This window comes from Adiantum capillus-veneris, chromosome 4 (assembly GCF_014529385.1).
Source record: "Adiantum capillus-veneris isolate H3 chromosome 4, ASM1452938v2, whole genome shotgun sequence".
Classification (NCBI taxonomy): Eukaryota; Viridiplantae; Streptophyta; class Polypodiopsida; order Polypodiales; family Pteridaceae; genus Adiantum; species Adiantum capillus-veneris.
In genome coordinates this window covers 4,528,829-4,673,007 of record NC_140934.1, presented here as the reverse complement: position 1 = coordinate 4,673,007, position 144,179 = coordinate 4,528,829, and the positions used below count along the sequence as shown (strand labels likewise).

Sequence of the window (144,179 nt, the reverse complement as noted above, 5' to 3'; positions counted from 1 at the left end):
CCTGCGGGTCAAGCTCCGTCCTCGTCTGACAAAATCTGTTGTTGGTTGAGTTCTCGCTATTTAGCTTCCGCTAGCGGCGTAACCGCCTTAACATTTGGCGCCATTGCCGGGGACGAGAGCCCTAAGTAGGTGACCTTAGACTAATCCTACGAGGTGAGTCGTATAAACTACTTTGTATACTTTAGTTAGAAAAGATCTAGGAGTGGTGGACTCCGAAGATCTCGAGAGATACTAGGAAGTGGGGTATTCCTGGGTCTTCCGTGTTGACAGTATTTTTAGTTTAGCTTAGATTTGTTTGTTGTTTTGTTGGTGTTGAGTAGTTGTTGATAGAAGAAGAATTTGCTAGTCCGTGAGTGGCAGTGGATCTCTTTAAAATCACAATTACCAAACCCATTTTATGATTAGGAATAGCTTAGGTAGGACTTCATTTGATCCTGATCTAGAGCTAGTAATCATTGGAGTATTTACTTGATATGGTTGATTGCATGTTAGATCACTAAACCGTCGAGTTAGTAGTGAAACTTGCAATAAACAAAAGTCAGTGAAATTTTCTGTGTTTCTGGGAGTTGCTGAGCACTTGAGAAAGCTTTAGGAAGGATTCTGTGCCAAAAAACTGGAAATCTGCAACTTTAGACATCATACACGTATGATGTCTAAATGACCAAACAGAGACCAAAACAGAAATTTTGACTTTACCAAAGTGTTCAAAAGGGGGGTTATACCCTAATTTCAACTTAAAACAAGAGCATTAACACTCAAAGAAACCCAAAAAGACAAGTCGGAGTCCAAGAAACGCAAAGAATAGGAACTTTTGGATTCAGATCTTGTTTTTACATTCAAACATGACAAAAACACTTGAAACTCAATTATAAACATTGGAGAAGGCTTAAAACCAAGAATAGTCAAAATCTGGGACAAAAGACATCATACGCGTATAATGTCTTTTAGCACATCCACTGCTTATTTTTATATCTATGCTGACAAGATTGTTGCAAACACTGTAGAAAGCATAAATATCAAGTCTTGACCCAAATTGATGAAAAAGACATCATACGCGTATGATGTCTTTGACCTAATTTTGGACATATTTTGATACTTTGCCAACACAGATCCATTGTAATAGTTGTCTAGAGGTTATATTTCAAGTTTCATCCCATTTGGATCACAATTGACCCAAAACAAGTCAAAAGCGAAAAATTGCCAAGAAAAGCCTAAATTAGCCATAACTTGCTCAAACAGAGTTCAAACTGAATTTTGTGAGTGGACAGAGCATAAGGGGGCTACTGAGAGTGAGCATAACCAAAATAGTCCAAATCTGTGAAAAAAGACATCATACGCATATAATGTCTTTTTCAGCATAACTGCAACAAAATTCTCAGTTGACGAAACAGAAGTTGTCCAACTGACAAGATTAAACAATTGACCAAGTACAAACAGTTTGGATCAATTCTGACCACAAAAACTTGGGAAAACAAATTGCCGAGACAGAAAAGTTAAAGTCCTTTAGGGGAATTGATGAATTTGAGATTGGGCAGGAATCTCCAGAATAACCAACCAAAACAAGGGGAACAAGCAAGTGTCATATCAACCGAGGGAAGTGTAAACCAAAGTTGGGTGCAACCATTAGAGCCGATCTTTGAAGGAAGTGTTTCTGATACTTCTTCGGAGAGATCTTACGAGATTTTTACCAAACACTTGGAACACTTGAACCTGAACAACAAAGAAAATATGGCAGCAGGACCATCAAACCCTTCCGCCACAATGAAGCTATTGTTCATAAAATACCAGTACGACAATGAGCAAGGTGCCAAGATCTACAAAGATGGGATGGACCGCTATTGTGTAAAGATAGAAGATAGACCTAGTGAGTTCAAGGACTTAGTGCCTGTGAGCTATAGCGGAGATAGATATCTAGATGACGAGGGTACCATGTATTTGGTAGTCCTAAACCCTAACATTGTGGACAAGTGGGGATTGATGGGCACCAAAGCCAAAGTAGATGAAGAACTTGAGGAGAAAGCACCAATAATGAACTTCCCTGATGCGAGGTTAAGAAGAGAGAATGAAACTACAAGGATCAACACTGATAACATCTATGTGGGGCTATACAAATATAATAATGGGGAGCAAGATCTCTATTATAGATGTGAAGAACCCTACACTGGAGAGTTGACAGACCAAAAAAGACTTTATGTCTTTACCTACACAGAGGGATCGGAAGTGAAAATTGCCGCTTACGACAAGTATGGGAGGCAATACTCAACAATGGGCAAGAAAGAATTAGAAGGATATACATACTTTGGGGGACCACTACATCAGTATTATGTTACTTCTAGCTCACAAAGACCAGCACCAACAAATGGAGTGCAAAACCCAATGACAACAGGAGGACAAAGAATTCAGGCTGCTGACTCTTTCAGTCAACCTCAGTACTCGAAGCCCGGACCAATGGGATCATTACATTCCAGAGACTCAATGGATACGAATCGAGGTAGTGCAGTTCCAATCCCCACATATACCACTCCAGGTCCAAGGTTCGAACCGGAACCATCACATTTACCTCCTAGTAGTAGACTCAGGGCAGGGGAACCGACAAGGGTAACCCATGAAGTCCATGATGCTAGAGAAAGCTTTAGCCGGGACACAGGAGCAATGAGATTGGTAGCAGACCATAGACGTATGAGACCATCTCAAGTAGCCAAGTGTATGCCAAAGAAGTATGATGGTTCAGGAGATCCGTATGCACATATGTCACTCTTTAAGCAAGTCTTAAGAGTTGAGCAGAAAACAGATTTCCATACACAATACGAGGGATTTGGTCTTGCTCTAGAAGGTACGGCATTGACATGGTTTCAACCACTGAACAGAGGGGGATTCCATGACATTGACCATTTGCTAAGAGAGTTTGCTGAGGAATTCTCAAAACGAGGGATTAAGCACAATACGGTCTCACAAATATATGCTTTTAAACAGAGAGAACACGAAAAAGTGAAGGAAGCTTCACTTCGCTTCGAACAATACATTGAGAGATGTCCAGTACGTGAACGACCACAAGATGACAGACTATCTGTTCTCTTTATTGAAGGATTGAGAAACGACACTCTCAAGAAGGACTTGCACTTGAAATCTTGTACAAGTTTCGAGCAAGTAACGAGAGAAGCATTGTACTTAGTGGATAACTGTACGGTTTATGGAGAGGTGTCAGCGGATACAGATTTTGCATCCAGTAGCTCTTCCTCTGTAGCGAGCGAGACTACCACTAAAAAGAATGTTCAAACAACAACCATGCCAAATGTAGAGCAAATGATAGAAGATGCTCTAAAAAGGATGGCACCATACCAAAAACCATCGCCAAAACCACTGAAATGGTGTGCTATTGAACAAAAATGGACAAACCACCCAACAGAGGAGTGCTATTACAACAAAGGGTATGTAAGGGAGCGTCAGTATGCACCTCCTGCTCAATTAGCACCACCTCAGGTACATCCAATACCTCGATACCCAATGGGAAATGTACCAGGACCTATGGGGATAGAAAGACCGCAACCGGTATTGGAACAACAACCACCTTTACCAGGAGCAAGAACAGTGGGCATTAGATATGCACCAACCTTAGAGAATCACGAAGAACAAGCCTTAGTGCATGTTCAAGCCTATTATGAAGAATCTGGTGCACACATGTCTCCAACTGTGTATTACCCACCAGAAGAACCCAAACAACCAGAACCATGGGGCATGATTGGGAATGTTGGAACACCAACAGTTACAAGTGCTTCTGATGAAGAGAGATACAATTTGGACGCAAGAACATTGATGTTCATAGCTCATGGAGGGTTAACAGGACAAAGACCATCCTATCCACAAAGGACGAATCAAGTGGGACCAAGACCAGCACTAGGACCCTGTTACAAGTGTGGAGGTGACCATCTGATGAATGTTTGTCCACATACGGAAATCATTAGAATTAACGCTTATTGCACTGAGTGTGGGGTTACTCACTTCATTGAGGATTGTTCAAAGAATCCAAACAAAGTGCAAAAGACGACATTGAATATGCTAGAAACTATTCCTACCAGCAGTGGGTCCGAAAATGAAACTCTGATACCAACGCAAGTTGTTACTAGAGCTCAAGCTAAGAAAACCACTAGAGAACCTGAGAATGGAAAGTTAGCGACTGAAGTGGTTAGTCAAGGACCGCGGAGTCAGAGAAACACATGGAAAGCTAGAAAAGCACGCATGAAGTTGAGAAAAGAACGTGAAGACGCTATTCTAGCTGAGGAACTAAAGCGAACTAAAGATAGATTAGAAAAACTTGAGAGTCAAAACGGGAAACGAGAGATGAGCCCGGAAAGAACGAAACAAAAGAGTATCAAAGAAACAACGAGCTTAAGCTCAGGGGGATCAGTGCTAGTCGACAAAGTACACGAACCATTGGACGCACTGATGAGAGCTTACGAAGCTAGGTTAAAGAACAACCAAACACAAGAACAGAGGTGGATGACATACCCAAACGCGGAATTGGAAAAGCAGAGACTTGAAATGTGCCAGAGAATGATCGAGACTGCACAAGCCTTATTAGAACCACCAAGAGAAACAATGAATTGTGGAACGGAAAACCCAATTCAGCAAGAGACTATCATTTCACGGGTAGCTAAAAAGACTCCCAGTGCACAAAAGCCTGAAAATACACACAAGGATGACCACATAGCATTGAACACAACCGATCAGGAGATAGAGAGTTTTCATCCAGTCATACAGAGGATTTACGGAAGAGATGAGGATTACAATGAATTTTGGAAACAAGTGAGAGAGGCAAACTTTGCAAACGAGCTAAGTTGCCAAGCTAATCAGACAAATTGGGAAAAGGACATCAGGAATCCTCCCATAGTGGAATTTGAGGCAGGATCTCAAGTGGACTTGGATCTGCAATCTTACTGGGGAGATGGGGGCTCTGTTAGAACAATGGAGAGAAAACCTCATTCACTGAATACCTTACCTTCATACTTAGGAGAGTATGAAGCAAAATCCGAGATTAGAGCACTTCCCTCACGAAGAATCTCATCAGAAAAAGTCATGGACTCGCAAGGATTGATAGAGATCTTGTCAACACCAGTGACATGCACTATCACTCTAGCTGAGCTTTTGAGGCTAAGACCACATATGTGGACCACTGTAGGAAAATGCTTGGAGAAATTTGGGATAAAAGACCCAACATCGAGACTGCAAGAGGGTATACAAGAGCTGAGCAAACCACAAAAGAACGCTAAGCCTGTACCCTTAAACAAGGTCGGAGAGTATTGCGAAGGTGAAGAGGGGAATACAACCTTACCAGTTGAATTCCAAGGAGTGAACACGATGGCAATACTAGACAGCGGAGCTGGGGTAGCCATTGCTACAAAAGAAATCTGGAAAAAATGGGGGAAACCAGCAATAAGGAAGACTAGGTTGAAACTCCAATTAGCAGATGGACACATGGAGAAACCTATGGGGTTATTAGAGAAAGTCGTAGTGACTTCTTGCGGCATTGAATACGAACATACTTTTGCTATTGTCGATTTTGGCAAGGAGAATAACTATGATATCATACTGGGAAGACCATTCATGAGACAGTTGAAAATGGTCCAGGATTGGGGCTACGATCACATATACCTGAGAAATATGGAAACCACTACACGTGTGAACCTGAGAGACCATAGCTACAAAGATGTGAACCGAACACCGGTAGAGGAGTTTGATTCAGCTACTTTGGCGGGATCCGAATTTCCAGCTTGGTTAGGTAAGCCCAAGGAGTTATGGATGTGTGGAGCCTCGAAATGTGGAAGTCTGAGGCGAGAAGAATATGTTTTAGAAAGGGCTATCGAAGACGAAACTTATATAGGAGAACCTTTCCAGAGGACACGCTTGAACCATTAGAATGGACACACATTCTAGCAACCCTAGATGTTTGTGCAATTCCGGATGGTCCCACAACGAAATTTTGCGACAAGGACGGGTACGACGTGGTTCCGTACTTCATGTTGAGAACTACACTCAAAAAGAAACTGAAAAGAACGATACACTGGAAAAGGAAGATGAAGAAGAGGTGTTTCACGACATTCCCGATCATCCAGAGTGGGGAAATGAAGCAGACAACGAGTCAACGGACAATTCAAGCGGAAACGAAGAAACTATAACGGATGTCCGATTTTATGATTTTCCGAACCAAACTAAACAACGCCAGAAACGCTATAGAGCAAAGAGAAAAACAAAGGGGGTTAGAACCAATCCGATGCCTAGAATAAGAGGAAAAAATCAATTCCTAATGCTAGTAAAGGCGGAAGATTGTGTTAAGGACAAGATTTCTGGAAGAATGAGAGGCAATGATCAAAAGAGCTTACGAAAAGACAAAAGAAGCTCAAGAAATCAAGTTCAAAGGAATGAAACGAAAACTGAAACAGAAAAATCAGAAAAGAACAAGCGCAACAGAGAACACACGGAGTCCAAGTTAGAACGTAGAAACAAGTACAGAGAGCTCAAGAAAACTCTGAAAGAAGTTTGGACGACAGAAATTGAGAGTGGAGAGGACGAAAACGCCAAAATCAAGGAAAACATGGATGTTCCCTCTCACTACAGGAAATTCACAATAGAGGATAGGAAGGTGGTATTAACCCAACCTATTCGAGAGAGAGGGAGAACGAATCTTATGACGGACCGGAGGATGCAAAAAAAGTTGATTTAGCAGCTCCAGGTGAGACACCTAGACCGGTGTACATAGCCACAGATTTGTCTCCAGGCGAGGAAGAGAGACTTTTGAGTCTTCTCAGAGAGTACAGGGATGTGTTTGCATGGTCTTATAAGGACTTAAAGGGAGTTGACCCATCGATATGCCAACACACAATCCCACTAAAACAAGACGCAAAGCCTAGCAGACAGAGACCATACACATATAATGATACGTTTGCTAAGCGAATCAAAGAAGAGATAGATAAGCTAATGGAAGCTGAATTCATATACGAGATTGAACACACCGATTGGGTATCTCCGATTGTGGTGGTACCCAAGAAGAACGGAAAACTCCGAGTGTGTGTCAACTTAAAGAAAGTGAATGCTGCAACAATCAGGGACAATTATCCCCTGCCGATAACTGATCATGTTCTAGAGCGTGTATCAGGGAAAACAGCATACTCCTTTCTTGATGGTTTTTCAGGATATAACCAGCTAGCCATAGCACCGGAAGATCAACATAAAACAGCTTTTGCAACGGAGTGGGGAATTTATGCTTATCGGGTTATGCCTTTTGGTCTAACCAATGCTCCCGCAACCTTCCAGAGGCTGATGACGCATGCTTTCAAAGAATACTTAAGGTTGTTTCTAGAAATATACATGGATGACTTATGTGTACATTCTCTTCTGAGAGATGAGCATCTAGAACACCTAAGAAAAGTATTTGAGAAATGTAGGACATATCGCATTTGTCTCAATCCTGAGAAATGTGTGTTTATGGTCCGACAGGGCAGAATTCTGGGACATATTGTCTCACAAAACGGAATATCCACGGATTTAGAGAAGATAAAAGTTATAGTGGATATGCCTAGACCAACCAATGCGAAACAAGTACAGAGCTTTATGGGACATTGCGGATATTATAGACGATTCATTTACATGTACGCTATAATAGGCCAACCACTTTACAGGCTAATAGTGAACTTTGAATGGACAGAGGAGTGTGAGGAATCATTCAAGAAATTGAAAGAGGCACTCATTACTGCTCCAGTCTTGAAATCACCAGATTGGGAGAAGATATTCCATGTGCATATAGATGCTTCGGCATATGCAATAGGATGCATTCTGGCTCAGCCAGAAGAAGGAAACATGGATTTTCCTATCTGTTACGCCAGTCGACAGCTCAACAATGCAGAGAAGAATTACACCACAACAGAGCGAGAGGGATTAGGAATGATATATGCTGTGAAGAAATTTCGGCATTATCTTCTAGCCAACAAGTTTGTGTTTTTTACGGATCACCAAGCCTTGCTCTACCTAGTGAATAAACCATGCAATACCGGGAGAATAGTGAGATGGTTCATTATCTTACTGGAATTCGACTTCACGGTAGTAGTAAAGAAAGGAAAAACACATCTTAGAGCTGATCATCTTTCGCGATTGACGAATGGAGAAGACCCTATAGGAGTAGATGACGACATGCCAGACGCGTACTTGTTCAACATAGAAATGATACCGAAGTGGTCTCAAAATGTCGTTAGCCTATTAACCTATGGAGGAGAGTTTGATAGAAGAGAATACAACCAGAAACATATTGCTATTCAGCAATCCAAGAATCTTCAATTGGTTGCAGGAAGGTTGTATCAATTGGGAAATGATCATGTTTTACGACTATGCATCAATCCTGAGGAATATAATATATATCTGCGCGAAGCACATGTTCAGGAATGTGCATTTCATTGTTCAAGAAGGAACACATATAGGAATTTGTTACAATTGGGAGTCTATTGGCCAGGAATGAAAGAAAGCGTACATGAATATGTCACTGTATGTATTGTATGTTCATCAAAACCGCCAGCAGAGTATTCGACATTATATCAGATAATGATCGCTCCGGAATGGAGTCAGTATATTGTTGAATATCTCACAAATAGAACTTTCCCAGAAGGAACGTCAAAAGCTCGTCAGAAATCTGTAGAGACAGAAGCTAGAGATTACGCTTTAATAGGAGATCAACTCTATAAGAGAGGTAAAGACAACCAGCTTAGGATTTGCGCATCAGAGTCTGAGTATGTGATAATCCTGGAGCAAGCTCATGGAGGAGTAGGTGGAGGCCATTTCTCAGGTGATAAGACAGCAAAACTTGTCTTAGCCGCAGGAATATGGTGGCCAACATTACATATGGACGCTGAGGAATACGTTAAACGGTGTGATGACTGTCAGCGGACCAAAGTACCACTTAAAAGAGATGATATGCCGCTTAGACCAATGATGGGGGCAAGAGCTTTTGCAAAATGGGGGATTGATTATGTCGGACCCATTTCACCTCCTGCATATAAGACTCATGCACAATACATCGTTGTGGCTACAGACTATCTAACAAAGTGGGTCGAAGCAAAGGCAACTCAAAAAGCAGATGCCAGGACCACGGCACAATTTCTATATGAATACGTCTTTGTACGATATGGATTGCCAATAGAAATTGTGAGTGATCGAGGCACACATTTTATAAATGAAGTGATAGAGATCCTTCTAGATGAATTCATGGTAATCCATAGGAAATCAGCCCCGTATCATCCACAAGCAAACGGACAAGCTGAAGCAACAAACAAAACCATATGCACGGTCCTTACGAAGATTGTATCTGAGTCGAGAACTGACTGGGACCAGAAGTTGCATTCAACATTATGGGCATATAGGGTAGCATATAAAACATCAATAGGAACGACCCCATATAACATGGTTTTTGGGCTAAATGCTATCTTACCAATAGAATTCTTGATTTCAACCTTAAGGGTGGCTAAGGATCTAGAGTGGACAGGGCACGAGCTTTCTGATAGAATAGATGACTGGAAAAGCTAGACGAGCTTCGCCTAAAAGCAGTAGCTTCTATCTACGCTCAAAAAAGGCGACAAAAGGAATTTTTTTATAAGCATGTGCGGACTAAAGAGTTTAAGGTTGGGGACTATGTCCTAGTTTACACTCTGAAACAGCATGCTAAGAAGCTTAAAAAGCGAGGGATGGGACCTCTGGTGATTAAAGATCTATCACCAAGTGGAGCCGTCAAGCTTGCTACATTAAACGGAGAAGAAATGCCCAATTGGATTAGTGGATGCAGAGTGAAAAAATATATTTTGCCGCTAACCAAAGACATGCTTCTCAAAATACATCAAGAAAAGCTGCGTGTCCGGAAAAAGAAAAAGATTGTGGAGGAAGCGCAAGCCGAGGCGAAGGAAAGAATGGAGAAAAGAAGACTACTGCATCAGAAACAGCGCAATGAAGGAGCAATACGAATAAACGCAGTCAGTATAACAGAAATGGATAATGACAAAGAAGAACCCATCATTGAATGCAAATTAGGAACCAACCAAATCAAAGCCAGAGCACTATTGGATTCAGGAGCTCAAACTAACCTACTTTCACTCAGTTTGTATAGACAATTGACAAATGCCACTAAATTACAAACTGCCAAGCAAGAGTTAAAGAGTTACTCTGAGAATTCAATCAAAACTGTCGGATGCACAGTTTTACATATACAGATTAACCAGTATGTGTATCCTCATATGTTTTACGTGGTTGAAGACCAAGCTACACAACATCCATTATTGCTAGGACAACCATGGCAGAAGCAATACAATGCAATGATTGACTGGAGTTCTAAATCAGTGCTTATCAAATACGAAGGTGAAAGTCAATCAGTTAAGTTCACCAAAGGAGCAGTGCCAACTCCAAAGGAAGAATCCAAGAACAAAGGTAAACAACAACCAGAGAAAAAGAAGAAGCAATGGCAACCAAAAGTTTTTATACAACTGAATTGCTCTTCGACGAGGAACTCTCAACATTGGATAAGGAAGACAAGCAATAATATAACAGCTCAACCTTGGGAAAAAACGGCGTCAAAGTTGGTATGGAGACCAAAAAAGGTTGTGCCAGAGAACACAAAGGTGGAAAACAGAGTCTTCAATACCAGACAATAGAGTGATTCCAGACAATCAAGGACAGTGAAACAGATCTAGATTCCAAAGAAGTTCATGACGGCACAAAGCTATAGCAAGCAAATTTGGATCCCAAGGATTCGTAAACAGGAACTCCCTTCAGTACAATCCACGGAAACTCCTAGGTATTCCAAGGCGAGGAAATCAACACAAAGAACAAAGCAAGTTTGGGTCGCAAAGAGTTTGTGGCAAGCACAAGCGAAGCGGAAGCAGATTTGGATTGTGAAAAAGAACAACAAGGTAAAGAAGAATCCATCTACTGATTCTACTACCGAAGTGTCAAAACCAACCCAAAACCCGACCACCAATCCTTCAATCAAACAAAGAGCAGCTTTATTGGAAAGACTATTGTATCATCGCTCTACAATTGCATTGGGAACTTATGACCCAAACAACTACAATGCTTCGCCCACAAACACTTCATAGTCGTCCGGGAGGACTCAGACTAGGAGGGGGGGAGGTATACAGGTATACAGGAGCTACAATGCAGCTACAAGCGACAAAAAAACAAAGAAAAACAAAAATTATATTACAAGGGCAGTGTCTTACATGATTTTGCAATTTTTATGTTTGATTGCGGATATTGATAATTTCTATGCCCTTATATACCTTGTTTTGTAACAAGAAGAGATCAAATGATGAATTTGGGTCTCTAGACGTGTAAATATCACTAAATAAGAGTGTTTTTGGAGCTAAAAAGTGGAAAAAAGTGGTAATCCAAGTCCAGAAATCACAAATAAGTGTATATTCATATACACAGGATTACCAGCTATTTATTGTGTATGTTTGGAATTTTTTGGCTTCAATTTGCTATTTTCCTTTATTTTTTATGATTTTCTTAATAAAAGTAAAAGAAAAATAAGAAAAAAGCAGGTGAAATGAGATCGGAAAAAAGAAAAGAATAGACGGTGATGGTCCTAATGACAAGGGCAACCCATGGTAAAAATTGGGTACAATTCTGAAAAAGTTGCGGAAAGTCCGAAACGGCAGAATTTTGGCAAGTGGACGGAATTCTAAGAAAACAGGTCAAACGGAGTCCGATTTGGGAAATTTCACATCCTAAAGCGCATCTCACAACGAGATAGGAGAACATGACAAATTTGGTGGCAAGTGAACCGGGAAGTCCGAAGTCAAGTATTTTTCACATCACTTTCAAGCTCATTCACACTATTACCTTCTTGGAGAAGAGCAGAGAGCCACAGGAGCACAGATCTTCTACGACCTTCAACGACTTCCACGAGAGCTCAGAGGACACCAGACATGAGAGGTAGACTCGTTGCCATAAGCTTTTGATGCTTATCATTAACTTTTGTCGCGAAAACTGACCAAAACCAAGAAACAAGAGCAGACAGGGAATGGGGTAGAATGCTAGGTAGTGGCACAACCGCCTAACCAAACCTTGCAAGAACTTATAGGTGGGTTACCCTAGTATAGAAGATGGGTTTCTAACACTCAAAGCTCGAGAAAGAACGACTGGAAAAACCCTAGGTCAACAAAGCCTGCAAGAGGCAAACAGGAAAAAGTTGTCGAAACAACACGAAACTTCACAGGAAGTTCAACCACATCAAGGACAATGCAACCATAGAATATCTCCAAGTTTGAATCACAAAAAGTAGGTCGGAACAACCGATTTGGCTACGGACACACAAAGCGTCATTTTGGCATAACGGCTGAAATTGACGACCGAATGAAATGAAACTTCACAAGCAGCTTCAAGTAACTATCGATGACTTATGTTTGCAAGCAAAACCCAAAAGAAAGCTGATTCACTTACCGATGGTGAAAAAGACGCTTTCGGGCAACCAAAGGGAGAAAGATGGAGAACGGGGAGCCAAAGTCAAGTTCAACCAAATAGATGGCTTCACAATATATCCAATGAGATGGAAATGCAACTCTCGAGAAGAAAAGTTGAAGAAATTCAACTCCAAGGCAAAAAGACGACTTCGGAGACTGAAATGCCTATAAGGGGACTTTTTAGCTAAACTGATGACTTTTTAAGTTGAAAACTAGTTAGCAGGGCTTAGGGCACTAGCACAAAGCATTCTTTGCACAAAAAGACCAACATTTCAAGAAAAGACATCATACGCGTATGATGTCTCACAGCATGAATTTCACATCCATTTCAACATTTGAGTGCATAGCCTCATTCCACATGTTAATCACATCCTATGAACCAAGTATCATGAGAATTGGAGTTAGAAAACCCAAGGAAAATCAAAAAGACGCAAAGTAGGCCATAAAATTGATTTTTGGTCCTAATTTTGTCAAAATAACTCCAAACTCATTGAAACTTTGTAGGATTGTTGTTAAACACATCTACAAGCTATCTAGAACCAAAAAGCACCATTTTGACACAAAAGACATCATACACGTATGATGTCTATTTGCACTTACAGAGCCAAAACTGCTCATTTGTCATCATACATCCATTATATATCTCTAATACATGCTACATATGAAATTTGGAACCATTTGGTCAAGAGGATCACCCCATTAGCCCAATTGAGGGAAAATCCTTCACCTAAAGCCTATTTTAGGCCCAAATCCAACATACTCAAGTCCAAACCAAAATTTGAGTAGGAACAGTCCTTCACTAGTACATGGGGAGTCCACAGAACCAATCCCATGCAAAATTGATGAAAAAGACATCATACGCATATGATGTCTCCAGAGCCATTTTTAGCCCAAAATCTATCCAAACTTCATAAATCCACTGAATAAGCCTATCTAAAGCCAAATCCAAGCTTATAGAGAAATTTGGTCCAAAAATACACTAAAAAACATCATACACGTATGACGTCTCACTATGTGATTTTGGCACCTCAGGGCTTCAACCACCAAACAGAAGTGATCTACATGCCATTTGAAAGTGAACCACCAAGTTTTATCCAATTTGGATCATAAAATCCAATTCCCTTTCAAAATTTTGCCAAGAGCCAGAACTGGACTAAATTGGCCAAAACTTGACCATATGGGATCCAAACTCAAATCCAAGCATGTGATAATCATGTATACACTATCAGCTACAAGCACAACCAATATGAAGTCATTTTGACACAAAAGACATCATACGCGTATGATGTCTCCAGCATGATTTTGAGCCCATTTTGCATATTTTTTCACCTACCTTGCATCCTTAGGCCCTGAATAGCTCATGTTTCAATTTTCAAGTCATTTGGATAGTTAAAAGCTTCATTTCGGTTTTCAGTACTAAAAAGACACTAACTTCTGAAATTGGAGTTACAGGATCCATGGATTCCACCAAGTCATCGGCAACGAAGAGAAAAAGACCGACAATCAAAGATGTTATTGCAGAAGCAGAACCATTTGACATTCCAGTAGAAACCCTCAAGCCAACCAAAACTTGGGTGGAGGAAGCAGTATTGGAGAAAGAGGGAATAAAGATCTACCAGGGGACTTTCAGAGATCCTCAAGGGCAAGCGGTGGATGTACCGATGATCCCATAGGAATTGGTAGATTATAGCAGGTCAGAAGACATCAGCAGGTACCTGGAAAGGGCAGACTTGCATAGTTTCTTCACCTCGAGACCATCAGGTGTGGATACAAGAAGAGTGTACGAGTTGGCAACATCCATTCAGAAGGATGGAAAAGCCACATTGACAGCCATGGATGGAGAGAAGGTAGAAGTACAAATCACTCCACAGCTAATTGCAGACGCATTGAAGCTGCACAACAAAGGGAGCTCAGTCAGGGAAAGAAGGGAGGCCATAGAGGTCTATGGGCCCAAGAAACAGAATGCGACCTATGGAGATATGAAGGACCCAAGAGCGGCAGCCCTTTGCCGACTGTACAACCAATTTCTTCATGTTTGCAGTAAAAGACCGCAAAAGTATACGACACCACCCCATGCCATTGCGACCACCATCACATGGGCATTAAAGAGCAATATGCCAAAAGAGGTGAATTACGCTCAACACATCCACGAGCAAGTAATTGCCATGCACAACGAGAAGCCAAAATACATAGGAGGAGTGAAAATTCTGACAAGAATAGCTTATGAAGCTATTGGAGCTAGAGATTAGTGGCCAAAGGCTCCCTCCCAGAATGAGTGGCTTAGAGAAGCCGACGAGGAGGAAGAACAGCCCGAAGCATCCAAGAGGGCATCCACAAGAGCACGCCGGAAACTAGAAGTAGTTTCAGAACCTGAAGAGGATGTGGACGAGCCACTTAAGAAGAAAGTAAAGAAGAAGGTTACTCCCAAGCAAACCAAAAGTCAGAAAGCGGCAAGAATGGAGAGATTAGTGGATCAGTTTAGAGCGGAAAGAGCTCTAAAGGGTGACTTTGAAGAAAAGTGGGTGCCAGACCCCACTAAAGTCTGAACTAGCTCGGCCAGTCCACACATTGATCAATACGATCAATATATTAAAGCTTATGAGGAGTCAGAGGCTATTTTGGAGCAGCAACCTGTCGAGCCATACACTGAAGAGGAGGTACATCAATTAAAAGCTGAGCTGAAAAAGGACGACAAGGGGAAAAGGAAAGTAGATGGGTCTACTAAGCCTCAAGAGAAAGATGGGCAAGCCGACAAAGGGAAAGCCAAGGAAGCTGAGGACAAACATCCCTCTATGACTGATGTACCAAGCCCGAAGAAGACGAAAAAAATTGTGGAAGAGACCACAGTAGAGGTGGACACAGATGTTTTGGAAAAGCCAAAAGCCAAGACCAAAGAAAAGAAGATAGATCCAGTTCAGCAAAAGAGAAATGATTATGAGGATCTGGTAGAGATAGGATACACTGAAGAAGATGCCCTTGAGGCAGTTTATGGGATCACCCTACAAAAATAAGATGAACGGAGAGGGACGGAGAAAAAGACAAAGAGTAAACAAGAAAGTGAAGAGAAACTGGACGAACCAAAAATACTAGAAGAGCCAAAGCCAGTGGAGGTGGTGGCGGAAAGAGCTTTAGAGTTGACAGGTGATGATGAAAAAGACATGCACATGGTGCATGAATTGCTCAGCAAGATAAAAGAAAGGTACAAGGCAAAGGAAGTAGAGATTGAGACAGCCAAACAAAGGGAAGCGGAGTTGCAGGGAAATTTAGAGAATGCTATGACTGAATCTAAAAGTCATAAAGCATCACTCTATGACGCGGAAAACGAGAGAGACGGCTTGATACTCCAACTAGCCGAGGCTTCAAGAGAAGTAACAAGTGCACAAGAAGCAAGGGAGCATATAGAGGATGAGTTGGAGGTGGCTAAGGATGAGCTCATTGAGCTAAGGGAAAGAGTCGAGCTCCAAGAAAGAACAATCACTAGACTCAGGTCTACCCCTAGAGCTAGCAGAGCAAGAACTGAACAAGAGGGAGCTATCGTACCAGTTTTGGAAGACCAGGTCCGAAGCTTACAAAGAGATCTAAGATTAGAGCAAGTGCAAAGGTTGCACATTGCGGCGGGATCATTGGCCGCAGAGGAGAGGCTCACATTAGAAAATCAAACACTACGGACAGAGAATGAGGCCCTCCGCAAACAGCTCCAAGATCTACAAGAGCAACAAAGAAGAGAGACAGAGACACCACACGAAGAATCAGGTGGAGCAGCCATAGAGCTACCAGAAACTAGAGAGGCAACCACAATTGAAGATCCAGCCCCAGCTCAAGAGGTGGCCTCGACTTCAAGAATCTCTGAAGAAGAAGAACAAAGGCTCCATGACCAAATAGAAAACTCAGCAGAGGAGAGTGCCAAGGCGGAAATGGAATGGGAGAGGAGACTCCTAATCTCCATTCGGCTTCAGGGACTAGACACAAAAGTGCTCCATGAACAATGGATGCAACCCAGCCTGCCTTTCCCTTTGATGAAATTTGAAGTGCTAAAGACGAAAAAGAGACTAGAAGGAGAGCATTATGTCGCTCTTTACGAAGGCGACATCACAAAGGAGGAACAATCAAAGAAGATAGTAGATTCACAACCTAGATGGAGGAAAGGTTGGCTGAACAAATACCCAGCCTACCTCATCTACTTGGTGGAGGCACCAAAGGAGATCCGGGAGGATGCAACCTTCTGCCCGGTGCCAAGAGTCAGAAACTGGAAAGAGCATGGCAGTATTGCAGAAAAGAAGCCAAATTGGCTTAATTATCCCAGGATGTCAAGACCAAAGGCAGGAGAGAGAATAGGTAAAGCCTACATGGTGAAAACCCTAACGGGCACCATCAAGCTCTTTACTGGCTCTCCTGACCTTTCATGTCAGATGCTCAAGAAAATCTGCAGGACTCTCTTAGCTTGCATTGAAGTTCTCGCGCCAGATAAAGCCACGACCTCAAGTCTACTATCGACGGCCGACACGGTGTCTGATATGATGTACGATCTTTCATTGCAGCCTTCTCCAAAAGTGTTACACCTCCTATACCAAAGGATTATGTTTTTGCCTAGCTTCCACATGCAAACATTCGAAGAAACTTTCTACACCGGCTTTTTCACCCACGAAAGCAAAATATTCGGCCCAACCTTGACCATCGGCAACCTACGATACGAATCACATTTGCAGATGCTCAAGACGACAGGACTTTATTGACCAAGCATAAAAGTCATGTCAGGGACGACATGAACGCGGGGGGGGGGAGTGTTGAGCCAGCAGACGATCACACCCACATTTTTGCTCACACTCATCATTTTGTAACCATTGATTGTAATAAATGTCTTTCCGACATTAATTTTGATTTGAGCCATTCATTAAGTAACGGGACTCAATTGAGTTTCCAGCTTGTAATCCCGAAGTAATTTCACTTGTTGATGTAATTAGTTAGAGATGTTCTCACCTCCAAGGCTGAGGTATATAAGCCAAAGTTTTTGTAACCTAAGGGGGAGATTATTAATCAAAGTGAGTTTTTGAGCACCGTGACTGTGTCTGAGAGAGAGAGAGAGAGAGAGAGAGAGAGAGTCTTATCTACTTGCTACACGAGCTACGGAGCCGCCATTGGAGAAGCGACACCGCCATTGTGTTAGCAACGGCGAGAGCTACGCACAGATACCAAGAGTGCGCGCTATCGGCTTCTATGTGTGGTAAGTTCCTACGAGCTTCGGTGTGAGTTTTCTTCCAACTCGTGTGTCGGAATTTAGCGTGCAGCATATCTATAGAACCACAACGAGTAGAGCTACACATTAGTACCATCGGGGTCAAGTTTCGGTCACTTGTATATTTCGGCCTGTCTCCATACGCGTTTACCGCACGAAGTGGTTATAGGTTGAGTTTGCAGTTCAAGTCTTTAGGGTGTTGTTCTTACCTAGTGTATAGACTTCCCCTTAAGTTTGAGATCGATTCAATGATTCTAGATCTTGTTTCGTATAGCATTCGTTCGTAGTACGGATTTCAGTCACTTGCGTATTTTAGAACTTAGATTTGATTTCCTTAGTAGTGATTGTCATTAGAAGGTCAAGTAGGTGATTTGATACCCACCTAGTTGTTTCCATACGTCTGCGGGTCAAGCTCCTTCCTCGTCTGACAAATTCTGTTGTTGGTTGAGTTCTCGCTATTTAGCTTCCGCTAGCGGCGTAACCGCCTTAACAGTCCTTTCTCACAGCTCTAGGTCATCACACCATTTCGGCACTCGAATGGACTCGAAATGCAAGGAAACTTTAGGAGGAGGTCTAGGACACCTAGGGGCACTATCCTAGCAAGTCTGGTCACAATCCAACAAGGTACCAAAATCACGATCCATCATGAAAAAGGTCCTAAAAACTACAACAGAACTATCCAGAACTGTCGTCCTATGGTCTAAGAACACTCTCCTATGGTCAAAATGACTAAAAACAGCGATTTAAGCACTCAAATCTGCAATTATAGCTCAGAGACGCGTTGTCACGAACCACAACAAAACTGACAATGCTTACACTTAAATTAAAGAGCAAAGAGAGAGGAACACAATGCAACTTTTGGATTTGAAAACTAAGTTACCCATTCATTAGTTGCATCGATTACAAATTGGAGCAGCTCGTAGCTTGAGCGTACGTTTTTTGAGCTCCCACTTCTTCTAAAGATAAGCCTCCTTTCACATTAAGATTATTGACCTTTATACCTAGGGCATTCTAAATGGCCAGTGGCCGGCTCATACGGACCTTTACAAATGTCATGACATAATTACAACTCACGGGATTGATCCACTACTCTGTAATCAGGATTTACACGGAGTATTACTGTACACTAGCTCAGAAAACTAATAGAGTACAAATGTGGTGTCTAGCTACGTGTCCGACCAATTGGGCGCCCGTTTGATCTGTTCTCAAACAGATATGTAACAGAAGACAGAATTACATGAGAATGATATATTGATTTCTTGAGAGATATCCACAAAGACTGGTATGCTCCCCCAAATACACCCGTTGCTCCAGTGCAGATCGTGAACGGTGCAAAATCCCGTCCTGTCCCATGATATCCCATGAAGAATTGTCCAAAGCCACATGAAGTCCTAGTCCACAATGTTCGGACATCCGCTGGACCTCAACGTGCAGGTTATGCTGTAACACCTAGCACGCATGGTGGATTGCACAAACCCACAGCTTTAACCTCTCCATGTCAGAGGCTCCAATTGCTGCTCCTCTTTGCGCTCCGGTGAGGACGAAATGTCGATGTAGCCGAATCCCAAAAAATCTTGCCGATGGGCCCTATAAACCTCCGCCAGCAACTGTGGATCTATCTCAGACTTCTCTGGCCAAGGTTCACGTGGAATGAATTGCGTTGGCAAGAAAACAAACTGAGGGGCCTGTGGTAAAGGGGCAAGAGGGGTATGAATAGGGTAATACCAAGCCAAATATCCATTTAGAGCATGCCAAAAAGGTGGACATGGTGGGAGACTGAGTGGAAAAGAATGAGCCAGTGTCTCCACTCAAAAATAGACTCTGCACCGCTCCCTACAAAGACAGTGAATGACTCGCTGCAAACGAGAGAGCATGGGCTTGGGATTTAACACATTCTTCTGTAGATTTCACCCAATCAAAAATATCAAAACCTTCTTGGACAATGCTCTTACCTCTGTCATTACTAGGCGGCTCAGGCTAGCTCACCACGAGTTGTTGAGTTGGTTGCTCATTGCGAGCCTGCAAGGTAGTCACCTGCGATCTGAGCTTGATGACTCATGCCTCAATTTTTGGTGCTCACCAAACGGACCGCAAGGAATCCACCATGCATTGCAAAAAGGTTCCGCACAATTGGAGCTGATCCGAGGGATTTGCGGTATGAGTTTCCCAAGGTAGAGGGATTGGATTGGTTCCCACTGCATTTGTAGCTACCCGATTAGCATCGAGGTTTTCTGGTTTCCAGGAAGTGTCTACACCCACAGAGCCAGTTCCCTCTAGATTTAAAGTTGTAGCCCGCTCCTTCATTCTTCAACACCAACACGTAACTGCGGAATCCTCTGATATTCGGCCTCTGACTAGAGACAACATCGGAGCAGGAGGTGGTGTGGAAACCAAGACTTCCTCCCATCCTTGATTTTGGCTTGATGTCCCTACATTGGCCATCTCCTGTGAAATAGAGGCTACCACTGTAGTAGAAGCACCAGCTACATCCGATACTCGATAAGGGGCATGAGACAAATTCTCAACAGGCACGGAACTGAGAGCCTGTGCCAACTGCGTGGTGTTGCAGGCGAGAAATCTATCATCCTCAAAGTGGCACAAAGGGTGAAGGGCAAGAGGAAAAACTTCCTGTAAGGGAAACACCAATGTGAGAAGTTTCCCTACCTTGGTATTTGTTCGGGTACTGCACCCCATCTACCCTACCACTCGTTGACATTCTGGCAAAATCTTTCCCTGACTATCGCTACCCAAGCCACTGGCCCAAAGTTGGTTGAATGCAATACATTACGTGCTTTAGCAAAAATGATGTACGTTTTGGCTTGCAACCAAATTGCTTCCAAGAACCAACAATACCCATCTCTTATTGCTGCATCAGTGTGTATTTTCCCTTCACCTTCAAACCAAACTCCAGCTTTGCCTCTGTAGCAAGAATAATGTGTGAAGCACGCACAACGCCATTGCTAGGCACGCAATAGCACCTTGAAATTGTTTCAGCTGTTGCTAAGTGAATCTGCTAATTTTTTACTTGCACCATATCACCAAGAGCTAACTGCTTGATCAAAGTTGTAGCCTGCGGGTGAACAGGGATACCCTGCCAATTGAGGTTGGCAAAGACACGCAGCCGCAAATCCTGCAACCATGTGTCCACCGATCTTAGAGCTAGCTGCTGCACAAGAGTGAAAGCAATGCACTAAAGCAAAGAAGCCTTCATGGTGGCGAAGGCACACAGGAGAAAAGAAAAACACAAAAATGCAGCAGTGTAAAAACCCTGCACATAGCGCAAACAAAGAATAAGGTATCTGGTGCATGCACAAAACCACTCACAAAGAGTTCTCAAAATAGGGCGTGCCACGATGTCACAACCATCATAGCCCTTTTCTCGCTTTTTGAGATTGCATGTTAACACTAGGTTGGTAATGGGACACTTTTATGTCCTGGGACACTTTTATGTCCTGTTAAGTGACCATTTTTCTTGAATTATGTCAAGAGTTTCAAAATGGGTTTTGAGGTGCTATCTATCTAGAAGGTTGTCTAATGAGCTGAAAAAAACTCGACATTTTTTTGGAATATCAGTTCCATCTTTAACCTTGTGCTTGCACAACATTTCACAACCTAAACTGTGTGAAAAAACGGGTCCTATTTTTGGCTTTTTTCAACTTTTTGCAACTATACCACTCTAGAATTCATGTTTGTGAGGTCTATAATGCTAGAGAACTATCTTTAGTAGTCCTCAACATGTCCTGATGCTTCTAGGGAGAAATAAATGTTAAAGTTGTAAGTTATGACCAAATTACAAAAATTGTCAAATCCTGTTTTTTAGCCAATTTTAGCTCTTCTATGATTTTTTTGGTGGCTTTCATGATATCCAAATGCAGTTTTTATTTTCTATATCGCATATTGTAACATAAAGCTAATATTCCTTGAGTTTTGGGGCACCTAATACCCTATTTTTCATAGTAGACAACGATGGTTGATTTTTTCAATTATAGAAGAAAACGAAACATTCTAGTATATGAAGTATAACTTTTTCAATATTGTTAGTTTCTTGTGACAACTACATGCATTTTGTAGGTAGTAACCATATCTAGTCATAAGGATCAAATTTGGCTAGATATTGAATAGTTTTTATCATGGGATTCTACAACTCATAATGTTGAACCCAGTTTTTTCATGTTTGCTGTATTTAGCACTTCATCTTTGTCCCCAAGATTCCCCTTGGTACGAGATGTATTATTCTTTGGACATGCTCCATGGCTCCTTATGAACCTAAAGGACAATAGGTAACTAAGAAAACATGCATATATTATTTGTATTGAGCGTGGCTATAGAAACTTTGATGATAGGTTTGCAGAATCGTAAAAATTCAACTTTTTTGTACCTATTTCTTTTGGCAAAACAAAAAATAGTGAGTGAGAAGCAATCATATCTTCTGATCACCAACCCATTGAAGTTAACTAGGGAATTTATCCCAAGTCCTACAAAAATCCCTAATCTTATTTTTATGCAACAAAACGTAAGAAATGACTGTTTTGATGAAAATGTATTGGTCCATCAACTTTGGAGGCTTGGCGTGACCAAAAGATGAGAAATTTTACATGTTTCTTATTTTTTCCATGTATAGTAGGCCTTGAACTATAACCTCATGAAAGGATTTTACAAAATGAGTAGATCTACTATGGTTTTGGAGGTTTTTTTCAAAACCCTGAAAGGACACTTTTATGTCCTGTTAGGTTACCAACCTAGTGTTAAAGAATCCCCAATCATGATTAAGACGGCTTTCGGCTCTTGTACCACAGCAAAGGGGCACTTAATAGAGGTAGGTGAAAAATAGTGGCGAAGTCGGAACCCATTCACTGGAACAAAAATCACCTCCCTCGGTAAATCAGCCAAATAAAAGGAAGTAGGCCCACATGACTTAATGTGGGACGCATGTCTAACCTCACCATCCTATCTTATTGCAGTATTAGTGAGAACCACGATTAATTATCAATCCATGGGATAAAGTTGAGTCAACTAGTGCATAGAGGCTACAAGAGGGTGTCAATATCTCAAAAAACAACTAACAACTTGCATCTAGCTCAAGCTACACTCAAGTGACAGAAATCACCAAAAGCCAATCGCTCATCGGCAAACAAATCACATCCATTACAGCATCATATGACATTCGAACATAACGAAACTCCTATGACATGTTTATAAGACCTAAGCACACATGCTTATGGTCTCATACCCCACTTTAGGTCAAGTTCTAATATCACGATTATTAACAGCAGTGGATTTTTGGCCTAGCCGTTTTCGACCCAGAATGCACCTAAATACTTAGCAATGATGCCCCAATACCCCGCCTATACTTAGTTTTTTATTTGAAAGTGTAAACTTCTAGTTATGATGAAATTAGTCCGCGGGTCAGTGACACCAAAAGCTATGAAATATCGTGATGTGCTTACGTCAATGCGTAGAGCTCTTACCTGTTAGCTCATGATGTGTTTGTATTATCCAAAAACTTTATAATAACTTACAAAAATTGGCTTTTATACCTTAGCCAAGGTTCTTGGTGGTCAAAACTAATAATCTCGGAGTTCTACCAAAGATAACTAATGACAGGTTGATACAATCTGGAAGCTTGTAGCCCCGGTTCATCAGTTACAAAGTTTGTCCGAGAAAATATTTTTGATTTATCAAAAATAATAAGTGTTTTACAATGAGAACTCCAAAAAATGGTATCCGTGGTATCCGTGCTAGCTTGCTGCTAACATTCCTCCCCTCCTCGCCTGTGTTGTCCCTTGACACATCTTTATGGGCTGAAGTAGTCTTCGGGCTGATGGGGCTGGCGAGGCAGTCTTTAAGCACATTCAGTGTCTTTGGGTATCTGATCTTCCTTTCTTTATCTGGAACTTGCAAAAACTGCATAGTTAATGTGTTCTTCAGCTCCACTACTGAGTAGCCTACAAACCTTGATGTGAGGTTGCTGATCACTGGCGCAAATATCTTTGTTTGCCAAGTGAAGAATCCCATGTAGAACGCTTCCTTGAATGCCAGCATATTGTGAGAAGGTAGAAACATGCATCTAGCATAGAAGCCATAGAGGACTTCTTCGGAAGTTTAGCCACCACTAAGATCATAGCACAAACCTTTATTACCCTCAAGGAATGACATCCAAGGGGCACCTGCTTGCTCTAGCTCATTGAACATTTCGATACATGTGAGCAGCATTAGGAAAATTTTGTATAGCATAGCACATGACAAATCTAGTAGACTTTTAAAGAATGACATGGCGGCCTTTAGGGTTTTCACCATGTATTCTTCAGTCGGGCTGGTCCCTTTTTTAGAGCAGGCAATCTGAGGTAATTTAGCCAAGCTGGCTGCTTCTTTAGTAGTGCCTCATGTGCCATCCAAGTCCTTGCTCTTCGTACAGGACAAAAAGTCCTTTTGCAAGGCTGCAAGTGCTTTCGTGAACAGAATCAAGTACTTGGGATTCTTGTTCAGCCAGCTCAACCTCCACTTTGGGTGGTCTTTATCTATTCCCTCAACTTGCATGTTTGTAGAAAGCCTTTCTTTTACCTGTAGCAACTCAACTTTTATCTTAGGATAGGGCAGGGATTGTTGGTGCCATTGCGCATTTATTTGATTGGGAGTGAGTTGTGTAACATTGAGAGAATGAAGTACTCTCAGCTCCCAATCCATTGCTGCCTTCCACTGCTCATCTACCTCTTGTGTAACTTTTTCCTTTAGTGCATCTTCTTCAGCCTTTGAGAGCTAGACCATGGGCACTGTGTCTTCTTCTGTAATGGGTACCTAAAAATATTCCTCGCCACTCAGCTCTACTGCAGACTGCGTCTCCATTTTAGCAAATGATACTGAGGGGATTTCTAATTGAGGCTGCTCCGAAGTGCCTGCCTCTTCTTGCGTTTCTGTCCTTCCCTCTCTCAATAGCTGGTTGACTCGTTTGAGTTCAGCTATCTCCTTCAGCAGTTCATCTTCTCTTTGGACCCGCATCAAGGCCAGGTCTCTGCGCTGAGACTGCTCTAACTTCAGCTCCAGCTCGAGGTCTTTATTTTTCTTTTCTAGTGCCTTGTAGACCTTGTCTGTACCTTTGATCGAGGAGACAATTGGATTTTCTCGTATTTGCTGCAAGAATATTGCCTGATCATTGATTCTTTGTCCTGAGTACTATAGGGAAGCGTTGTCTACATCTAACTGTACCTGGATTTTTTGAGCTGAGAGGGTGGTATTTAGAAGCTCATTTGTAACTTCCGTCAGCTAATCATCCTTGGCTTTGCATGCATCTGACAGTTTTGTGAGCAACTCACCCAGCTCCTCCATTTCTTTCTGTTGCTTATCTCTTGCGAGCTGATGTTGTTCAGCTTCTGCTCTCAACTCCTACACTTGCCTCTATAGATTAGTGATGACATTAAGTCTGTCGTCTAACTCCCCTTCAACTGCGTTGATCACCATCTCTAACTCTTTGGCCCTGGTGCTACAGCCAAGTGCTGCTGAGCAAAGTCTTTTGGTCATCTCTTGCATTTTCTTAGCATATTCGTTAACCTGCAGGATGACTTCATCATTAGATTTCCAGTCTTCATGCCGTGCCAACTGGCTTGATGTTTCTACAGCCTCTTGTGTGTCTTTTGGTTGTGTCAAGACGGTTGGTTGTTGTTGTTCTTATAGCTGTGGCTGTTCTTTTTTCGTGGAGGTAGAGGGTGGTGCCTTGGCCTTCTCTTGCTGTGCTGAAAGGGTGGTTCCTCTACCTCTTGTTCTCTTGACTGCTCAAGCCTTGTGATGTCCTCTTCTATTGCAGGACTTGCTGCCTTTTTTGTCTCTAGCTATTTCTCTATTGGCTGCTCTTGAGTAGATCCACCAGCTTGTTGTGTAGATTCATGTGCCTTTTACTGTTCAGGTTCTTGTGTAGGTTCAAATACCTTCTGTTGTTCAGGATCTGTCTCTTTTGTTTTTTCAATGATTGTAGCTCTAACTGCTAGTGATGGTGGTGGGCTCGGCATTGGTTGATCAAATTGTTCAGAGACAAGAGAAGGGATGCGGGGAGACACATCACCTTGGGCATGTTGCACTTCTCCTTGTGCAGTGGCTTCCTCTGCTCTCTTTTGCAGTTTTTGTTGAGATGTCGAGCTCTACACCTTGAGCTGGCATCCACTACGGGTCTTGGCCGCTTACGGCATTTACTCACTGGCGCGTTAGGTGACCGACACGGAGGATCCCTGCCAGTGATTCTACAGCTGGACTACACTTATAGTGCCAGCCTAGTACGCTTCTAGCGAGTTCACACTTAGTGACCACATGTACATATGTGCTACTTTTTAGCTTTAGCACTTAGTCATTTTGTACTCTCTTTTCTGTGAAGAAGAAGAAGAAGCTTTCCATCTCTGTGTGCTTTGTGCTTGTCTTGTGTAGCTCTCTTGCATCCTCATTCTTTACAGTTTTGCCACCTCGTGTGCTTCTTTTAGTTTTAGAGCTTCGGCTTCTTGATACATTTGTTCTAGAACATTTGCAGGATCTTCAGCCTCCTTTCTAGTGTGCTGCTTGGTTCTTGGGCCTTTAAGTTCTTGGCCCTGGTGCTACGGCCAAGTGCTGCTCAGCGAAGTCTTTCGGTCATATCTTGCATTTTCTTAGCATATTCGTTAACCTGCAGGATGACTTCATCATTAGATTTCCAGTCTTCATGTCGTGCCAACTTACTTGATGTTTCTACAGCCTCTTGTGTGTCTTTTGGTTGTCTCAAGACGATTGGTTGTTGTTGTTCTTATAGCTGTGGCTGTTCTTTTTTCATGGAGGTAGAGGGTGGTGCCTTGGCCTTCTCTTGTTGTGCTGAGAGGGTGGTTCCTATGCCTCTTGTTCTCTTGACTGCTCAAGCCTTGTGATGTCCTCTTTTATTGCAGGACTTGCTGCCTTTTTTGTCTCTAGCTATTTCTCTATTGGCTGCTCTTGAGTAGATCCAACAGCTTGTTGTGTAGATTCATCTGCCTTTTACTGTTCATGTTCTTATGCAGGTTCAAATGCCTTCTGTTGTTCAAGATTTGTCTCTTTCTTTTTCTCAGTGATTGTAGCTCTAACTACTGGTGATGGTGGTGGGCTCGGCATTGGTTGATCAAATTGTTCAGAGACAAGAGAAGGGATGCAGGGAGACACATCACCTTGGGCATGTTGCACTTCTCCTTGTGCAGTGGCTTCCTCTGCTCTCTTTTGCAGTTTTGCCACCTCTTGTGCTTCTTTTAGTTTTAGAGCTTCGGCTTCTTGATACATTTGTTCTAGCACATTTGCAGGTTCTTCAGCCTGCTTTCTGGTGTGCTGCTTGGTTCTTCGGCCTTTAAGTTCAGTAGGCACCCACTTTTCCGGGTCATTTCCTTGTGCTTGTCGGCTGCGCTGGTAGGAGTGTTTCTCTCTTTCAAACTGGGCTTGGTTTTGGACAGGCTCTTCCTGGTGTGCTGCCACGGCTTTTCTCTTCATTTCTTCAAAACGCGCTCTCCTTTCTTCATTATCCGAGCTCTCACTCTACTGTGCCGTTCCGGCGATCTCTCAGTGGACTCTTCACCTTATTTGTATGATCTTTTAGCAGATTTCGTAGCTCGAGGAGATGGTTGAGCTGACACTATCCATGTGTTTTGGTCTGGGGCAGGTTGTGGGTTGTCGGCCATGCCGATGTCATGGTATGCAATTCTTGTCAATACCTCTGGTGCACCTAGGTATATAATCTTTCCTTCTTTCTTTATTCCTTTCAAAGTGGTCAAGATATATTGTGCATGGTCCACCGGTTTCCTGGTTGTTGACTTGAGGACTTGCGTGAAGATGGTGGCAACCACATAATTTGGCGTGGTATACCTTGGTGGACTCTTAGCCAGGAAGTGGAAATGCTGGTGGTATAACCATGCTGGCTCTTCAACCTGGTTGTGAATAACGTTAGCAAAGGTGGCTGCGGTGGTTTCTTTTGTGAAAGTACCTATCGTCTTCTTGTCTCTTGTCCTCATTGTCATTCCTTCGGTGGGCTGTTAACCCTCACGGCTCACGGACACCCTATGATCTATAAACGTTGTATTATTTAGAGTCAGGTACCAGGCTTGTCGAACCAATAGGAAAAGGGTAAGAGTGATCGTCGATGAGAGGCGCACTCTAACACGAACATGCTAGGGTTAGTTGGTTAAGCATGGGCGCCCAAGTGTGAATGGGGTGAGCTCCTATAAAAGCAAACTAAACCTAATTTTTACTCATTCTCTCATTTGTGCAATAGAAGACTGCTCTTGCTCCATCTCCATCTTCTTCTTCTTCACCTCCTTGTGTGTGTGTGTGTGTGTGTGTGTGAGAGAGAGAGAGAGGGAGAGTGTGTGTGCGATCGAGCATTACGAAGGCACGACGGCGGCGAAGCGGTTGAGCGTGGCACGACTGCAGCTTCTTCTTCATCACGGCGAGGAATCCACCACGAAGGCGAGCGTAGAGCGGTGAGTGACACACCCTTTGTTTTCTTGAGCTTGCTAGTTTAGGCTTGTTGTGTGCTTGGAGCCGTTTGTGGCTCGCACACGGTGTATTGGCAAGTCCCTTGCTTCGACAGTACGGCAAGTAGCGCACATTTTTGGCGCCGCTGCCGGGGATATGCCCTACACTAAGGTCGATTAGCACTTTACGCTTCCTTGTGGTGCAATTTCTATCATAGGAAAGGCAGGGAAGGAGTGTGTGGAGATTTCTGGTTTTTGCGTTTTCTGCATTTGCTGTCAAGTTTCAATTTCTGCTATTGTCTGCGTTTTTTCAATTTCTGCAATTTCTCCATTTTCAAGTTCGGCGTTTTCAATTTCTGCAATTTTCTCCATTTCTGCGTTTTTTCAATTTTCTGCAATTTCTGCATTTTCAAGTTCGGCGTTTTCAATTTCTGCAATTGTCTGCATTTCTGCATTTCTGCATTTTTAATTTCTGCGTTTTCAATTTCTGTATTTTCTGCATCAAAAAAAAAGGTTTTTTTGGGAAAAAAAAAATTCTAAAAAAAATAAATTAATTAATTAATTAATTAATTTTTAAAAAAAAGTCGGGAAATAAAAACGCGAGTGAGCGGGCGGCGAAATTTTTCGAAAATAAAAACCGTGACTCTTAAAACGGACGGGTTGGTTTGTATAAAAGATAGATCGGGATCGGGATCATTTTCCCAAGCCCAAGCCCAAGCCCAAGCTCAGGCCCAGGCCTCAGTCCTCAATCTTACGATATATACTAGACTCACTCTTATATATATACCCTACTCCCTCAAGAGAGAATGAGAGCATGTGGGACAAGTCCTCCACTCTCCTCCTTTCTCTTCCCACTTGCACCCTTAGACTTTCTAGTTTGGGCCTGGTTCCCTACTGGAAATTAACAGTTTTAGGGATTCCGAGGGCATAGAGTGACCAAACGGAGGGCTGTAAAGCACGGCACGACCCTCTGACCGATACGCTCGTTTCGAGCTATCACACGGCCCATTCCACGACACGCTCTAAAAAATCTAGCAAAAAAACAAACAAAAAACACGCTAAAAACTAGTCACAAGGCCTCCTAGAGCAGCTTTTTGACACCTTAGGGTATCAAAAGCACATGCACTTACGCTCTGGGCGGGTGCTAGAACACGAGCATATTGAGGGTGCCTCTGTTCATACGGACACCCATTACCCATCCACGATAAGCTCTAGACCCTCAGCGGGGACACAAGGTAGCACCACCCAAGACCCTAAAATAGCCGCTAGTGATTCCTCCTCCGACTCAGAAATCATGGAAGCATACCCTACCCAAAACACTGAAAGCGAAGGCCATGCACCTCCCGAAGCTCCACAGCCTAGTACTAGTATGTTTAGCCGTTTCATGGAAACATTAGGTAGAGCTACTCGCTCGGAACCTGATGCAAATGAAGCACACGAAGGGGGTGGGGAAGTGGACTCTCCTTTCACATCGCACGTGGACCCCACACCCCCAAAGAGTGTCCATGTGGATATCCTGCCAACTTCTTACCAAGAAGGCCCTGTTGAGCTGCCTCCTTCAGAAGTTCCCTCTAGAGTATCGTTGCTGACAAGTAAAACCACGGGGAGAAACATTGCTTCTACCTCACAAGAAACCATTAACACGTCGACTCTAGAAGGATTGTTCATTAATGATCATTGGACATACGACCTCCACACTGAGGTGTTGACGGATCTACACTCTGGCCACGCCTACCATGTAGGATGGATAGAGATTGTACAATCCACCTCTAGTGCCACGAGCATCGAAGATCAACAGAAAATGATCTGTAATGTTATCCATGGCATTATTCAATCAGAAAGGCAAAACCGAGGGGTAAATATACTCTCAACTGGCCCCATGAGATTTCTGGATACGAGCAAGGCTCAACAGCCTACTCTATCACAAATGGAGACTCCTCTAATGAGTCCCATGGACCCATCTTACGTCATTTCACCTGGGGTCTCTATGCAATCTGAGCCTCCGAGCGACAACTTTAGCTTCCCTAACTTGGCTCAACCCTCTATTAAGGAAAACCCAGTGCTCACTCCAGGGATAAGCCTGACAGAGAATGTATCGATGACATCTACGATTAGCGCAGTGCCACTACCTAGTGTCGTAGTACCTAATATGGGGCCTCGACCATATGTGCCTCTAGCCCCTTATGCACACATGGGCCCCACACCTCCAATTGTACCACTTGCTTATGCTCCTCGAGTGCCGCTCCCTAGCCCTTATCCGAGTGGACCTATGCCCGGTTATGTTCCATATCCTGCATCATCCACACATATGCCAAGACCGGCACCCGTCCCTCTCCCACATATGATTCCAAGAGTACCTCCACCGGCCCTGCCTCCTCACATAGGTGACTTGGCAGCGTTTGCTCAAACCATAGGTCGATCTATCGCGGAAAATATCCGTCATGCATCTGATAGAGAACCTAGAAGTAAGGCAGTACAAATTGCCAAACTCACGCAAAAATTCAATGGGGACGAAGATGCTAGGAAACACATTGAAGTGTTTGAACAAGTATGTGATTCCTTAGGGGAACGCAACGAACTACATAAGTGCAATGCCTTAAGCTTGACATTAAGTGGGAAGGCTGGAGATTGGTATAGAACCCTAAGGGTGGACGAGAAAACAATCTACCCTACCCTTCGAAGGTTGTTTCTAAAGGAGTACATACGAGAAGGTGTGCTTTGGGGTGTAGCATCTCAGCTACAGAAGGCCGAACGTAAGGAAGGAGAGTCAGTAAGGGACTTCATTAGTCGTCTAAAGCACCTAAACTCTCGTTGCCCTGTAAATGAGCGCTTCAACAATAACCAACTGCTTGATCGATTCATCCGCGGGTTGAGGAATGAAGGAATCTATAATGGACTAGTGATTAGAGGTATCACAACCTGGGAAGATGTCACTGCCAATGCAATCCAATTAGAGGACAACTTGATGATAGCATGCATGAGGGTGTCTACTGACACGAGATCCACTAGCTCACAAGCCATTGAGTATGAACCCATGACTGCAAAGCCCATTGCCAATGAGCCAAAGGTATTTGAGACATTCTTGACAGACCTCACCAAGGCAATCCAAGAGTCTCTTAAGGATAATCGACCCCCTCAAAATAGTCACATGTATCCAAGAAGGGAGCAACAATGGTGTTCCATTTGCTTAGGTCCACATAGCACTAGTGAGTGCCCTACGTTTAGAGTAAAATTTAATGGAACTTGCAACGCATGTGGTAGGTATGGTCACCAAGCTAAGGATTGTTTAATGATCAAACATATGATGGCAAATAGACCACCTGTAGCCTGGACGGATGCGCCTCGAGCTCCTGTATTGATGCCTACTCCACCTGTTGAGCAACTACCGCAACACATGGTCCCTAGATCTCAAAATGTTGTACAAGCAACACCGCTACCACCTCCTGTGCTAGGACCGCAGCCCCCGCATCCAAGAGTCGCCCCTATGAACCAAGTGGGTTGCGAGCCATCTAATGCTTATGCAGATGGTTGTGAGGAGGAAATAGACACTAGTATTGCCTACGGACTTGATACATTGGAAGAGTGTCCTATATACTACATGGAAGATTGTTGGGGGCAAGTCAAGCCGGTTTATCAAGCTGCTGCTCTCGCATCCAGAGGTCAAAATATCAACACCCAGGCTAGGAGGCCACCTCTTCAATGCTACGAGTGTGGTGGACCACATCGAGCAGCGGAGTGCCCTATTAGGCTGCAAAAGAATGCTGCACAGATGCAAATGAATCAAGGGAGCACGTCTGCAATGCCAATACTCACATGTAATCGTTGTGGCATAGATCACTTGATTGCCCAATGCCCCTATAACCCAAATGCGCCTAAAATCACACCCCTAAATTTGGTCGAAATTGCTAGTGTGACATCGCCAATACCACCCGTCGCACCCGCTTATGCGATTACACGGTCCATGCTTCAAGGGCCAGGCCATATCCTCGAAGAGAGAGATACCGCGTCAGTTATCCAAGCAAAGAAAAAGAAGACACGAAGGAAGAAGTCGCAGAATACGGAAAATTCAAAGCCAAGTTCCAAAACAAACATAGGAACAGGAGATGACCCTGTGTATATGAATGACCTCGAGGATGATTCAGATTCAGCCGAGACAATGGAGACTAAAACCAATACCACAAAGGGAAAGACCGACAAAGAAAACCGTAACATGGAACCAAATGAAAACCGAATAAGAGGAAACCATAAAGAGCCTCTGAAAACACCACAAGTGTTTCCAAATCCAATCCAAGACCCCCAAGATAAACCGCAGGGGCAAAAAGGGAAAAATCGTAAAAAGAAGATTGGGACGTACCCAAACCCAGTAGACGAGATTGAGCAGGTGAAACATCTAAGAGGTTTAGTGGAGGAGACTCAAAGGAAACTAGAACCAGAACCCATGCAGGTCAAAATTCATGACACAGTGTTTCCCACGCAAGTTCATCCACCCCACATGAACCATAGACCGTTAGCCATATCTAGTATCATCCAAGAAGGGAGTGAGGACAGGACATCAGAAAGTGAGCATACACCCTTCTTGTTGGAAAGGATGTTTAACGAAGGAATACCTGATCCCATTGAGGAATATGAGATTCCATCCTCACCAGTTCCTAGTCAAGGACCTACACCCTGCAAAACGCCAATGAATGTTGCCAAACTAATGGACTTCATGTCTTCTGAGGTCCGAACCACGATCATAGCAAAGCTGTATGGAGATCCTGAGTTATTTCTTGCACTTCGAGCATTCCTTAACGGAGAGCTACGAACGGGATTACCGCAGTTTGCGCAACCAAATAGGCCTGACTCGATTATGATTGATGAGGAAAATCATGTGCAATCACTTGACTTAGATGGACACGAGTCTGTGATTGAGGTACCCATTAACGAATTAGGGCAGTATTTTGAAGGCGACGAGTCTAATGCGACCCTACCCATCACTGCCAAGGGATTAACTATAAAGGGAATTCTTGATGGTGGTGCGGGAGTTAGCATCGTTACAAAAGATTGTTGGGAATCCATGGGAAAACCCCGCCTCAGTGTTACTAACATTGTGGTAAAGATGGCAAATGGTACCATAGCCAAACCTATGGGGATGCTCAAGGATCTTAAGATCAAAGTTCTAGGACACAAGGTACGACATACGTTCATTGTAATGGATTTCTCTAAACACCTTATGTCATATGAGATGATTTTAGGACGACCATTCATGAGGGAAGCACAAATGGTTCACGATTGGTCTAAAAATCATGTGTATTTGCAATTCCAAGACTCTGTCCTTAGAGTGGATTTAGTGACTGGTAAGGTACACCCCTTAGGGAGTAAAACCATTATTGATCATCGCTCTGACACCACAGTTCACTCGGCCCCACTACAATATTGTTACACTTGTAAGAAGGATACAGACATTGGCCAAGATTCTCCTTATATGGATATCCTACCTAGGATGACTGAATCAGACAATGTGGATTGGGTCCACCTAGCATCAACCATAGACACTTGGGGAAATAGGGGGACGACCTGGGTAACACTTGAGGGGGATGAAATGCCTATACCCTTAAATATGCTACAAGCAATGCATATCGCTTCCGACAAGACTCATCCTAATGTAGTGAAGAAAACATACAAGTGGGTCCCTAAAGCTTCTTTAGTGACCATAGCTAGTGCTAAAAAACAGAAGCCTTGTAAGAAACGTACCACTCGCTCCAAGAAAAGTAAGAAAATGTTGCGATGGATCCCTAAACGACTATTGGAAGCCCAAGGCTACTATCAAGGAAATGATCAAATCTGGGTGCCAAAACATAGATTGTGCTCTTACCTATCACCTGACCCAAGTGAGCCCAATCCCGTAGCTCCAAAACGAATCAATGATCATGAAAAGAAAAAAATCACAGAATGCTACACACCCGCTCCCGAGCAAGTTTGGGTACCAAAGAAAGAACGATTTGTTCCACCTAGCTCAGGAAGGGGGGAGTCCCATGAAGCTTCTAGCTCCTCATGTAATACATCCATAGAGGTAAAAGCTTCTACACAGCCTCCATCTATAGTAGTGGACCTCCATGAAGCTACAAAAGAATCCACACCTCCCAGTGTTGAAGAATCACCTGATGAACCACTTCAAGTTCGATCCTGGGAGAGTACCTTACCACCCTTGCAGCTTGACAAGGCACCTAGGGTAATAGAAAACTACTGGCAAAAATCCTCACCTATTACCAACTGGAACAATTGGTTTCAAAGGGTGACAAGCTCATTTCAAACGGTATGATCTACCCAAGGAAGGGGGGCGTGTTTGCTGACAGTCCTCATTCATTTGTTTCCCTCTCAACCTTTTTCCCTGACCTCTTAATATCCGATCTTAGGGAATGTACATATAAAGCTTTATACTCAAAAAAAAAAAAAAAAAAAGAGAGCAAGAGCAATTAGCAAACGAGTATGCACATTAAAAGTCAAAACATTGACTCAGACCTACACAGGTCACATCTGGTACAGTGAAACAGAAACCTATGCCATAAAAAAACTTTGATCCTCATCACTTGAGTGATGGAGGGTAGGTAAGATTAGTACGATAGGAGTGTTTCTGTTTTAGAGTTGAGAGATTAGCAAAGTTCTCTTTTCCCACTGATGTGCCTCCTAGAGGTATTGTTTGTGTTTCATAGTGTGTACAGGAACGTGTTGCTGTGGTTAGGATTTGGACCTTCATGGAACCTTCAAATCAAGCACGACCATCAACACAAACAGGTGTTTCTTGTCCATTAGCATTGCCCTTATTTTTTTTTGCATCTATGTTTGTCTGCTTTGATTGTGATTGGTAGCATAATATTCAGCGCATTGGCTTAGTATCAAACATTTAATTCAATGTAATGTTTTGTCATAATCACTTGTCTAGGTTTAAAAATCAAGCAGTCCGACTAAGCTAGTTTGACCAAGCTAGGTATTAGAAATCTTCTCTTAATACCATGGGGAATGCCTTCCTAATAAGCAATGGTTACTTAGGTTCTTAATCCGATTTAGGCAGCATTGTATGAAATGTACTAGGGCTTTCTAGTGGGCTTAACCCTATTGACCTTTAGCTTAAGTATTATAAAGGGAGTTTACTAATGTGATGAGCCTGGGGAGGGTAACAGTGTTATATGACCCCCCAAAGTTACAAAATTAAAATGCTGAAAATGAACAAACAAAAAATCAAAGTGCCACAATGTAAAATTTTAAGCTGGAAGAGAAATCTCAGCTTGAATTGGTACTTCACTCACATGTATCGCCTATGGTACTAGAGCCCTAGAGGTTCCCAGTGTGGGCGCTTTTCCTTGAAAAGCAAAAAACCCAAGGCATACAAAATAAGCACACACATCATAATTGAATCAATGTGAAAAGACTTAGGGGGGTCAAAGAAAAAGTAATCAGTCAGGCGATGATTTCATGAGAAATTCCTTTTATGGTGGCTTAACTACAAGGTTTTCTAGATATAGCCTCTAGTCAGCCCTCGAACATCAATACTTGGCTCTCGCGATTAAACAACTTAATTGACCACAGATAATTAAGAAGCTTACCCATGGTATTAATATTCGATCTCTAGTGCCTTTCGACCGTCAAATTAGCGACCCCAGACTTGTTTAATTTTTTACCTTTACATCTGTTTATGCATTTGATTACATTGCAATTTAATGTTCATTGCTACCAAATTGTTTGAAATTCTTTGACCAATCAATTTGTCTACCTAAAACTGCATATGCTTTTTAAGAGAATGCAATTACTGTGCCAATGTTGTTTGATTTTGCAGTGACTGAAGAAGGCTAAGGACATTCATCTCAAATGCTCTTCCACCTCGACAAACCAGCTTCAACTCAATAGCTTCCGAGGACGGAATCTACATCAGGAAGGGGGGCATGTTAACCCTCACGGCTCACGGACACCCTATGATCTATAAACGTTGTATTATTTAGAGTCAGGTACCAGGCTTGTCGAACCAATAGGAAAAGGGTAAGAGTGATCGTCGATGAGAGGCGCACTCTAACACGAACATGCTAGGGTTAGTTGGTTAAGCATGGGCGCCCAAGTGTGAATGGGGTGAGCTCCTATAAAAGCCAACTAAACCTAATTTTTACTCATTCTCTCATTTGTGCAATAGAAGAGTGCTCTTGCTCCATCTCCATCTTCTTCTTCTTCACCTCCTTGTGTGTGTGTGTGTGTGTGTGAGAGAGAGAGAGAGAGAGAGGGAGAGTGTGTGTGCGATCGAGCATTACGAAGGCACGATGGCGGCGAAGCGGTTGAGCGTGGCACGACTGCAGCTTCTTCTTCATCGCGGGGAGGAATCCACCACGAAGGCGAGCGTAGAGCGGTGAGTGACACACCCTTTGTTTTCTTGAGCTTGCTAGTTTAGGCTTGTTGTGTGCTTGGAGCCGTTTGTGGCTCGCACACGGTGTATTGGCACATCCCTTGCTTCGACAGTGCGGCAAGTAGCGCACATGGGCAGTCTGAGTGCTTATGTCACTATTTCCTAGGTGATAACCACTTCAACTTTATTCCCCTGTGGGTCAGAAACCTGTGTTGTTCCATCTTATTTGATCATGTATAAAAGCTCGTAAGCTTTTTGGAAATCCACACAACACTTCTCATAAGCTTTTTGAAAAATCTTGGAATTCCTAGCCTGAGATCGGCTTCCTTGATCTCAGGTTTTGCGACGACATCGTATACTTCTTTTGGTAGGAGTTGCAACTCTACCTAATGTCCCTCTTCTTTCTTGAATCTGTCGGTGAACACTGTGGTGTGATGCTCTTCGAGCTGTTTGTTAACCCTCACGGCTCACGGACACCCCATCACCTACGATGGACGTGTATTATGTATTTGGTAGAGTCAGGCACCGGGCTTGTCGGACCAATAGGGAAAGGTAGAGTGATCGCCGATGAGAGGCGCACTTTAACTTGGACATTCAAGGGATTAGTTGGTTAAGCATGGGCGCCCAAGTGTGAATGGGGTGAGCTCCTATAAAAGCCAACTAAACCTAATTTTTACTCATTCTCTCATTTGTGCAATTGAAGAGTGCTCTTGCTCCATCTCCATCTTCTTCTTCTTCACCTCCTTGTGTGTGTGTGTGTGTGTGAGAGAGAGAGAGGGAGAGTGTGTGTGCGATCGAGCATTACGAAGGCACGACGGCGGCGAAGCGGTTGAGCGCGGCACGACTGCAGCTTCTTCTTCATCGCGGCGAGGAATCCACCACGAAGGCGAGCGTAGAGCGGTGAGTGACACACCCTTTGTTTTCTTGAGCTTGCTAGTTTAGGCTTGTTGTGTGCTTGGAGCCGTTTGTGGCTCGCACACGGTGTATTGGCAAGTCCCTTGCTTCGACAGTGCGGCAAGGAGCGCACATTTTTGGCGCCGCTACCGGGGATATGCCCTACACTAAGCTAGGTTAGCACTTTACGCTTCCTTGTGGTGCAATTTCTATCATAGGAAAGGCAGGGAATGAGTGTGTGGAGATTTCTGTTTTTTGCGTTTTCTATATTTGCTGTCAAGTTTCAATTTCTGCTATTGTCTGCGTTTTTTCAATGTCCGCAATTTCTGCATTTTCAAGTTCGGCGTTTTAAATTTCTGCAATTTTCTGCATTTCTGCGTTTTTTTAATTTTCTGCAATTTTTTGCGTTTCTGCGTTTTTTAATTTTTTGCAATTTCTGCGTTTTTTCTGCAATTTCAGCAATTTTCTGCAATTTCTGCATTTCTGCGTTTTCAATTTGCTGCATTTCTGCGTTTTCTGCAGTAGCTGCATATCTGCATATCTGCGTTTTCAATTTCTGTATTTTCTGCAACAGAAAAAGAAAAAAAAATTCTGGAAAAAAAAAATTTTATTAAAAAAAAAAAAAAAACGTGAGCGAGCAAGCGGCTAAATTTTTCGACAATAAAAAACGTGACTCTTAAAACGGACGGGTTGGTTTGTATAAAAGATAGATTGGGATCGGGATCATTTTCCCAAGCCCAAGCCCAAGCCCAAGCCCAAGCCCAAGCCCAAGCCCAGGCCTCAGTCCTCAGTCTTATGATATATACTAGACTCACTCTTATATATATACCCTACTCCCTCAAGAGAGAATGAGAGCATGTGGGACAAGTCCTCCACTCTCCTCCTTTGTCTTCCCACTTGCACCCTTAGACTTTCTAGTTTGGGCCTAGTTCCCTACTGGAAATTGACAGTTTTAGGGATTCCGAGGGCATAGAGTGACCAAACGGAGGGCTGTAAAGCACGGCACGACCCTCTGACCGATACGCTCGTTTCGAGCTATCACACGGCCCATTCCACGACACGCTCTAAAAAATCTAGCAAAAAAAACAAAAAACTAGTCACAAGGCCTCCTAGAGCAGCTTTTTGACACCTTAGGGTATCAAAAGCACATGCACTTACGCTCTGGGCGGGTGCTAGAACACGAGCATATTGAGGGTGCCTCTATTCATACGGACACCCATTACCCATCCACGATAAGCTCTAGACCCTCAGCGGGGACACAAGGTAGCACCACCCAAGACCCTAACATAGCCGCTAGTGATTCCTCCTCCGACTCAGAAATCATGGAAGCATACCCTACCCAAAACACTGAGAGAGAAGGCCATGCACCTCCCGAAGCTCCACAGCCTAGTACTAGTATAATTAGCCGTTTCATGGAAACATTAGGTAGAGCTACTCGCTCGGAACCTGATGCAGATGAAGCACGCGAAGGGGGTGGGGAAGTGGAATCTCCTTTCACATCGCACGTGGACCCCACACCCCCAAAGAGTGTCCATGTGGATATCCTACCAAATTCTTACCAAGAAGGCCCTGTTGAGCTGCCTCCTTCAGAAGTTCCCTCTAGAGTACCGTTGGTGGCAAGTAACACCACAGGGAGCAACATTGCTTCTACCTCACAAGAAACCGTTAACACGTCGACTCTAGAAGGATTGTTCATTAATGATCATTGGACATACGACCTCCACACTGAGGTGTTGACGGATCTACACTCTGGCCACGCCTACCATGTAGGATGGATAGAGATTGTACAATCCACCTCTAGTGCCACGAGCATCGAAGATCAACAGAAAATGATCTGTAATATTATCCATGGCATTATTCAATCAGAAAGGCAAAACCGAGGGGTAAATATACTCTCAATTGGCCCCATGAGATTTCTGGATACGAGCAAGGCTCAACAGCCTACTCTATCACAAATGGAGACTCCTCTAATGAGCCCCATGGACCCATCTTACGTCATTTCACCTGGGGTCTCTATGCAATCTGAGCCTCCGAGCGAAAACTTTAGCTTCCCTAACTTGGCTCAACCCTCTATCAAGGAAAACACAGTGCTCACTCCAGGGATAATCTTGACAGAGAATGTACCGATGACATCTACGGTTAGCGCAGTGCCACTACCTCGTGTCGTAGTACCTAATATGGGGCCTCGACCGTATGTGCCTCTAGCCCCTTATGCACACATGGCCCCCACACCTCCAATTGTACCACTTGCTTATGCTCCTCGAGTGCCGCTCCCTAGCTCTTATCCGAGTGGACCTATGCCCGGTTATGTTCCATATCCTGCATCATCTACACATATGCCAAGACCGGTACCCGTTCCTCTCCCACATATGATTCCAAGAGTACCTCCACCGGCCCTACCTCCTCACATAGGTGACTTGGCAGCGTTTGCTCAAACCATAGGTCGATCTATCGCGGAAAATATGCGTCATGCATCTGATAGAGAGCCTAGAAGTAAGGCAGTACAAATTGCCAAACTCACGCAAAAATTCAATAGGGACGAAGATGCTAGGAAACACATTGAAGTGTTTGAACAAGTATGTGATTCCTTAGGGGAACGCAACGAACTACATAAGTGCAATGCCTTAAGCTTGACATTAAGTGGGAAGGCTGGAGATTGGTATAGGACCCTAAGGGTGGACGAGAAAACAATCTACCCTACCCTTCGAAGGTTGTTTCTAAAGGAGTACATACGAGAAGGTGTGCTTTGGGGTGTAGCATCTCAGCTACAGAAGGCCGAACGTAAGGAAGGAGAGTCAGTAAGGGACTTCATTAGTCGTCTAAAGCACTTAAACTCTCGCTGCCCTGTAAATGAGCGCTTCAACAATAACCAACTGCTTGATCGATTCATTCGAGGGTTGAGGAATGAAGGAATCTATAATGGACTAGTGATTAGAGGTATCACAACCTGGGAAGATGTCACTGCCAATGCAATCCAATTAGAGGACAACTTGATGATAGCAGGCATGAGGGTGTCTACTGACACGAGATCCACTAGCTCACAAGCCATTGAGTATGAACCCATGACTGCAAAGCCCATTGCCAATGAGCCAAAGGTATTTGAGACATTCTTGACAGACCTCACCAAGGCAATCCAAGAGTCTCTTAAGGATAATCGACCCCCTCAAAATAGTCACATGTATCCAAGAAGGGAGCAACAATGGTGTTCCATTTGCTTAGGTCCACATAGCACTAGTGAGTGCCCTACGTTTAGAGTAAAATTTAATGGAACTTGCAACGCATGTGGTAGGTATGGTCACCAAGCTAAGGATTGTTTAATGATCAAACGTATGATGGCAAATAGACCACCTGTAGCCTGGACGGATGCGCCTCGAGCTCCTGTATTGATGCCTGCTCCACCTGTTGAGCAACTACCGCAACACATGGTCCCTAGATCTCAAAATGTTGTACAAGCTACACCGTTACCACCTCCTGTGCTGGGACCGCAGCCCCCGCATCCAAGAGTCGCCCCTATGAACCAAGTGGGTTGCGAGCCATCAAATGCTTATGCAGATGGCTGTGAGGAGGAAATAGACACTAGTATTGCCTACGGACTTGATACATTGGAAGAGTGTCCTATATACTACATGGAAGATTGTTGGGGACAAGTCAAGCCGGTTTATCAAGCTGCTGCTCTCGCATCCAGAGGTCAAAATATCAACACCCAGGCTAGGAGGCCACCTCTTCAATGCTACGAGTGTGGTGGACCACATCGAGTAGCGGAGTGCCATATTAGGCTGCAAAAGAATGCTGCACAGATGCAAGTGAATCAAGGGAGCACGTCGGCAATGCCAATACTCACATGTAATCGTTGTGGCATAGATCACTTGATTGCCCAATGCCCCTATAACCCAAATGCGCCTAAAATCACACCCCTAAATTTGGTCGAAATTGCTAGTGTGACATCGCCAATACCACCTGTCACACCCGCTTATGCGATTACACGGTCCATGCTTCAAGAGCCAGGCCATATCCTCGAAGAGAGAGATACCGCGTCAATTATCCAAGCAAAGAAAAAGAAGACACGAAGGAAGAAGTCGCAGAATACGGAAAATTCAAAGCCAAGTTCCAAAACAAACATAGGAACAGGAGATGACCCCGTGTATATGAATGACCTCGAGGATGATACAGATTCAATCGAGACAATGGAGACTAGAACCAATACCACAAAGGGAAAGACCGACAAAGAAAACCGTAACATGGAACCAAATGAAAACCGAATAAGAGAAAACCATAAAGAGCCTCTGAAAACACCACAAGTGTTTCCAAATCCAATCCAAGACCCCCAAGATAAACCGCAGGGGCAAAAAGGGAAGAATCGTAAAAAGAAGATTGGGACGTACCCAAACCCAGTGGACGAGATTAAGCAGGTGAAACATCTAAGAGGTTTAGTGGAGGAGACTCAAAGGAAACTAGAACCAGAACCCATGCATATCAAAATTCATGACACAGTGTTTCCCACACAAGTTCATCCACCCCACATGAACCATAGACCGTTAGCCATATCTAGTATCATCCAAGAAGGGAGTGAGGACAGGACATCAGAAAGTGAGCATACACCTTTCTTCTTGGAAAGGATGTTTAACGAAGGAATACCTGATCCCATTGAGGAATATGAGATTCCATCCTCACCAGTTCCTAGTCAAGGACCTACACCCTGCAAAACGCCAATGAATGTTGCCAAACTAGTGGACTTCATGTCTTCTGAGGTCCGAACCACGATCATAGCAAAGCTGTATGGAGATCCTGAGTTATTCCTTGCACTTCGAGCATTCCTTAACGGAGAGCTACGAACGGGATTACCGCAGTTTGCGCAACCAAATAGGCCTGACTCGATTATGATTGATGAGGAAAATCATGTGCAATCACTTGACTTAGATGGACACGAGTCTGTGATTGAGGTACCCATTAACGAATTAGGGCAGTATTTTGAAGGCGACGAGTCTAATGCGACCCTACCCATCACTGCCAAGGGATTAACTATAAAGGGAATTCTTGATGGTGGTGCGGGAGTTAGCATCGTTACAAAAGATTGTTGGGAATCCATGGGAAAACCCCGCCTCAGTGTTACTAACATTGTGGTAAAGATGGCAAATGGTACCATAGCCAAACCTATGGGGATGCTCAAGGATCTTAAGATCAAAGTTCTAGGACACAAGGTACGACATACGTTCATTGTAATGGATTTCTCTAAACACCTTATGTCATATGAGATGATTTTAGGACGACCATTCATGAGGGAAGCACAAATGGTTCACGATTGGTCTAAAAATCATGTCTATTTGCAATTCCAAGACTCTGTCCTTAGAGTGGATTTGGTGACTGGTAAGGTACACCCCTTAGGGAGTAAAACCATTATTGATCATCGCTCTGACACCACAGTTCACTCGGCCCCACTACAATATTGTTACACTTGTAAGAAGGATACAGACATTGGCCAAGATTCTCCTTATATGGATGTGTTACCGGGTATGACGGAATCAGACAATGTGGATTGGGTCCACCTAGCATCAACCATAGACACTTGGGGAAATAGGGGGACGATCTGGGTAACACCTCAGGGGGATGAAATGCCTGTACCCTTAAATATGCTGCAAGCAATGCATATCGCTTCCGACAAGACTCATCCTAATGTAACGAAGAAAACATACAAGTGGGTCCCTAAAGCTTCTTTAGTGACCATAGCTAGTGCTAAAAAACAGAAGCCTTGTAAGGAACGTACCACTCGCTCCAAGAAAAGTAAGAAAATGTTGCGATGGATCCCTAAACGACTATTGGAAGCCCAAGGCTACTATCAAGGAAATGATCAAATCTGGGTGCCAAAACGTAGATTGTGCTCTTACCTATCACCAGACCCAAGTGAGCCCAATCCCGTAGCTCCAAAACGAATCAATGATCGTGGAAAGAAAAAAATCACAGAATGCTACACAACCGCTCCCGAGCTAGTTTGGGTACCAAAGAAAGAACGATTTGTTCCACCTAGCTCAGGAGGGGGGGAGTCCCATGAAGCTTCTAGCTCCTCATGTAATACATCCATAGAGGTAAAAGCTTCTACACAGCCTCCATCTATAGTAGTGGACCTCCATGAAGCTACAAAAGAATCCACACCTCCCAATGTTCAAGAATCACCTAATGAACCACTTCAAGTTCGATCCTGGGAGAGTACCTTACCACCCTTGCAGCTTGACAAGGCACCTAGGGTAATAACAAAATACTGGCAAAAATCCTCACCTATTACCAACTGGAACAATTGGTTTCAAAGGGTGACAAGCTCATTTCAAACGGTATGATCTACCCAAGGAAGGGGGGAGTGTTTGCTGACAGTCATCATTCATTTGTTTCACTCTCAACCTTTTTCCCTGACCTCTCAATCTCCGATCTTAGGGAATGTATATATATAGCCTTATACTCGCAAAAAAACAAAAATAGTAAAGAGCAAGAGCGCCTAGCAATGAGAGAGCACCCTATCAGATCTTACATATAAGTCCAAATTCACCGTGTCAAGTCAAGCAACACACAAAAACAACTCTTATGTTTTAAAGGCCTAACCAAATCTATCTGTCTTGTCAGAAATGGCTACTTCACCAGAGGCATGCACTTCTATTTTTGATGAAAGGTACCCCTTGTCTTTTCAACAAGTGTTCTACGTATGCTACCCTATACTTTCTTGCGAATGGGATTTGATAGAGAGCCTTGCATGTGAGAGAAATTTTGAGGAGTTAGAATGGCTAATACGTCTATGGCTAACTAGTCATCCCTACCCAGTAGCGAATGTGTCTCCAATGGCACATGCTTATTCTTTTGCACAAGATGAGTATCCACGCATCACGAGGTTCTTGATTAGCATGCTTGCACAAGAGGATGATGAAGAGGAACTAATAGAGACCGAGGAAGACTATGGCCTCACGGACAACGATTTTATTTATCTAGATGATGAGGATAGAGGCCTAGCCTTAGGGTGGCCACCCGGTTTATATAATATCCTCTTTCCTTGATTCTAAAAGGGGTGACAGATAGGTAGGTTAGGGGTCTAGATTGTGTTTTGAGTTTGTTTTTTAGGAGTTTTAATTTTTCCCACTGATGTGCCTCCTGGAGGTATTCCTTTTGTTTCCTAGTGTGTACAGGAGCGTGTTGCTATTGATAGGATTTGGACCTTCATGGAACCTTTCTCTCGTTCACACTTCAAATCAAGCGCGACCATCAACACAAACAGGTGTTTCTTATCCATTAGCATTGCCCTTATCTTTTTTGCATCCATGTTTGTCTGCTTTGATTGTGATTGGTAGCATAATATTCAGCGCATTGGCTTAGTATCCAACATTTAATTCAATGTAATGTTTTGTCATAATCACTTGTCTAGGTGTAAAAATCAAGCAGTCCGACTAAGCTAGTTTGACCAAGCTAGGTATTAGAAATCTTCTCTTAATACCATGGGGAATGCCTTCCTAATAAACAATGGTTACTTAGGTTCTTAATCCGATTTAGGCAGCATTGTATGAAATGTACTAGGGCTTTCTAGTGGGCTTAACCCTATCGACCTTTAGCTTAAGTATTATAAAGGGAGTTTACTAATGTGATGAGCCTGGGGAGGGTAACAATGTTATATGACCCCCCAAAGTTACAAAATTAAAATGCTGAAAATGAACAAGCAAAAAATCAAAGTGCCACGATGTAAAATTTTAAGCTGGAAGAGAAATCTCAGCTTGATTTGGTACTTCACTCACATGTATCGCCTATGGTACTAGAGCCCTAGAGGTTCCCAGTGTGGGCGCTTTTCCTTGAAAAGCAAAAAACCCAAGGCATACAAAATAAGCACACACACATCATAATTGAATCAATGTGAAAAGACTTTGGGGGGTCAAAGAAAAAGTAATCAGTCAGGCGATGATTTCATGAGAAATTCCTTTTATGGTAGCTTAACTACAAAGTTTTCTAGATATAGCCTCTAGTCAGCCCTTGAACATGAATACTTGGCTCTCGCGATTAAACAACTTAATTGACCACAGAAAATTAAGAAGCTTACCCATGGTATTAATATTCGATCTCTAGTGCCTTTCGACCGTCAAATTAGCGACCCCAGACTTGTTTAATTTTCTACCTTTACATCTGTTTATGCATTTGATTACATTGAAATTTAATGTTCATTGCTACCCAATTGTTTGAAATTCTTTGACCAATCAATTTTTCTACCTAAAACTGCATATGCTTTTTAAGAGAATGCAATTACTGTGCCAATGTTGTTTGATTTTGCAGTGACTGAAGAAGGCTAAGGACATTCATCTCAAATGCTCTTCCACCTCGATGACCCAGCTTCAACTCAATAGCTTCCGAGGACGGAATCTACATCAGGAAGGGGGGCATGTTAACCCTCACGGCTCACGGACACCCCATCACCTACGATGGACGTGTATTATGTATTTGGTAGAGTCAGGCACCGGGCTTGTCGGACCAATAGGGAAAGGTAGAGTGATCGCCGATGAGAGGCGCACTTTAACTTGGACATTCAAGGGATTAGTTGGTTAAGCATGGGCGCCCAAGTGTGAATGGGGTGAGCTCCTATAAAAGCCAACTAAACCTAATTTTTACTCATTCTCTCATTTGTGCAATTGAAGAGTGCTCTTGCTCCATCTCCATCTTCTTCTTCTTCACCTCCTTGTGTGTGTGTGTGTGTGTGAGAGAGAGAGAGGGAGAGTGTGTGTGCGATCGAGCATTACGAAGGCACGACGGCGGCGAAGCGGTTGAGCGCGGCACGACTGCAGCTTCTTCTTCATCACGGCGAGGAATCCACCACGAAGGCGAGCGTAGAGCGGTGAGTGACACACCCTTTGTTTTCTTGAGCTTGCTAGTTTAGGCTTGTTGTGTGCTTGGAGCCGTTTGTGGCTCGCACACGGTGTATTGGCAAGTCCCTTGCTTCGACAGTGCGGAAAGGAGCGCACACTGTTCTTTTGAAAGATAAGTTGCCTTGGTTGTTTTGACTGAATCGAGGTCCAGTCGGTATGCCGGTAGCTCCTGCAACTTTTCTTTCTGGTTGAGCTTCTTCTTGGCCCTCTCTGTTGCTTGCATGGCTCCTGTTCATTGAATAGAGTGTCAAAGTTAGCAGATTTGATGGATTTTTCTCTGAAATGTCCTTTAGTCTGAAATGCTAACAATTTTAATCCAATTTGCTTCAAATCAATCTTTCAACAAGCATAGATGTATAAAAACATGCAAGGAAAAAAATTGTAAAGTCCACACAAAAATTGCAACCAAAGTAAATAATCGTGATTATTTACAGCTGAGTAATTTTTTCAACATTTTGCAAACTTGGCATCATAGGCTTGAAGTATATACCAAATACATACTCTAAGTGAAATATGGGCTCATTTGGATGCATTGGGTGAAAATGGTACCAGACTTTGGCTTTAGGTCTTTGAAATAGTAGATATAAAGGAAATTTGGGATTTTGAGCTCTAAATTGGTTCAAACTTGGCTAGTGGGCTTAGCACATCATGTACTTTGGATGCATAATGGCAAAATAGCAAAATTTCTCCATTTTGGCTAGAAAGTAAATAATCGCGATTATTAACTTTTCTACCAAAATCAGCATTTTTTGTTACAATTTGGTTCTAGGCATTGTATGAGATATGAGGTGATTTGGATCAAAAAATGTGGTCCATAACTCAAAATTTGGCTTGCAAAGACTTCTTTGCGTTTTTTTAGCAATTTTCCAAGTTATAGAGCAGTCACAATTTTCTTGCAAAACTTAAAAATCTTGACCTAAACACGTTCTATACACCTAGAACAAGTCCTAAATTGAATTTGGTCAAGTTTGATCTTGCCGGCATCACTTTGTGCTTTGTCGACTCTGAAATCATCGATTTCTGTGACTACACTACCTGTTGAGTTGGTTTGTCACTTGTAAGGCTTTGGACTTGTCCGCAACATAGTCGTGAAGCAACTCATCCAATTCTGGCTCATTTGGAGTAAGTTTGACCTCGTATGTTGAATTTGATGCTTTGTAACCTTCGAGCCATTTTTAGCTTTTCAAGGGCTTTGCTTGATTCATTTCACAAAACCAATCATATACATTGTATATAGACCTCGTATGCAAGCTGTCTATGGATTCAGAACCAAATTTTGGCATCTGCCAAAAATCTAGCTTTTCTACTAGGGACCCCCTCGACCCCTGCCAAATGGCCAATTGATGATATAGAAAGGTTCTATTATGTTAGGGCATGCTACAGTTCAAATGCCATCTGATTTGGTCGAGCAAGCAGGCCGTTATGGTCAATTTTTGGTCGTAGATCTTCGTGCACTGCTCGGATTCTAGGGTTTTTTCTAGGGGTTTGGACTAGCTACCGGCAGTACAAAATGGATCATTGATGAGTAAAGAACTTACCTCTCATGTCTCGTGTGAGACGGCGCTGAAAACGGGCAGCTTTAGACTCCGGAAAGTATGCGCGAAAGAGGTCGAAAAGCTCTCTCTCCAAAGGTGACAAGTGGAAATGAGGTTGTTTTAGCCTACCTGTTTTTCCTCAAATTCCCCTGTTAGTCCTACTAGGCCGTGAAATCTATGTTAGACTCAAAAATTTCCCCGATCGGATTCCTGTAGCTCATTCTGCAAGAATTTTCCAAAAGTAGGTTTGGCCGCCTAATTTAGGCTTCCCGCTTTCATCTTCCGATTTCATTGATAATTTTTGTGCCTGTCCACCTTGTCTTTTTGTTCACCATCGTGTCTTTCGTTTTTCCATCTGAGCTCCTTTGCTATTTATTATTTATTTTTGACCTGTTTATTGAAAAATCAAAGAAAATAACAAAATGCGCTAAAAAAGCAAAGTGAAAATCCAAGAAATTAAGAAAAATCCATTCACAGCTTTATTGTTTCTTGTTGGATTTCTCCATTTTTAAGTCTCCATATCGAGAAAAATGATGAAAAATAAGTTAAAAAAACTTTTTTGATGATTTTTTGATAGTATATACATTATTTAAACTCATCGGGACGATACTACCAGTGAATTTTCCCTTGATGACGAATTATAAGGGCATTATTAGGTAATTTTGCAAAAAATCACACGTTAACATCAAACTTTCTTCCTCTCTCTTCAAACATTGCCCTTAATTACTTAGTGTCCTTCCACCCCTCCTAGATGACGTCCTCCAGGACGACTGTGTGCATGGGTTGAACAATTGTGTCTATGCATAGCCGTGGTTGGCTCTACCATGCTTTGAAGACCAATGCAATTCAAACCACTATGATGTGCAAGAGCTGGGTCTTGAGTAATTAACTCAAGGTTTTTCTAATGTCGAGGTTTGTTGTTGCTATCTTCCGAAGAGCAAATCTTGTAGCTTGTGTGCTCTCTACTTGATTGTTCCATTAGGATGCTTCATTACGTTGATTTCTTGAGGTTTTGGTATCAAAAATGGTTGTTGTCGAGCTTTTTCTCGCCATTGGTAGCTTGTTTGCTTGGTGTTGTATGGTGTGGTGGAGTCTTTTGAGACTTAACTCTCCATTGCTTAATTGGTTTTACGGTTTGTGGAAAAGATAAGTGCTCTTTTTTCTTCCAAACCCATTTCCTGTTAGGTTCCTTGTTCGGAGATGCTCGTCTCTGTGTTTTGACCTTTGGAATCTCCTTTGATTTTGTCGATGATGTTTTGGACACCCAAATTTGAGTTGGCTTTTCCTTAAGCTAGGCTTTTGGTTTCCAAATTTCCCTGACTCCTTGCATGCTACTTGTAGCATTTGCTTGTCGAGAGGATCGAGAAGATTGATTACTTTGTGGTTTGCTCTGCCGATTACTCCATTTCCATTCCTCCTTGCTTGGTGCAATTGGAACAATGAGTTGCCCACCTTTAGGTGATAGCTTGAGCTGATTTGTATCCCAATCTGGTACTGCCTTGTATGTCCATATCCAGGGAATTCCAAGAATCATCGTCTCATTCATGTGTTCATCTGGTAAGCATACAAACTGATGAGGACATGAACATCCATGTACTATCACGTTCAAGTTGACTACTCCCAATGTTGGTGTTGGGTTCTTGTTGCATACTTTGATAGTCGCTATTCCCACCATCAATGCTTGACTTGTTGCTTTCTTGTACGTGGAATACCTGACTGCATTTACTCTAGCTCCTGTGTTGACCAAAGCATTTGTGCTATGATTGTTGAGTTGTACTTTGATGCGCAGGTCCATTCCGTCTAACCATTTATCATATGTTGATATGGCATCTTTAGGCAATTCCCATTGTCGGTCACCTATTTCCAGAGTATTGAGGGGAATCAGTATCTGTTGATTCTTGAGAGCAGATTTTTGTTTGAGTACCTGAAGCCAAGCTTCCTCTTGGGCTTCATCCATAACCTGCTATCGTTTAATCCTCCTTTGGTTAGTTGCATCCATTATTTCTAGCAATTCATTGGTTAGCGGAAGATTGTATTTCTTAAACGGTATCCACTAATCCAATTAGCCATTGGTTCACCATCTAGGATGGATAAATTTACTGCTCCACTTGGAGATACATCTTCAATGATAAACAATCCGTTTTTCTTTTTGTCAAACTTGGGAATGTGTTGCTTGAGGGAATAGACTAAAACTAAGTCCCCTTTCTTGAAGATTTTTGTGATTAAGTGGAAATCAAAAAACTGTTTTTGTTTCCACTTCTGTGGATAGATGTGAGCTACAACAGTTAGCCTTTGCTCATCTAGCTTTTCCAAATCTTCAAGTCTTTCAGACAATTCATGTCCAATCCACTCAAGATTTTTAGCTACCCTTAGTGTCGACAATAGAAATTCTATTGGCAGTATGGCATCAAGACCATAAACAAGGTTAAAGGGCGTAACATTTAAAGATGTTTTGAATGAAACTCGATAAGCCCATAGAGCAGCATGGAGATTCATTTCCCAGTCTGTCCTTCCTGAACTAACCACTTTAGTCAATACCGAGCTAAGAATTTTGTTTGTATGCTCAGCTTGTCTGTTTGCTTGTGGGTGATAGGGAGCTGATTTGTTATGGATGACCATAAACTCATTAAGAAAATGCTCGAGTACCTCATTGAGGAAATGAGTTCCCCGATCACTCACAATTTCTATTGGCAGTCCATATCTCATGAATACATACTCATATAAGAACGGCAGTAGTTATGGCATCATTCTTTTGAGTTGCTTTAGCCTCTGCCCACTTAGTCAAATAGTCCGTAGCTACAATGATATCAGGCCAACAAAATCTATACCCCACTTTGCGAAAGCTCTCGCCCCCATCATTGGTCTTAAGGGCTTGCTATCTACACGTGTTGGCATTTTTGCTCGTTGACAAGCATCACACCTTCGAACATATTCTTTGGCATCTGCAAAAAGTGTTGGCCACCATATGCCTGCCATCAAGATTGCTCTTGCGGTGGTCTCACTAGAAAAGTGACCTCCAGCATGTGCTTGTTCTATAATCGGAATATACTCGTCTTCATTTACACAAAGACGCATATCCTGATCTTTATTTCTCCGATACAATTGGTGCCCAATAAGAGCATAATCTCTTGCTTCAATTTCAATTTCTCTTGACGGAGTTTACTCATATCCTCAGGAAATGTTTGACTTGATAAGTAAGTAACCAGATAGTTACTCCACTTAGGAACAAGTGACATTTGGAAAAATGCTACATGAGGTGTCGATGTTTGTTTTTAACATTGAGGACAATCCTTTACAAAAGAACGAACATCACTCCTCATAGTCGGCCAAAAGACTCCAAGTCTCAAGATTCTTTGCATAGTTTGGTCTTTCGCAAAGTGAAGTCCTACTATGGTAACATGTGCTTGACTTAGGTACTGGTTTTTTTCTTCAGGATTAATGCATAAGAGAAATATTCCATCTCGATTTCTTTTGTATAGTCTACTGGCTAGTAATTGATAGATAGCCGATTGCTCCATTAATCCAATTGTAATAGGAAGTGGTATTTGTGAATCCACTTGAGCTATTGTCATCAATTATACCATGTTTTCTGACCATCGAGGTATCACTTCCACGGAGAACAAATAGGCATCTGGTAGATCATCGTCTACCCCTTTAGGTGATTCTCCTGAAATAATCCTTGACAAATGATCTGCTCTTTGATGTGTAGTGCCCTTTTTTACAACTACACTGAAATCAAATTCTAGAAGAATGATGAACCATCTCACTATTCTTCATGTGCTGCATGGCTTGTTAACCAAGTATAATAAATCTTGGTGGTCCACAAAGAACACAAACTTGTTGGCTAATAGGTAATGTCTATACTTTTTAACGGCATAGATCATTCATAACCCTTCCCTTTCGGTGGTAGTGTAATTCTTTTCCGCCATGTTCAACTGTCGGCTAGCATAAGAAATAGGAAAGTCAATTTTCTCGTCTCCTGGTTGAGCTAGTATACAACCGATGGAAAAATTTGAAGCATCAACATGTATGTGGAATATCTTATCCCAATCTAGTGCTTTCAATATTGGAGCTAAGGTGAGAGCTTTCTTAAGCTTCATGAAGGAATCTTCACATGCCTCGGTCCACTCAAAGTATGTAATCAAGCCATACTAATGGGTTTTCCAATTATAGCGTACATGTAGATGAACCGTCTATAATATCCACAATGTCCCATGAAGGCTCGTACCCCCTTGACTGTTGTTGGTCTAGGCAAATCAGCAATGACATGAATTTTTTCAATATCATTAGCTATGCCATTCACTACAAGAGGTTGTGTGCTCTTGTGACGCTGTTAACGACAGAAATACACTGGGTTTTAATAACCCCCGACGTCGCTAAAACCGTTGCTAATAGCGTCGCTACGAGAGCGTCGCTATAACCGTCGCTATGACCGTCGCTATATAGAGACGCTCATAGCGACGGTTATAGCAACGTTTACACAGAAGTCTATAGCGACGCTCGTAGCGACGCTCCAGAGCCATAAATAGCGACGGTTATAGCGACGTCCGAGAGAAATTTTTTTTGGTGACAGGGCATTGAATGCCCTACCACCCATCAACCATATTGTACTTGATTCACTTTTTTAAAAAAGTGCAAGGGTAGATAATAGACCCAAAATAGTCACCCACAAGACGCATTGTTTGCAAAATTGACAAGAGTAAAATTGACAATTATACACATCATAGGCAAAATGAATTGATTGGCAAATGTAATAATGACAATTGTACACCATCATAGGCATAAGGAATTGATTGGCAAAATGAACTGCGGTGACAAATGTAATAATATACATGGTTCAAAAAGACGTATAAAATCCGTCTCATGATACATAAGCTATGAGAAACCCTAAACTAATGCTATCTAGCTACGGTTAAACTGATGTCGTCTAGTCAGACATCTCATCGCGTCCAAGCGGCGTATCTGTCGGATTCTGCAAAAAAAGACAATAAGACAGCTTTCAGTAAGTATAAACATATAACGACATTTATAAAACAATACAAAAAATAGAAAAGAGTAAACCCTAATACTAACCATGCCGCTGCGAGAACTGAGAATGTTTATCAGGGCGTTTAAGCCCTTCCTGCCTGCATACTCGCGCTCGTACGGTGTGGGATCACGTCCTGTCATCGACCACTGTCAAAACATACAAAGATTTCATTATGTTAGAATTAAAAAACTCATAAACCCTAAACTATCGAACATAAAGAGCAATGCGAAAACAGTTACAAAATCGGCCTCAAATGATGCCCATCCACCGCTCCCCAAGTGGTGCGAGCTCCCTGCCTCTACTCGCACTCTGGCTGCATCCTTTTGTTGCTTCCACTTGTCGGGATTCTCGCGCGCTGCTTTCTTCGCATTCTTCCAATATTCTTTGGCCAGCCAATCTGGCCTGTTCCACCCATGCTTGATTGCTTTTTGCACTTCGGAACGCTTGTGTTTGCAGTATTCACGCATTCGAATCTTCATCAGGTTTTCATTGAAGCGCTGATCCCGTGTTGGAACGGGAAACTCATCATGAAGTATGCTGATGACTCTGTCTTTTAAATCACTTGGTACTTCACTCCATTTGTTTAGTATGTAGTGTCTAAACAGCTGAGAGCAAAGACCACGCATGCGCGAGATCACCTTCTTGCCATCATCATCCATGATGATGCCGCCGCTGAAGTCGACGAAGTAAGGCAAGCCCTCTGGCCGGTGACGCGTGAACCTGGGTGTCCCGGCAGGGGTCTCTAGCGGCGTGTCGATGGGGGTACGGATGTCAGGTGTCTCCACCGGCGTCTGGGCCCCGAAGCGAGGAGTGTCAAGTGGGGTGGCTCCTGGCGGAGTAGGTAGAGGTGTGTAGCTGCTAAGAACAGTCAGCCGTGCAAAACCTGGCGTAGATGGCGATGTTGTGGCTTGTGTGGGGGCGGGCAAAGAAGGGGAGGGTAAAGAGCCTCGTCGAACATGAGGCGGTGTGGAGGCATCGGCGGCGGAATCCCCACAACAACCGCCACCGCCACCACTAGAGCGCCGGTGTCTAGACGAGTGTGAAGATCGTCTCGTCGACACCGAAGCTTCGGAGCGCGCCGAATGCTCCGAAAGAGAGGGAGATGCGGATGGAGTAGGAATGCGCGATGATGCGCCAGAGCGATGACGCTCCACGTACCACTGTCTCTGCTGCGATGACAAAGAAGAAAGAAACTCCTCATCATCCATACCTGCATTAAACACACGAATATTTAAACTTAATATTGAATGAATAGAGTAGACAATGATGCAAAGACCATTAACTACAATGACGTAATGACGCATATAAATACAATGACGCAATGAATTGAGTGATAGAAGAGGCAAGTCGAAAACTCAGAATTTTCAATCAAAAGATGTGAGCGCGAGTAGAAAAGAGCATTATACACCATGGAAGGTACTTAGAGAGCCAGAGCTTTTACAACACGGAGCAAAATTGTTCAAATACAATATTTGTGGCTTTAAGAGATCTCTCTCTCATCCTCGCATAACTCAGCATAACTTCCTATATCTATATAGAGCTCTCCGTTTAAACACATATCCTCTGTTTCATTTTGTAGATCCTCTGCATGCACCCCATATAGAGTAGTAGCATCTTCATGCTCGTCTGGCACCACCGCAGCGGCTTCTGATTGAGCATCTTCTCTGATCTCCTCCATTGATGCCGTTGTGATTGGCACATGGTAGCCTTCATACGTCCTTGCACTACGAGGGGCTACCTCTATGACGTACCAACAGTTTGATGTAGACTTTGTAGGATGAAATATTACCTGCCAGAGCCACATAACTTACATGAGAGCTTTCAAGCACATAACTTGTAAAAGGGGATGTTAACTATTTACATACTTACTTGTTCACAATGCTCGGGTAGTACGAAAGTGTCTCTTAGGTCAGTCCATTTCTTAGTACAATCCACCTCAAGAAAACCAGACTCTCCTCTACGCACAGTAGCGTTGAGACCCTCCATGATTATCTTGAACCATTGCACGTCGAACAAGTCGACAAAAAATCCTCTGTAATCGATCCTCAAAATCTCTTGTAGCGTGCCGAAGTAAGTGAGTTCCGCCACCACAGGATCTGCATCAGAGGAACGTCGTCGACTAGACTATTCAAATTTTGCCCGAGAGTACTCCCACTCTTCCTCAGTCACTTCGTCACCGCATTGTTGTGCGCTTTTCAATTGGTTGTGCAACCATCTTAAGCTCATGAATGTTGGTAGGCTCTCCAGACCCGTCGGATAGTGCATCGGTGGTCGTCTTCCCCGTCTTCACTGGATTCGTGCCCTTTTTCGCTCTTGCTTTGCATCCTCATATTGTGAAATCCACTTTTGCATCACTGGATTGTGGAGCATGCAAAATCGGTTGATTTTAGCCTCTAGAGCTTCCGTCATCTTCTTCTCAACACCGAGATTGCACATGACAATCTCAGATATGCGCTCATCATCTATGGTTCGCCATAGCGTGTCCCGGGCTTTATCACACATATGTGAGGCATCTTGTGGCCTCACATATGCTGCTTGACCAAAGAGCCTGCGAACACGTCTATTGGGTTGCAAGATTGCTGCTTGTTGGCCAGCGTCAGAGTCCGACGAGTTATAATTGGCAACAACTCGATCTCTCTCTCTCTCTCTCTCTCTCTCTCTCTCTCTCTCTCTCTCTCTCTCTCTCTCTCTCTCTCTCTCTCTCTCTCTCTCTCTCTCTCTCTCTCTACCTCACATTCTCTAGTCATGTCCAATCCCCGCACACCTCGGTCTAGAGGTGCACGGAGATCAAAACCACCGGGTTATAATCTCGTCTGTATTGGTCAATACCTATATTTGTGGGTACAAGAAATCTACAGACCCACGTCTAGATGATACTGCATGTAGTGGACAAAACCCCTTTGCCTCTTCTCTAGCTGTAGCACTTCACAGCATCTTAACATCTTTTCACAGTAGATCTTTTCACTGTTCGTCTAACTCTAAACCCTAAACCGTAAGTAATTCTTGCGTGTACGCGATCTAACGTAAATAAGCGTAAATTTAAATAAACGTAAATCTAACTAAAAATAAACCTAAATCTAATTTAACGTAAGTCTACATCTAACCTAATCTTTAACGTCTTTTGGGATAGTTTCCTACGACGTTAAAACTCTCTTCTTCTTGTGTGTGTGTGTGTGTGTGTGTGTGTGTGTGTGTGTGTGTGTGTGTGTGTGTGTGTGTGTGTGTGTGTGTGTGTGTGTGTGTGTGTGTGTGTGTGTGGGTAAACCTAAATAAACCTAAGTCTAATCTAATATAACATAAATCTAAATCTAACGTAAATTATGTTATATTAAAAACAAAGAACTAAACTAACAGGGATTATAAGAACCTTAAAACTGATTTAACACATAATTTTTCACATAACTCGGCAAGAGTTGGCATTCTCATCACTAAAGATGTGAGAGTTAACTTCCGACAGTGACGCTGCCTCATCTCCATCCACATCTGACGACAGCAATTGGCCCTTTGGACCGTTCTTGCTCTTGTTACTAACTTTGAAGTTGCTGTTGAATGACTAGAGGTTGTCTAGATGGTCATTGTCGGGGATGTAGTGACTCTTGCCACCCAGAAGATCCACCTTCTTCCCTATCTTCTAAAGACATTTCACCAGTAATTTTGGATCGACGGAGCCCACCATGAGTGAAGGCAGCAATACCCTATATTCCATTGAGGGCTTTCTTCACCCGCTTCATGCAGGCATCGCAGTCTATGGAGACCTAAATCTAATCTAATATAACGTAAACCTAAATCTAGCGTAAATAAACGTAAATCTAACTAAAAATAAACCTAAATCTAATCTAATTTAACTTAAATAAACCTAAATCTAATTTAACGTAAGTCTACATCTAGCCTAATCTTTAACGTCTTTTAGGATAGTTTCCTACGACGTTATAACTCTCTTCTTCTTGTGTGTGTGCGCGTGTGTGGATGTGTGTGCCAATAAAAAAAGATAAATGGTATAACCTTTCTATCACCCATGCCAAGTATGATAGATTGGTTATGCCATTTTCCTCTTGAATAATAGGTCTTGAGTTCAACTCCTCGTCGGCTAGATCTTTAGGTCTTTTAATTTTAATTAGTTTCCTACGACGTTAAATTAGTTTCTCTCTCTTTCTCTCTCAATGTGTGTGTGTTTTTTTGTTTATGCATGTTTTCTCTCTCTTTTCCTCTCTCAATGTGTGTGCGTTTTTTTGTTTATGCATGTTTTCTCTCTCTTTTCCTCTCTCAATGTGTGCGTTTTTTGTTTATGCATGTTCTCTCTCTCTTTTCCTCTCTCAATGTGTGCGTTTTTTGTTTATGCATGCTCTCTCTCTCTTTTCCTCTCTCAATGTGTGTGTGCATTCTTTGTTTATGTATGTGTGTGTGCGTTTTTGTTTATGTTTGTACTCTCTCTCTCTCTCTCCCTCTCTCTCTCTCTCTCTCTCTCTCTCTCAAAAACACTATGTGTGTGTGTGTGTGTGTGAAAGAGAGAGAGAGAGAGAGAGGGAGAGAGAAAGAGGGGAAGGGAACATGAGAGTGAGGAGCGGGAAGGAGCATACCTCGCTCTCCTTCCTCTCCTCGCGCGTGTGTGTGTGTGTGTGTGTGTGTGTGTGTGTGTGTGTGTGTGTGTGTGTGTGTGTGTGTGTGTGTGTGTGTGTGTGTGTGGAGAAGAAAGAGAGAGAGAGAGAGAGAGAGAGAGAGGGAGAGCGTTACCTGCTCCTTGCTTGAGGGCGCCGAAAAACTCAGATCTGAGATCTGAGTTTTTGGGCGCTCTCTGTTATTTTTTTTAGCTCAGCCGACGTCGCTATGAGCGTCGCAAATTTGGGGGAAAAAAAAATTGAGCGTCGCTGTGTGAGCGTCGCTAATATGAATAGCCACTTGTAGTGATTTTTAGACACTATATGTTCCAAAAAATTTCCTTGTCTACCCATGAATGTGCACTTTTCAGGATTTAAGGAAATCCTATAAAGTCGACATTTTTTTAATACATTTTTTAGGTTTTCAAAATGATCAGCTCGGATTGATGAATGTATGCATAGATCATCCATATATACTTCCAAGAATTTCTTAAGATATTCTTTAAAATCATGGCTCATCAATCTTGGAAACGTGGCTGGAGCATTAGTTAACCCAAACGGCATAACCCGATAGGAAAAAATACCCCATTCTATTGCAAAAGCAGTTTTATGTTGATCTTTTGGGTCAACCAAGAGTTGATTCTATCCCGAAAAGCCATCTAAGAAGTTGTAAGCTTCTTTTTTTGCAACTCGTTCTAAAACATGCTCAGTGATTGGAAGAGGAAAGTTGTCTCTAATGGTAGCTACATTCACTTTTTGGAGATTGACACACACTCGTAATTTTCCATTCTTCTTAGGTACTACCACAATTGGAGACACCCAATCTTTGTGTTCAATTTCGTAAATGAATTTGTCTTCCTTTAGTTTTTCAATCTCTTCTTTGATCTTCCTAGAAAATGTTTCATTATATGTGTATGGCCTTTTTCTACTTGGTTTCGCATCATCTCTCATGGGTATGGTATGTTGACAGATTTCTGGATCAACACCCTTGAGATCCTTATATGACCAAGGAAAGATATCATGATATTCTTTTAGTAAGCTTAGAAAAAGATCTTCTTCTTCTTCTGTTAGGTCATTTGCAATGTAGTCAGGCCTAGGTTCTTCTCCTGGTTCAACCAGATCTATCTTTTTAGCGTTTTCAGGCCCTTTGTAGGACTCGCCCCGTTTTCGTAACTCCCTAATAGGTTGTTCAACTATGATTTTTTATCTTGGAGAGTATACCTCTTGTAATGGGATCGAACACTCATTACATCTTTACTATCCTCTTCTGTGGTTTCCATTTCAATCATATATATCTCCTCTAGAGCTTTTTTAGACTCTTGATATTTCTTTCTCCGCTCAACTCGTGTCATGGTGGGCTCCTTTTCCGGTTTCTTTGGTTTTTCTTGGGTATTATTCCTTGTTTTTCTCGTTGTTTTTTACATTTTTGGATTTTTGTTTGAAGGATACCTACCAGTGATTTTGTCCTTGACACAATCATGTGCCTCTATCTGCATCAAAAATTGTGTTCTACTGGAGACTGATGGCATAAGTCTAGCTTTCATGTTTTTGGTGTTTCTTTTGCGTCTATACCATTTTCGTCTTCTAGTTTCTGGTTAGGAAAGTCAAAAAACTTTTCCTCCCCTCCTTTCATGAGTAACTTAGCTCTCACATGTTCTTTTTCCAACACCGAATCTTCTGAGGTATCTAACTTATCTGTTGCATCGTAGTCGAGGTCTAAAAATACTTGTTGAGCTTTCATTGAGTCCTTGGGTCCCTCAATTCTATCTTCAATGTGGAGAGTTGAGATCATTTGGATGGGAATTATGTCATAGCCGCCCTCATTGAAAAATTGAGTAGGCATAGACGTATTCACGCATACATCCATTGTCGCTAAAATTTGAGTCCACTCAAATGGTTCAAACAAATGCTATGGGAAGGGTTCAGGTACATATGCTTTGTCTGTTCAATCCCTTTCTAAGATGCACTCTTCTCATTTTAAGCTCCCTTCTTTTGAAGCTTCGTACATCCAAACAGGAGTGTCCTTGTTTAACCAATATGGAAGCTTAGTTTCAGCTGAAGAGACTGAATCAAACTCTTGTAGGGGCGTTTTCATGACATCTCTATAAGTGTGATCTTTTAGATTTACCCTTGTTGTAGATCCCACCTGCTTCAAGTACAAATAGTTGTTTCTCCAATCTTGGATAAGGTGTACCTGTTGCATGAAAGGTCTTTCCAATATGATTTCGTAGTTTAGTTTCTTTCCAAAATCTACTATGGCAAAAGTGTGTTGATATTCAATCCCACAGAAATTAACTATCACTTTTTCAAGCAGTCCTAAGGGTCTTTCAATGTGTCTATCAGCCAATTGCAATTTCATTCGAGTTTGTCTAATGCTGGTTGTCCCCATGATTCCCATACTTCTTTCATGGCTATGGCTATGCCAGCTCCACTATCCAGTATTGCCATGGTTTCTATGTCATTATATTTCACTAGAAGGGTGGTGTTTCCTTCTTCCCCTTCGTAGTATTCTCTGACTTTGTTCATTGGAACCGATCAAATCTCTTTGTTGTCCATTTTGTGTTTCAATTTTCCTAAATTTTTTGAGATTATCCCCGTTATCCCCACCTTCTCTAGGGTTTTTTGTAGATCATTCCATAAATATGGTATGAGTTTTAACATTTGTCCCATGGTAAGAGTGCATTGGATGGGTGTAGACATGATTGAATGAATATTGTCTACTTCTAGGGTCTGTTCTGCTCTTCTTACTTGAGTGGTCTTACAAACTATGGATTCATCCTTGTTATCTCCCAAGTAAGAGGGTAATGTTTTCAAGGTCAATGGTTTCAACATTCCTGAAGCTTCAGATCCGCAATCCCCATACAAGGATTGTACGTCCACGTCCATATCAGGAGGTAGGTTGACTAACCAAACTTCCTCTATAGGAGCTAACTTTAGAGTGAGGCTCCCATCATTGATCTCCCGAACCTTTTCCCACAAGTTTCCTGGCCAGTCTTCCTCTACAAAAGGAATTCCGTCTAAGGCATCTTCGTTTTTCGGAACTATAAGTTCTGGTTCTTTTGTCTCAAGGTGGGGTTCTATCACCACTTCGGATTTTTCTTTAGTTTCTCTTAACACAAGCTCTTTAGGTTTTGCGAAACTTTCAAGCTTGGGTTTTTGTTTTTCCAACAATTCTTGCGTGATTCTTACCAAATTTTGATAAGCTTCAAGCTTAGCTGCTTCCATGTCTGGAGAAGGATAGTTCTTCCATTTGTGTTCCATGTTTTGTCTTGCTTTAAGTCCTGCTTGGTAGGTTGCATTAATAGGCTTAAAAATTTTATCCTCCAAATTTCATTGTCGTTCTTTGATTTTGCTTCCAGTTTCTTTCGCCTTTTCCTGGAATAGCTGTTTTGCTTTCTCCTCAATTTGAGCTTATTGTTTCTGTTTTCTCATCTCATACCTTTTGCTTCTACTTCTTTTGGTCTTTTGAGATGTAGCTTTTGTATTCTACAAATCATTAGAGGAGTTGGGTTTCTTTTTCTTAGCCTGAGCTCTAGTGATTACCTTGATTAGAACAATCGGTTCACTCTCAGATGAGCTACTAGGTATCACTTGGACTACGTTGACTACCATTTTACCCTTGTTTAAAGGATTCTCAGGACAATCTTCCGGGAAGTTTCCTCCCTTTTTGCAACATTGTATGCAATAAGCTTCAATTGGTTTGAGGTTTTTGTCAGGCTCTGGGCATTCATTCTTCCAATGATCATTTGCACCACAGTTCTTGGCTTAATCATGGGTCTTACCATAGGAGGTCTGACACCTTGATTAGATACATAATACATTGGTGCAAGCTCTGGTGGAGCATAAGTCACAGGTTTCTCCATTGGCGGTGGATGTGAATTATACCAATCTCCCTCTACCATTACTGTGGATGGACTAGGCTCCGCATAAGGTGTAACAAGCACTAATACTTGTTTATCTATGACTCCTTCAGAGTGCATGTACTTTACAGGCACTGCATTGTGTCCTGGATACGGAGGTTGCTGACCCAACACAGGTTGAGGTCTTTTCATACCCATCAGTGGTCTTTGAGCTTGGGCCATATTAGGCTGATATTGTACATGGGTTGTCCTTGTGGCCTCATCGGCACGTACTGAACATTCCCATCATACTTTGGTCGGAAGTAGCACTCCTGGGTATCATGGTTGGTCCATTTACCCTCAATTGCACACCATTTTTGTGGCCTAATTGGTTGTCCCTATTGAGGTATTCCTTGTCTTGGTCCCCTCATAGGTGCTTTTTGCATGTTGTTCATCATATCATTCATCCTTTTGAGCATGTCTTCTATGGCTGAAAGAGGTGCTACAGCAGTCATTCCTACTTGTGCTGGCTTGGTGGATGTTGTTTTCTTGCTTTGATTATCCTTAGGGACATCTTCTGCATTGAAAATATCACAATTGTCTCCTAAGTCGATAGCATCTGACACACACTCTTCTAAGGTTGTATGCTTCTTGCTATAAAGTATAGCATGACGTTCCTTGTTTAGCAATCCCTCTAGAAATAAAGATACTAGTCGTTCTTCTGTAGGTATCTCTAGCTCTGGGCATCTAGAAATGTATTGCTTCATTTGAGTTGCACAATCCCTAACAAACTCACCTTGTTTTTGTTTAAAGTTGTAGATTTGAGCTACTATATTGTGTTTGATCCCCATTTTGAAACAAGCAGCTACAAATCCTTGAGCTAATGTGTTCAAGTCCATGATTGACCTTGGTGAAATGTTTTGGAACCATGTCAATGCTTTTCCTTCTAATGTCATTCCAAACCCCTCGAATTGAGTATGGAAATCGAATATACGTTCTGCTCTTAGCACTTGCTAAAGCTTGCTAAGTGGTCGTATGGATCCCTTGATCCACTGTATTTTCTAACCCATTTCTAAAAATCAGCTGGTCTGACGCGTCTGTTAACTCTCGGTCTCCTGGAAATTGGTCCTGCTCTGAGTCCTTCAAACCAGTTTGTTGGAAATAGTGACTCATGTAGCCCTCGACTGGCCTTAGTGTCACCTGGTTTTCTTCGCGATGAGGTGGTTTCTGGTTTCTTAACGTTACTCTCAGATGATGTCTCACGGTGTTCATCTCTTGGAATTGTTTCTGGTCTTTGTCCCAATATCCAATCCCTTATGGAATACCCTTGGTATTTGGTTTGTTCTACCTCCTCAGGAGTCATCATAACAAAGTTGTTGTTATAACAATCCCTAAACAGGTAGCTTGGTCGGTTTGTTGATCCCTTATCTTTGATCTTGAAGATATAGATGATCTTCATGGCTGTTAGTTGTCCTGATTTGGCATGCGAAGTCCACAAAAGATCTTTTAATTTTTTATCCTCCCAACAATAGACTCCAATCCTAGGATTATCAGTACTAAGCCATTTCAAAGGCTTCAAGTCTACTTGATCGTATCCCTCGAATTCTAAGGTTGGTGGTCCTTCTTTTGCTGACATGTCTGGGATTATGGTTTTTACTTATAACCCCCATTTGTCTATCACCTCGGGGCTTTTAACTTGTAAATACTGAGTTCTGTTTTTGTCCATGTACATTTTTCCTTGTTTGTTTGCCCTTATCTCTTCTTCAAACTCAATACCATGGTCATCAATGCGAATAGCATACTCTTCGTTAGGATCCAAGTAAACCTGAGCTCCATGGCAATTAGTCTTACAAAATGAAAGTATATGCCTATAGCGCACTGTCGTTCTGGTCTCTGAGTGAGTCGAGTAAGAAGACAATTCAAATGTTGAGTCTAAAAAAGTGTCTGAGACTTCTTCAAGGATAGTAGTGTGTAAGGAATTACCTTGATTCACGCTTTCTTCGGTGGATACTCTACTGGAGGTTTCTCCGAATATGCCTTGATTTTCTAGTACACGACCAGATATAAGGTTCATAAAGACTGGTGAAGCCTTGGATAGAGTGCTTACCTTTGGATTGACTTGTCGTCAATTTCCACTTGACTTGATTGCAACTTCTGTCGAATTAACGATTCCTTGTCTACAACTTGATTCTTGTATAAACTTGAAAAAGTTAGCTATTCTTTTACAAAGACAGTATAATTTTTTATAACCATTGTGATCGTTCTGTGTGTATCGCTTCAAATGGAGCTATGGGAGTCAGCAAATGACTTTCAAATTCGACTTTGGCAAAAAATCAAAGGATTAATCTGCAACTTGGAAACTGAGTGAACATGTACCAATTTGGATCTGATTGAACCCAAAACTGCCCGGTGGCTTTGTATTATGTTGGTCTAACACTATACAAGTTCAAAAGTCAAAACTGGTATCCGTATGTAGCAGTAGTAAATAATCGCGATTATTTACTTTTGTCAATTTTTTACACTTTCTGGCTTGGTTTGATAAGTATACACTCTGTTGAAGTCCCTGGACAAGTTTCAACAAGTTTAGACAAAATCTATTCAAGTTTACCAACTATTTCGTGTCCGCAAACTCTGATTTCAAGAATTTGGCTTAAGTCTCACTTTTGTGATCCAAATTTCACCAAAACTGATTTGTGGGATCTACTTGATATTCTTGACCTTGTGATATACTCAAATTTGCAAAATTGTCAATTTTTTAAGCAGATATAAATAATCCCGATTATTTACTCCAGCTAGATTTTTGCAAAATTTTGTCCCAACTTTGACACAGATTTGTTAAGCACCTCAAGTTAAGGTTCCTAGCCAAGTTTCATCAAGTTTGGACAAGTTTTGGTCAAATGGTCATCAATTTTCTGTCCACAGACTGACTTTGCAATTCTGGTCACATTTTCAATCCAGTGATCCAAATCTTATCAAATTTGGTTTGTGGGCTTATTATAACATGGTAAAACTAGTGGTATGCCAACTTGGTCAAAAAAGTTGAAAATTGGGACAGATGTAAATAATCACAATTATTTATAACTAGCAAATTTTTGCATCTTTTTGGTCAAGTGATCATGTACACATGTTTATCACATCAACATAAGCTTTTGAATCAAATTTCATCAAGTTTGGACAAATTTTTTCCCTTATTTACACTCAAGTTTCAAAAAGTCAGTACAAACTTTAGTTTTTACCCAGTTTTCTGTCAGTTTGGTGATCCAAATCTTTTGTGCCTTTACAAAAGTTGTTTGTACACATGCAATGAGTCAATGGTATGAACCTTGGTCAAATTTGAGCTGAAAGTTAATAATCGTGATTATTAACTTCAGGCTTGAAATGAACACTTTTTTGCAATTTTTCAATGGACAGTCTTTTCATGAGCTATTTTAAGCCTATGAATCAAGTCAAAACTTACTTTGGCCTAAAATGTCAAGAAAAAGAAAATAATCTGAGTTTTGGCCAACAACTGAAATTTTTACCTCAAATTGTCCTTGAGCTTACCCGCTGGTTCATACAACTTTTAAGCTCACTCCAATCGGATTGAGTGGTTTGGAGTCTTTTTGTGCTATTTCTAGCCGTAGACCTGAAATTCTGCAACTTCAAAGAACACTCACACTTGATTCTTTCAGAGAGAGCAATGATCTGAAATCCACCTCGGTTCCTACTTACCTACTCCTAGATTCTCATGCAATGGGGTTGTGGAAAGTATCCACAAACACTCGCTTTCTCGTATTTTATGGTTTTTTGAGCATTGATCTCAAGACTTGTCTCGTCTATCAACCATCCTCAAACTCATTATCTATTTCTACAATCCTACAATCCTAAAGGCACTCAGCAAGTACGATTACCTCCAAACTACCTCTACACAGCAAAAGACGACAATCTTAGGCTATGCGGTTTCTAAAAGAAAGTTTGAAATCTGGGCAATCCTAGAGAAAGTTAAAGGATAACTTCACAAGACGCTCGTGTTTTTCCCTAGTTTAGGTTTCTTCGATCCCCGACAACAACGCCAAATGTGGGACGCATGTCTAACCTCACCATCCTATCTGCAGTATTAGTGAGAACCACGATTAATTGTCAATCCATGGGATGAAGCTGACTCGACTAGTGCATAGAGGCTACAAGAGGGTGTTAATCTCTCAAAAAACAACTAATAGCTCGTATCTAACTCAAGCTACACTCAAGTGACAGAAATCACCAAAAGCCAATCGCTCATCGGCAAACAAATCACATCTATTACAGCATCAAATGACATCCAAACGTAGCGAAACTACTAGGACATGTTTATAGGACCTAAGCACACATGCTTATGGTCTCATACCCCACTTTAGGTCAAGTTTCAAAATCGTGATTATTAACAGTAGTGGATTTTTGACCTAATCGTTTTCGACCCAGAATGCACCTAAATGCTTAGCAATGATGCCCCAATACCCCACCTATGCTTAGTTTTTGATTTGAAAGTGTAAATACCTAGTTATGATGAAATTAGGCCGTGGATCGGTGACGCCAAAAGCTACAAAATACCATGATGTGCTTACATCAATGCGTAGAGCTCTTACCTGCGACGACTGCAATGCAATAAACGCGACTGCAATGTGACAACCGGGGAGGAAGTAGGAAGCGCGAGAAGGAGAGGAGTGAGCGTTGTTAGCTCATGCTGCGTTTCTATTATCCAAAAACTTGATAATAACTTACAAAAATTGGTTTTTATACCTTAGCCAAGGTTTTTGGTCGTCAAAACTAATAATCTGGGAGTTCTACCAAAGATGGTAATGACAGGTTGATACAATTTGGAAGCTTATAGCCCCGGCTCATCAATTACAAAGTTTATTCAAGAAAATAGGAGTTACAATATTCCCGATTTATAAAAAATAATAGTGTTTTTCTTCCTTTGTTCCTCCTTTCCTACACCATCACTTTCTTCAGAAGAGGAAGAGGATGAAGAATATGGAGAAGAGGGTGACCTATTTCTCACCTTTTTCTTTTCTTGTTTTCTCTCATCCCTCTTTGCATTATGGTGTAGAGAAGTATGCGATGGTCTTCTTTGTTTAAGGAGTATTGGAGAGCATTTTGCCCATCGTCTTCGTGGAGCCATCTCCGCTGAGGTGGCATGAGACTCGCTTCTTTCTCGTTCTTTCGGTGGGGGCTCTACTGTTGAAACTCGAATTCTCCTTTGGGAAGGAGATGCGTCTAGTTAATTTTTGAGCCCTTCGTACAGATCCTCTTCTTCTTCCCTTATCGGAGAGAGTCCTCTTTTGGAAGTCTCACTAGGAGGCTTCCTAGGTACTCTCTCTTCTTGGTGAGGAGTTTGGAGAATACCATGGGTGCACAATTGCTGTAGCACTTCACCTTGGAGGGATGGGTTGCCCAAGGCTTGTTGATGCCTAGAAACAAGATAGTTTACAAGCATAGAGGCATCATTAGTTTCTCTTTCATTAGAAAAATCAAAGCTATCAAGATTCATTTCAATCTCTTTTCCTTTGTCATCCATACTAGCAAATTTTAGGTGTAAACTTTTACTTATACTTTGGCACTTCAAGCCGTAGTTGCTACTCCTCTTTACCTTCAAAGATAAGCACTCAAGCATCTATACCCGTGGCTTGAATATTATTATTTGCAAGGAATAGAAGAGAGGGTTCAAAAGATCCAAGAGAGCATCGATTCCTGTCAAGCTTCTAATAGCTCAATAATGGTTAAGCCATAAGCAAGCCCCGTAGGACTCCATTATTAAGACCATAGCTCTTGATGGTGTCCCCATTAACTGCATAAAGCAGGCGTGCTTCAAGGATGAAAAATCCCTATTCTACTTACTCTTTTGCAATTAATAACACCAACCATTTGTAGCAAGCTTGAGGACCTCTCTTCTTGAGCAAGAAAAGAGAAACCAATAGCTCTGATACCAATGTAGCATTTAATGCCCTAGTAACTTGTATGTAGCGGAAATTGATAACATAGTGAGCATTTCATTAAGAACAAGTTACTAATGAGCATAGAGAGAGTACTTAATTGAGAAAGAAACGTAGCAATTTACAAATAGCTAATTTGGCATTGACAATGCTTGAAAAGAGAGAGAAATAGAACACTTGACAACAGTTGAGGACCCGATTTACATGGATCCGGTCCCCCCTCCATAAAGGCTTTGTATTATAGATTCTCCCATTAAAGGAGATTTGTGTACAATACAATCTTTCTGTTCCTTGATAAAACTAGTTGGTGTAATGAAGGTGGAAGCATCATACACCACATTATGCTTGAAAAACACACCTGCTGTCCCTAGTCTCAGTCCCAAGACCTCACACACCTTCAAAAATGGTGAGAGCTAGCAGGGAATGAGGATAGATTGAGAGGAAGAAGAGGTATCTTGCAAGAAAGCCTCACATAATCACTCTAAAAGAATAGCTTAGCTTAGTAATTAGCATGGTAGAGGAGATGAGCATTCCATTGAAGCTTGGCTCTTGGTTGGATTTGCATTCCATAGCCAAGAGTTGTTGGTGTAGGCCTCTACTTCTCCATGCTTGGAGAAGGAGATGGAGTTCTTCTTGCACACATGATCTGTGTGTGTGTGTGTGTGTGTGTGTGTGTGTGTGTGTGTGTGTGTGTGTGTGTGTGTGTGTGTGTGTGTGTGTAGCAATGAGTTAGAGTAAAAAGCAACCTTCTCTCTCATCTTGGTCGACCCCTCTTGCTAATTGCTCATGTTGACATCCCATTGGCCCTTGTAAAGCTTAGCCAATCATAAATTAGAAGCATAAGTGCTAGCCTTGTGACATGTGTCCCTCTTTCCCCTTTTGTGAGAGCTTTAGGCATTTAAATAATTCAATTAAACTCTCATTGGATCTTTTAGTCTTTTGGCCAATAGGAATCATGCAAGCCATTAGGCTGCTGAATGCTCATTGGACCCCTTTGGCAGACTATCCAATAGTCTTGTAGGGATCTTAATTTCTATTGGTTCTTTTATCAAGCATTTTTTAATTGATTATACTAAATTTACTCTAGCCTAATTCTCATTGGTCCATCTCTATGGCCATCCAATAGGATTTGAGGGGAGGTTGGAAGCAAATGGCCTAGGAACTTGACATGTGTTGAGTATTCCCTTTGTGTTAAGGGGGAGCAGTGGAGTGTGTGTGTTTGTGTGTGTGTTTCTCTCTCATCCCCTATAATATGGGCTCGCCCCCTCCTTCCTAGGAATGTGGGAAGACTTTTTAGTCTTTCCATGACCATCCAATTTTCCCCTACATTGGCCTTTGGACAATTGAATAAAAAATTAGGTACCTTAGCCTATGGAAGTCTTAATGGAGCTGAACCTTAGGTCTTTTAAGCCCCATTGAAGCACATTGCTCTTTTGCAGACCGTCCCCCTTTGGATCCCTATTTTCTCTCCTTTTGATCCCTGACAGAGATCGGTCTGGTAGCTATACCAATATTTTAGCTTTTACTCCCCTGGTACTTCCCCATATTAAATGATTAGTTTAACATGAGAAAAACGTTTGGGAGTATTAGATATTAGTTTTTATGACATATGATGTTTGTTGATGGATTTTTGGCCAAAATTTAACCACATGCTTTCCCAAGTCTCTAGTACTAGTTTTTAAGCACTTCTATCAATTCGAAAATATGCTCAAAATCACAAGTTTCTCTTTTTTCCATTTTTGACACTCCGTCTTTTGTCTTTTGGGTGTACCAAGGGTTGGTCAAAACCTTAGTCCATGGAATAAAAAAACCCTTTTGAACACTATAGTGCAGTCAAATTTGTTAAATTTGGTCTCCAAGTGCCGCTTCAGACATCATACGTGTATGATGTTCAAGTTTGCATAATTTTTTAATTATTCTACATAAAACTCTTGCAAATGCCCTCTTATATGCACGTCAACAATCAGCCATGAAAAAATGTCAACAAAAACCTGTTTATTACATTGTTACACTCAAAATCAACTTATCAAAGATTGTGAATGCAAACAAGCACTTGAACAGATAAATCAATGATGAATAGCTTTAGATCAGAATCAGCATGTCCTACCTAAACTTACTACACATCATATAGGGTTTTTCATTTATGAGTAGAAAAATGCTTCACTACCACGCATGGACTAGCAAATTCTTTTATCACCTCACAAATCACTTGACCACCAACAATTACTCCAATCTACAACTAATACTACAAATCCTAACTAAATCTATCTAGTCACAGACCCTCCGCAAGACACACGCTTCCTAACTGTCCACTTGATCTCGTAATATCCTCTTTCAGATCCACTTAAGAAAAATGCTCTTTAGTCAAAACTAAAGCAAGCAGCCATCATACGAGTGTTAGTAGGGTTACCTACTCAAGTCCTCGTGTCCTTGACAGCGGCGCTAATGTTGCGGGAGCGAATCACACCACTTATACAGTGCATGCAACACTATCTTCAATCGAGGACACATATGGCACGATAGGCACACGGAGGCAATCTCTATTGCTTGTTAGGCTAAGACCATCCCACATATACAACACTCTGGAAGGCCAACTAAGCCACAATTAGGAATCTCACTGTTGTCAACTACAACACTAGACCCACATGTACACACAAACGGAACGAAATTCACCAAACCATATAAGAATCGTATGATACTTAAGGAACACCATCCCCTTACTAGGATATACCTATCCCAAAGCCTCTACACTCAAAATCGTCACTCCAAACCCATATGTGGAAAACGCGTATGAAGACAAAGCAAAAATTCAAAAGTGCCTGAAACTGAAATCTATGAGTGACCATGCGTAGCTTATGTTCGTTAGTACATGTGCTTCATTTTGCATGGAATGCTTGGTGTTGTTGCGTAGCTCTCTCGGAGCCTATGGCAAGGGTGCAGTCGGATCTCCAATGCAATGAGCGAGCAGGAAGTAGTGTCATGATGAAGCTCACTCTCTCTCTCTCTCTCTCTCTCTTTCTCTCTCACACACAATCAACAACAGCTCAAAACTTTGATTAAAATAAATTTCTCTTGACAAAATGACCTAGGTACCTTATACATTAAGGCTACGATAGGTTAAACCAAAAATAGAGTTCAATGGGTCAAATGTCTTTGTATTTTGTTGGGAGAAGAGATGGGGAGACGGATTGCTTAGATTATTTAACACATGCTCACAAACATCACCATCAACCTGTCCACCTCTTTTCCCAATTTCCAAGCACACGCACACACCTACACACACACACACACACACACACACACACAGAGAGAGAGAGAGAGAGAGAGAGAGAGAGAGAGAGAGAGAGAAAGAACATAGAATTGACATAGACAAGCTTGTAAGAGTGTGTAAGAGAATTGTAAGAGATGGAGACTTGATTAGAGAGTACACAGCAAATAGAACATAGCATAAGGGAGTAGAGAAGAGAATCTGTAAGAGAAAGGCCTAAATCTAGCCCCAAACTCCACGGCACCTCTCTTGTGGAGTTGGTATTTAATATATTATTTGTGATTTTAAAGTGCCAAAATTTGAGGCCCCTCTTTTTACAACCACTTCACTTTTGTAAATGAGTGAAGCTCATTAGTTCTTGCATGACCCATAAGGAGAGTTCTCACTACAATTATTTACAAAACCATAGTGGCTTATTGAAATGAAATTCTAAAATACTGTGCGAATATAAAATGGCCAAGAGTAATTGCCGGCGCCTCTTCATCAACTCCCTCGCATTCCAATCTACAAAATCGTCATCATCAACTCAATTAGAAAATAAATAGACAGCATATAATTAGCCATTATGCCAGCTATCCCAATTGCTTAGTTTCTTCAGAAGTCAACTCAATTAGAAAATAAATAGACAGCATATAATTAGCCATTATGCCAGCTATCCCAATTGCTTAGTTTCTTCAGAAGTCACATTATCAAGCATAAACTTCATTTTTCATATCAACAAGAAAGGGAGGATGACAAAGAAGAAGCAATGCACTAAAATAACTAAGTCGATACCAAGGGAGGCAATTATAGAGGATGAGATCAAAGAACCAACAACAACCACCTTGCTGTGAACATCACAATCATTCCAAGCAGGAGACTATTTAGATGCAAAGTTACAATATCATTCCTTGCAAAAGACTATCATTTTAACCATATAAGTAAATTTATTTTAAATCTCCTTGTAAATTTACTTTCAATCTCCTTGCAAAACATTCATTTTCACAATATAATACCTTGTAAAGTTACAATATATGTTCCTCTAACATTGCAACATCAGGATTAACACTTAATCTCCCCTTTGCCACACAATCATTTTACTCATATATAACTCCTTAGACAAGTTTCCTTTTAACTATTCTAACATTTGTGTGAGATCAAACTTGAGCTTGAAATTTTTTCACTCTTCTATGTAGACTTCCATGTGACCATGATCCTATAACATGACATCTAGAAACCATTGCAATGCATGGACCATATTTTTAGAATCTTCATCACCCTCTAGAGTCCCTTTGCCTTTAAGCCATGTTAATAAAAATTTGTTGCTTCAGCTCTTTTGACTTAACTTATAATTACAACTTTCAAATAGAGAAAAATGACAAAATTTTAACATCACAGATGACTCCGAAATGCCCAAAAACGACTAGCTATATATCTCGTTATGACACCCGGAGAGGTCGGTATGGCCAAAAAAGGCCTCCGGAGGCACTATCCCGTACGGTGCGAGGAGAGGGGTAGCGAGAGTCTGCCTACCCCTCTCCTTGGACCATACGGGATAGGACTCTGCCTACCCCTCTCCTCGCACCGTACGGGATAGTGCCTCCAGAGGCTTTTTTTCGCCATACGGACCTCTTCAAGTATCAGAACGAGGCATATAGCCAGTCGTTTTCGAGGGTTTTGGGCATTCCAAACTCATTTGTGATTTCAAAAGTTTCAAATAATATAGCTTTTAAAATTTACAAGTGTTATATATTGTAAAAATTTTGTGACTATGTTTGGGTCCAATATGCTTAATAGATCTATATATAAATAGACATCTATAGTAGGCAGGAAAGGTGAATCTATGAATGCAAATAACCCACATGTCATGATTGGGGTAATGAGATTCTAAAACTAACCCCCTAAATTGTTGTGCAAGTAAGGCATAGTGTGGCACCAAATTGGTGTTCCAAAAATGACCCACACAACATGAGGGGGTAGTGAGATTCTAAAAATACCCCCTATCCCGTTGTGCAAGCAAGGCATAGTGTGGCACCAAATAGGCCTTTTGGTAATATCTTGTACAGATGAGAAAAACCAATGGAATCCAAATAATAAGGTCACTCAATATTTTTTTGCATGGTGTGTGCATGCAGCCAGAACGACGCAATGAGGGGGGGAATGACAAGTTGTATGATGCTCTCTTCGCGCGCTTTGGGTAGGAGCAAAAATGATGCAACATGGCGAGTGTCAAAGTCTTTGAGCGCTTTTGCACATGGTTTAGAAAAATAAGTCCAAATAATAAGGTCACTCAAGATTTTTTTGCATGGTGTTTGCATGGAACCAGAACGACGCGATGACGGGGGTAGTGACAACCTGTATGATGCCCTCTTCGCGCGGTGTGGGTAGGAGCTAAAATGATACAACATGGGGAGTGTCAAAGTCTCTAAGCGCTTTTGCACATGATCAGAAAAATAGTCCAAATAATAAGGTCACTCAAGATTTTTGTGCATGGTGTGTGCATGGAGCCAGAACTACGCAATGAGGGGGAGAGTGACAAGCTGTATGATGCCCTCTTCGCACGGTGTGGGCAGGAGCTAAAATGACGCAACATGGGGAGTGTCAAAGTCTCTAAGTGCTTTTGTAAATGATTTAGAAAAACCTTAGGAATCCAATTAACAAGGTGATTCAAGGTTCTTATGTGGATGCTCACATATTGGCTTTGTACATAATGCAATTAATGGTGTTACATGTGTGTAATGTTGTCATTGAATGTGTAATATTGTCATTGAATCCAAGCTTCAGAATCATCTTTTTCTTCGCCCTATCTCTTGACCTATGAAGGACAATGCTCAAGGATAAAAACTTTGTCTTTTTAAGTCAAAATGGATTTAAAATTATGTATAGATCTTGATATAAGTTTAAATTTACTATTAATGCAGGAGGCTCATGGGAAGAGATATGCATTATGCCCATGGAGTGGGAAAACAAGACAACATCAACATGTATGTTGGGACAAGTCATTTTTTATAAAAAATATCAAATGCTCCCTGATTTTTTTCTTGTGAAATAAAAGAAGTACTCAAATATATATATTTTTGCTCCAAAGCATTAAGTATGTTAATTTATGTTAATCATATTTATGTGATTGGTTTATTAATGGTCAAATGTTTACCATTTTCTTTGTTAACTATTTATGATAAATACCATGCTCTATAAGCTTTTTTGGTGAATTAGAAAGAAGTATTCATATTTGTTTTTATTTGTAAAATAGAAAGAGCAACCCAAATTTATATTTTTTGGATCCTATGTAATAAAAGTTGTACACGCACAGTAATAATAGCGCTAATAGTCATGGTAATACACGGCATAGTAATGTTTAATTTCCAAAACAAAGTCCTTCCCGTCCCCCTCTCCCCTCTTTGGCCACTCTATTTTCCACTCTCTCAATACAAAACACGATAAATGTTTGTGGTAAACTTTGAGAAAGTTTTATACTGTATGGTGTTTTATGCCATACACATGACGAAAAAAAAGAGTATGTCCTTCATCTTATATACTCTTCAATGCCTTGAAAACCTAACAAGGAGTTATATTGGATATAGAAGGGGGTGATTAGCTACTTCCATAGCTATGGAAAAGTGTTTCATGTTGTGGGTCATTGAATGCATGAATGAGCGATTTTTAGACATGTATTCTTTCATTGCCTGCAAGCTTTTTAGCACCCAATACTATCCAAGAGATAAAAAAGAGCAAGTGGCAAATAGTGTCTTATGGTTATCTCGGCTTGTGGGTCAGCTTGGAGACCTTCTAATTGATGTAGATGGATGCAAAGAAGAACTGGAATCATTTTTAAATACTCTTTACTATGGATGTGAAGGAATGAACTTCAGAGATGCATGGCAAGGCTTTTCATGTACTTTAGACTCGCATGAAACATTTCCAGGTATGTTGAAATTGTGGCAAATTCTATTGATAATACCGATATCATCGGTGCCATGTGATGATTAAGAATAATCGAAGATAGATTAAGTTTGAAATTGCAAAGCTTAGAAACGCTACTATGAATTTCATTGCTTGGATCCAATTTTGGAAGAGTGGATTGGGAGAAAGTATATGAGGTTTGGAAAGAGATAAAGAATAGACATCATGGAGATCTTTGAGATCTAATTTAATGTCACCATGGAGACACTTAGGATCACGGGCCACTTTTTTCCTCACTAGGAAGGTTTTTATTTCGTGCCTTTTTTTTATATTTAATTTTAGTAGTAGTCTCTCAGAGTGTGCTACTTTATGGATGACTTCATCATTGAGGTACATTTTCCCTATGTGTCGTCATAGACTATTTAGAGTGGAAGCGTAATGTATTTCTGTGCACATGAGAAAGGTTTTGTAATGATTTATGTTAGAGATAATTGTAATCAAAGTCAAAAAAAAAAAGGGCCAATCTAGGCAACTGAAGCCCGTACCGATGTTACTTGTACTCTGTACTACAGTACTCTATTAATTATAATCATCTTCATTTCATTGAATGCATGGTATTGGTTGCAGGAGCCAGAAAGGTACATTTCACCGGTAATAACTCTTATCTTTCTTCAAGGACTGCCACCCAAGCTGCTACCCCCTGGGAAAGCACTTATTACTTCCTACACTTGAAGTTGCATGAAGCCCTCGATATTAGCCAATGTAATTTTGTAATAGTCTCTATTAGCTCGGATTTACCATCAGAATGTACATCTGTGCAATGTAATTTTGTTCTCTACCTAATATGAAATTCTCTCGCCCTTCATGGCAAAAAAGAAAGGTACGTTTTAAAATTACTTCAAGGACACAGGTGACGAGTGTTTGGAAGAAATCATTTTTCCAAACATACAAAACTCCTTTCCTTGAATTTTCCAAGAGGAAATTTTAGAAAATTTAGTCACTTTTTCAAGTTTTTACACTATTTTTCTCTATTTTGGGGCGGAATTTAATTGCACACTCTCCATCAACCAAGTCTAACCACAAGTATTGGAAGATCAAGAGTCAGGTGCCAACACTCTTTGTTGCTCCATCGTGGACATGTCCTCACATAGGCTTCCAACTCAAGAACAAAGGACAATGTTCTATCATGGTTGTGAGTCTCAAGGAAGGAGGTAATGGTGCGTAGGCTTTCACTCTCACAAGCTTGGAGAAGGAGGTGGTGTTCCTCAACTTTCACCAAGAGAGAATGGTGTCTCAAATGAGTGTGTGTGATGGTGTATATCCCCCTAGCACCCCCCCTCCTTGCTTTGGGCGAGTGGAGACTTTCCACATGCTACAGGCTCATTGGACCCCTCTCCCCCTGGCCAATCACATGTAACATGCAATCAAGTACATGGGTAGTCATTTGACAAGTGTCCTCCTTACCCCTTAGAGAGAGAGAGTTGCCCTAAACCGGCATTTTTGAAATTGAAAACGCACGATATTTACCTGAAACGCAACATTCAACAGGAATACCGTGGGAATATTGTGCGCTGCTGTAAGCCTATTGCTGCATGATCGGAGGCTTGAAAGTTGAGTAGCAGACTGCATGACTCGTGACCAAAAGGTCCGTAACAGTAATTAATACCTCCTTTAGAAATGTTTCCCTGCATTGAGTAGCAGTCCCTCTTTAGAAATGTTTCCCTATTCAGCCTTGAACGCCATTCCCTCGATCTCGCTCTCAGGCCATGCAGACGTAACCCTTCCTGAATCCTGAGTCCTGAGTCCTGACGCATGCGAAGCTTGGAAAGTTGGAGGTCGCCATGCTCTCCGGAACGACGTACCACGGATTCGTTTTAAATAATATCATTCCAGACTCCAGACTGCAATCCAGACTCCGTAGATTCTAGAACATTCAAGTGAGTGCAATGCGCACGGGGTCGGTCTTCAATGGGATCTACGGTGGGAAATTAGGCTCGTGCAATACGAACTCAGATTGGCCGCAGGCCTTAAATTTGGAGGCCATTTTGGGCGTCATTGGCATTTTGGGCATCAAATGAAGGCTAGAATGGTCCACAAAGGCGTCACCGTGAAACTTTCTTACTAGGGGCAAGGTGTCATTAGACTCCCAAGTATGAGGAGTAGGGTGTCACATATATATATATATATATATATATATATATAAAGTGTTACACACAAACACAGAGTGTGTGTATAAGTTACAACACATTATATACAGAGTGTGTGTGTACAAGTTACAACACATTATATATATATATATATATATATATATATATATATATATATATATATATAATGTGTTGTAACTTGTGTATTCTTATTATCTCAAGGTTAGATATTTCAAAATATTATACAATTTTGAATATGAGCTCTCTCATGTTTCAAATGTTTATTATGAATGCATGCATGTGTAGAGGTGTCACTTGTTATATTGTAGTGACATAGTATCGTACAATGTTAAACGTCATTTGAATTGCACAACTCAAAAATCGATTGATGCCCAACTTTTATAGGTCGAGTGTAATTTGAAGCTCGATAAATGTAAACTAGGAGTCGTATATATTTAACCAAAATCTAAGGGAGGGAGTCAACTTTAAGGCCTGATTGGCCGTCTGATTTTACTCGACGTGTCCGAGTTTACCTTTTTGTCTTAGTTTACTTCTGCCCCTCTGTCCAAGTTTATTTTATTTATGATGCATTTGTTTCCCATCATGGGCACCATATGTGCATGGGAGGGTTCGATAAGCCACAAACCTTGCACCGCACTCTCTCAAGTTTAATCTCCTCGAGATTCGCGCCTTGTGCCCTTTAGTGTCGAGGGAGAAGGGGTAGGGGATGGTCATTTCACTATAAAATATTGACGATCACATGGCGACCACAGGGAGCCAGGAGTTATGGTGAGAGTCAATATTATGGGATGGTCATCAAATGACCATTCCAGATCGTCAAGAGTCGGATGGAGGGGACCAAAGAATAAAGATATCATTACAATGGGGAGGAGTACTGCAACAGTACAACTGGGAAGATATAGGGATTTCTAGTTAAAGAGCCACACAATTGCAGCAAAAATTAGAAGGGTTAACACCCTTCTGTTAATAATTACCTCCACACGGAGAATATATGTGAAACTGACTTGGAAAATGAATTCAACTTCTTTGTCTGCTATAGTTGTAAGTGAAGAATTAACTTTGGATTACAAGCACAAGCTCAACCCTTTCCTCTTGTTGGCAGCTACAACCCTCTTAGCAGCAAATTGTTCTAGCATTGAAGCCACTTATTATATATATGGCGCAAGGATTTTTGTAGCAGCTTTGATATTACAAGCTTCACAGCAAGGCTCTCAACCTGAGAGAAAAGATGAAATTAGGCTCTACCACGAGTAGAGGCGACATCTTGGTAATGGCTAGGAGATAGATTTTTCTTAAGTGACCTTTAATATCAATATTTTTTTCAATTTAGATTGTCTCTTATATTTTCTAATATATTATGCTTGCAATATATACTCAAATACATGGCTGAACCATAGTCTTCATCCATTGATCAAAAAACTACATTGCTAAGGTATTTTGCACAAACTTCTAAAGAATAGCTGTGTCTACTATTTTCCATAATGTAGATTATCTATCATTTTTGTGTTTAATCCACCATGTAGGACTAGTTTCATGTGAGACGAGTCACTATCCGCCAATGTTGCACTTCAATGATGTTTCCTTTCTTTAATACATGTCATCTTGCTTGGATACTTAGGTGGTGATCACGCGAGGCTTAGTTATATACCAACTATGCCCAGACACAGCATTAAATGAATAACTAAGCCTATTGTATGGTCACGCAAGGCTTAGTTATTCAATCAACCTCCCAACTATGTCATAATCAACATAGTTACAAAAAGTAGGCATAGTTATTCATTTAATGCAATTTTTGCGTGTGACCAAGAATGAGTCTAAGTTATCAATTCAAATAACTGATAACTAAACCTCACGTGACCATCACCTTACCCATACTAGCTTCTATTTTGTATACAAACATTCATTTATGCTGGCCTGTTGGTTTTGGCATACTGAACTTAACCCTCACTTACCTCAAGAAAAACTTGACTTTCCTTTCTCTTCTATAAAACTCAAGGTATCTTCTAAGATTCCACATAAGCCAATATGCGCTGCTCGGGTTTAGGAGGTTCAATTTGTGGCTAGGTTTAGTTTTTATGTGACGATTGCGGCTACAATTGCATAGATTTTCGTGTGTGGACTTGTGAGCCGTAGATCCCCTCACAACCCGTCATTAAATGTTGTGTTACTTAGTCCCGAGGGAAAGAGAGGGCCCGGGATCAACAGAATGTAGCCTAGAAGAATATGGGTAGCAGGCGGTCGCCTATGGATTGCACTAAAAAAATAAACTTCTTTTACAAACAAGTACCACCTACTTGAGTGTACGTAATACGTTTCTAGAAAAGCATGCGTCAAAATGTGTATCTATATGTAGCACCTACATTAAAATGATAGAATCCATCTTAAAAGAGAGTTGATAAGAGCAAGGGTACCTCGATCGATATATCAAATTGAATCGTGATACTAACACTATTAACGACCCTCTCACAATCTGCTATAAAGACGCATTCAAAATGACCACTATTATGACGTTCACTTGACTTTAGTGGTTGCCTTACCTATGGATTCAAAGAATTTTTCTACATGGTGTTCCGTTGACCTATAAATTTGCATATAGTTGAGACTAGACATTGTCCATGCTCTCAAAGCATGTGATATGGCCATCCATACATCTTTCCTCGTGATTTGCACTAGTGAAACTAAAGAGAGCACTTCTTTGCTCTACCCCAAGGATTTGTCTTCAAGTGGGATCGATTGGCCTTTGAATCATCTGAAAGATAGGTGTGGCCCAACTTCTTAACAACAAACCAAAAGCCTTTGAGCCAATTTGGATTTGGATCCTGTTTCTAGCCATGCAAGGGGGACTTCAATAACCTTTCAAGTCGTTTGAAGGATATATGTGGCCCGAGCTCTAAACATCAAAATGCCGGACTCTAAGCCAATTTCAATCAGCCTTTCACCAAGCATTTTTAGCTTACTTAAGAGTCATATTGGTGCATCACCACCTCTGAGCAATAGATACACATGCTAGCTTTCCATCCATTGTTCTTTTCTCCAAACTCCCTTTCGAGATTAATGTCATCTCTTAGGTTAGCTCCACCTATCAGGTGAGGAAACCATCTCTATGCTAACATCCTAAACTTCACCTAAGCTGCGGTCAATATCCTCTCACATACTTTGATGTCATATTTACATTGCATATTGACAATTAAGCCTTCTATGCCAATTAGTTTTATAGTAGTGTTCTCTCTCTCTCTCTCTCTCTCTCTCTCTCTCTCTCTCTCTCTCTCTCTCTCTCTATATATATATATATATATATATATATTATTTATTTATTTATTTATTTATTTATCTATTAGGGAACGGAGGTGCAGATGCCTTTCCCAAACTTTCGATGAATAATCTCGACCCCTCTTATCACCTTTTTTACCATAGCTTTTTTCCCATGCTCCATTGGTTCTTTACGTGCCCCAAAAACATAGTGCAAATTTTGATAGGTTTAATTATGCACTCACAAAACTATGTCCACAAAGAAGGGAACGCTTACGAAACCAAATTAGAATGAGTCTATTACATGTGGCAAGTAAGGGTACTTTAAATCGTGCAATATTTTTTATCCCTACAACATCGGGTTACGGCATGGCCATTGGGGGATCTTTGTTTGTGCCCCAAACGAATTGAGTAATAATAAGGAGCATCATGAAAGACCCCCTTTTGATCCCTATACATGAGACCATGCCCCAATCGAATTAACTAGTAATAATAAGGGGCATCACCTACATACATGAGAGACACCCTTTTTACCCCTATATAAGAGACCGTTCTATATAAAATATACCTTTCCTCTCTGTGAATCCTCTTAGGTTTGTCTCTTCATTTAATGACATACGAGCTTGCGAGGCTGGTCCATTGGATTTAACCAAAACAACCTCCATGTCGATTGCCCAAAAACGTACAATAGAAGTAGTTTCTATGTTTGACAAGCAACTCCCTATTCCAACGCTTCTCCTCCCATTGCATCTACTAGTGCAATATGAACAAAGTTGAGGTCACACGGATTGTGCATCCCCGAATCGCCTGTGTATATTCCGGAGTGGATCTGAAAGTGGGATTTCAGCATGTATTGTCACTGCTACTCTGCTCTGCTCCACTATTTATCACAGCATGCTGGTGACTTGTTAAGATCTTCTGTCATTCTCGGGCACTGGGCCACAGCCACGCCACCTTCATCAGCTGCCTGAGTGCTCATCTCCGCCCTGATTGTATCCAAGGCCCTAAACAAATTCACCAGAAAACTAACATGCCATGTCAAGTTATACCGATTCATCAGATCAAGGCAGTAGTAACATTATAAAGAGCAGCAGCAACACACGGCAAATTGATCCTTCTCTATTAAAACTAAGATTAAGGCAAACCATATAGTCTATTTACCGCTGTGTAAGAAGAGATGCATCTGTTTGAGGGGCTATGGCGTCAGGACGTCCCGTGCCAGTTAGCTCGGACGACGCAAATTCCACCATCGTCTCCAGCACATTTGAGCTTACATTCACTTCCCTCGGCGTTGCTGTTATCTGTTCTAACAAAGAAACAAATTAGTACCCCTTCTCCATTAGCTTGTTAAAACAAGAAAACAGCAACCAAAGAAACAACGGAGTACATCAAAGACAATGTGGTTAATCGACAACATTTCATAGAATAGTTACAAATGAAAAGCCTAAACTTATTATTTTATGCTCTGCGACAAATTCAAACAAATCTAGAAAGTCCACAGGGGAGCGGAGCTGACATACCTGGATTGCAGCTACCTAGCAAAAAACATATCCTACAAACCCTTGGTCACAATCATAAAATGTATGGCACACAAAGCCTTAAATAAGGACACCACAAATACCAAGTGAATTACTACATACACCACAATGAAAGCACTACATGCACTGGCAATATACCCTAGTCACAGCCAAAGTTATGTCATGAGATGTGAAATACCTCGTCTTTGATCTCCTGAAGCTGCACATAAAATAGCTCCTCCTGCCATAACCAAACACACGAAACTGTCTTCTCAACGTATAACCAGCCAGTACACAGTAGAGGGTGGTACTCATTCAATTACCTGTTAACTTTACACAAAGGATTGAGAAGAAGAGAGAACACAACTACGTCCAACGACTAGAATGTCACTGCGCACACCAAGACCAGAACTCTGTAGGACCCAAAGACTAGCACCCTTTCGGTGTTTCTTTATTCGAATGCAAACAAACGACCAGGACTTGTCAAGGGCTGAAATTGTAGGTTTGCGACCCAATTTCGGCAGCACCAAAATCTTTGTCAGTGAAAAGTACAAGTCTAGGACGGATTCCCTTGCATTTTAGAAGCTTTCCCGTGTGCTGTAAATGAATTTCTGCATGCTGTAATTTCTGTTTTGGTCATTGACAGGTGCCCAAACTCCATATAACCACCCCCAGGCTTCCCTAGTGTTCTCTTGCAGTTTAGGTGCAAAATTCTAAACCTGCAAATTACACAGCAAGTTGTAATTCTCTATTTTGGATTGTTTTGAGCAAAGCAAACACGTCTACGTCCCCTCTGATTTGGACGAGTTTTCATGCGTTCTCTTGTTTCGCAATTTGTCGCCATGGAACTATGTGAACCTGTGGGGGATCAGCAATTAGCTAATTTGACTCTTGCCCAAAAGACTCTTGCCTTGGCAAACGCGCATAAAATCCATAAGATTGTACATAGTCATCTAATTGTAAGGGGGAGAGAGATGAACGAGAGTGGAATCATCGCACTACATAAGAGAAGGCGGCAAGCTCTCCATTAAAGCTTCAAACATGAAAATCCACTCACAAAAGCTGAAAATGCAGTCTCCACTCTCATACTTGGGCGCCCCAGGGGCAACTGGGAGAGGGCTTCTACAGTGCCTGTTGGCCTACAGGTTGCTCTCCTATAGACATGTGCCCACTATGCCCCTTATGGTTCAGTTTCCTAACCCCTCCTAACTTATTAAGTTGTCAGTGACTTACCTAGTGGCCCAAATTCTTTTTAGGCGCACACTTGCTTTCATACTCATCAAAACTCAGTGATAACTGGCCCAACCAATCACTGACTAACTGACCTAGATTCGCGATGTGAAAACCCCGTTTGGTTGCGGCTGTTTCACACTGGCCATGCAATGTCCACTTGCACCTTTTCAACGATTTCGAAGAAACAAGTAAAAATAAAATAAATAAAAATATGTAATAAATATTTAGAGAAGGCATCACGAAAAATACACCTCCTGGTTACATATCCCACCCTTGAAATATTGCAAGCAACCTCACTTGCATGGAAATAGAACATGACGATATCTCTTGATATCACATAAATTCTATAATGGAAAAAAATTATATGATGGGAATCAAAGATATACATGCTTCCAAAAATGTCGCATTGAATAATTAAGCAATCACACCAAACTAACTGCCACACATTTATCAAACATAGAAGTCTTCTAGTGTACTCTCAAGCCATAGTCACAAGGGACGCGAGGAGCAGGAATGGGGGACGGGGCTCAAATGGATTTCTAGTGTAAAAAAGAGGGCACGAAGGCAAGTGGGGACGGGAAGCCCAAAAAGGGAATCCCCTGTGGCTATGTCTCAGGTATAAACTTCTCGTAGGCTTAACCTGTAAGCTGCATTGTTGATCTTATCCAAGATCTGCATATCACATATTGAGCTTTGAAAACAAACATTCCTTGTCTTTCCTTTTCCTTAACCTAGCCTTTTCAAAGCACAAAAGTACCCAATCACCAAGTGAGTCTACAAGTTTACAACGGTAACGATCAGCGGCTTTCTTTTACTTAGCCGGAGTCTTCTCAAGAGCTATCTATATCTTCCCGTATGTTTCATCCATATCTTGCACAAACTTGTCTGTCTCAAATACCTTGTCCTTAGTCTGCAAAATGGGTGGGACTTACTTCCCTCCTTTCATTATTTGAAATGGCGACTTGCCTGTTGATGCATGCACAGTGTTATTGTAAGCATATTCAACCAATGGTGGATGGTGTTCCCACGTTGCCTTGTGCTTTGATACATAATCTTTGAGCGGATCTAGGATAGTAGAATTTGCCTCTTCTGATTGTCTATCAGTTTGTGTATAAAACAAAGATGAGAACTTTAATGTAGTGCCTATACTCTCAAACAATGCTTTCCAAAACAGACTCGTCATACATGGATCTCTATCACTAACAATTGCTGAGGCATCTCGTGATACTTAAAAGATAATTGCTCATAAATATCTTAATCATGTGTTCTGGCTTATCATCTACCTGACAGAAATGAAATGAGTCTCCTTACTACACCTACAAATGATAGTCTAAACCCCATCATTACCTGTTTTTGTTATTGGAAGATTAAAGATGAAGTCCATGGCTATGCTTTCCCATAACCTATTAGGAATCGGCAATGGTTGCAACAATCTTGGTTGCTTTTGCCTGTCAAATTTGACTTTTTGGCATACTACGCATGATCTTATCAACAGCTTGATGTAAAGTTGGCCAATAGAAGAATGCCTCAACCGCTTTCGCTGTCGCATCGATTCCATGCATCATGAGAAAGTCACCAAGCATATGATGTTCATGATGTTGCCCATCAAGAAGTTGATCATAAATTCTTGCAAAATCTGAATTTTCAGCATATTGTGCCTTCATTTCGTATAGTTCACAATAGTACAGAATTGACATTGCTGAAATTTGTGACTTTTGCGACAACACATCAGCCACCACGTTCTTTTTGTCTTCCACATGCACAATCTGAAAATGAAACATCGACCAGATGTTTACCCATATAGCTTGGTTTGTGTGAGAAAGTTCTCATAAACTTGTACGTGCTTTTTGCTTTCAAGAGAATTCTGTTCGACCATTCTGCATAAGAACTGCACCAAGGCTGTGGCTACATACATCACATTGAACCACAAAATGTTTCGAAAGATCTCACAAAACCATACCAAATCCGAAGTCAGCTTTTCTTTCGAGTGTTTAAAGGCTAAAATTTCCTTGACTATCCACTTGAAAGTAGTTCCCTTCCCTTTTAGTGCATGGAATGGAAAAGCAATCTCAGCAAAATTTCGAACAAACCTCCTGTAATAGGAACATAAGCCTAGAAAACTTTGAATCTCATGTACGAACTTCAAATCTTGCCCCATATATGGTTGATGATCAACCAAGCATAGACGTCACAAAACTGTGCACAGTTTGGGGCAAAATTAGGGACCAAACAATACTCGTTTTCTTTTATCTAAGAGGGATTCTGGAGCGTATGTTGACCTGCACGTTGCTCTCCTACTAACATGTGTCCACTATGCCCCTTATGGTTCAGTTTCCTCACCCCTCCGAACTTATAAAGTTGTCAGTGACTTACCATGTGGCCCAAATTCTATTTAGGTGCACACCTACTTCCATACTCATCGGAATTCATTGCTAACTGGCCCGACCAATTACTGACCAACTAACCTAGATTCCCAATGTGAAAAACCCGTTTGGCTGCAACTATTTCACATTGGCCATGCAATGTCCACTTGCATCTTTTCAAGGGCTTCGAGAAAAACAAGTAAAATAAAATAAATAAAAATATGTAATGAATATTTAGAGAAGGCAACACGAAAAATATACCTCCTAATGACACAAAGTGCATGTGGAGAGAGCTAATTACATTGTGTTACAAATATAAAGCTCTTGTGGTGAGAGATATCTTGCCTTCTTGGCACGGATGTGTCCTAAGCTTTCATGGATTTGCTGCTCCAAACGGATAAGATCCCTAGACGACAATCTCTCTAGATTATCACCAATGAGGGTGCTGGTGGTCACAATAATTAGCTTTGTTAATATCAGAGTAGGTACTAATTTGAAGGACTAGACAAAATTTTGAAGATTTATCAGAATTTGACATGAATTACACACACCTACCTCTGCAAGTTCTTGACCTCATCCATGAAAAGAGTCACCCTGTCACTACTGCCAACATGCTATATACAGCATGCAAATGAGGTGTAATTACTACCAAAAGAGTATTTATAAAGAAGTTTATGAATGTATACAATTACAAAGACAAAGAATTACTTGCATGTTGTTGTTGTCGGAATGGTTGCAAGCCTTCTTATAGCGCTCCAAAACATTCTGCATGCTGCACAAGTCAAATCTTCTCTCTCTCTCTCTCTCTCTCTCTCTCTCTCTCTCTCTCTCTCTCTCTCTCTCATACTTTCTTGAATACAAAGTGAATGTGTGACTAGTTAAGATACACAATGTCCCCTTGTTTACATATACGTTCTTAATTTCAATAGCAAAACCTAGATTTGCTTCGTAAACACAAAAGATGTAAAGAGAAGTGAGAACCCTGCGGCAAATGCAATGGAGTGAGGAGGAGTGAAAACCAGCTACTTGCTGGGTACAAAGACCCAACTAGTAACGTTTTCATAGCGCCCCCTCCTATAAGATGTTACCAAGTGGCTGCCATAGTGGGAAAGAGAGTTGCAGGGATGTCATGCCCTGAGTCTAGAAGGTGAGATCCAGAGGCGAGAACCTTGGTTCTCAAGAAGTTCCTTGGAATAGGGTTTTGCCCTAGGAATCGAAAGCTGACGCTTCCGGGAACCATCAAGTCTTATTCTAGAACGAACGTGGTAATACGTTCGGTTCAAGTGCTTGTATAGACTTCTCCTCAGTAATAAAGATACTATTACGCGGGGGGACCAGCCCATCTTCCGGTACCCAGTACTATGTCGATCTTCTCTCTCTCTATCTCTCTCTCTATCTATTTCTCTCTGTATCCTTTGGCTTCAGTAATAAGTGATAAATTCTATTTATCCGAATGTATTTTATATTGTTATGCGCTCCCGTTTGTGACAGTGGTATCAGAGCATGGTCTCCTCTCTTTCTCTGTAAAGGAGGACGACTCTGGGAAGATACGAGAAGAAGCCATGACAAGCCAAGAGAGAAGTAAGCGGGCGGAAACCTAAGTCCTATAGGAAAAGCTCACAGAGTTGGAAATTTTTTTTCTCTCTGCAAGAAGTCGACACAAGACTTGGGATTTTCTACGAAGGTGACAAGAGCATGATGCTCAAGAACCTAGAGAATCTGAGGAGCGGAATGCTCGAGATACTTCAGAACCCAAAAGATACCATGAACATCAATCCAAAACCATAGCCAAGAAATCCCGTCATTTCGGGAAGGATAGGAAGAAGGTGTCTAGACCTAGGAACACTCTAGTCAAGTTTAATACTTTTGACGAGAAGGGAAGATGTTCCGAAAGCTACGGCTTTCATTCTACAGTATGAAGTTGCCTTTGCAAACGGCAATTTCTGAGAAGCGTCGAAGGTGACCAAACACCTCAAGGGGATTGCAAGTACTTGGTGGTATACCAAAGCTCTGCAAGGAACTTACAACAAGACTTGAATTCAATCCAAAGTTAAATTTTCCAGCAAATTTTTTTCCTCTACGCTTTGAGGAAGGCATCCAAGAAGGTTGGGATCGGTTTGCCCAATAGAAGCACGAGCGAGTCATGGATTATGTGAATGAGTATTTGTTCACTCTTTCCAAGATGGCTCCACTCTTGAACCTCTTTGAGGAAGAAACAATAAAGAAGTTTAATGAAGGACTTTTGCCCAAATTTTGTAAACCCATCTGCAAGATACTTTGCAGCAAATGGTGGAGTCAGCAATAAAAGCTGAAAGTGTACACCTTAGTGTGCATAGAATACAATCCCCACAGTGGGACGAGAACCATTGAACACAGAAACAACGAATTTTTGTTACCTCTCCTCGAAGGATACATTGCTATCCGGAGAAAGTTTGGAGTAAGGGAATTCAATCTAACTCCTGAGTTCTTGAATAGAAGACCCTCAAACTTTAAGTGAGAGGGCAGGTCTTTGATCAAAGTTACATCTTTGAGGAAATCATAAAGTGCATGGTGCTTGTTTGCTCTTTTGCACGAGGTATGGTTATGTCTAACCAAGACTACTCACTCTCGAGTGTTTATGAGAGTAGGATCAATTTGAAACATTGTTTTCTAAGATGAATTGGTTTGCTCAACTAGCCGGAAGGTCAACTATTGATCTGGTATTTGGTAATTTTCGAATAGATTACCTCCTATTGCGAGTAGGAAAATTATGAAGGAACCATTCTGAGCTTTCCAACAAAGAAAAGCTTCCATTAAGCTTGAATACTCTTCAAGCCCACACCCCCTACCCGGTCAGGGAAGACATGGTAGTGCTTTTCGCACAAGTGAATGAACACTCTCTTTACGAAGGAAGGAACAAGTGACGGCTACAGCCTGTGCTCGAGGAATCCAAGGATTGAAATCCTAGTTTATTTGATTGAGCCAAGGGATCGTCAGGTTGAGCGTCTTCGCTCTAAGGATCTTACGAAGAAAAGGTAATTTCCCAAGCTCACTGAAACTTATGTACACCTTTGGGTACATGGATAACACACGAAGATGCAGACCTATGCCAAGGAACTGGACGAGAGTTTGTTATACTCTCTTGAGCGCCTTTTTGCACGCAAGGATATCCGGACACGAGAATCTCTATTTGAGATGTGTTCGGTAGAAGGAATTTGAGTTTCTCTACGGAGAAGAGGTTTTCTGATGGTCGTTGATCATTGAGTACGCTATGTGCCTTTACCATTACAGTAGCAACTTTTGGTTGTGGTATATGTTTCTCCATGAGCAGATCAAGTAGCATTTACACGCTGTTGAAATAAATTCAAACTATTATGTTCGTAAGAATATAGTTCGCCAACCGTTTCAAAATGGTAAGAATTACATATGGGAGAACATCCCTGAGAATCAAAGAGGGTCCACTCTATTGTGAACTAGGTTTGAACATACGTTCAGAAAATGCTATGGCTAGAATCCTATCTGCCTGAGATTTTGCAAGGCGTCATTGATGCTTGCAAGGTGAATCATTTTTATGATTCTGTAAGGAAGAGACTCTAATGGGCGTCTGGAAAACACTGCTGGTGGTAATAACTCGCAGGAGGAAAAGATTGCAAGGAAGTGCCGCCATGCACAAGGAATCTTCGGATTGGAAATGTCCACCTACGTTGAGCGACGGCCCAGAACAAGAACCTTCTTTAAGGTGATCGCAAATTGTGAAAGAAAGACATCGAGCATAATTCTCTATGACTTGGGCATTCCCTATGTGGGAGGACACAAGAGGTTTAATATCCTCTGGGCTAACAGCGCAGGATTATGCGCAAGGACAGATACCTAGATTGATTTCTAGGAAGATTATTTTCTCAAATTTGAGAAGACGGAATCAAGTTAACAGAGTCTCGGATAAGGAAACTTACGATCAGAACAATTGGCCTACCCAAAGCAAAGGCCCGCAATAAGAACTTGCCACACTCTTTGTCTGCCACAAGAAGATTCACATGAGCTTAATGCTCTCGACATGCCCTATGCGGGAGGACAGAAAAGGTTTAATATCCTCAAGACTAATAGCGCAAGGTTATGCGCAAGGACATAAACCTAAATTGATTTTTAGGAGGATTATTCTTCTCGGGATTGAGAAGGTGGAATTGAGTTCACAGATTCTCGGAAAGACGCGAATGACGAGTTCTTGCATGGCTCGTAAGTTTGATGAATGGTGAAGGATATCCTCCAGGTACTAGAGGAAGCATATGAACTGGTAAGGGAAGTATTGAAATATGAAATTTTTTGTTTAATTTACTTTTTACGTTCTCTACTGAGAAAGGACCAGCTTAACTCACCATTGAGCAAGATTTGGAATTTGTTCCGGTTTCTCCCCGGCAATTCAGTTGGACCTCTACAGTTGAGGACAACTGTTTACAAATGAGAGTGTTAGGTGCAGCGGAATGAATGTTTGCGCTTTACTCAAGATGAGTGCTCCAAACTGTGCTCAAGGTTTCTTTTGTTCTTATGGAAGGTAGAGCCTTCCGTTCTTAATGAGAGAATGCTATGATCACAAACAAAGTGAATGAACACTGAGCGTGCAAGTGTATGAGACTGAGAGATAGAGAGAGAAGAGAGATACGACACCAGACTCCAGAGACGTAAAACCCTCCTCCGAAGGCCCCACTCTCTGTTGGGTTAAAGGCCTAAATAACCCCTTTTTGTACATTTTTATACTTTGTCCTGGAACCTCGACACATTTTTTAAAGGTCACTTGTAATAAAAGTGGGAAAACCCAAAACTCACTTATTGAGTTTTCCCCAAAAACGTGAGCTCTCTCTCTCTCCCTCTTCGTTCTGCTAGCGCTTCCCTTCTGTAGCACAGTGCCTCCGCTTCAAGCCTCAAGGCTTGCACATCTTCGCGTGCTCTATCACTTGCACACACCGCCACGCGCTCATCAGCTGGTATCAGAGCCAGACTAGGGTTTCACAAGCTTTGTGCAAGTGACTGGACAGCAGGCAAAAGGCTTCTCTCGCGTCAAATTCCCGCTTTCATCGCGAAGCCCTTTGCTTCCGGTGTCACCTAGGGTGATTAGGGTTCCCAAAACAGCCTAAAAAAGGCTGAAATTAGGTCAAAACAGGTAAAAACCAAAAAATTACAGGTCAAAACAACAAAACGCAGGTGTTCTAAATCGATTCCCGTGAATGCCCCTTGCTTTTCCCACTCAAAATAGGACCATTTGATGCAAATTGATGCGCCAAAAGAGTAAATTTGCAGAAAATTCAGAATTGGACTGTTTTGATGTACACAAAATGAGATTTATGTACGCCTTTTGTGGATTTATGCAAGTACGCATTGGGGATACTTGTTAATTGCTGAAATTTTCAGCACATTGTGATCACTGGAAATTTTCAGATTTTGTGTAGACACTTTCTGCTGCATTTTTATCTGTGCAAATGGCCTCTACTTCCTCGTCGTCTAATACCAAGAGCTTGATGGAAATCAAGCGATTTGACGGTACAGGTTTCGACCTATGGCAGGACAGGATGCAAGGGATTTTGTTCCTCAAGGATTGTGAGGACGTCCTTTTGGCTGTAAAGCCTGAGGATATGCCGGATGAGGATTGGGCCAAGCTCAACAAGAGGGCAAAGGCCTACATCAAAATGGCTGTGACCGATGACATTCTGGTGGACATAAAGGGCTTGGACAGTGCACATGCAATTTGGCATAAGTTGAAGGCCACTTATGAGAATGCCACCCCTGTGAATCAGGTGCATTTGATGCGCAAACTGGTGAACGTGATGCTTGACGAAGCTAAGTTGGCTTCTGAGCACTTAAGTGCTTTCACCAGTGTTATGAGTCAGCTACAAGATACTGGGCTTCAACCTTTTGATGACAAGTTGAAAGCCATATTTTTGTTGATGACTTTGCCAGACTCTTGGGAAACGCTTGTGGTTTCTTTGAGTAATAGCCCCAACCTCACATATGATGGAGTGCGAGGCTCCATCTTAAATGAGGAAATTAGACGCAAGTCTAGTGGTGGGGAAGGTGGCAGTTCTGTTTACAATGCGAGAGGCAAAAGTCAGAAGCAAAATACAAGTACCAAGACTCAAAACAGGAGCAAAAGCAAGTCTAGGGATAAGGATGTGACTTGTTATCAGTGTGGCAGAAAAGACCATAAGAAGCCAGATTGCAGGTATTTCAAGAAAGAGCAGGAAAGAAAGAAGGAATCACAGGAGAAGAAGAAGACAGAGGATAAGAAAGGGGAAAAATCAGCAGGTACCTCCTCCAAGGATTCGGAGGCTATCAATGTATCCTCTAGTGTGGTTATCACAGAGCTATCATACAGTGAGGAGATCTTGGTTGCAACTTCATGCCCCTCAGATTTTGTTGTAGCAAATGCAGAAGACATGCTTATCTCACGTAGAGATGTCATTCATGCATTGCTAAGTGCAAATGATGGCCTTACACAATCTTGGATAGTAGATTCGGGTGCCTCAATTCATGTAACTCCATCTGTGGAGAGTTTTGCTTCTTATCATGGAGACAAGTATGGCAAGGTTTACCTTGGGGATAACCATGCTTGTGACATTGAAGGAATGGGCACTGTGCGCTTGGCATTAAACAATGGCCAAGAGTTTATGCTTAAAGATGTAAGGTATGTACCACGCATCAAGAAGAGTCTATTGTCTGTTGGCCAGATGGATGCACAGGGTTATACAACCATTTTTGTTGGGGGTTCATGGAAGTTGCTTAAGGGATCAATGCTCATTGTCAAGGGATGCAAGAGTGGTACATTGTACTATTTACATGGCAAAGCTTTGCCTGGCAAGTTTCTTGCAATGGCCGAAGTTGCTTCTCATTTGGAGTTGTGGCACAAAAGACTTGGCCATATGAGCCAGAAGGGACTTGATGTGCTCTCCTCTTTGAAGAGGGTTGATGTAAAGGGCACTAAGTTTGATTTTTGTAATGATTGTTTGTATGGTAAACAAAAGAAGTCTTCTTATTATTCTGGTGTCTCGCGCAAAGCTAATGCTCTTGATTTAATTCACTCCGATGTATGTTCAATGCCTGTTAAGTCTTTTGGTGGTGCATTATACTTTGTTACATTCATTGATGATTGCACTAGGAAAGGCTGGGCATATTTGTTAAAGCATAAGAGTGAGACATTTAATGCATTTAAGAGGTTTCATGCTTATGTGAGCACGCAAAAGGGTAGTAAGCTTAAATGTCTAAGATCTGACAATGGGGGGAGTACACGTCTGCTGAATTTCAGCGTTATTGCGAAGAATATGGGATTAAAAGGGAGTTGACAGCCCCTTATAATCCATCTTCTAATGGTGTGGCTGAGAGGTATAACCGTACTTTAGTGCGTTGCATGTTGTCCACGGCTAATCTCCCTCATGGGTTTTGGGGAGAGGCTTTGAAAAACTGCAGTTCATGTATGCAATCGCTCTCCTAACAGTACGCTGAAAAATGACATTCCAGAGGAGGTTTGGTCTGGCAAACCTGTGGTATCAGAGCTTTGAGCCCTCTTTGCATCATGTTATGTTGACAGATGAGGGAGATCCTCTTACGTATAAAGAGGCAAAGACATGTGAGTCAAGCAGTAAGTGGGAGCTTGCAATGCGACAATGCCTCTGCTTCAAGCCTCAAGGCCTGCACATCTTCGCGTGCTCTATCACTTGCACACACCGCCGCGCGCTCATCACTCTCGTCGCTGAGAGTGGTCTACTATTGATTGCAGAAAGTGGTACAATGACGATGCATGGAAACTGATGCAACTTGGGACTATACCGGTGACGACGACGGGGATGACGACGACCTAAAGGCTGAATTCTGCAATCTTCTAACCGCTGTCCATGAAAACGCTATGGCTGAAAATCTGGGACTGATTCGGGGTGGCTAAAAACGCTATTTTGGCTGCGTTTTTAAAGGCTGAAAAATGGCGATCTTCTGCAATGTCTGGGGCTGAATCTGCTACTGTCTTGAATGCTGAGAACGCTGCTGCCAATGCTTCACTTAAGGCTGAAATGAAAACGCTCGCAGATTTGGGTAGCGTTAGCAAAAACGCTAGGCAATCTGGGAAGTTGGCCATGACTGCAAGCTGGAAAACGCCAGCTTGGGGGGGTTGATGATGATGACCAAAAACGCTAGGCTTAGGGGATTCTGGGCTCGCCAAGGGAAGCTTGGTTGAGGTCTTGCTGAGAGAGGGGAGTACCTGCTGCCTGGGGGCCTGTTGTGCTCCTTGCTCATCTGCCAAAGAATGCTAGCTTTGGTTTGCTTATATATTTTCTTAGCAAAATTGCCCTATCTACTTTTGTTGGGAAGTCACTTAAAAATAATACGTGAAAATGACAAAAATAGGTAAAATAGACTAAATGCACTGGAAAATTCCCTTGACTGAATCTGATGGATTCAAGAGGGAATACTGATGATCGTGCTCTGTGCAACCAGAGGATATGCATCTACACTAAGTGACCGGGCATGCACGGTCTACGAATAGACTCACAAAAGTGCCAGATCACCTCTAATCTAGACTGACTGGACTGACTGGACCCTGATCATGCTGTAGCTGGTGCACGGACACATACGGTTGGATGTCTCACGTGACATCCCCTCCTTTTCAAAGTGAGGTACTGGTACCGAACTGTATGGCGTCGAGGGAGATCGCCAATAGCATCCGGAATCCTGGAAGGGACTCTTCGCCGGCCCAGTCGGATGTGTGGAACGCGCGGTACTTAAACTTCATAAAGGTCTGCAATGCCTGCTTCTTTGGGCCACGCCGAAAGCGACACAAAGTCTTATGTGGCTCCTTCGATGCTTCAACTTCGTCAAGTGTCATGCTTCTTACTTCTTCAAGAATCTCCATGGCTGAAAATTCCTGAAACCACTTCCAACACAAAACCGTAAACATACCCATTCCATGTAAAGTGAAGGAAAAAAATCTTGTCTTCGCTAAAGATTGTGTATACAATGTAGATGAACATAGAGACGGAGTGATAGCCCGTTCATCAAACACATGCAAACAATGAGATCGAATCTTTCTCTTTTGATCTAGAGCAATCAGATATGGCAAAACACAATGGAAATGCCCACGGTTGGTGCTCATACTTTCATGTGCTTGTTCAGAAACTGTGTCAAGCTAAGGAAGAGACATGAAATGTGACTTCCTGACATACAGAGTTTTCAGCTTTTCATGAAAAATCCGCATACATTCGTGCTCATCCATGAGAGAAACGTGCTCAACATACAATATGTCATGCCTAGGAAAAGGGATCACATAATGACGCTGACTAAAATACAGGAAACAATCACGAATGAAACACTCAAACAATGTGTGCGTATCAATCATGCGAACACATAATACTTCCTGTGAGGGTTCTTTGGACCTAGGCTCGAGAGCCAAGATCGATCCTTCATGATTGATCGAATCTGCAACGAGGTTAGCTTCGCTAGAAAAAGCATCAACTAACACATCATCCGTGTGAACAATCACATCTTCTTCATGCAACTCATCATGCTTGTGAGACATCACATCTTGATCATGCAAATCATCATGCTTGTCTTTATCATTCAATTCATCATGCTTCTCATAATCGTGCAAATCCTATGTGTCAGGCTTTGGAGAAAAACAGACTGAGAGAGTCTCCTTCTCATGAATCCGTTCAATCTTGTCCTGCATATTAGCAATGAGAGATGGAGAATGAACAATGTTCTCTCCATGAATGACAATGGGAGAATCACTTTTGGCATTGAGAATGAAAGTGTTAGCCTCCCAATCAATGAGAGGGTTAGCATCACGAAACCTCGAATGCTTAAAATCATATCACATCCTGAGAATGGAGAAACAACAAATCTTCTAGTGAAGGCAGCTTGTTGAATTGCAAACAACACATCAAGGCACTTCTCCATGATGAGAGCATCCATACCGGAAAGAAAGCCAGAGACCTCGATAGGAGATCTCTGACTAACTTCGAGGCGAGCTCTCTCAACAAGAGAGGGACCTATCACATCATACATACTACCTGAGTCAAACAATATGACAAAACGTTGCCCCGACGTACGACCATAACATTTAATGAGAGAATCATCAATGGGAGGGTCATGAGAAACTTGAGGCACACTCGTGTTATCATTAATTGCATTGACAGAGAAAGTGGATTCTGTGGATTCTTTAGATTCATTTGATTCAAGCTTAAGACATGTTCTTTTTATGTGACCCTTAATGTGACAATGAAAACAACGACCTTCCTTAGAATACGTGCTTTGCTCTTCCGACGTGATGTATCCTCCTACAATTCCTTGTGCTACCTTTTCATCTAGAGCAAGCTTATGTTTAGCAATTGTGTTAGCCTTACCCTTAGATTCATTGGAAGAATTCTTTTCTAAAAGACTGTTGGAAGAGTGGTTAGTTACCTTTCTTACCGTTCTGAGGGTTCTGAGAAGTCTGTGACGTACTTGTGGAAGTCTTGTTCTCCTTAGGCTTTCCCTTGTTGTGCTTCATCCCCTATGCGAGAGCAATCGCTACCGCCTTGTTAAGATCGATTGGATCGGGCACCTCGACATCGTACTTGATATCGTCCAATCCATAAAGGAATGCCTCTTTGCGTTCATCATCCGACTTGCGTAATTGGATACCTAGCTGCAAAACACGATTAGAAGAATACATAACCGGCATACCATTTTGCTTGAGAGCGCGCCAATCGTCCTTTAATCGTGCAAGGTACTGAGGTGGCATAAGCCGCGCCTTGAGCTTGTCTTGGAAATCAGTCCAATTGAAGGGTAGGGACGTGAATTCGTCGGCTTCCTATAGGTGCGCGGCTAACTGTGCCTCTTGCCATGCATGGTACCAATTAATGGCATCACCAGCAAGGTACATAGCTGTCGTCAAAACTTTGCTATTTCCTATCTTCTTAGTTGTCGCAAAATAAGCATTAAATTGATGCAACCAAGAATGAATAACCGTAGCATCCATCTGACCATCATACTTACTGAAAGTCAACTTCTCTGTAACTGGATGGTTGGAATCCGCATCGTGGCTTGCGCCACTTCATGAACTCCCACGATCTTTGGGTGGTTCGGTCTTGGAGACTAGCACTTGTCAAAGCAATTCTTGAGTGCGTAGCTCTCTTTGAGCTTCACGCTCGGCCTGCCTTTCTGCCTTTCGTTCATTTCGTTCATCGTGCTTGCGTTCGAAAGCAAGGCGATTGGTTTCTTGTTGTGCCAACGCTACTCGATTCGCTTCTTGTTGTTGTATTGCATTTCTTTCATTTCGTTCCAAAGTAATGCGAGTCGCTTCTTGTTGTGCCAGCATCATTTCCATCATTGACTTGACCATCATCTCCATAGGAGTTAGTACAACTCGTGGCGTAGATGGCGAAGGGGGAGGGTTGGAAAAATCTCCTAGTGGGAAGAATCCTTCGTCGCCTCTCTCATGCTCATCACCAGTATGCGAAGTATCCATTCCGCTTCGGGTGACGACCATGCACTATGATCTTTGGTTCTTAAGTTCACGAGGAACTTGGGTTCTTGAGAGTCTCGGGTTCTTGGGTTCTTGAGGGTTTCTTTCGCTTGCAAACCGTGTTTGAGAAGGATCTTCTCTTCACCCGAGTTCTACTCCTTTCTGCGGGTGCACCCCTTGGCGGCCTTGCGCTCACACCAAGGTTGCGTTTTCCCACCTTACGTCGATTGGCCGGCCGCTAAGTGCACGGTCCACTCTCAATGAGTGAAAAGAGACAATAGGGGAGGCTGAACAAGCCCTTCTTTCTTGGGATTCCTGTCACTCTTCAAAAAACACGATTAGGTATCGACACACCCAAGCGAACTTGGGTTCGTGCGACCGCAACAAGCAAATAAAAATTCTTGTGATTCTTGTGGTTCTTTCCTTGAGTGATACAAAACACTGCCAAAGCTCTGATACCAATGTTAGGTGCAGCGAAATGAATGTTTGCGCTTTGCTCAACATGAGAACTCCGAACTGTGCTCAAGGTTCCTTTTGTTCTTATGGAAGGTATAGACTTCCGTTCTTAATGAGAGAATGCTATGATCACAAACAAAGTGAATGAACACTATGCGTGCAAGTGTATGAGACTGAGAGATAGAGAGAGGAGAGATACGACACCAGAGACGTTGTAAAACCCTCATCCGAAGGCCCCACTCTCGTCGGCGAGAGTGGTCTACTATTGATTGCACAAAGTGGTACAATGACGATGCATGGAAACTGATGCAACTTGGGACTATACCGGTGACGACGACGGGGATGACGACGACGACCTAAAGGCTGAATTCTGCAATCTTCTAACTGCTGTCCATGAAAACGCTATGACTGAAAATCTGGGACTGATTCGGGGTGGCTAAAAACGCTGTTTTGGCTGCGTTATTAAGGGCTGAAAATGGCGATCTTCTGCAATGTCTGGGGCTGAATTTGCTACTGTCTCGAATGCTGAAAATGCTGCTGCCAATGCTTCACTTAAGGCTGAAAATGAAAACACTGGCAGATTTGGGTAGCGTTAGCAAAAACGCTAGACAATCTGGGAAGTTGGCGATGACTGCAAACTGGAAAATGCCAGCTTGGGGGGGTTGATGATGATGACCAAAAACACTAGGCTTAGGGGATTCTAGGCTTGCCAAGGGAAGCTTGGAGAGGTCTTGCTGAGAGAGGGGAGTACCTGCTGTCTGGGGGCTTGTTGTGCTCTGTTGCTAAATTGGCTTTATCTTACAGAAAAATAATTCTAAATGAATTATTGGATTTATAAGTAAAAGGGTTTTCTCGCTTGGAACACCAAGGAAACATAATTCTAAATGAATTATTGGAATTTTAAGTGAGAGGGCTTTTCTCACTGGAGACATCCGAGTACAGAGTATTCCTAGTGCGTCATTCAAAGTAATGACGGGAGCACTGAGAACGGGAATATTTGTGAGGCCACCAGGAACGGGTACTTCTCATGCGTCACATCGGATGGGTGACAGGGAGCATCGGAAAGAAGTATCCGACCATCAGGGAACGGACATCTCTGATGCGTCATAGGATGGGTGACATAGAGCATCGTGAAGGAGATTGTACCGTAAGTTCGGTAGGACAGGACTAGGTGATGGGTATTCCTGATGCGTCACAAGGTGGGTGACGGGTGCATCGGAAAGGGAATATCCATAGTCGGGAGGAAATTCCGAACTGTGTTAGAATTGTGCACAAGGAAAAAGCAAGCACTTGAATGAAGATGGGTTCAGAGGAAACTTTGAGGAAAAACAGATGCTTTTTGAGAAAGCGGGATTACTTTTCGGGAAAGCAGATGCTTTCCCGCGAGGAAGTCTATGTCTGCATTGCAACTGTGCATGTGATTGCATCCAGGGACGCGTGGGAAGTGCTGTGAAAGCATTGTTTTTAACTTATAAGGTTTTATTGAGTTTTTGGGCAGGTTCATACTATTTTTAAAATACGCATGCAGCCCATTTAATAAGTGGGCAGCCATTTGATAAATAAGGCAACAGATCAGCGAGCGTTTTCTCTATATCCTCTGGCTTCAGTAATAAGTGATAAATCCTATTTATCAGAATGTATTTTATATTGTTATGCGCTCCCATTTGTGACAGTGGTATCAGAGCATGGTCTCCTCTCTTTCTCTGTAAAGGAGGACGACTCTGGGAAGATACGGGAAGAAGCCATGACAAGCCAGGAGAGAAGTAAGCAAGCGGAACCCTAAGTCCTGCAAGGAAAAGCTCGCAGAGTTGGAATTTTTTTTTTCCTCTCTCTGCAAGAAGTCGACACAAGGCTTGGGATTCTCTGAGAAGGCGACAAGAGCATGATGCTCAAGAACCTAGAGAATCCAAGGAGCGGAATGCTCGAGATTCTTCAGAATCCAAAAAATATCCATGAACGTCAATCCAGAACTATAGCCATGAAATCCCGTCATTCCGGGAAGGATATGAAGAAGGTCTCTAGACCTAGGAACACTTCCAGTCAATTTTGATACTTTTGACAGAAGGGAAGATGCCCCGAAAGCTACCGCTTTGATTCGACAAGTTTTAGGTTGCCTTTGCAAACGGCAATTTCTGAAAAAGCGTCGAAGATGAGGCATGTGATTGAACACCTCAAGGGGATTGCAAGTACTTGGTGGTATACCAAAGCTCTGCAAGGAACTTACAACAAGACTTCGATTCAATTCAAGGCTGAATTTTTCGACAAATTTTTTTCCTCTACACTTTGAGGAAGGCATCCAAGAAGATTGGGATGGGTTTGCCCAATAGGAACACGAGTGAGTCAAAGCAAGTAGTGGTTCACTCTTGCCAAGGTAGCTCCACTCTCGATCCTCTCTGAGGAAGGAAAGATGAAGAAATTCAACAAAGGACTTTTGCCCGAATTTTGTAGACGCATCTGCAAAATACTTTGCAACAGATGGTAGAGTCAGCAATAAAAGCGGAAAGTGTACACCTTAGTGTACATAGAATCCAATCCCCGTAGTGGGACGGGAATCATTGAACACAGAAAGTTTGGAGTAAGGCAATTCAATCTAACTCTTGAGTTCTTGAATAGAAGACCCTCGAACTTTATGTTCGTAAGAATATAGTTCGCCAACCGTTTCAAAATGGTAAGAATTACATATGGGAGAACATCCCTGAGATTCAAAGAGGGTTCGCTCTATTGTGAATCGGGTTTGAACGTACGTTCAGAAAATGCTATGGCTAGAATCCTATCTGCCTGAGGTTCTGCAAATCGTCATTGATGCTCGCAAGGTGAATGATTTTTTATGATTTTGTAAGGAAGAGAAGTTAATGGCGTCGGGAAATCACTGCTGGTGGTAATAACTCGCAGGAGGAAACGATTGGAAGGAAGTGCTGTCGTGCACAAGGAATCTACGAACTGGAACCGTCCGCCTACGTTGAGCGACGGTCTGGAACAAGAACCTTCATTAAGGTGATCGCAAATTGTGGAAGAAAGACATCGAACTTAATGCTCTATGACTTGGGCATTCCCCATGTGGGAGGACACAAGAGGTTTAATACCCTCTAAACTAACAGCGTAGGATTATGCGCAAGGACAAATACCTAGATTGATTTCTAGGAAGATTATTCTTCTCGAATTTGAGAAGACAGAATCAAGTTAACAGAGTCTTAGATAAGGAAACTTTGGATCAGAACAATTGGCCTACCCAAAGCAAAGGCCCGGAATAAGAACTTACTTTGGTAAGATGACACACTCGTTCTGCCATAGGAAGATTCACATGAGCTTAATGCTCTCGACATGCCCTATGCGGGAGGACACAAGAGGTTTAATATCCTCAGGACTAATAGCGCAAGGTTATGCGCAAGGACATAGACCTAGATTGATTTCTAGGAGGTTTATTCTTCTCGGAATTGAGAAGGTGGAATTGAGTTAACAGATTCTCGGATGAGGAAACTTCCAATCTGTTGGAAAGACGCGAATGACGAGTTCTTACATGGCGCGTAACTTTAATGAAAGGTGAAGGATATCCTCGAGGTCCTAGAGGAAAGACATGAATTGGTAAGGTAAGTATTGAATTATTGAATTTTTGTTTAAATAAATTTTTAAATTCTCTTTTGAGAAAGGACTAGCTCAACTCACCATTAAGCAAGATTTGGAATCTTTCCGGTTTCTCCCCGGCAATTCAGTTGGACCCTCTACAGTTGAGGACAACTGTTTATAAGTGAGAGGGATGTTGCTAAATTGGCTTTATCTTACAGAAAACTAATTCTAAATGAATTATTGGATTTATAAATCCGAGTACACAGTATTCCTAGTGCATCATTCAAAGTAATGACGGGAACACTGAGAACGGGAATATGTGTAAGGCCACCAAGAACGGATACTTCTCATGCGTCACATCGGATGGGTGACAGGGAGCATCGGAAAGAAGTATCCGACCATCTGGGAACGGACATCTCTGATGCGTCATAGGATGGGTGACATAGAGCATCGTGAAGGAGATTGTACCGTAAGTTTGGTAGGACAAGACTAGGTGATGGGTATTCCTGATGCGTCACAAGGTGGGTGACGGGCATAGTTACCGGGGACGGGGGGGACGGGCCCTAGGGCCGGGGGACGGCCGTAACCGGGCCGGTAACGGCTGGGAACGCCGAGGGACGGACGAAAAACGGGCCGGACGGGCGGGTCGCAAGGGGGACGGACCGGGGACGGCCGGGGCCGGACCGGGGTCGGACGGACCGGACGGAGACTGCAGGGGTCGGCCGGGGTCGGATTCAAAAAAATGGCCGTTTTTGACCGTTTGCAACGGCTCTGTGCAGCCCCAACTGCCATATTTTGTAAGCCTTGGCCCTTGGGAGGCTATAAAAGGCTCCCTTGGGCCTCTTAATACTCATAGTCTAAATGCTTAATGCTCAATGCTCATTCCATTTCCCTCAAGCTCAAGGCTCAAGCTCATTCCATTTCCCTCAAGCTCAAGGCTCAAGTTTGAACTTTGAAGCTCTCCTCTCCCTCTTCTACCCACTTTGAAGCTCTCCTTTACTCTCTCTCCACACAAGCTCTCCTCTAACCCTTCTAACTTCTAAGCTCTACTCTCTCGAGTCTCTCCACCATCATGTCATCTCAAGCCAACTCCACTTCTCAAGCTGCTTCTTCTCGAAGGAGGCCCGCCGTGCAAACGTGGTCGTGGTGGGATGAAGTCGACTTTAGCTCGCGTGGCAAAGGTGGCGGTGCAAGACCATGGACGTGCAAGCTATGTCCATACAAGAGATCGGGTGGTTCAAACAAAGTGCGAGCCCATCTTCTTCATGAACCCGGTCACGAGGTGAAGTTTTGCCCTCATGTAGCTCCCTAGAAGAGGTTGGATCTTCTTGAGAAACTCACGGTGTATGAGGTTGCGGAAGCGGCCAAGAGGGGCCGTTTTGTTGCCGTTGATCCCTCCGCCACGGCGACACCGCGAGAGCAAAGGGAAGCCAACCTTGACGACATCTCTCGAACCTTCAAGAGCCATGGATCTACACCGTCCTCTTCCCTTCCGCATCGCCAAACCACTCTCAACGAAAATTGGAATCCTAAATTGGAGGAAGAGGTGGATAGGTCGGTTGCCCGATTCTTCTTCCACGACCACATTGCCTTCCATGCTTCGCGGTGAGTTTCCCTTGGCATATACACATTGCAATCTTCCATTTTGTATTCATAATGGGTTATAATTTCTCGACTCTCCATACTAACGCAACATGCTCTATTTTGTGTGGATAGGTCTCCATACTTTCGAACCATGGTTACGAAAATAGGGGAATATGGCTCCTCTTATGTGCCACCTTCATCGGAGAGGCTTCGCACCACCCTCCTTGACAAAGAGAAGCTTGTCGTGGAGCAAGCGGCCCAAGCAACAAAGGATTTGTGGGAGACCAATGGCGTCCCTCTTCTTGTAGATGGATGGAGCGACACCCGCAAGCGGTCCATCCACGGGGTGGTGGCCTACTCTCGGAGGGAGATGTACTTTGTGGAGTCACATGATGCATCTGATAGTGGCAAGGCCGTCGAGATGCTTGCTGCGGAGTGGACAAGCACAATAGAGATCACCGGCCCGGAGAATGTCCTTTGTATGGTTGCAGATGGAGAGGCGTCAAATAGGGCAGCCGGAGCTATCATTGAGGGCATGTATCCCAGTATCCATGTCACATTTTGCATGGCGCATTGCCTCAATAACCTCCTCAAGGACATAGGGAACTTGTCATGAATTTCACCCACCATTGGTGACGCCTCTCGAATTGTCTCCTTTGTGCTCAACCATCAAAAAGTGCGCCATGAATTCTCAAAGAGGAGCCACGTGTCTTTGCTCAAATATTCAGAGACAAGATTTGCATTCAATAGGCTTATGCTAGGCCGCTTGTCTACATGTGGCGGAGCCTTAAGAGGCCTCTTTCTCAGTGATGAGTTCCAGGCCATGCCGGAGTCTACATCAACAGTAGGATTGAAATGCCGAGAATGGGCCGACGACGCCGCTTGGTGGGAGGAGGTGAAGACTCTTGACGCCATGGTCAAGCCTATTCTACACCTACTTCGAGTGGTGGATGGCTTGCAACCATGCATTGGCAAAGCCTACGAAGCCATGGATCGGATGATAGAGGCACTTGAGAAGCTTGTGCCTGACCCTGTTCAGTATGCGGAGATTCATGGCTTGTGTGAGTCGAGGTGGAATGGATACTACTCTCCACTTCATGCGGCAGCTTATGTGCTTGACCCTGAGTTTCAAGGAAGGCGTCAAGAGACCGACAAGGAGGTGAGCAAAGGATGGCGGCTTGCATTGGAGCGCCTTGAGCCTAGCAGTGACATTAGGCGCAAGATTAGAGACGAGCTACTCAACTACAGGCAAAAGAAGGGCTCCTATGGATGTGTAGATGCACAGCTTGATCGCAACAAGATTGGCTCGGTTTTGTGGTGGGAGGACTATGGAGGAGATGGCCCACATTTGCAGCACTTGGCTGTTCGTGTCCTTAGCCAAGCATGTACCACTAGTTGCTTGGAGCAACTATGGAGTGTGTACAGCCACATTGCCTCTAAGAAGAGGAATCGCCTTGGGGTTCAGAGGGCCAATGATTTGGTGTTTGTGAGCGCTAACTTGCGCATGCTTACCAAGAGCGCCACACACAAGGCAGATCCTTTCACTGAGTGGGAGATGGCACAAGAGAATCCATCTATGGCCGATACTCTTTTGGAGGAGCTAGAGGAGGATTTCGAGCCTCAATGCGAGCCTCCCGAGCCGAAGCCCTCATACGTTGCTGACGACCTCGACTACGACGACGATGTGGAGATTCAGCAGGCGAGCACTTCTTGAGTTTGATGATCATTGATCACTCGACTCTCGAGTCTAGACTCTACCTACTACAAGCCCTTTGTACTTTTTGTTATCCTTGAGGCCTCAGGCTTGTCCTAAGTCCTTTAGGCTTTTTGACTCTTGAGCCCTTGTGGCATGCACTTCTCATTTTGTATCGATCGATCATCGATGTTTTATTAGCACATTTCAACCTGTATGACTCGTGTTCTTTGGTCTATTTAGTGTAAATTTATGGTCAAAGTGATGCTCTATGTGTGTGGCATGTGTGTAGGTCAAAAAATGCCAAAAAAACTCTCTTTTTTTTTTGCCGTTCCGACCCTGGTCCCCGTTTCCTGACTTTTGCCGTCCCGACCCCGTTCCCGACCCCGACCCGCCGTCCCATGTAACTATGGTGACGGGTGCATCGGAAAGGGAATATCCATAGTCGAGAGGAAATTCCGAACTGTGTAAGAATTGTGCACAAGGAAAAAGCAAGCACTTGAATGAAGATGGGTTCAGAGGAAACTTTGAGAAAAACAGATGCTTTTTGAGAAAGCGGGATTACTTTTCGAGAAAGCACATGCTTTCCCGCGATCTGCTTTCCCGCGAGGAAGTCTATGTCTGCATTGCAACTATGCATGTGATTGCATCCAAGGACGCCTGGGAAGTGCTGTGAAAGCATTGTTTTTAACTTATAAGGTTTTATTGAGTTTTTGGACAGGTTCAAACTATTTTTAAAATACGCCTGCCGCTCATTTAATAAGTGGGCAGCCATCTGAGAAATAAGGCAACAGATCATCCAGCGTTTTCTCTCTCTCTTTTTCTGGCAGAACGGTGAAAAAAAAATTATAAAACAAAAAAAAAAACGACTGCGATCTCTACGCGAGCAGCTATTCGTGCCGGTGGCTAGGAACTATAAAAGTATCACATGCCCTCACTCAAAAGGAGGACCAATCTTTACAAGGAGGAGATGCTGCTGCAGATTTCAGCCGTAAAGAAGACGTTGCCGGTGATGCCCATGGCTGCCCCAAGTGTACCAAATGTCGCCAAGACCCAGTGCGCGAGTTCCCTCGCGAAGAAGTGCCTACGAAGCGTGTTTCCATCGCGACAAGTTGCTGTTTTTCTCCGTTTTCAGCCCATAAACGTCGTAGACAGGGCTGATTTACGAGAAGGAACCCGAGAACACACCTCTTTTGTGTGTAGGATTGGAAGAGAGAATTTTCTATGGAGAGATCTCTTCCGGGGAATTACTTTTCGAGAACGGAGTTGCGTTTCGAGCATCGAGACTTTGAAGGTAACGATTCTCATCTTATGAACTCAATGTATTTGTTTGCAGGTGTACTTCCTCTTAGTGAGGGAGTAGGAGCAGAGGAAAGCATGAGCCTCTGCAGGAGAAAGCGCTCTGAGGAACTAGAGCTAGATCAGCCCAAGGGTTTCGTACCCAAGTTTGGGAAGCAGATCCACGGATTGAAGAGAGGTAGACTCTCGAGATGTGATCCGGAAGTTGAAATTCCCAAGGAAAGGACTTCGTGTCCAAGAAAGCGGAGTTATTCTGTAGGAACAAGACTCTACAAACAGAGTCGGAAAAGAGTTGCAGGGATGCCATGCCCTGAGTCTGGCAGTGTGATCCAGAGGCGAGAACCTTGGTTCTCAAGGATTTGGAATAAGGAACGGAAGTTCCTTGGAATAGGGTTTTGCCCTAGGAATCGGAAGCCGAGGCTTCCGGGAACCATCAAGTCTTATTCTAGAGCGAACGTGGTAATACGTTCCGTTCAAGTGCTTGTATAAACTTCTCCTCAGTAATAAAGATACTATTATGGGGGGGGACCAGCCCATCTTCTGGTCCCCAGTACTGTGTCGATCTTCTCACTCTCTATCTCTCTCTCTATTTATTTCTCTCTATATCCTCTGGCTTCAGTAATAAGTGATAAATCCTCTTTATCCGAATGTATTTTATATTGTTATGCGCTCCCATTTGTGACATGCTCCTTGCTCATCTCCCAAAGAATGCTAGCTTTGGTTTGCTTATATATTTTCTTAGCAAAATTGCCCTACCTACTTTTGTTGGGAAGTCACTTAAAAATAATACGTGAAAATGCCAAAAATAGGTAAAATAGGCTAAATGCACTCAAAAATTCCCCTGACTGAATCTGATGGATTCTGGAGGGAATACTGATGATCATGTTGTGTGCAACCAGAGGATATCCATCTACACTAAGTGACTGGGCATGCACGGTCTACGAATAGACTCACAAAAGTGCCAGATCACTTCTAATCTAGACTGACTGGACTGACTAAACCCTGATCATGCTGTAGCCTGTCCACGGACACATAGGGTTGAATGTGTCACGTGACAGAGAGGGATGTTACTAAATTGGCTTTATCTGACATAAAAATAATTCTAAATGAATATTGGATTTATAAGTGAGAGGGTTTTCTCGCTTGGAACACCAGGAAAAATGATTCTAAATGAATTATTGGAATTTTAAGTGAGAGGGTTTTTCTCACTGGAGACATCCGAGCACAGAGTATTCCTAGTGCGTCATTCAAAGTAATGACGGGAGCACTGAGAACAGGAATATCTGTAAGGCCACCAGGAACGGGTACTTCTAATGCGTCACATCAGATAGGTGACAAGGAGCATCAGAAAGAAGTATCCGACCATCCGGGAACGGACATCTCTGATGCGTCATAGGATGGGTGACATAGAGCATCGTGAAGCAGATTGTACCGTAAGTTCGGTAGAAAAACACTAGGTGATGGGTATTCCTGATGCGTCACCATGTGGGTGACGGGTGCATCGGAAAGGGGATATCCATAGTCAAGAGGAAATTCCGAATTGTGTTGGAATTGTGCACAAGGAAAAGCCGCGATCTCTACGCGAGCAGCTATCTTTGCCATGGCCAAGGAGCTATAAAAGCATCACATGCCCTCTCCGAGAGGAAAGACCAATCTTTGCAAGGAGGAGATGCTGCTGCAGATTTCAGCCAGAAAGAAGACGTTGCCGGTGATGCCCATGGCTGCCCCAAGTGTACCGGATGTCGCCAAGACCCAGTGCGCAAGTTCCCTCACGAAGAAGTGCCTACGAAGCGTGTTTCCATCGCGACAAGTTTCTGTTTTTCTCTGTTTTCAGCCCATAAACGTCGTAGACGGGGCTGATTTACGAGAAGGAACCCGAGAACACACCTCTTTTGTGTGTAGGATTGGAAAAGAGGATTTTCTATGTAGAGATCTCTTCCGGGGAATTGATTTTCGAGAACCGAGTTGCGTTTCGAGCGTCGAGACTTTGAAGGTAACGATTTTCATGTTATGATCTTTGAGTATTTGATTGCAGGTGTACTTCCTCTTCGTGAGGGAGTAGGAGCAGAGGAAGGCATGAGCCTCTGCAGGAGAAAGCGCTCTTAGGAACTAGAGCCAGATCAGCCCAAGGGTTTCGTACCCAAGTTTGGGAAGTAGATCCACAGATCGGAGAGAGGTAGTCTCTCGAGTTGTGATCCGGAAGTTGAGATTCCCAAGTAAGGACTTCGCGTCCGGGAAAGCAGAGTTGTTCTGCGGGAAGAGGACTCTGGAAACAGAGTTGGGAAAGAGAGTTGCAAGGATGTGATGCCCTGAGTCTGGAAGGTGAGATCCAGACGCGAGAACCCTAGTCCTCAAGGATTTGGAATAAGGAACGAGAAGTTCCTTGGAATAGGGTTTTGCCCTAGGAATCGGAAGCTGACGCTTCCGGGAACCATCAAGTCTTATTCTAGAAGGAACGTGGTAATACGTTCGGTTCAAGTGCTTGTATAGACTTCTCCTTAGTAATAAAGATACTATTACGGGGGGAAACCAGCCCATCTTCTGGTCCCCAGTACTGTGTCGATCTTCTCTCTCTCTCTCTCTCTCTCTCTCTCTCTCTCTCTCTCTCTCTCTCTCTCTGTGTATCCTTTGGCTTCAGTAATAAGTGATAAATTCTATTTATCCGAATGTATTTTATATTGTTATGCCCTCCCGTTTGTGACAGACCAAGTTGAAGAAGAAGCTACCATGGACTACCTAGTACAGGTACCTTCCACTAGATACACCTCGGATTTGCTACCCTCAACTTTGTTCCTTAGAAGAATGCCATCTTGAGTATCAGTTGTCTTTTAGAAAAACTGAATTGATTAATGTAGACAACACTACATCCAAGAATCCCCATTCGTGAACTATGAACACATCATGTCCAAAATATAATAGTTCAAGATAATAAACTGTGGAACACATCCTGTCCATAATCCTACCAACAACAGTTTTAGATACATTTGATTGGTTCCTTGCCAAATGCATGTGCCTTGAACTCCGGCCTACGAGTTCAAACACCGATAACTTGAACTCCAACACAAGGGTCCAGATTAATTATACGGGACACTGTTTGCTCCTCTCTGCCACTCACAAGGCTCTCTCTAGCTGAAGGTGATGGCGGCACCAATCTCCATGTGACTAGAAGACGGGAGATCTTGCAAGTGTAGACTCCACTACACCAACCGCTGCTTTGTTGTCCTTCCCTTAGTCACTATCACTACTTTCCTCCTGTTGCTTTCTTTTACCTTCGTCCTTTGTAGAATCATTGTCTTTGCCTTTGGATCTACAATCCTTGGCCAAAGGACCACGCCTTCCACAATTGTAACAAGGGTTCTTAATCCTCTTTATGGAATCCGAAGCAGCAAGTGCTTCCCACCTGTCTCAGAAATCTGAATTTTTCCTTGAGTTATCAACATGGCTTCCTCCTCAATGAGAAAAGAGCTGAAATCATCAAATTCCAGTCGTGACTTGTAGCCGAAGTGTCGTAGACATTGTAGCCGAAGTGTCGTAGACAACGTTTCATACTCCTTAGGCAACTTCATAAGAACCAAAGCAGCTAACTGAGTACTCGTCAACACACTTTTCATAGCCGTTGATCATGAATAGCTCTAGCCTTCATAAGAAATGACTGCATGGAACTTCCTTCGTGAAAACTGGATGGCAAATAACTATCCAAGAAGGGTGACTGCTCGCATCGTAGAATCCCGATCAAACATTCCAACGAGCTTGAACCACATATCATTGGCAGTCTTCAAAGTCTGAATGGCTGGAGAAAGGTCCTTTCTAAGAGATTCGGCAATGGCCGACATAGCCTTCGCATTAGCCGCATCCAATCGACACATGATTTGAGATATTTGTCATCTTGAAGGCGGGTGTACCGGTTGCATAGTTACCAGGAACGGGAAATCGGAACGGGGGAACGATGGACGGCAACATGCATGAAATGCCATTCCCTGTTTTGGATACGCACATTTGAAACACGGAACGGGGATTCGGAACGGAAAATTGGGATGGGAACGGGGAACGGAGACCTGAAAATGGCCATTCCCTGTTACTATGACCGGTTGTTGGGATCCCTCGTGGGACAGGGCTCCGAGTCTCAACAATATCCCATAAGCCTTTTCGTGAGAACCAGAGTTGCATGATAAAATTCCAATGAGCGTAGTTATTTCCGTTCAATTTGTTGCTTGCGCTCGAGCAAGGGGGGCCATGATAAAGTCGCAAGATCTGGTAATCCGGGAAACCTTCTCGCACTCCAAGGGTGGCCGCACTAATCCCAAGCCGCTCCTCCCAAAAATAACTTTGTTGCCTTCTCCGAACTCCACCTCTTCCAAGCCGCAAAAAGTTCCCCAAGCCACACAAAGTGTGTCTCCTCCTATGCCCCTCTCTTGAGCTACGTGTCACCAACGCAAGGGGCCGTCTACTCCAAGGACTTGTCCGACTTTAACCCTCTCAGTAAACAAATGCCGCCCCACACTTGCTGACCCACAGCGTTTTAAAACGATGAGTCACTGCCACAAACTGGTGACGTGGCGTGCCACAACACACACACACATACACTCTTTTTTGGCTACCGGACAGCAATGATGATGTGGCTGCCTTGTACGGATGCGGGAAAACCGGATTGTACTGCTGACGTGGTACTGCCGTACGAACAGATTGCTGACGTGGCATCTCGTAAAACGCGGCGCTGATTGCGACAGCTCTTGGACAGCTTTTGGCGTTGTTTTTGGGCTTTTCTACGCCATGTAGCATGGGAGAGAGAGAGAAGCTCTTGCTTTATTGCTATTGGCTCAAGAGAGAGAGCTTGTGAGAGCGAGAAAGAGAACCTGCTTTATTTTATCAGAGCTTTTAATTTCCAGCTTTTGGGCTCTCCTTTTGGCATCCCTTGTAAACTTTTAAAAGAGTCTCTGGGCTCTCACTTCTGAGAGCTTCTGGACGCAAAGCCTGAGAGTGAGTCCCAGGTAGCTTACTTGTACTTTGAACACAGATTAATACAAAAAGAAATACCGAAAGGTGCGCCAGTCTTTGGGGCCAATAACTCTAGGCACGAGACTCCGTTGGGCCAATGTCGAATCAATTGTGAACTGCGAACTGTTTTGAAGTGATCTTTTGCGGTGTCACGATAGATTCTCGACTTTGAGTGTCCAAGTCTGTTACAGTGGTATCAGAGCGCGGCCGATTTCTCTCCTATGGGAAATCCGATCCTTTTTATGCAGCACCCATGGCTTCACACAAAGATCAGTCGACTCCCTCGGCATTTGGAGATGCGGGAAGGAATCACAACGAAGATTCATGCGAGTACGGCTCATCTCGGCCTACTCAGGCGGAGCGTCAAGAGATGGAGTGTCGACAATTGATCGGCGATGCAACAAAGATGATGCTTAATTTTGCGAAGGACCCGAAATTTGCAAAATATATGAGCCAGACTTCTTTGGATGAGGTGCACACACAGTGGCAGAAGACCACAAAACCACCCCCCAAACCCGCTCTCAAGAAACCTCCTACTCCTAGGAGGTATACAGAGCAAGAATTAGAAGAGTGGTTGATGCACGAATTTCTCAGCTTTTTGACGCGCAGAACAAAGTAAAAAGCATGACAAAAAGCAGAAGAAAGGCACTGACTTCTTGGGTTATTTGGGTCGTCAGTCTACTTTTGAAAAGGCAAGAAAGCAGAAGAAGCGTGTTCGATTTGAAGGAGTACCCAGCTCTTCTTCTTTTGACAATTCTTCTAGCTCATCTGACTCAAGCGAAGAAGATAGAAAAGGCAGAAAGCAAAGCTTAAGCAAGGCAAGAAAAAGGCAAAGAAGTCTAAATCTCGCCCCGTGGTTGAGAGTTCTACAGAGGACTGGTCTAGTTCGGACTCTGATGACAGTAGCTTTTATGCAAAGAAGAAGAATTTTTTTAAAGCCAACCAGTATGACTTTCTGAAAGACGAAAGCAAGAAAGTCCGAGAGTTTAAGGAAGGTGGACAATCAATTAAATTTGACATGTTTTCTGGTTATAGAGATGCTTCAAAGGCTTTGTCTTTTGTACAGCAGTTTGACATCGCTTTCGCAGGAGGGCGTTACTCAGAGCACTCTAAGATTCGGAGAGCCGCCTCTTATTATAAGGGGAGGGCTCGAACTTGGTGATCCACGCTTCTATTAAACAAGACTGTGCCAGTTAAATTGCTGAAATTCAAGAGGCTTTTTATTTCTTCTTGGCTGACTCGAGAGTATGAATGCGACATACGAACTGTTTGAAACCATCTTCGGATGACTAGGAAGGATACAGTAGACGCTTATTGCGAGAGATTCTGGAGCTCTTTTCTACCCGCCTCTTCATTTAAGAAGATCTTGTTCAAGGACCAGATTGAACGGTTTACCTTGGGTCTTCCTACAGAGATCCGAGATCACTGCTTGGAGCAAAAGTCAGCTTCCATTCAAGAGTTGATGAGTCATGCGAAACGGGATTTTTCCATTCACTCAGGCAGTTTGACCTACCCCACCAATGAGATCATGACGCAAAGAGCCGAACAGACTTCGACAAATGAAAGTAGAAAGAGGAAGAGCAACCCAGAAAAGAAAGAGAAGGATACACGACCCAAACTCACTCCTCAGAAGAGAGCTCGCTTCATCAAGGAGGGGAAGTGCTTTGGATGCGGGGAAACTAGGCATATCTCCGTGAAGTGCCCTAAATAGAAAGAACAGAACAACAAGGACGACGAAAGGCCTGAGAGTTCGAGAGCAACTGAGGAACGTGGAAGAAAAGGCAAGATGAAAACAGGACTCGTTCCAGATTACGTGGGTACTGTTCCCAGCACGTTGGACAAGAGTACAGAACTTTGCTGAGCTTGGGGCAAAGTGAAAGACCAAGAAGCCCTGATCTTCTTTGATGGAGGAGCCAAGGCCAACTTCATTTCACCGGAATTAGCGGCGCAGCTCGAGATCACTCCCGATCGGACGGGACCACTTGCAGAGGCAGTTCTAGCAGCACTCGGCAGGGACGTAGCCATTACACCTGTCATTGGCAAACTTCAGTTGCATTGTCAGGGGTATTTGGGGCATGAAAACTTTTACTTAATGCCTTTGGAAGGTTGTGATGTTCTCTTGGGAATTCCCTAGTACCACAAGAACAACGCCGTGGTCGACTATCGGGCGAGAAAAGCGACATTGACCACAGACAAGGGCAGAAACATTGTACTCGATGTAAAACTTAAGGGTGAGTCTGTCCCTATTGTATCGGCTTCGGCCTTTTCAAAGTTAATGAAATCCAATCTGTTTGTTTACTCGATCTTTATGAAAGAGTTGAGTGATGAGGATAGGATAAATATGTCTGAACTTGATAAAGAACGCCAAGATTTTCTCCACTCTCATGCCAATTGCTTCTCAGAGGGCTTGCCAGGCGAGTTACCACCCTTTCGTCCTGAAGATCATACCATTGATCTGATACCTGGAAGCACACCATCGAACCGGCCACCTATAACAGACTTGGATACTCCAAGTCAAAAATCAATCGCGACAGCACCAAATAACCACTTCAAAACAATTCACAGATCACAATAGATTTGCACTAGCCCGGCGGAGTTCCGTGCCTAGAGATATTGGCCCCAAAGACTCGCACCCCTTTCGGTATTTCTTTTTGTATTAATCAATTCAAAATACAAGAGAGTGGGTCGGGATTCACTCTCAGACTCTGCGTCCAGATGCTCTGAGAAGTGAGGCCTCACCACTAATTTAAAGATTACAAGGGATACCCAAAAGCAGAGCCCCAAAAGCTTCAAATCAAAAGCAATTGCTCTCTCTCTCTCACAGAGAGTCAAAACTTGAAAGCAAAAGCACTCTCTCTCTCTTTCTCATATTATAGAGAAAAAGCAAAATTTGCGTCGCACATCATTTTCCCAAAAAAAAAAAAATTTAATAGCCTCTGCGATTTTCGGAAATTAGGACTTTTGGCAAAAATTAGGGCTTGCAGGAATTTTAGGGTTTCTAGTAGAAATTAGGGTTTCTGTTGTCTGTAGCCACGTCATCACTTTGTGACATACCCCCCTCTTGAAAGCATTGTAATCGACCGCGATTACGCCTGCAAAACCGACAAAAGCCATAAACCGTCTTAGCAGACACCAGCTGTTAGTACCTACGTACTAGGAACACACATCTAGCACATGTACAAAATCGACAGTCACATCACACGACATCACATGACATTCAACATTCATTCGGATCTTAGACCATGATTTATCATAAATGTAGCTAGCAATCACATCTAGGTCCAATCGGGACCTCATCGATGTCAGATTGACTAACCCCTATTGCAACCATGTCTATTCGAGATCAATCAGACCAAAATGCTGCAGTCATTTCGGCTATCAGTTCCTGCACTCACAAGAAGTCAAGAACAAATCAGTATCATTATCAGGAATTCCATTTCATAAAGTCATCCAGCAGAATACTGTCAGCTCTCAGTATCCCTGAAGCTCAAAGAGACATCAGTGACTTTAGTATCAAAATCGAGGCATCTGTTGACAAAGGAGCGGAGTAACTCCCCTCTTGTGCATCCCACTGCACCAGATCTTCGGCCAAGCTGAGTATCTAGGTTCCGTTTGGAGTAGACTATGCTAAACCAAAACATCGAGGTAAAGTTTCACAATCCGAGGAGTATCTGCTAGGTCCTCCTCCTCCATCCACTTCGCATCAAATGAAGGAAAGTTCTTGAACTTAACCAAGAACCGCCTTCGGACTTTACCTTTCTTCGTATCGTTATGTCCCAAAATCTGTTCATGAACAAGGATCTCCTCGTTTTCTTCCACTTCGGGTTGCTCATCAGGCTCCCCATCATCAAGCACATCACCCTTAACAGGGTTCAAGAGACTCACATGCAATGCATTATGAATCCTCCAAGTATCTGGCAGTTTCAATCGGAAGGAGACATCATTTATCTTGTCAGTGATCTGGAAAGGTCCGTAGTATCACATACTAAGCTTTGGAAAAGCCTCTCCTTTCCCTTTTTCTTTCGTAGGCGTGCCTTCTCAAGAGTAAGAGCACCCAATCATCCTCCTTCAATTTCAAGTCGCGACGATGGCGATCCGCTGCCTTTTTTTGTCGTTCTTGAGACTCCTACAAAGTCTCGCGAACCTTGGCAATAGCCATATCCAAATCTCGCGAATATTCATCCGCTTCAAATATCTAATTTTCATGCTCAGGAAGGATGGAACCTTCGCAACACTTTCAACAATCTCACATGGCGTCTACCCCGTCGAAGAGTGTATCGTGTTATTGTAGGCAAATTCCACCAAAGGTAAGTTCTTTTTCCATTGAGTCTTCTGATCCGAGATACACAACTTCAATAAATCTAAAATCACTGAATTGGCAATCTCAAATTGCCCGTCAGTCTGCAAGTGGAATGATGACGAGAACTGCAACTGCGTGCCAATGTTCTCCCAAATTGCCTTCCAAAACAAACTCATAAATCTGGGGTCTTTGTCGGAGACAACCGTCTCAGATGTGCCATGTAATCGGAAAATCATCGTGATCTTTCTGTGTTCTCGGGAGATCAAAAATGAAATCCATTGCAATACTTTCCCAGGGGTGGGTGGGTATGGGTAAAGGCTGTAACAATCCCTGTGCCTTATGCCTGTCAAACTTGACCTTCTGGCATACCAAGCAACTGCACACAAACTCTTCCACATCCTTTTTGAGTCTCGGCCCAAAGAAGTATCTCTCTACCCCCTTCATGGTGGTAGCAATGCCGCGGTGACCCGTAAAAGGTGGACAGTGGCATTCAGTCATAACCTTATCCCTCAACGGCTGTGTAACGCACAACATAGTCTTTTTCATCAAGTAGCCTTTCCGAAGGGAGTATCCAGCTACTGTCTCCCCATCCCATATCCGTGTGAAAATATCTGCAAAATCTGTATCTGTGGCATACTGATCAACCATATCCTCGAAGCTCCTATGATGTATCGCGGAAATAGTCAGAACCAACGGTTTTCGAGACAAAGCATCTGCCACCACATTCTTCTGTCCCTGCACATGGACAATCTGGAAGTGGAATTGTGACAAGATGTTCGCCCACCGCATCTGCTTTTTCGAAAGCTCCTTCTGTGACAAGAAGTAGCGCAAACTCTGCTGGTCTGTAAAGACAGTAAAATCCGCTCAGAGTAGGTAGTGCCGCCACTGAGTAAGAGCATGGATAACCGCCAAAAGCTCTTTCTCATAGATCTGTGCTGTCATCTCCGGCCTAGAGAACAAACGGCTCTCGTAAGCTATGACATGGCCTTCTTGCATCAAGACCGCACCCAGACTACGACCACAAGCATCACAATATACTTCAAATGACTTCTACAAGTCCGGCAAAGTCAAAATAGGTCCCGTAGTCAATTTCTCTTTCAATGTCCGAAAGGCAGTCACCTCTGTGGGTCCCCACAAAAAAGGTACTCCTATCTGTGTCAAGGTATGCAAAGGGGAAGCAACCTCTGCAAACTTTCGTATGAACCGCTTGTAGGACGAACACAGTCCCAAGAAGCTTCTAACTGCATGGACGTTCCTCAAATCGGGCCAATCACGGATAGTCTCTATCTTCGCCGGGTCCATTTGCACTCCTGCTGCTGACACAATGTGTCCCAAAAAGTGTATCTCTTGTAGGAAAAATTCACTTTTCTTTGCATTAATCACTAACGTGTGATCTCGCAATGCCTGAAAGACTTGAAGTAGATGATCTCTATGTTCTGCCTCATTCTTGGAGAAAACAATGATGTCATCAAGGAAAGTGCCAACAAATAGCCTGTACTCTCGAAAAATCCTATCCATCATCCGGTTAAATGTCGCAAGAGCATTGGTTAAGCCAAAAGGCATCACCAAAAACTCAAATAACCCAAAAGTCGTCCGAAAAGCTGTCTTGTAGACATCTCCTGGAGCTATCCTAATCTGATGATATCCACTCTTCAAGTCAATCCTGAAAAGCACGAGGATTCCTGAAACATGTCGAGTATATCATCGATCCTAGGAATCGGAAATCTGTTCTTGATGGTGATTTTGTTGAGAGCGCTATAATCGATGCACAGTCTCCAAGATCCGTCTTTCTTCAAAACCAACAACATTGGAGAGTAATACGGTGAAGTACTAGGCTGGACAAGACCCTTTTCCAAGAGGTCTTTCACTGGGTTCATAATCTTTTCATTCTGTACTCGGCTCACACGATAAGGTGGCCGATTCGGTGGCGTGCTTCCAAGTATCAGATCAATGGTTTGATCTTCAGGCCCTCTGAAAAGCAATCGGCATGAGTGTGGAGAAAAAATATTGGCGTTCTTTTGATCAGGTCAAAACATATTCAACCTTTATCCATCGTTCAACTCTCTCCCAAAAGAATAAGTAAGACACTGAAGTTCATCAAGTACAATCTCTAAGCCCTTCATTTATCAAAGTCGCTTTCTCGGCCCGGTAGTCAACCACGGCGTAGTTCTTGCGGTACCAAGGGATCTTGAGTAGAACGTCACTCGCGTGCCCTGAACACCCCTGTCATTGCAAACAAAGTTTGTCAATGCTCGGTGTAATGGCAACATCCCATCCGGGTGCCAGTCGAACTACCTCCGCCTGTGGCGTCAGTCTGTCGAGCGTAGTTCCAAATCGAGCCGCCAATTCCAAGTGAAAAGAAGTTGGCCTTGGCTCCTTCAAAAGAGCTTCCTGATCCTTCACTTTGCCCCAAAAGCGGCAAAGTTTGTACTTTCATTAATTAGATTCGGTGCAGGTCCCACGCCATGTGGTACCAGTTTTGCTTTTCTATCTGCCTTTTCTACCACATTCCTCAACTGCTCTCAAACTCTCAGACCTATTGTCGTCTTTATCATTCTATTCTTTCTGTGCCTTATTAGGGCACTTCGCGGAGATATGTCCCTGTTCCCCGCATCCAAAGCACTTCCCCTCTCTAATGAAGCGAACTCTCTCCTCAGGAGTAAGCTTGGGTCGTGCATCATTTTTCGCTGGGTTGCTCTTTTTCTTACTACTTTCATTCCCAGAAGTCTGTTCGGCTCGTTGTGTCATGGCCTCATCTGTGGGGTAGGTCAGACTGCCAGAGTGAATGGCAAAGCCCTGCTTCGCATGACTCATCAACTACTGAATAGAAGCTGACTTCTATTCCAAGCAGTGATCTCGGATCTCTGTAGGTAGACCCAAGGTAAACCACTCAATCTGTTCTCTGAACGAGATCTTCTTGAATGAAGAGGCGGGTAGAAAAGAGCTCCAGAATATTTCACAGTAAGAATTCACTGTATCGCTCTTGGTCATCCGGAGATGGTTCCAAGCAGCTCTTATATCTCGCTCATACTCTTGAGTCAACCAAGAAGAAATGAAAAGCCTCTTAAATTTCAGCCATTTAACTGGCGCAATCTTGTTTAAAAGAAGAGTGGACCACCAAGTACGAGCATTCCCCTTAAAGTAAGAGGTAGCTCTCCAAATCTTGGAGTGCTCTGAATAGCGTCCTCCCGCGAAAGCGATGTCAAACTGCTGTATAAAAGACAGCCTTCGAAGCATCTGAGTATCCTGAAAAAGTATCAAACTTGGTCGAGTGGCCACCTTCCTTAGTTCTCGGACTTTCTTGCTTTTATCTTCGAGAAAGTCGTACTGGTTAGCTTTGTAAAAAAAAATCTTCTTGTTCGCATAAAAGTTTCCGTCATCGGAATTTGAGCTGTCTGTAGACAAGTCCTCAGTAGAATTGTCAGTCTTTGGGCGAGATGTAGCCTTCTTTGCCTTTTTCTTGCCCTTTCCGAAGCTTTGTTTCTTGCTTCGCTTTTTACCTTTTTTGTCTTCTTCGCTCGAATCCGAGGAGCAAGAAGAACTGTCAGAAGAAGAAGAAGAAGAACTAGTACTCCTTCAAATCGAACACGCTTCTTCTGTTTCTTTGCCTTGTCGAATGTTGACCGACGACCCAAATATCCCGGGAAGTCAATGTCTTTCTTCTGCTTTTTTTGCCGTGCTTTTTGTCTTTCTTTTGCACGTCGAAAAGCTGAGCAATCCGTGCATCAACCACGTTCTCCAGTTCCTTCTCCGTATATTTCTTGGAGGCAGAAGGTTTCTCGAGAGCGGGTTTCGGGAGTGGTGTTGTGGTTCTCTACCACTCCGTCTGTAACTCTTCCAAAGAGGTCTGGTTCATATATTTTGCCATCTTCGGGTCCTTGGCAAAATTGAGCATCATCTTTGTTGCATCGCCGATCAATTGGCGACGCTCCATCTCTCTTTGCTCCGCTTGAGTAGGCCGAGGCGGGCCATACTCTCTGTCTGAATCTTCGTTGTGATCCCAGCCCGCATCTCCAGATGCAGAGGGAGTCGACTGATCATTGCCTGAAGCCATAGGTGCCGCGAAAAAAAAATTCGGGGATCGGATTTCCCGTAGAAGAGAAATCGGCCGTGCTCTGATACCACTGTAACAGACTTGGACACTCCAAGTCAAAAATCAATCGCGACAGCACCAAATAACCACTTCAAAACAATTCACAGATCACAATAGATTTGCACTGGCCCGGCGGAGTTCCGTGCCTAGAGATATTGGCCCCAAAGACTCGCGCACCTTTCGGTATTTATTTTTGTATTAATCAATTCAAAGTACAAAGAGAGTGGGTCGGGATTCACTCTCAGACTCTACGTCCAGATGCTCTGAGAAGTGAGGCCCTCACCACTAATTTAAAGGTTACAAGGGATGCCCAAAAGCAGAGCCCCAAAAGCTTCAAATCAAAAGCGATTGCTCTCTCTCTCCACAGAGAGTCAAAACTTGAAAGCAAAAGCATTCTCTCTCTCTTTCTCATATTATAGAGAAAAAGCAAAATTTGCGTCGCACGTCATTTTCTCCAAAAAAATAATAATAATAATAATAATAATAATAGCCTCCGCGATTTCCGGAAATTAGGGTTTTGGGCAAAAATTACGGTTTGCAGGAATTTTAGGGTTTCTGGCAGAAATTAGGGTTTCTGTTGTCCGTAGCCACGTCATCACTTTGTGACACCACCTTACCGAGTGAGCCAAGCCCAGAACGAAGAGATTATGAACCAAGTGAAAGACCTCTTGGAAAAGGGTCTTGTCCAACCTAGTACTTCACCGTATTGCTCTCGAGTGTTGTTGGTTTTGAAGAAAGGCGGATTTTGGAGAATGTGCATCAATTATAGAGCTCTCAACAAAATCACCATCAAGAACAGATTTTTGATTCCTAGGATCGATGATATACTCGACAGATTACAGGGATCCTCGTGCTTTAGCAGGATCGATTTGAAGAGTAGATATCATCAGATCCGGATCACGCTGGGAGACGTCTACAAGACGGCCTTTCGAACGATTTTTGGATTATTTGAGTTTTTGGTGATGCCTTTTGGCTTAACCAGTGCTCCTACGACATTTAACCGGATGATGGACATGATTTTTCGAGAGTACAAGCTATTTGTTGGCACTTTCTTTGACGATACCATTGTTTTCTCCAAGGATGAGGCAGAACAAAGAGATCATCTGCTTGAAGTCTTTCAAGCATTATGAGATCACGTTAGTGATTAATGCGAAGAAAAGTGAATTTTTCCTACCAGAGATACACTTTATGGGACACATTGTGTCAGCAACAGGAGTGTAGATGGATCCGGCCAAGATAGAGACTATCCGTGATTGGCCCGATTTGAAGAATGTCCATGAAGTTAGAAGCTTCTTGGGATTGTGTTCGTGCTACAGCCAGTTCATTCGAAAGTTTATAGAGGTTGCTTCCTCTTTGCATATCTTGACACAGAAAGGAATCCCTTTCTCGTGAGGACCCACAGAAGTGACTGCCTTTTAGACATTGAAAGAGAAATTGACTACGGGACCGGTTCTGACTTTGCCGGACTTGCAAAAGTCATTTGAAGTATATTGTGATGCTTGTAGTCGTAGTCTCGGTGCGGTTTTAATGCAAGAAGGCCATGTCATTGCTTACGAGAGCCGATTGTTCTCAAGGCCGGAATTGACAGCACAGATTTATGAGAAAGAGCTTTTGGCGGCTATCCATGCTCTTACTCAGTGGCGGCACTACCTACTCGGAGCGGATTTTGCTGTCTTTACAGACCATCAGAGTTTACGCTATTTCTTGTCACAGAAGCAGCTATCGGAAAAGCACATGAGGTGGGCGAATATCTTGTCACAGTTTCACTTCCAAATTGTCCATGTTCAAGGACAGAAGAATTTGGTGGCAAATGCTTTGTCTCAAAAGCCGTTGGTTCTGGCTATTTCCGCGATAGATCATAGGAGCTTCGAGGATATGGTCGATAAATATGCCATGGATTCAGATTTTGCAAACATTTTCACACAGATACAGGATGGGGAGACAATAGCGGGATATTCCATTCGGGATGGCTACTTGATGAGGAAAACCATGTTGTGTGTTAAACAACCATTGAGAGAAAATGTTATGACCGAGTGCCACTGTCCACCTATTACGGGTCACCGCGGCATTGCTACCACCATGAAAGGGGTAGAGAGATACTTCTTTTGGCCGAGACTCAAGAAGGTGTCACAAACCTGTGACGTGGCGTGCCCACAACACGCACATACACTCTCTCCTTCCTGCTCTCGAAAACTGCAGGCTGACGTGGCAGGTCCTGTTTGGACGCCCGCAAATTGGAGCGCAATCTGCGGCAGATTTAGACAACTTTTGGCGCAGCTTTTGGTCTTTTGCTTTTTCTACGCAATTGAGAGAGAAAGAGACAAGCTCTTTGCTTTATTGCTTTTGGCTCAAGAGAGAGCTTGTGAGAGAGAGAGAGATTGTGAAAAGCAAAAAGCCTTTGCTTTATTTGGGGTTTTGATTTTCAGCTTTTGGCCTCTGCTTTTAGCATCCCTTTGTAAAACCTTTAAATAAGCAGGTAGGCCTCTCACAATTCAAAGCATTTGGACGCAGAGTCTGAGTGTGAGCGCTTGCCCACACTCTTGTACTTTGAACACAGATTAATACAAAAAGAAATACCGAAAGGGGCGCCAATCTTTGGGGCTAATATCTCTAGGCACGGAACTCCGCCGGGCCAATGTCGAATCAATTGTGAACTATGAACTATTTGAAGGGATTATTTGTGGTGTCGTGGACTCGTGGTAGATTCTCAACTTGGGAGTGTCCAAGTCTATTACAGTGGCATCAGAGCACTGCTGATTTCTCTTCTACGGGAAAACTGATCCCTTTTTTTTCCGCGGCACTTATGGCTTCAGGCAAAGACCAGTCGACTCCCTCTGCATCTGGAGATGCGGGAAGGGATCACAACGAAGATTCAGGCAAGGAGTACGGCCCGCCTCAGCCTACTCAGGCGGAGCGTCAGGAGGTGGAGCGTCGACAATTGATCGACGATGCAACAAAGATGACGCTTAATTTTGCCAAGGACCCGAAATTGGCAAAATATATGAGCCAGACTACAAAGCCACCCTCCAAACCCGCTCTCAAGAAACCTCCTACTCCCAAGACGTATACAGAGAAAGAATTAGAAGAGGTGGTTGATGCACGAATTGCTCAGCTTTTTGACACGCAGAACAAAGTTAAAAAGCACGACAAAAAGCAGAAGAAAAGCATCGACTTCCCGGATTATTTGGATCGTCAGTCTACTTTTGAAAAGGCAAAGAAACAGAAGAAGCGTGTTTGATTTGAAGGAGTACCACGTTCTTCTTCTTCTTCTTACAGTTTTTCTAGCTCATCTGACTTGAGCAAAGAAGAAAGACAAGGCAAAAAGTGAAGCAAAAAGCAACGCTTCGGAAAGGGCAATAAAAAGGCAAAGAAGTCTAAATCCGTGGTGAACAGTTCTACAGAGGACTCGTCTACCGATAGTCCGGACTCTGATGACAGCAGCTTTTATGCAAAGAAGAAGAATTTTTACAAAGCCAACCAGTATGACTTTCTGGAAGACAAAAGCAACAAAGTCCGAGAATTTAAGGAGGTGGACAGTCAATTAAATTTGACACGTTTTCTGGTTATAGATATGCTTCGAAGGCTTTGTCTTTTGTACAGCAGTTTGACATCGCTTTCCCGGGAGGGCGTTACTCAGAGCACTCTAAGATTCGGCGAGCTGCCTCTTACTTTAAGGGGAATGCTTGGTGATCCACGCTTCTATTAAACATGACTGCATCATTCAAATGGCTGAAATTCAAGAGGCTTTTTATTTCTTCTTGGTTGACTCGAGAGTATGAACACGATATACCCCGGCCTCTTCATTTAAGAAGATCTCGTTCAAGGAAAAGATTGAGTGGTTTACCTTGGGTCTTCCTACAGAGATCCGAGATCACTGCTTGGAACAAAAGTCAACTTCAATTCAAGAGTTGATGAGTCATGCGAACCGGGGTTTTGCCATTCACTCGCGCAGTTTGACCTACCCCACCGATGAGATCATGACGCAAAGAGCCGAACAGACTTTGACAAATGAAAATAAAAAGAGGAAGAGCAACCCAGAAAAGAAGGATGCATGACCCAAGCTCGCTTCTCAGGAGAGAGCTCGCTTCGTCAAGGAAGGGAAGTGCTTTGGATGTGCGGAAACTAAAATCTCAGGAAAGACATAAAAAGGCAGCGGATCACCATCCTCGCGATTTGAAATTGAAGAAGGATGATTGGGTGCTCTTACGTTTTGAGAAGGCACGCCTGAGAAAGAAGAAGGGAAAGGAGAGGCTTTTTCCAAAGCATAGTATGTGATACTATGGACCTTTCCAGATCTCTGACAAGATCAATGATGTCTCCTTCCGAGTGAAACTACCACACTTGGAGGATTCACAATGCATTTCATGTGAGTCTCTTGAAACATTTTAAAAGAGATGTGCCTGAAGATGGGGAGCCAGAAAGTGTAGGAACTGATAGACGAAATGACTGCAGCATTTTTGTCTAAATGATCTCGATTGACATGGTTGCAATAGGGGTTAGTCAATCGGGTATCTATGAGCTCCTGAGTGGATCTAAATGTGATTGCTAACTGCATTGCCGATAAATCACGGTCTAAGATCCGAATGAATGTTGAATGTGATTTGTCATGTGATATCCTGTGATGTCTAGTGATGTCCTGAGATGTCGTGTGATATGACTGTCTATTGGTACAAGTGCTAGATGTGTGTTCCTACTGCGTCGGTACTAACAGTCAATGTCTGCTAAGACAGTTTATGGCCTCTGTTTGTTTTGCAGGCATAATCGAGGGCGATTACAATGCTTTCAAGAGGGGGGTATGTCACAAATATGTGACGTGGCGTGCCCACAACACACACACAGTCTCTGCTTCTGTTGCTAAATTGGCTTTATTTGACAGAAAAATAATTCTAAATGAATTATTGGATTTATAAGTGAGAGAGTTTTCTCGCTTGAAACACCAAGGAAAAATAACTCTAAATGAATTATTGGAATTTTAAGTGAGAGTATTCCTAGTACGTCATTCAAAGTAATGACGGGAGCACTGAGAACGGGAATATTTGTAAGGCCACCAGGAACGGGTACTTCTGATGCGTCACATAGGATGGGTGACGGGGAGCATTGGAAAGAAGTATCCGACCATCCGGGAACGGACATCTCTGATGCATCATAGGATGGGTGACATAGAGCATCGTGAAGGAGATTGTACCGTAAGTTCGGTAGGAAAAGACTAGGTGACGGGTATTCCTGATGCGTCACAAGGTGGGTGACACGTGCATCAGAAAGGGAATATCCATAGTCAAGAGGAAATTCCGAACTGTGTTAGAATTGTGCACAAGGAAAAGCAAGCACTTGAATGAAGCTGGGTTTAGAGGAAACTTTGAGGAAAAAACAGATGCTTTCTAAGGAAGCGGAATTGCTTTTCGGGAAAGCAGATGCTTTCCCGCGAATAAGTCTATGTCACGCTTTATTGAGTTTTTTGGCAGATTCGAACTATTTTAAAATACGCCGGCCGCCCACTTATTATCCAGGGACGCCTGAAAAGTGTTGTGAAAGCATTGTTTTTAACTTATAAGGTTTTATTGAGTTTTTGGGCAGATTCAGACTATTTTAAAATACGCCAACCGCCCACTTATTATCCACGGACGCCTGAAAAGTGTTGTGAAAGCATTGTTTTTAACTTATAAGGTTTTATTGAGTTTTTGGGCAGATTCAGATTATTTTAAAATACACCGGCCGCCCACTTAATAAGTGGGCAGCCATGTGATAAATAAGGCAACAGATCAGCCAGCGTTTTCTATCTCTCTTTTTCTTGCAGAACAACGTTAAAAAAAACAAAAAAAAACTCCGCAATCTCTACACGAGGAGCCTGCGCTCAGCTATTCGTGCCCGTGGCCAAGAGCTATGAAAGCATCACATGCCCTCACTCAGAGGGAAGACCAATCTTTGCAAGGAGGAGATGTTGCTGCAGAGTTCACCCGCAAAGAAGACGTTTGCCGGTGATGCCCATGGCTACCCCAAGTGTACCAAATGTCGCCAAGAACCAGTGCGCGAGTTCCCTCGCGAAGAAGTGCATACGGAGCGTGTTTCCATAGCGACAAGCTGCTGTTTTTTTCTCTGTTTTCAGCCCATAAACATCGTAGACGGGGCTGATTTACGAGAATGTGTTGCTAATTGGACTATTTTCTTATTTTTAATGATTAATCTCTTTTTTAGGATATTTTATTATGTGCACTAAGAACTGTTAAAAAGATTGTAGCTACAGGAACTGCCATCAGGAACGGACAACTCTGATGTGTCATTTGATGGGTGACTGTAAACATCGCGAAGGAGTTTCCGTAAGTTCGCTGGAAAGGGCCGGGTTACGAGTGCCCCTGATGCGTCACATGATGGGTGACGGGTGCATCAGTAAGGGGGCATCCCGGAGGCTAAGGAGGAAATCCCATAGTTACCCGGAACGCGAAACGGGAACGGCAACGGGATCCCTGCGGAACGAAGGAACGGCTAGGGGTCCGGAACGGGAACGTCGCGGAACGGGAGGTATAAAAAACACCCAAATAGTACAATTTTTAGCTCCTTGTGTTTAAATACAAGGAGTATTAGAGTGCTTTGACTCTAATACTCACAAAAAACTCGTTTTGAAGACCATTCAACCTTGCTATGACTAGATGATGTGTGTGTGTGTGAGAGAGAGAGAGAGAGAGAGAGAGAGAGAGAGAGAGATTTGAGAGAGTGGGAGGGAGAGGAAGAGAGCTTGAAGGCTTGAAGCCTTGAGCCTTGAGAGAGTGAGTCTTGAGAGGGAGAGATCTTGAGAGTGAGAGGGAGAGCTTGAGCCTTGAGGATTAGCTTGTGAAGAGAAAGGGGAAGGGGGGTGCATTTTATGAGTCCTTGAGGCCTTGCACACTTTCAAAAGAAGCCCAAACATTTACTTCAATTTTTTCAATTTTTGCCAAATTTGTTTGTAGCCGTTGGCCGTTCCAAGGGCATTCCGGAACGGTCCGGGGGCGTTTCGGAACGTTCCGGAACGGCCGTTCCGGTTTGCATTGGCCACCCGGAATGTCAGACATTCCGGGACGTTCCGGAACGTTCGGGAAGAGAACTGCCCCCCGGAACGCCGGAACGGGGGCTAGGGGGCGTTCCCGGGTAACTATGGGAAATCCGAACTGAGTAAGAAAATACGCGTAAGAACGCAAGCACAAGAATAAAGATGGGTTCAATGAAGCTTTTTACGAAAAGCAGGAACAGTCGCGGGAGGACAGATGTTTTCCCGCGAGGAGTCTGTGTCTGCATTGCATTTGAGTCATGTCCTGCACCCGGGGACGCCTCGAATGTGTGTGTAGCATAGTTTTCACTAACTGAGTGAGTTTTTAAAGTTTGAACAGGTTCACACTTTATTTTATAAAGTGACCGGTCACTTTTAAGTGACCGGCCCCTTTATTAATAAAATAAAGCAAGCAAGGCTCTTATAGAAAAAGCCAGCGCTAAAACCAACGCAGGGGGGGCTGAATTGCAATCTCTCTCTCCTCTCTCCAGAAAACGTGATTTTCTCTCTCCTCTCTCTAGGAGCGCCAAGCTCTGCTTTTGGACCCCTATTCCTACCGGGTGTCAGACCCTATAAAAGGGTAGCCAGTGTTTCAGTTTGGAGGAGCCGGAAGCAGTAGAAAAGCACCAGCACTAGGATTCTCGAGCAGAGGATTGGCGACGGAAACTGCAAGTGTTCGCGTGACGACTGAGCACGGAGGTCGATTCTCCGAGCAAGGAGCGACAGTGGTATCAGAGCTCGGACTCCTCTCTTTCTCTGCAAAGAAGGACGATTCCGGGAAGAACGGGAAGAACCATGTCGAGCCAAGGGAGAAGCGTTGAAGAGGAGCTTCAACAAGTGCAAGCTCAGCTTGCGGAGTTGCAACAAATCTTACCGTTGCCAGACGTCCAAAAGCTTTTGGGCGGAAAGAAGAAAACGAATGGAATTGATGCGGCCAAGCATTCAGACAACACTGTTGGCGTGAGACCACAGGAGGCAAGAGAAGAAGAACGTGCCGAGGCGCACAAAGGATCTTCGGATCGGAATGAACGGCCTACTTCAAAGAAAGGCAAGGAAAAAGCGCTCTCTTTGCTAGACGAGAGCAAGGACATCTCTATCTCATCTCCATCTTACTCTCCTGATAATACTTCTACTTCTCGATCATCTCGTCAGAAGAAGGAAGCAGCTACTACTGCCACTACCCTACATCAACCTAAAGATAAGCCTCGATTCAAGAAGCAAGGCCGCAAGTCTCAACATCGCATGAGAGTCTTCAAATCAGGCCAAGGACATCAAGTTCGAAACCTACAACGGACGGAGAGACATCTCCAAGGCACTTTCCTTCACCAAACAGTTTGAAGTTGCCTTTACCAATGGGCACTTCACAGAAAGATCCAAATTACGCCATGTGGGGATGCACCTCAAGGAAACGGCAAGTAATTGGTGGTTAGCCAAGATTCTGGAAGGTTCTTAGGCCAAAACTTGGGAGAGCTTCAAATCTGAATTTTATGAACAATTTCTTCCACCTGATTTCGAGCAGGACATACGGAAGGAATGGGACTGGCTTGCCCAGAAGGAACATGAAAGAGTAACGACTTATGTGGACAAGTATTGGTCGGTTCTTCTAAAGGTCACTCCCTTCATGAAGATTGCCGACGAAGAAAAGAAAAGAAAGTTCGAAGCGGGTCTCCAACCGCAACTTCGAAAGAGTATGAAGGTGTATCCGCATGATACTTTTCAAAGGATGATGGAGTCAGCAATCATTGCTGAGGATTTGCACTCAACTGGGACGCCCAGAAAGATGGAGCATAGCACTTACCGTGCAAGACAAAGAGGGGTCTACGATGACCATGGGAGCCAAGGAAGAAAACGTCCTCCATCTAGGGACGATGATCATTCTAAGAAGCCAGAGGGCACTGGCAAGCGAACTAAGTATCTTTCTCCTACTCAACTTCAAACTTTCAGAGAGGAAGGAAGATGCTTCTACTGTGGCGAGAAAGGACATATGAAACCGGACTGCCCGCTAAAGCAGCAACGGCAAGAACAAGCCTCTACGAGGCAAGAGAAAGCAAGGAACGAACCCGCACCACCAAGCTCGAACTCAATTCCAAATGTTCAAGGAAACACAGAAACAAAGAAAGGGAAGCGTCAACTTCTGAAGGGCTGGGGGTCTTTGAACAACCAACGAGTACTGTTTCTTTATGATCCAGGATCCACGGATAACTTCATCTCCCTGGATACTGCAGAACGTTTGTGCCTTACACCGGCTCAGCTTGGCACACCGGTTACATCCGGATCGACATTCGAGGGGTTGACAACCAATGCAACTCCCGTGCAAGGACAGCTCAATCTTCGGATTGGCGAGTACAAGGACCGCGAATCATTTTTGATGGCACCCATCGAGGGATGTGATATCATCTTGGGTATGCCATGGCACTTTCACATGACACCTATTCCCGATTATATGGAAAAGACCCTCACTTTTGATCATGGGGGTAAGAAAATAAAGATTCAAGCTGATGCAGGAGATTGGCAGTTCCCAATTGTAAGCCATATCTCCATTAAGAAAGAAATGAAGAAGTGTGTTTCTGCTTACTTGATTTTTGCAAAGGATAAAACTAGTAGGGACTCTCTCTCTAGTTTGGAAATTAAGCGTCTTCAATTTATTGAAAAGTACAAGGATTGTTTCACGGAAACACTTCCTGACGAACTCCCTCCGATACGCCCGGAAGATCACCGCATAGATCTCATACCGGGTAGCTCGCCTCCCAATCAACCCCCTTATCGGGTAAGTCTTGCTCAGCAAGAGGAAATTCTGAAGCAAGTCAACGAGCTTCTAGAGAAAGGGTTAGTACGGCCAAGTGCTTCACCCTACTGCTCTCCAGTTCTACTGGTGCAGAAGAAAGATGGCACGTTTCGAATGTGCATAGACTATCGGTCTTTAAACAAGATCACAATCAAGAATCGCTTTCCGACCCCTCGGATTGATGATATACTTGATAAGTTGCAGGGTGCAAGTGTCTTTAGTCGCATAGACTTAAAGAGTGGGTATCATCAGATACGGATCGCCCCTGAGGATATCCATAAGACTGCTTTCCGCACAACCTTTGGACTATATGAATTTTTGGTAATGCCTTTCGGCTTGACCAATGCTCTTGCGACGTTCAATCGCATGATGGACCGCATTTTCAGCCAGTATCGATCTTTTACGGGAGTATTCTTTGACGACATACTCATCTTCTCTAAGTCAGAAGAGGAACATCGGAAGCACTAGGACTTAGTGTTTCAAGAATTGCGAAAGCATGAGTTGCATGTGAATGCAAAGAGCAGCGAGTTCTTTCTCTCAGAGATACACTATCTCGGCCATATAGTCTCTCACAATTAAGTGAGTATGGATCCTGCCAAGATCCGAGTGGTCGAAGATTGGCCTATTCCCACTACGGTACATGATGTACGTAGCTTTCTGGGATTATGTTCATATTATCGAAGGTTTGTTCGAGGATTTGCTCATGTAGCAGGACCACTTCATGATTTGACAAAGAAGAAGATTCCTTTCAGATGGGGATCGAGACAACAAGGAGTTTTTGATCGGCTCAAGTACTTGCTAAGCCATGGACCTATTTTGATAGTGCTTGACTTAAGGAAACCATTTGAGGTTCACTGCGATGCTTCAGGTGATTGCATCGGAGCAGTGTTAAACCAAGAAGGCCATGCAGTGGCTTATGAAAGCAGACGGCTTAAGGATGCAGAGTTGCATGGATCAATCTACGAAAAGGAACTCTCGGCTGTGACTCACGCCTTATCCAACTGGAAGTACTATCTTCTAGGAGCGGATTTTGTGATCAAGACTGATCACCAGGGTTTGCGGTATTTTCTTACGCAAAGGAAACTATCTGAAAAGCACATGAGATGGGCAAACTTTTTGTCTATGTTTCACTTCCACATCCTTCACACGGCTGGGAGTAAGAATGTAGTCGCAGACGCATTGTCTAGGCAGCGAAGGGTGAATGCTATCACTTCGGTGTATCACCAAGAATTAGAAGCACTACCGGATTTGTATCCGAATGATCCAGACTTCTCCACCATTTGGGGAAAGCTACATCGTGGAGAGAATGAGTTTTCCTATTCCATCCGGGACGGTTATCTCTACCACCATCAAGCCATTTGTGTGGCGGAACCATTAAGAAAGAAGATCATGGATGAAGCACACGCTTCGCCTTATGCGGGTCATCGGGGTATTCTCCCTACAACCTTAGCAATGGAAAGATATTTCTTTTGGCCTAGCCTTAAAGCAGACATTGATAAGTATGTCAGGGAATGTTTGGTTTGCCAAAAAGTGAAGTATGATCAGCATAAGACGCATGGGTTGCTACAACCTTTGCCTGTGCCTAATGAACCTTGGGAAAGTATTGCCATGGACTTCATCATGGACCTCCCTAGAACTCAGACTGGAAATGATGCGATCTGGACCATTGTGGACAGGTTTAGCAAGCAAGCACACTTTATACCAGTCAAGAAAACGATCAAAGCAGATCATATGGCTAGGGTTTTTCTAGCACAGATCTTTAAGCATCATGGAATGCCTAAGTCTATTGTGAGCGATCGAGATTCTCGAATGACAAGAAATTTTTGGCGTGCCTTGATGGATAATCTTGGTACAAAGCTGAATTTTTCATCTGCCTACCATCCTCAAACGGACGGGCAAAGTGAGATAGCCAATTCCACAGTATTGGATATGCTAAAAGCTTATGTGTCAGACCGACAATCTGACTGGGAGAAATATTTGCCTCTTGTCGAGTATGCTTGTAACAATACCATACACTCATCAACGGGGAAAGCACCTTTTGAGATTCTCTGTGGTAAGCCTTTGCTTCCACCCATCCTTTTAACTAAGGATAAGATCTTTGCAACAGATGAATTTGTCCGGGATCTGGACACCGCCTACGGGCAAGTTAGGAGAGCTATTCTACGCTCTGAGGAAAAGCATAAGAAAGCTGCAGACAAGCACAGGAGGAATCTCGACTTAACAGTCGGACAGTTAGTCTTACTCAAGTTTGAGAAGGCAAGACTTAAGAAACAAGCGTCTCATAAGGGGAAAGTGGTAAAACTTTCTACCCGTTATTATGGGCCATTTAAGATCATTGAGCGAGTGAATGATGTCGCTTTCCGATTAGCGCTACCGCCTAATTGGAAGATCCATAATGCTTTCCATGTCAGTTTACTCCGGCCGTATGTGGGACCGCCTCCAAGCCAGCCTAGTGATGAGGAACCTCCTGAGGTTGAGGAAACAAAAGAAATACTCCAACCGGAGCAGATAGTAAGTCATCAGGAGCGGCCTCTCAAATCCGGAAAGATAACACGGAAGTATTTGGTTAAGTTTAAGAACTACTCAAATCTAGATGCTCAGTGGATGACGCAGGAGGAATTAGCAGCTTATCCCGAGATACTGGAGGTATATGTCCAAGCACTACAGTTAAGGTCGACTGTTTAGAAGCCAGAGGGATGTTGCTAATTGGACTATTTTCTTACTTTTAATGATTAATCTCTTTTTTAGGATATTTTATTATGTGCACTAAGAACTGTTAAAAGATTGTAGCTACACGAACTGCCATCAAGAACAGACAACTCTGATGTGTCATTTGATGGGTGACAATAAATATCGCGAAGGAGTTTCCGTAAGTTCGGTGGAAAAGGGCCGGGTTACGAGTGCCCTTGATGCGTCACATGATGGGTGACGGGTGCATCACTAAGGGGGCATCCCGTAGGCTAAGGAGGAAATCCGAACTGAGTAAGAAAATACGCGTAAGAACGCAAGCACAAGAATAAAGATGGGTTCAATGAAGCTTTTTACGAAAAGCAGGAACAGTCGCGGAAGAACAGATGTTTTCCCGCGAGGAGTCTGTGTCTGCATTGCATCTGTGTCATGTCCTGCACCCGGGGACGCCTGGAATGTGTCCGTGTAGCATTGTTTTCACTAACTGAGTGAGTTTTTAAAGTTTGAACAAGTTCACACTTTATTTTATAAAGTGACCGATCACTTTTAAGTGACCGGCCCCTTTATTAATAAAATAAAGCAGGCAAGGCTCTTATAGAAAAAGCCAACGCTAAAACCAACGCAGGGGGGGGCTGAATTGCGATCTCTCTCTCCTCTCTCTAGAAAACGCGATTTTCTCTCTCCTCTCTCTAGGAGCGTCAAGCTCTGCTTTTGGACCCCTATTCCTACCGGGTGTCAAACCCTATAAAAGGGTAGCCAGCGTTTCAGTTTGGAGGAGCCGGAAGCAGGAGAAAAACACCAACGCTAGGATTCTGGAGCAGAGGACTGGCGACGGAAACTGCAAGTGTTCGCGTGACGACTGAGCACGGAGGTCGATTCTCCGAGCAAGGAGCGACAGGTATAATGTGTTGATACGCATTGAGAATTGTTGCTTTGTGTGGTTTGTTTTGCAGGAATCTCCCGTCTTACGGGAAGGCCCTTCATAGGAAGTACGGCTTCACGCCTAAGTCCCTTACGGGAAAGTACGGTTTCACGCCTAAGTCCCTTACGAGAAAGTACGGCTTCACGCCCAAGTCCCTTACGGGAAAGTACAGCTTTGCGCCTACGTCCCTTTCGGGAAGGAACGGCCTTGTGCCCAAGCCCTTTACGGGAAAGCACGACCTTCGGGTCTAAGACTACAGAACAGAGGGGTTTCCTCGGGTTCTCGTGCTTGTATAAGAATTCTCCCTGAATAAAAGAATACTCTTAACGGGGGGGGACTAGCCCATCTTCTGGTCCCCAATACTGTGTCGATCTTCTCCCTTCTCTCATGTTTTTTCAAAGAATTATAATTTTCAGATTTTCTAAGTGCTCGTGTACGCTCCCGTATTGTGACAGAATGTACCCGAGAACACACCTCTTTTGTGTGTAGGATTGAAAGAGAGGATTTTCTATGTAGAGATCTCTTCTGGGAAATTGCTTTTCGAGAACCGAGTTGCTTTTCGAGCGTGGAGACTTTGAAGGTAACGATTTTCATGTTATGATCTCTGAGTATTTGATTGCAGGTGTACTTCCTCTTCGTGAGGGAGTAGGAGCAGAGGAAGACATGAGCCTCTGCACGAGAAAAGCGCTCTGAGAAACTAGAGCCAGATCAGCCCAAGGGTTTCGTACCCGAGTTTGGGAAGTAGATCCACGGATCGGAGAGAGGTAGTCTCTCAAGTTTGTGATCCGGAAGTTGGGATTCCCAAGTAAGGACTTCGTGTCCAGAAAAGCAGAGTTGTTTTGCGGGAACAGGACTCTGGAAACAGAGTTGAAAAAGAGAGTTGCAAGGATGTCATGCCTTGAATCTGGAAGGTGAGATCCAGAGGCGAGACCTTGGTTCTCAAGGATTTGGAATAAGGAACGAAAGTTCCTTGGAATAGGGTTTTGCCCTAGGAATAGGAAGCCGAGGCTTCCAGGAACCATCAAGTCTTAGTCTAGAACGAACGTGGTAATTCGTTCGGTTCAAGTGCTTGGGGGGACCTGCCTATCTTTTGGTCCCCAATACTCTCTCTCTCTCTCTCTCTCTCTCTCTCTCTCTCTCTCTCTCTCTCTCTCTCTCTCTCTATATATATATATATATATATATATATATATATACACTCTAGCTTCAGTATTAAGTGCTAAATTCTATTTATCCGAATATATTTTATATTGTTATGCGCTCCCATTTGTGACAGCTTCCTGCTCTTGGAAACTGCAGGCTGATGTGGCAGGTCCTGTACGGACACCCGCAAATTGCGGCCGAACTTGCGGCAAATTTGGACAGCTTTTGGAGCAGCTTTTGGTCTTTTGCTTTTTCTACGCAATTGAGAGAGAGAGAGAGAGAGAGAGAGAGAGAGAGAGAGAGAGAGAGAGAGAGAGAGAGAGAGAAGCTCTTTGCTTTATTGCTTTTGGCTCGAGAGAGAGCTTGTGAGAGAGAGAGATTGTGAAAAGCACAAAGCCTTTGCTTTATTTGGGCTTTTGATTTTCAGCTTTTTGGGCTCTGCTTATAGCATCCCTTTGTAAAACCTTTCAATAAGCAGGTAGGCCTCTCACAACTCAGAGCATCTCGACGCAGAATCTGAGTGTGAGCGCCTGCCCGCACTCTTGTACTTTGAACATAGATTAATATAAAAAGAAATACGGAAAGGGGCGCAGGTCTTTGGGGCCAATATCTCTAGGCACGGAACTCCACCGGGCCAGTGTCGAATCAATTGTGAACTGTGAACTATTTGAAGTGATTATTTGTGGTATCATAGTAGATTCTCGACTTGGAGTGTCCCAGTCTGTTACAGAAGTATGTGGACGAGTTTGTGCGCAGTTGCTTGGTATGCCAAAAGGTCAAGTTTGACAGGCATAAAGCACAAGGATTGTCATAGCCTTTGCCCATACCCACCCGCCCCGGGGAAAGTATTACAATGGATTTCATTTTTTATCTCCCAAGAACACAGAGTGGTCACGATGGTATCTGAACTGTTTTTGACAGATTTAGCAAGGAGGCTCATTTCACTCCAGTGAAGAAAACAGTCAAGCCGGATCATTTAGCAAGACTATTTGTGGCCCAGATTTTCAGATTACATGGCATGCCTGAGACGATTGTCTTCGACAGGGACCCCAGATTCACGAGTTTGTTTTGGAAGGCAATTTGGGAGAACATTGGCACGCGGTTGCAGTTCTCGTCATCTTTCAACCCGCAGACTGACGGGCAATTTGAGATTGCCAATTCAATGGTTTTAGATTTATTGAAGTCTTATATCTCAGATCAAAAGACTCCAATGGGAAGTCTCTACCTTTGGTGGAATTTGCCTACAATAACACGATACACTCTTCGACGGGGAAAGCGCCATTTGAGATTATTAAAGGCGTTGCGAAGGTTCCACCCTTCCTAAGCACGAAAGATAAGATTTTTGAAGCTAATGAGTACACGTGCGACTTGGACACGGCTTTTGCCAAAGTCCGCGAGGCTTTGCAGAAATCTCAGGAAAGACAGAAAAAGGCAACGGATCGCCATCGTCACGATTTGAAATTGGAGGAGGATGATTGGGTGCTCTTACGTTTTGAGAAGGCACGCCTGAGAAAGAAGAAGGGAAAGGAGAGGTTTTTTCCAAAGCTTAGTACGCAATACTACGGACCTTTCCAGATCTCCGAAAAGATCAATGATGTCTACTTCCAACTAAAACTTTTAGAGCTGATGTGCCCAAAAATGGGGAGCCCGATGAGCAACCCGAAGTGGAAGAAAACGAGGTCCTTGTTCCTGAACAGATTTTGGCACATAAGGACAGAACGATTAGGGTAAAGTACGAAGGCTGTTCTTGGTTAAATTCAAAACTATCCTACATTGGATGCGAAGTGGATAAAGGAGGACTTAGCAAATACTCCTCAGATTGTAAACCTTTACCTTGAAGCTTTTGGCTTAGCATAGTCTACTCCAAATGGAACCCCGAATTCAGCTTGGCCGAAGATCTGGTGCAGTGGGTTGCACAAGAGGGGAGTTACTCCGCTCCTTTGTCAACAAATGCCTTGATTTTAGAATACTAGTCATTGATGTCTCTTTGAGCTTCAGGGATACTGATAGCTGACAATATTCTGTTGTATGACTTTACGAAATGGAATTCCGGAAAATATGAAACTTATTTGTTCTTGACTTGTTTTTAAGTGCAGGAACTGATAGACGAAATGACTGCAGCATTTTGGTTTGAATGATCTCGAATAGACATGGTTGCAATAGGGGTTAGTCATTAGTCAATCGGGCATGTATGAGGTCCTGAGTGGATCTAGATGCGATTGCTAACTGCATTGTCGATAAATCATGTTCTAAGATCCAAATGAATGTTGAATGTGATTTGTCATGTGATGTCCTGTGATGTCGTGTGATGTGACTGTCGATTGGTACATGTGCTAGATGTGTGTTCCTAGTGCGTCGGTACTAACAGTCAGTGTCTGCTAAGACAATTTATGACTTCTGTCTGTTTTGCAAGCGTAATTGAGGGCGATTACAATGCTTTCAAGAGGGGGGTATGCCACAAACTGGTGACATGGAGTGCCACAACCCACACATACACTCTCTGCTCGTTGCCGGACAGCAATGATGACGTGGCTGCCTTGTGTGGATGCGGGAAAACAGGATTATACTGCTGACATGGCACTATCGTACGGACAGGCTGCTAACGTGGCATCCCGTAAAACGTGGCGCTGATTGCGGCAGTTCTTGGACAGCTTTTGACACTGTTTTTGGGCATTTCTTTTCTACACCATGTAGCATGGGGGGGAGAGAGAAGCTCTTGCTTTATTGCTATTGGCTCAAGAGAGAGAGCTTGTGAGAGAGAGAGAGAGAACCTGCTTTATTTTATCAGAACTTTTAATTTCCAGCTTTTGGGCTCTGCTTTTGGCATCCCTTGTAAACTTTTAAAAGAGTCTCTGGGCTCTCACTTCTCAGAGCTTCTGGGCACAGAGTCTGAGAGCGAGTCCCAAGCGACTTACTTGTGATTTGAACACAGATTAATACAAAAAGAAATACCGAAAGGGGTGCCAGTCTCTTTGGGGCCAATATCTCTAGGCACGAAACTCCGTCGAGCCAGTGTCGAATCAAATGTGAACTGTGAACTGTTTTGAAGTGATCTTTTGTGGTGTCACGGTAGATTCTCGACTTGGAGTGTCCAAGTCTGTTACAATCACTGTGGTGGGGGGCCAATAGAGCACCGCCGGTCGCGCGTTTCAGAACGCAATCGAGGAGAGAAATGCAAACGCCAAGTCGCCGCCTTGCTTGCGTTTCAAAACGCAAGCAGGGGAAGGTTTTCCGATCATCGTCAAAGGGCCACTAGAGGGCAGCATTTTAAAACGCTGCCACCAAAGAGAGTGGGGACACTTGGGCATGCGACACCCTGGCGTTTCAAAATGCACTTTGCTGAGGGCAAATGCCGCCGGCTACAGAGTTGGAGGGCTTTGTGGAAAGCGCCAAAGGCACCGAACCACAACGTTTTAAAATGCCAACTGGAGAGGGTGGGGGGTTAGGCATTGGTGACAAGATCTCTTCTTCTTCTCCGCTTTGTGCAGCTCTGCCTCCTCCCAAGAGCCTTCAAGCATGGAGCTCCACCAAGGGCTCTAATACCATGTCAAAGTCGACGATGCGGAAGCGTAGAGACCAAGGGGGGAGAGAGAGAGAGAGAGAGAGAGAGAGAGAGTCTCCTGAACCAATTAACCTTGGCAATGAATAATTGAACGCGTATACAATGGAGGCAAGGGGTTGCTTATATAGCAACCTCAGTAAGTTGCTCTACCCAGACTCTGACAAATAAGTAAAAGAAATACCTAAAAGCCAAATAAATAATGGGCTCACATTGGGCAGTTCACTTAATATGACAAAACTCTAACAATCGGGTGTATGAGTTGTAATTTCAAGTTGTAGGTCTCTCTCCAAAAGTCGTTCAAATAAGGGAGCCTATATTTAGACATCTAGCAAGTCAAATTTGATACCTATTCAGGGTTTAGAGATGCCCACACGGCCCTAACCTTCATTCGGCAATTTGGTATAGCTTTTTCTGGAGAGCACTACTCAGAACGCTCGAAGATTAAAAGGGCAGCATCTTATCTGAAAGGAAATGCACGCACGTGGTGGTCCACTCCTCTCTTACAAAAAGAAGCACCAACCAAGTGGCTTAATTCGAGAGACTTTTCATTTCCTCTTGGCTCACTTGGGAGTACGAGCGCGATGTGATTACAGATTGGAATCATCTACAGATGACCAAGGAAGACACTTTGGATTCAATCTGCGAAAGGTTTTGGGATGCTTTCTACTTGCCTCTTCCTTCAAAAAGATCATTTTTAAGCAACAAACGGAGCGGTTTTGCTCTAGACTCACTAAGGAAATTCGAGATTACTATTTACTACAGAAATCCGAGTCCATCCAGCAACTGATGGTACATGCTAAGCAAGCGTTTGCTATGCATTCGGGTAACATGACTTATCCCACAGATCAACAGTTGACGCCAAGGACCGGACAAAATTCGACCAACGACAACAGAAGGAAAAAGAAGTTTCAAAAGAAGAAAGATACGCATCCCCCGTTTGATGGAGGACCAAAAATCCGAGTATCTCAAAGAAGGCAAGTGTTTTGATTGTGGCAAGCAAGGGCATATTGTCGCACGGTGCCCCAAACATCTGGACGCAGAGTCTCAGAGCAAGTTGGACCCTCGATAGTTGTACCCACTTGAATCAATAATAAAAAAATACCGAAAGGGCAACCAGTCTTTGGGGTCAAAGCGTCTTGGCTCAGAACTCCGCTGAGTCATGTCGTTTCTCTCTCAAATATTAAGTGTTTGAAGTATTAAAATGTGAAGTTTACAATCATCTCTGTGTTTCCGTCCGATCACTCAAGAGGGTCTAGGAGAGTGACAATAGTTTTCAAACGAGCTATACAAGCGAGTCAAAGTTAATTGTAATAAACCCTTTTCCTATCCAATCTTCTTTTATGTTCCTTAAATGATACCCCTCTTTCGATAAAACTGTGACATTTTAATACTAAAATATCTTAATGGTTAACCCACAAGATAGTACATATATTTTAGGTGACTTCGCAAATTCACAGTACCCTACTTTACGAAAGAAACCTTCACTTTGCGAAGGTTGGTCTCATGGTAAAGTGGGTGCAACCCGATAACAACACGACGGAATTAATCCCGAGACTCATGCCTCAAGACCCTAAACTCGATTTAAAACACTCATCAATAACCTTACTATGTTTCCCATTGATGAGTGAAATTTCTTTGTACACTAAATACTTGGATATGTCACCACAATTTTATTCTATAAAAAGAAAAAGCCTTTCAATAGATCTAAAGTAAAATAGAATGGTGCTAGTGTAGAAAATGAAAAGCCCTATGACATTGGAAAGTCGAAAGTCATTGTACTCTCTATATATAACGAGGTTGCATAGCGCGTGCACTATATGCAATGTGTTTGTGCCTTTTCACATCTTTTCTTTAGCTTTCACCTTTCTTTTCCTTAGTATTTTCTTGAACTATGGATGTATGTAAGCCACTAGTCGCTACAGAACTACATTTAGTATACAATTTCCTTTACACACTAAATGCATGGTTATATTCTAGAGTCTCATGGCGGGACTCTAGAGTCTTGGTACCATAAACAATGCATGAGACAAGAGTTCCTTTTTTAGGCTGCGGTCACGCAAAGCATGGGTATCAATTACATCCTAGGATAACTCTACATTCTACACGATCATTGACTATGATTTTCCTTTGTAGTACCCCTCTCCAAACCACTCACTAGTCACCACATTCATTTAAAAGGGTGGTTAATTATAAGTAATTAGCCGTATACATTGCGAGGGCACGAACTTTCGCAATAGTGTGCAGGAGTCATGCGTGCTCATCAACGTGTCTGCACATAAATGCTTGAGAACATACTGGTACAAAGAAAGTGTTTAGACATGATCACAATGCCTAAAAAAAGTGAGTTGAATAGCCAGGCAGCCACCACCGAGAGTAATAACATTGGTCTACCAACACATGTGCATCTGTCCCCAATTTTTCTATGCAAGTCTAATTGCAACTAAGTCCATTTTAGTCAAGCTAGAAACAAAGATGGTCAAAAGTCAAGGCCCTCAGCTCAGGTCTCTAAAACTCGAACAAATGAGGGATGGGGCCTTCATACCAGACTGCAATTAAGGATGGCTGCGCGGCGCGAAGGGAAAAGAGGGGGAGGGATGGTTGGGGGGGAGGGGAGCTGACCTGGTGTTGGCGAACTGGAAGAGCTTGCCCTTGCTGGAGAAGATCATGACGCCCACCTCTGCGTCGCACAGCACCGTCAAATCGTGCGCCTTCTTTAGCAGGCCGCCCCTCCGCTTTGAGAACGTCACCTGTCGGGTCGCCGCATTCTCGATCCGCTTGATCTTGATCGTCCGCCTCGCCATCGAGTACCTCGCCGCACCTGTACAACAACCGTTGCAAGTGAGAGATAGTAAGGGGGGAAACCCTGCTAACGAAGTACGATCCCCCGTTCTGGAATAATCTGGATCCTTGAATCAGCCTCCTTCGGGCAACCCCTCAGGACTATTTGACACCACTTTGTCACGTGGAATCGACGGTCCAAGATCTCTGAAAGATGTGGACCGTCCGTTTATTCCCAAAAAAAAAAAGATTTTGATCGGTTTGCCTCCACGATTTGAACCCACCACCTCCCACACTAGAGACGTCGGCTCTCCCATTAAGTTATCGTGTGCCACTTGAAAAGAGGGTGAGAATATAGTATGATATTGCAAAAGTGACGGGGTGCGGATCATAGGGTGTTCACTTGGAGATCACTTTGGAATGGTTGGGGTCACACAATGATCACTTGGAGATCACTTTAGAATAGGTGGGGTCACACGGTGATCACTTTGGAATAGGTAAGTTCACAGAGTGATCACGTCTCAATTGGGAATCACACGAGGATTACTTGGCGATCACTTGATGTTCACATTGAGTTTCCTTGGGGTTCACTTTGATTGTGATCATATGACGATCACTTGAGGATTAATTTGCCATCGGACGGTGCAAAACCAATCCCGTCACCCCCAATTGATAGCGACCATTGATCCCACCTGACACAAGTGGTGTCAAATAATCCTGAGGCAGGCAACCACCACAAAATGACTCTGGTTGATTATCATGGGTAACCCTTTTCGTGCCCCACCATTGCCCGATTTTACACTAGCTCCCGCTTACGTGGATTCTTACCAACAGTACAACGATAAAGCCTTTGGCAGTGCCTAGGCATGCCAACACTATCTACATAAGCCCTACATTGAGAGACAAAAGAACCCTGAAAGAAGTGTGGACTACATAAATAGAAAGTGAGGAAGGGGGGAGAATCGAGAGAGGGAGAGGGGGAGAGCCCTCTCTCCATATTTATCCCATTCCGCCAATACATATATCCTCTCCCTCTCTCTATATTTGATTTGTAACCCATTTCAGTGCATTTCAAAAGACAAACTTCCGGACAAGAAGCTCCTCAAGTACACCACATATGGCATACATGTCGACCAATGCAGTGTCGTACACAATGTTTTCTTTCAACAACCCTCGACTACAATACCATCATGAATTATTTTGTCCCTATCAGCATCTTGTGTAATGGCGCATGAATGTAAGGTGCAAGTGTATGTGATTGCATTTGGAGAGATGTCCTCTCGCTGCATCTGTTGAAAACAACCAAGAGCTTCTTGACCCTGACCCTAGCCTTTAAGATGCAAGGGTATGTGATTGCATCTGGAGAGGCACCCTCACTTCGCATCCATTGAAAACAAAGCATGTGTGATTGCATCTGGAGAGACACCCTTCTTGAAGCGTGAAGAAGGGATCTTTTCAGAACTTCCCTCAAGATTTATTCCGCCCGAGTGAGTGGTGGGTACAGTGTTCGGGATTTGGCCAAATTCCCAACATGACAAATTTCCCTACCCAAATTTTTCAAAGAGGCATTTGTAAATTTGAAAGGGAAGCTTCCCTTTGGCTCAAAAAATGAGGGTTCCTTTTCCTCTTTGACCAAAAGTGAAAGGGCATATTTCCTTTCTCCTTACTTTTAAGACTTTCCCAAGGTTTAGAGCTTTACAAGAGCAAAATTAAACCTAAAAATATGTATAACATGATATCATAAATGATCTAGTGGTTTGGACTAGGAAAACCAACAAAAAGTTTATGTTAATTCATTCTCTAATTTTGAGTTAAATACTTAAACAAGGGAAGGAAAATGTAACCTAAAAAGTAAGTGACAAAAAGTTTATGTTTCATTCTCTAATTTTGAGTTAAATACTTAAACAAGGAAAGGAAAATGTAACCTAAAAAGTAAGTGACAAAACAAGACAATAGTACTCAAAGATACTAATCAAAAGTTCTATGAAGAAAGTTTAAAAATTGACTTTAGTAACATAACATTTTCAAAAGCTTACTTGAGTTTTGAGGTCCTTTGAAAATCCATTTGATATAAAATAAGTAGTACACCTTGTTTCCAAGCTTTTTCACTTGTAGCAAAGAGCTACCTTATTTTCATCCCTGTAATGACTTTCAAAAATACTTTCAACAAAAACTCATCAAGATGAAACATGACAGTCACAAAAAGTGTTAGCACAACCAAAATCAACTTTATAAAAGAAAGATAACATTATCAAGGGTGTGCTTGAGAAGTAGAAAAAATTTACTCTTGAAAAGATGGAGGGTATTCCAAGAGAGGTTCAAAATGTTCCAAGCCTTCTAGTCATGAAAGAGGCTCAAAATACCAATACCTCCAAAAGGTTCTCTTCGAAACAATACTACCTTCCACAAAAGGGTGCTTGAACATCATTTGGTCGACAAAAAGACATAAACAAGCTCATACATGTGCTTCCACAAAAAGGAGTCTCAAAGCATCCACATCAAAAATACTACCATCCACAAAATTTCAAGGTGTTCGTTGGCCAAAAAGACATAACCATGCCCATACATGTGCTTGCACAAAAAGGAGTCTTGCATCCACATCAAGTCATATGTCAATGGTTGACATCCCTCCTTGAGTGAAGAGATGTCTATTTGTATCACTTTTCCAAAGCTCCATTGCATTTGAAAGGTTCAAATCATCTCTACCTGCAATGGCAATTGTCATCAATGCATTCAAGCTCTCTATCTCTAGTCGATTCCTCCATTTGGTTTTGATTTTAGTGCGGGCACTAAATCCCCTCTTAAAATTGCACTACTACAACATTGTACAAAATCAATTTGAGAAAACTTCAATATATTAGGGAAAACATCTTTCCAAGTGGCATTATTTGCAAGCAAAGAAGCCATTTCAACAAGGCTCATTTTGGAAAAATCAATGTAGGCTTGGCGTTTGAATTTCCTAAACTCAACTTTGAAGGCCTCCCCATCAAGAATAAGAGCAAATGACACACTTCCAACCCTTTTGGCAAAACCATAGAATAAAGAAATCTTATCACATTCATCATTCCCGTAATCCTTGAGCAATCTCTCATGCATAGGATGTTGAGATGGAACCAATATTTTGATTGCATTCAAAATGGAATTATCAAACAAAGCACTTTTCAAGGCATTCACAAAGTTTCTTTGCATACTTGAATTGAAAATCTAAAGCTTTATGAAAATCCACACCTTCAACATCCCTTGTGATTTTTTGACCAAAGAACATGTCTCCCTTCAAGGAGGTCCTCAAAGCATGCATATAACCATTGCTTGCACCATGATCGGGCATGATAGGGTATCCACCAATACCTCTTTGAGCCGCATTCAAGTCTATAACACGCTCATCCAAGTACTCATCCTTAATACATAGGATTGTGCTTGTGACTATTCCATGAATGGTGGTCACATCTACATAGTCCTTTTGAAATCTCAAGCTCAAGTCCGTTACCTTTTGCAAGATATCGGCAAGAAAATGCATAGCATACAAGCATTCAAAAGTGCTCAAAAAATCATACAAATCTTTGCGTTCCTTCTCCAAAGCGACAAGCAATGCATCCATTGACTTACAAATTTTTGTAATGCAAGCATGACGACTAAGCCAACATATCTCAAAGATACGTTGCATTTTAATTATCTCACAATCAAATTCCTCTTGTAAACATTTTAAGGCATCCATTCGATTAGAACTACTTGTAAAATAGTTAGCTATGCCATTCACAAGAACATCAATTCTTTTTGCAAAAGCAATTTTCTTACTTGTGTCGGATGTGGTTAGATTTGTGCGGTGCGCAACGCAATGTATAGACGTTAACATTGGACTCACCTTTTTAAGGAGTGTAGCCACTCCTTTTTTTCTACCCAGCATTGTGTTGCAACCATCGGATCCAAATGCAATTAATTTTGAGAGGTCCAAATTAGACTTCTCTAATTCAAGCATGATGGTATCAAAAATCCCCTTTGCGGTGCTATCATTGGTGCGAATAATGCCATAAAATGCATTGCAAGTAATAGATCCATCCTCTAAATAAGAAAGGTACATAACCAAATGGTGATGAATGGACATATCCGTGGACTCATCCACCACCACTCCAAACCATGGACTCTCCCGTACCTTTTCTAATGATTCATGCATTATGGAATTTGCAATACATTGCAACATTTCAGAGCAAGCTTTATCATCATTATAGAGGCTTGTCATCAATTTCACATCCAAATCCAAGCAAGCAAAGAAGGATATAATAAAATTGACAAATTGTTTCTCCCAATAAAGTAAGCTGCTTTGAACAAGTTAAGCAAGGAGTCTTCTTGAGTTGCATGCATCTTCTTCAAACCCTTTTGCATAGCCGGTTTTCCAAACACTAATGCATTTCGTGCATCCCTATGGCATTGTGTGCGTGCTTGGCTAAGAAGGTTACTTGTTTTGAAATTTTTAGATCCTTTCTTAGAATAACTACATCGAGCATGTGGATACTCCGAGCAATACGTGCAAAAAAGCCTTACCTTTTTATCATCATACACAAGCCAAGGTTTGAATCGGTCCAACCATTCATCTTGCCATAGCTTTCTACGAACCTTTTTCTTATCCGACTCCTTATCAACATCAATAACAATGGTGGAAGATTTCTTACCGGCTTTCTCATCAATTCTTGCCTTTTTTGAAGCTATCTTTGTCAAGGTTCCATATTGCACCACAGAACGTTGATTACTCTTTCGGTCCATGGCACTATACAAAAGCACCACAACAATTAATCATTTAGTTTATAAACATCTTGCTCCACTTGTAAAACAATTAAAATTTCACATTTGAAGAGATTAAAATTTGAATAAAATCAAAACTAATAAACACTCTAAAAATGAATACTTAATATA

The 144,179-nt window shown here is 42.8% G+C and overlaps 1 protein-coding gene and 1 pseudogene across 1 annotated transcript; both read right to left on the bottom strand.

Moving 5' to 3' along the window:
* Positions 1–80,082: 80,082 nt before the first annotated feature.
* Positions 80,083–139,396, bottom strand: LOC147458645 (MADS-box transcription factor 23-like). The gene is made up of 7 exons (XM_086510108.1): positions 139,113–139,396; positions 85,642–85,705; positions 85,489–85,547; positions 85,279–85,378; positions 81,537–81,578; positions 80,982–81,121; positions 80,083–80,824 (listed from the first exon to the last, which is right to left on the bottom strand). The coding sequence occupies exons 1-7, from the start codon at positions 139,292–139,294 to the stop codon at positions 80,701–80,703; spliced, it is 711 nt and encodes a 236-aa protein (XP_086366234.1). The 5' UTR covers positions 139,295–139,396; the 3' UTR covers positions 80,083–80,700.
* Positions 139,397–141,876: 2,480 nt separating this feature from the next.
* On the bottom strand, positions 141,877–143,651 carry LOC147458644 (uncharacterized; annotated as a pseudogene).
* Positions 143,652–144,179: the final 528 nt, after the last annotated feature.

Excerpts from the sequence above, each read along its gene's own strand:
- LOC147458645 (XM_086510108.1), bottom strand. The coding sequence starts at position 139,294 with ATGGCGAGGCGGACGATCAAGATCAAGCGGATCGAGAATGCGGCGACC. Across the intron at positions 81,579-85,278 it reads GACACATCCGTGCCAAGAAG|GAGGAGCTATTTTATGTGCA; the intron begins GCAAGATATCTC and ends TGGTTATGGCAG. Across the intron at positions 81,122-81,536 it reads TTCAGGAGATCAAAGACGAG|ATAACAGCAACGCCGAGGGA; the intron begins GTATTTCACATC and ends TTGTTAGAACAG.